Source organism: Phoenix dactylifera, chromosome 3 (genome assembly GCF_051530095.1).
Source record: "Phoenix dactylifera cultivar Ajwa chromosome 3, Ajwa_hap1_PhDact_Kaust_v1.1, whole genome shotgun sequence".
Classification (NCBI taxonomy): domain Eukaryota; kingdom Viridiplantae; phylum Streptophyta; class Magnoliopsida; order Arecales; family Arecaceae; genus Phoenix; species Phoenix dactylifera.
Window position 1 is genome coordinate 43,830,510 of NC_143192.1, and position 144,179 is coordinate 43,974,688.

The 144,179-nt window shown below is 38.9% G+C and overlaps 7 protein-coding genes and 1 long non-coding RNA gene across 22 annotated transcripts; 4 read left to right on the forward strand and 4 right to left on the reverse strand.

Annotated features, from left to right (window-relative positions):
- The first annotated feature begins 8,773 nt into the window (after window positions 1-8,773).
- On the forward strand, window positions 8,774-24,143 carry LOC103695449 (copper ion binding / methyltransferase). 2 transcript variants are annotated; one of them, XM_008776782.5, is made up of 12 exons: window positions 8,774-9,092; window positions 9,172-9,440; window positions 9,579-9,652; window positions 9,787-9,881; window positions 10,971-11,068; window positions 14,284-14,367; window positions 15,071-15,151; window positions 15,245-15,349; window positions 15,438-15,533; window positions 18,530-18,609; window positions 20,465-20,553; window positions 23,639-24,143. In XM_008776782.5, exons 1-12 carry the CDS (start codon window positions 8,957-8,959, stop codon window positions 23,965-23,967), a joined length of 1,536 nt encoding a protein of 511 aa, XP_008775004.2. In that variant the 5' UTR covers window positions 8,774-8,956; the 3' UTR covers window positions 23,968-24,143. The 2 variants fall into 2 exon arrangements, with proteins under 2 accessions (XP_008775004.2, XP_026656335.2); XM_026800534.4 differs by having other exon boundaries at window positions 8,775-9,092; window positions 9,169-9,440.
- Window positions 24,144-24,610: 467 nt separating this feature from the next.
- LOC103695452 (laccase-6-like) lies at window positions 24,611-33,415 on the forward strand. 4 transcript variants are annotated; one of them, XM_017846953.5, is made up of 6 exons: window positions 24,611-24,755; window positions 30,344-30,495; window positions 30,641-30,885; window positions 31,079-31,207; window positions 31,766-32,707; window positions 33,076-33,415. In XM_017846953.5, exons 1-6 carry the CDS (start codon window positions 24,729-24,731, stop codon window positions 33,204-33,206), a joined length of 1,626 nt encoding a protein of 541 aa, XP_017702442.2. In that variant the 5' UTR covers window positions 24,611-24,728; the 3' UTR covers window positions 33,207-33,415. The 4 variants fall into 4 exon arrangements, with proteins under 4 accessions (XP_017702442.2, XP_038977866.1, XP_088574684.1 ...); XM_039121938.2 differs by lacking the exon at window positions 24,611-24,755 and adding an exon at window positions 28,394-28,765; XM_088718558.1 differs by lacking the exon at window positions 24,611-24,755 and adding an exon at window positions 28,513-28,765 and having other exon boundaries at window positions 32,791-33,415.
- A 6,691-nt stretch (window positions 33,416-40,106) lies between these two features.
- LOC103695453 (Pyridoxamine 5'-phosphate oxidase family protein) lies at window positions 40,107-49,868 on the reverse strand. Of its 8 annotated transcripts, none has more exons than XR_015976433.2 (9): window positions 49,681-49,868; window positions 49,542-49,591; window positions 49,405-49,462; window positions 49,269-49,301; window positions 48,530-48,625; window positions 46,433-46,560; window positions 46,207-46,320; window positions 41,995-42,162; window positions 40,201-40,299 (listed from the first exon to the last, which is right to left on the reverse strand). XR_015976433.2 is itself a non-coding variant. In XM_088718560.2 (7 exons), exons 1-7 carry the CDS (start codon window positions 49,780-49,782, stop codon window positions 40,240-40,242), a joined length of 567 nt encoding a protein of 188 aa, XP_088574686.1. In that variant the 5' UTR covers window positions 49,783-49,867; the 3' UTR covers window positions 40,107-40,239. The 8 variants fall into 8 exon arrangements, 4 of the variants coding, with proteins under 4 accessions (XP_088574686.1, XP_088574685.1, XP_038977861.2 ...); XR_015976435.1 differs by lacking the exon at window positions 40,201-40,299 and adding an exon at window positions 41,543-41,802 and having other exon boundaries at window positions 46,207-46,305; XR_015976434.2 differs by lacking the exon at window positions 40,201-40,299 and adding an exon at window positions 41,543-41,802 and having other exon boundaries at window positions 41,995-42,159.
- Window positions 49,869-58,345: 8,477 nt separating this feature from the next.
- On the reverse strand, window positions 58,346-60,388 carry LOC103695454 (uncharacterized). The gene is made up of 2 exons (XM_008776791.6): window positions 60,169-60,388; window positions 58,346-59,361 (listed from the first exon to the last, which is right to left on the reverse strand). Exons 1-2 carry the CDS (start codon window positions 60,299-60,301, stop codon window positions 58,625-58,627), a joined length of 870 nt encoding a protein of 289 aa, XP_008775013.2. The 5' UTR covers window positions 60,302-60,388; the 3' UTR covers window positions 58,346-58,624.
- Window positions 60,389-64,195: 3,807 nt separating this feature from the next.
- Window positions 64,196-69,365, reverse strand: LOC103695450 (uncharacterized). Of its 4 annotated transcripts, none has more exons than XM_008776786.5 (9): window positions 69,203-69,365; window positions 68,951-69,069; window positions 67,288-68,500; window positions 67,058-67,148; window positions 66,779-66,936; window positions 66,632-66,683; window positions 65,408-65,487; window positions 65,205-65,298; window positions 64,196-65,104 (listed from the first exon to the last, which is right to left on the reverse strand). In XM_008776786.5, the coding sequence occupies exons 3-9, from the start codon at window positions 68,488-68,490 to the stop codon at window positions 64,497-64,499; spliced, it is 2,286 nt and encodes a 761-aa protein (XP_008775008.2). In that variant the 5' UTR covers window positions 68,491-68,500; window positions 68,951-69,069; window positions 69,203-69,365; the 3' UTR covers window positions 64,196-64,496. The 4 variants fall into 4 exon arrangements, with proteins under 4 accessions (XP_008775008.2, XP_088574689.1, XP_008775006.2 ...); XM_088718563.1 differs by having other exon boundaries at window positions 67,288-68,573; window positions 69,203-69,361; XM_008776784.5 differs by having other exon boundaries at window positions 68,951-69,304.
- An 11,528-nt stretch (window positions 69,366-80,893) lies between these two features.
- LOC120108321 (uncharacterized) lies at window positions 80,894-104,937 on the forward strand. The gene is made up of 3 exons (XR_005509720.2): window positions 80,894-81,426; window positions 104,004-104,204; window positions 104,532-104,937. It is a non-coding gene; the product is annotated as an uncharacterized LOC120108321 (long non-coding RNA).
- A 12,477-nt stretch (window positions 104,938-117,414) lies between these two features.
- Window positions 117,415-119,913, forward strand: LOC103719455 (dof zinc finger protein 1-like). The gene is made up of 2 exons (XM_008808705.5): window positions 117,415-117,646; window positions 118,355-119,913. Exons 1-2 carry the CDS (start codon window positions 117,623-117,625, stop codon window positions 119,291-119,293), a joined length of 963 nt encoding a protein of 320 aa, XP_008806927.1. The 5' UTR covers window positions 117,415-117,622; the 3' UTR covers window positions 119,294-119,913.
- Window positions 119,914-126,669: 6,756 nt separating this feature from the next.
- Window positions 126,670-134,238, reverse strand: LOC103719456 (uncharacterized). Its single transcript, XM_008808706.5, has 3 exons — window positions 133,731-134,238; window positions 132,070-132,218; window positions 126,670-127,117 (listed from the first exon to the last, which is right to left on the reverse strand). The coding sequence occupies exons 1-3, from the start codon at window positions 133,914-133,916 to the stop codon at window positions 126,979-126,981; spliced, it is 474 nt and encodes a 157-aa protein (XP_008806928.1). The 5' UTR covers window positions 133,917-134,238; the 3' UTR covers window positions 126,670-126,978.
- Between the last annotated feature and the right edge of the window lie 9,941 nt (window positions 134,239-144,179).

Below are 144,179 nucleotides of genomic sequence, written 5' to 3' on the forward strand. Positions count from 1 at the left end.
CACTCCTTACTATGCATGAATCCCTATTGAGACAGCAGGAGATCTTTTGGAGACAGAAATCGAGGGTACAGTGGATCCAGGAGGGGGATAGGAACACTAGATTCTTTCACCAGGCGGCAGTGATAAGGAGGCATCGGAACACGATTAGGTTGATCAGGGATGAGGATGGGCAGTCGGTGGAGGACCCAGATATGATTCGGAGGGTGTTGGAGGGTTTCTTCAGGGCCAAATGGTCTGAGCAGCCAGGTACTGGGATCTCAGAGGGTATCGTGCCGCCACTGATACGGGTGGCGGAGGAGGATACGGCCGCACTGATTAGGCCGGTATCGGCGAGGGAGATTCAGGAGGTGTTGTGGTCCCTTGAGGGGGACAAGGCGCCGGGTCCGGACGGCTTTCCACCATTATTTTTTCAGAGGTACTGGATGATTGTTGGTCAGGGGGTGACGACTGCCATTCAGCAGTATTTTAGCACAGCCGTGATGTCTTCAGATTGGCAGAGGACCCTAGTCACCCTGATACCGAAGCGACAGGATGCTTCCGAGCCTAGCCACTTTCGCCCGATCAGCCTGTGTACGACCTTGTACAAGGCGACAGCAAAGTTACTAGCTGTTAGATTGAGGGAGATTCTTCCGAGACTGATTAGTCCGGAGCAGGGAGCCTTTGTGGGAGGGCGGAGTATTACAGATAATGTTCTTATTGCCCAGGAGTTTATGTTTGATCTCGGTAGGGCTTCGAGTAGAAGGAGTTTGATGGGGATCAAGCTGGACATGGAGAGAGCCTATGATCGGATGAGATGGGATTTTGTGCAGCAGTCTTTGCAGGGGTTTGGCTTTCCCGAGACTTGGGTCAGATGGGTCATGGGATGTATCAGGGCTCCCTCCTTTGCTATCTTGGTAAATGGTACGCCATCACGGTATTTTGTGTCTACTGGGGGATTGCGTCAGGGATGCCCCCTTTCCCCATTACTGTTTATTTTATGTGCAGATGCACTCTCTAGGACCTTGCAGCATGCAGTGTTCACCCAGGAGCTGGAGGTTTACAGGCCTGTGCCGGATGCCACACCGATCTCCCATTTACTATTTGCCGATGATTGTTTTCTGTTAGTCCGGGCGACGAGACAAGCAGCACGGATTGTATGGAAGATTTTTTGGGATTATTGTTCTATGTCTGGTCAACGGGTCAATTCATCCAAGTCAGCAGTTTGCTTTAGCCCGAAGACCAAACCGGATGTGAAGACCTCCATTCTGGAGATTTTGGGGGTGGGAGAGCAGGAGGGTATGTTGAGGTATTTGGGAGTGCCGATCTCAGGGCAGCGTCTACGTAGCAGTGATTGCTCTTCCCTGGAGATCAGTATCAGGCACAGGTTGGAGGGGTGGCAGATACATTCACTTTCTATGATGGGCAGGATTATCTTGGTACGGTCAGTTCTCTCCTCGATCCCGATTTACCTATTATCTACCTCTTTTATTCCGGTGGCTACAGTGAGGAATATTGAGCAGATCTTCAGAAACTTTATTTGGGGGAGGAACGGAGGCGGAAGGGGCATCCATCTCATGGCATGGGAGGTGGTATGTCAGCCGACGAGATTTGGTGGTTTGGGGTTGCAGTCCTTGTTGGCGAGACGGGAGGTCTTAGCGGCACGGCACGCCGCTAGAGTTGTGCTAGAGCCTGATAGCATGTGGGCCTCACTGATGAGGGCCAAGTATGGTGGTCTGGTGCCTGGGGCCCGTACGGGGCATCGCCACTCACCGATCTGGAGGGAGATTTGCGCTAGAGCAGAGTTGGTGCTTCCTGCGATTAGATGGGCTATTGGTGATGGGCGATCCGTTGATGTGTTAGAGGATCGCTGGGTGATGGAGCAGCCTATGAGTAGACTACCGGTCATGGTGGATTCGTCGAGGTTAGTCGGTCTCAGGGTCAGAGATTTGATGGAGCCCGGAGGGGGGCGCTGGAGGGTTGAGTTGATTAGAGAGGCTTTTGGGGAGCAGTTGGCAGAGATGATCTTGGCTCTACCTATTCCTGCTCAGGAGGGGTCGGATAGACTAGTCTGGATGCCGACAGGGCGATCGCAGGTGCGAGCCAGGGATATTTCCATATTGTTGAGCCGAGAGCCAGCCCGACAGATAGATGGAGGATGGATCTGGAGGATGCGGATTCACCCGCGTGTTGCGCTCTTCATATGGAAGGTGGCATGGGGTTGCCTACCGACCAGGAGTGTGTTAGCACGGCGTGGGGTGAGGATTACTCAGTGTTGTGAGGAGTGCACGGAGACTGTGGAGACGATTGATCATGTGATCCTGCAGTGCCCCAGAGCTAGGGGAATCTGGAGCCGATCACCATCTTTGCTGCCATACTCAGTCGAGTCGACACAGGATTGGATTCATTGGCTGAGAGTTTTCATGCGGAGGCCCAGTACTGTTGAGGCCGGGATTCAGTGGGCTTATTTGGCCCATTCTATTTGGTTGGACAGGAATGCTGGTATCTTTGAGGGTAGACGGTTACCCCCGAGAGTGGTGGTGGACAGAGCTATGCGGCTTGCCAGAGAGGCTACCACTACTATCGTTAGGTCTCCTTCTGAGATGGCCAGGGACACCTGGGGTACTCTTTCCGCTGTCACAGCGCCCAGGTTCGCCCTAGTTTCTTGGGTACCCCCACCCCTTGGTCATCTCAAAGTGAATTTTGATGGTAGTATGTCGGTGGACGGGGTGTTTGGAGGAGTTGGTTTTATCATCAGAGACCATCTGGGTGGTCTGATAGCTGCTGGTGGCCGCTGTGCGCCGGGACTCACCGTTGTCTGTGCGGAGCTGCGGGCAGCCTGGGAGGGGATATCCTATGCGAGGCGAGTACTTCGTGCTGAGCATATATGCCTTGAGGGGGACTCCTCTATGGTGATAAAGTGGATTCGGGGAGTGGACACATATGGTGATGGGCACCCTCTGATTAGTGAGATTCGGAGATTGGCGCAGGAGGCGAGTGATTTCCGGGCGTTACATGTTTTCCGAGAGGCAAACAGTGCAGCAGACTGGGTTGCCTCTTTTGTTGTCCGGCATTCTGAAGAGGTCACTTGGACATCTATAGCAGATATTCCTCCTTCCCTGTATGCTTTACTTTCCTTTGATATGGCTGGATGTACTCAAGTTAGAGCTATATGAAATGCCGTTTTTATCAAAAAAAAAAAAAAAAAGCTAATGAGGCAGCCGATTTGGTGGTTGCCTTCGCAGCTCATCATTCAAGGTACATTCTCTGGATGGGGAAGGGGGAGCTGCCACTGATTCTCCGTGAGTTAGTGTTTTTTGATTTTATTGGATATATTCGTACTTGTGTGAAAATCCATTTTCAGTATATAAAAAAAAAAGAGCACGACCTCAATCAAGTAAGAGTGCATTCAATAGTAATTTCGCCCAGAACCTTGTTCTTCCGTAAATTTATACCGACTTGCCACCGTATTCTCCGGAAAACAAAAGTGGTAGGTAAGTACGACTTCATGCGTTTGGTCTTCTGTTATATGATAAAATAGAAGTCAAGTTAGCTTTAGATTAGAACACAAGGCAGCTGTATAGGCTTATAATATGCTCCCATACACCTCCACGACACAATGAATAAGATATGGCTCATAGAAAGAAATACTTGTTTATTTTTATTTTTCAACAAGTTTTAACAGTCCTTATGCCTTCCCCTTTCTCATCATATTTGTCCTTTGCTAGTGATCCAAATAGATTCTCAAATTTGATATGCACTATTTTACCTACTACAAGCAAGGCTGAACAAGATCTAGATATAAGATCAGCCATATTGGAAGTCAAGCCATAGGCTGAATTTTTAGAGACTATAACTTGGTCATATGATGTCCGATTAAGATGATTTTTTTTTTAGTTGAGTAGTTTTTTGAGATCTAGCCTCTAATATTCCAGCCAAATTCCATCATTTGGGACCTAAAATAGATTGATCATACCAAAAATTTTCTTTTCCAATAAAACTTTGACTGGACGTAACTCTTTATCTGAGAAGAATCAAGTGGAGCAATGAAAGAAGAATTGATGAAGAAGTCAAGATCTACCTCCTAATAAATTTTTATTTTTTTATAATATTTCTACTAGTGATGTCTATTTTTGGAAATAGAGTCATATTAGAAATTAAGAAAAGAAATTCGACCAAAATTGTGCAAATGTGAACCTTACTATTACAAATAAAGACTATGCATCTTCTTTTTTTTTTTATCATTGATGAAAAAAAAAGGAGATTTAAGCCCTACTTTTATAATTCCTCCATATTTTTCTAGTTTTCTTTTAAGAGATTCGACTTAAGTAGATGGAGAAAATTTTTTCTTTTTTTCGATCAGATCAGCTGGGATTATTAATAGGGGAACATTGTGCCCGTTGTGTCATTACATACGACATCAAGTTCATTCATTTTTAAGTTGGTTCCTAAGTGCAGCCAAAAGATATACTAATTTCAGAGTGGATGCATGCAAGATTTCCGCTTAACTTTTGCACATTTATATATATGATATAATCTAACGCTTGTGGTCAGCTTTTTCTAATTGGGATTAAAGAAAATTTAAGCTCATTTTGTGCTTCGTGGCACCGCAGTCAAGATCAGCATCATGTACAGCCTCGCTCTAATAGTGGATATGTTTTGTTATCCTTCGTATATATGTTTTTTTGGAGGAAACATTCTAATACTTTGAAACCAATGGTTTCACTGGATCTAAGAATAACGTAGCATAGAAAACCGGACTCACCAAGGAGTGAATTAGGTATGTCTCAATGTCTAAAATCAGCTACACATACTTAATTAGACAATTTATAAACAATGTAAGGATCATGAATTGCATGTAAGAAATTGTGCCTTGATCCTTCTTGAGTGAAGACTGATTTAATCGTTTGGTCTAATCCTAGACGTTTCTCGACATGCACATCTATAACCAAAATATCCAGGCTTTCTGAATTTGGCAAAAACATGGACCATGTTTTAGAGAGTATTCACTTTATTTAAGTACTAAATGAATGATTACAGTAATTGGCTTATCTGCTGCTAAAGAAATTTTTAACAACCATTCCTCTTCATGATATTCTATGATATATGCTTGTTAAATCCCCATGCCATTGTTCGTTTGCGAGAAGATAGTGATTGTGTTTGCATGATCATGCCACCTGCCTGCATGCAATGAGCTAAACAATTTGTTTTATTTAATAAAAGGGAACTTTACGCAATTCTTAATGGCCAACTATATAGAAATTGAAAATAAATAGTTGGCCTTCTATGAAAGGCAGATATTTAGTTGAAACACTTCCTTCGATCCATCAAAATGGTTCAATATGCCAAATGTAAACTAGATTTATTTTACTTTTAGCTCTACATTATATAGATTAGATTCGATCATTTCCTCAAAAGAAGATTATACTTTACCACATTAGGATTAGACTCAGGCTTGAAGGGAATTGAAGGAATTTATTTTTCTTCTTCAAAGCTTTGCCGTTGATATAAGTTGTTACTTTATATATGGCTTATATTTAGAAGTCGATGGTCCTCTTGTTCGAGGCATCAAGGATCTACAGAACTGACCTGAGTGCAAGTATTATTTGAAGAGGAACCCAATAATCCGTCCATGATCACTAATCACGGACCGTAGGCATATCTGAGGTGTTTCCAAGGAGGTGCTTCCTTGGAAGACACCTGATTCAAATCCAATCCAAATGCTTCCAGATATCCTTGTCAAAGACTGATAAAAGGGTGGCAGCTTTCTTGATGGTCTCCTACACGGTGCATTACTCTGGAGGCTTCCTTTAGGTGAACCAGGCAGATATTTCCGACTTGCTTAGATAGCTTCTGTTTTTTGATTTTATTGGTTGTACTCATATTTATTTGGTGTGAAAAGCCGGTATACAAAAAGGAAAAAAAAAAAAAAGGGCGACAGCCTTGAATCTAATTATCCCATCTGAACAAAGAGCCTTGAAGCCAAACGCTACGCACAAGTAGAAAGTAGGAATTTGAAGAATTTTATATGTTTTGATTTAATGCTTAATGGATGAGTACATGCACCTACTAAAGTCCACATTAGATTAATGCATGAAACTTTGCAATCACCTTGGCCTTCTTCCATGGTGCTAAAACTGTGCACGCTATGATCGCCGAATCTCCAATTCACCATTGAAAGAAATGGTCGAAAAAGAAACAAATAGATCGGCTGATTAGGAGAGATGAATGATTTGCTAAGTAATCGTTGTGAGTTTAGCACCTCCTCATTATCTTAAGGCAATTGGGCGAGTCAAAGGGGGTGATATGACTGGCTTTTTTTTTTTTTTTTTTTTGCTAAAACGGGCAATTCATACTACTCGGGTACGAATACACCCAACAGAATCTGCGAACAGAAGGTCCCGGAATGCTATACGACTGGCTTTCGGTGTCCCCCCAAGGTGGCCATATATGCCAAAGCTGCAAGGAAGATTCCCATATTTTTTGTGCGACCCGAGAACGACGCCGCCGCCCATGTATAAATTATGAGAAACAATGAAACAAGCCAAGTGCCATTTCTAGTCAATGAATGAAAACTCCAACAAAGATAGATTCCTTAAGGAGAGAGAAAGTAGGACAACCAAGTCCTGTAGCTCCCTTCTTTAGGGATCATGGGTGGTGCAACATTAATATTTAAAAGAATGCTGGCGACGAATAGTAAAATTTTGTGTTACAATTTATTTTTTTTGAGCAAAATGGTGGAAACCCATCATAATATTTCATTGATTAATTAAAATGAAATAGAGGTTGAAGCTAAGAATGGAACGAGATGATCCATTGAGGGGAGGGTGATGGGAAGGAGGCAACAGTAGAGGCTCTACTTTAACAAGCATAATGTTTTTCAGAAATCTCTTCTCCACTCATTAATCAAATCATCCATAAATTGGAGATCGAGGAATAGATTCAGCAACTGCAACTTCTAATTTTAAAGTTTATTGTGGCCTGCCCTAATAGCTTTTTTCTTCTTCTTTATTGAATAAGTTAGCAAAGAAGGGGAAAGCCGACAATCCTCTAAAGAAAGGGCAAAAAGAAAAAAAAAAAATTGGAGAAATAGAGAGGTGGGAGAAAGCGAAAGTCCAAGCCCAAGCAACTAGACATTAATTGCCCACTACTTATACTTAATTGTTTGGTTATATATTATTATTATTATTATTAAACAATTTTTTACCCATGCGAGATAGGTGTTTAGCTTGCCGTTCTTTTGACTTTCAATCCTTCGTTCTTTTGACTTTCAATCCTTTAGACCATGCAAAGCCATCATAACGTTTTTGGTGCCCCCAATTACATTATATCTAATATCAATAGAAAAGATAACATGTATGTTATAGCATCAACAGCAACCATATTTTTCAGTCGAATCTTTTATCTGAATACACATATTTTTCTAAAATCTGATTTTTTTATCAAATTTTCCTCACCAAATAACATTTTTTTTTTGTCCGCAGAGAAGTGAATGGAAATATAATGCACTTACTTTTCCATCACTATCAATTATTTTTTGTTATAATGACATTATAACAACTACTATAATAATGATCGTTTCAATATAAAATATTTGAATTGCTATTTTTTGAGGCAAATAACGGTCATTATAACCGTTATATCAGTCAATCGCAGTTTAGGTGGGGGCCTGATGCAAATTATTAGAAAGACTCCTTATGAGTTCATGCTGGGAACGTCAATAAGTGCACTGGAACCCAAATCTCACTCCTGGAGTATATGTTCAAGTCCAGGCTGAATGCATTTTATGTGAAACTTGGAAAGTTGTTAATTAAACGATGATATCATGCATTTTTGACTGCATTTAAGATTGAAGCCTACGTGTATTCCCGGATGGCTTGTCCATGGAATAATCCAGGAAAAATAAGGTTCCGAGGTGAGAGTTTGTGAAGGGGAGGAAATATTTTACTGCCACGGGAAACTTTGATTTTTTAGGATCGTAACAAAAATCACCTTCTAAGGACTAAGATAAAGGAGACTGGGTTGCATCTTTTGCATGCAAGAATGATTCATTGGACATGTTCGGAGTGCATTGAGATCTGTACGGAGCGCGATCTGATGGGTGACACTGCGGAAAAAAAAGATCAACCATTCTGCCGCGTGAAAGATATAACTCGAGCCCAGATGAGCGTGTCATCCCATTTTTTCTGGAGGGTTCGGGTTGTATTTTTTGTGCAAAAAAATAATTCACTTTCTGAATTGCATCCCATGCAAATCTCAAAGCAAAGGATGATTCACCTTCTTACATGATTATTGTACAATCCAAAGATTTGACGTTGCGAAAGAAGGTCAATCATTTCTCTATGCAAAAGATACAACTCGAACCTTTTTCCAGATTGAATGATTGGATTGCTTACAATGATTTCCTGAGACTCTTCTCAATCGCCCCTTCTTCCTTCCCCTTCTTTTACAAGGGGGTTTATTCCTGGACAGCTTATCCGAACTTTCAAACAGGCCCTAAGCAAGTAGATGTTTTTGTTCCATGAACGTAGTTTAGTCTATCCATTCTTCAACGAGTTATTCGAGGTTACATTGGTCTTCGCTGCATACCGTCCCTGTCAAACTCGAGCAAAGAAATTTATGCATGGATGGATAAAGGTTTGGGCCGTGGACGGTTAAATTAGTTAGGCCTCCAGGTACAGTGGGTAATGATGACCAATACGTTTGCGCCTTAAGACTGGTGGGCTTCACGAGGCCCACTGAACAAGGGATTTGCTATAGGCCACAAAACATGGACCCGACCCGGATCCGACCCGCTGTCCCCTCACCTCGTCCCGTCGTTGCCGATCTTGCCAAAACCCTAAACCCTTTCCTTTCGACGGTGGAAGCGGGCGACCGAGCGAGCGAGCGAGAGAGAGGGAGAGCTCCGATCCTATACTTCTTTCCTTTCGACGGTGGAAGGAAGGAAGCGGGCGGGCGAGCGAGAGAGAGAGAGCCGATAATGGCCTCCGCTGTATTACCCGAGGCCGCCTCCAAGGTGTTAACCCCGGAGACCCTTCGCTCCGCCGCGAAGCAATCGGAGGGCATCCACCTCGTCCCCCTATCCCTCCGACGCGCCGTCAAGAAATTCCTCCGAGGTCTTGATCTATTCGCACCACTTCGATTCTCTTTTCCTTCTTTCGAGATTCTTTGAAATCTTTGTCGTGTTCGAAGCAGAGAGGCAGGAGGCCCACATGAACCGCAAGGTTCTGCTCCTCTCGGAGTCCTTCAGCCGCATCAAGGACGCCAACCTCCAGCTTATGGCCTCCTCCTCACGGGACCTTGTCGACGACCCCCACCGCCCCGTCGACCACCGTTCCGCGCGCTGGAAGATCCAGTCGGCCTATGGGGACATCGGTCTTAAGTATAGGGAGGACGAGACCGTGGCCTATGTGGCCTCCCGTATGCCCGCCGTCTACTCCGCATGCCACCGCGTCCTGAGAGAGGTTCAAAGCTGCCAACCCCCCCTTTTTTTTCTTCTTTTCTTTTGAATAAGACCATGTTGCTTTGTTTGTGTGTGCATTAGCCCTGTTTCTTGTTCGCTTCTCCCCTGTATTTCTTCTGAGGGTGGCTTGCTCTTTTAGGTTCGTCGGAGGTTGCCGGAGTTCTCTCCAGCGAGGGTCTTGGATTTCGGTGCTGGACCAGGTTCGGTACTTTGGTGAGAATACCATAATTTCATTAGAGTTTGCAGGATATTATCTTTTGATTATTCCCAAGGATTGTACTTGTAAATAGTGGAGGTTGTGTATGTCAGGTTATCTTTTCTGTATTACCAAAATTGAAATTCTTCAGGGCAATGCGGGAGGTCTGGCCTCGTTCTTTGGAGAGAGTAAATTTGGTAGAGCCATCTAAATCAATGCAAAGAGCTTGCCAAAGCCTTCTTCAAGGTAAACTAATTTCTGATATCAATGCTTCTTCTTTTGGTGATTGGGGGCCAGTAAAGGTTATCATATTCAAAAGAAACTCTCTGACCCAGATTATGCAGTTCATTCACTGTATGTTACATACAGTCCTGCAAAATGTTACTGCAGTATATTTCATAAATCATCTATATCATTAATGTTCCAAAAAGATGTACGATTAAAGGTTTGGAATGGCATCTGAAGGACTAAGAAGAGGGAAAATTGCAATTTGACAATAATAAATAACTCCTAATACGATTAGGTTTCTTACAAGACTGAAAGATGGAAAACAGAGCTACAATCATCAAAATTTCGAAATGGATGAGATGAGCACCATGATATTTTACAAGCACAAAACCCCTGCAATGCCCAGGGCATGCTATTGTATGTTATTTGGAAGATCAACATAACGAATACAAAAACAAGTCATCAATTCAATCATATGACAGTGCGATGGCTAGGTATTTGTCAGGGAAAAGACATTGTCAGTGAAATAGTAGCAATTATGGCAATCAAATTCCGTGAAAAATAGTAAACTAGTGAATGGGATTTAGTTAAATAAAGCCTAGGGATATAGTTTGCTCAAGGCTCATGCAATGCACATTATGCTATTTAATCTGAAAAGTATGATATACTAAATATATTTAAATTGGTTTTAAAAAAGAGTAACAGAGCTGGAGCACAATGAATCAATAGCATAGAAAAAAAGGATATGCATAAGATTTAAAAAATATTACTTGATAATGCAATTTAGCCATAATGAAAAAGTCTCACAATTAGCAAGCAAATTCTACAGGGTTGGATCAAAGAAAGGGACTATGGACCTATTAAATAATAAATAGCACATTATTTGGTGTATTTATTTTTTTACAATATTTATGGTAATGGTTTGTTATTATGTTGACTTGATTATAGCTTCTCAGTTTTTGGAAGTTTTGGTTTTATATCTTGGTGAATACTTGTGATTCATAAATTTTATCCTTGCAAATTATTTAGTATCTAGGTTGTCATGGCATATGAAACACAACAATTATTTGAGATAATTTGAGTAATTACTTGTTGCTTTTGTCATAGATTTGAAAAACTTACCGCTCATTCATAGCTATGATAGCATTCAAGCATTGAACCGTAATCTTGATAAGCGTGATAGAGAGCATGACCTCGTAATTTCTGTGAGTTCTCTAAACCTATTATTGTTTCATGGATGTTTATTGATTATTTTATTTTTGTGCTAGTATAATGGCATCATGTAAGCTGTCCTACCCTTTCCTTTTCTTTATTTTCTTGCATAAGCTAGGATAAATACTTTTTCAAAATACGTAATTACTTAGGCATGTATTTAGTGACTTGTTCTTAAGATGATAAAATTATTGAAATGCCCTTTTTCTGTAGTTATCAATTTAGAAACTTAGATGAAAGAATATCTAATAGGGTTAGACAATTTTGCTACTAGGATTTTATTCCTCTATAGAAGTGATATAACAAAATAAAATTTGGCTAAAGGCCGATTTTATTACTATTTGTGAATTAGGGAGTGTAAAGCTAGCAGGGAGAATGATCAAGGGTTTGATTTTTAAGAGTTACAAAACAATTGTCTTATGGGAAGCAGATGTGCCAATTGAGATTTAGAACTTAGAAGCAATGTTGCATGAGCATGAATAGGTCAGTTTGATTGTGACATGTGTTCATAATCAGACTCAAAAGGAAAAGAAAAAGGGCATGTGTTCATTAATTTTCTTCTTCATAGTTATCTTTATTAGCATACTTTATCAACTCACTCACCCCCACATTCTTGTGCATTTAATTGATTTACAGTATTCAAATTTTCTAATGTTGTTAATTTTCAAGAGTTTGAAATTGTCATGCAGCAAGCTGGTCGCTTGTTTGAACTTATCCCCTTTTTCAGTTTTCTACTTGGAAGGACATGATAGGCCAGTTATTGGTAATGTTTGGAGGAAGGTCATGTAAAGACATATAAATCCATGTTTGTGCAGGGGGAGAAAATTAGGTTTTATGAAGACATGATATGAGGCTAGACCTGTTAATAGGCAGTCTCACTAGGCTTGGATTTATAGCATTTTGGCTTGGGCATGTTGAACTTGTTGGATCGCCTAGCCTGAGCCCGACTTAGTGGCAGTCCTCTTTGAGGTGAATGGATGACTAAGTGGAGATGAACAAGCTCATATAATCTTAAATGGGCTAAGTGTCAATCGAATTGGATGGGCAAAAGACCATTAATGGTTCTGAAAGTTCAAGGTATTAATTGAGAAGTCAGGACCAATGTGAGGCAGTTAAGAGCCCCTCCTCCTTCTAGATTATTTTCATGTCTTTTTCCTTCCTTTCTTTTCTTTGTTACCCCTACCGCGCCCCTCTCCCCCCCGGGGGCTGTAGAGAATTTGAACTTCATTTTAATTAAAACCTGAGGGCTGATTGCCTTCTTTTATTTTTCTTTCTTTTTGCTGTTGCTGTAAAACTTGCTTGTTGGATAAGAAGGTGGGATTTTATCATTAAATGTCCTTGCATCGTGATGAATTGAAGATTATGAGTGTCCTCTTGAGCCATGGATTCTCCATTGCTACAATTCTCTTTAATCACACTCTTTTCCTTTCCTTTCATTTTTCTTAATCTTTCTCTATATATCATCTGGATTTTTTAATTATTTATGGATTCTTCACATCTGTTTTCACTTGCAGTGTCATGTTCCATTAATTGTATTACTTGGTTTTCTTCTTTAGACCTTTTATTCTAATGATATTGTTGCCCTTTTGCTACCTTTTATTGGAATCTTTTTGTGATGGCTCTATAAATTATAGTTGAAATCTACTATTGCTTTCTTGAAAGCAAGGTTTTAAATCTAGTGGGATAGGGCTGTTCGTTTTTCACATAGAATGGGATGCGCCGCCTTCCCATATTGTCTCGACACTTGGAACGGGATGTCCCAAGACGTGCTGATCGGGACACTGAGATGATGGCGAGAGTTCTGTCCCGACACATGGGATGGTACTCCATCTCGGTGTCCCGCAGGTAGGGTCTGCTGAACCGTACCAGTATCGCCCGGGATCGATATGGTACAGTCTTTGAAAACGGTTTGCACCGGTAGGGAAGAAGAAGAGGAAAGAAAAGGAAGAAAGAGAAAGAAAGAAGATTACCGGTTCGCACCGAGCCTCGGGCTAACCCCCTTCCGAGCACCCGGACGAGGATCAGCCCCCTTCCTTGCGGTTTCTTTTCTTTCCTTGCTCGCAGAAGGGGGAAGGAGAGGAGAAGAGAGGAGGAGAGAGGGGAAGAAAGGAGGAGAGAACGCTTAGGAAGAAGAAGGAAGAAGAGAAGGAAAAAAAAAGAAAAAAAAAGGGAGCGCCTGCGCAGGCGTTAGCGAGGAATCACAGGCCTAGCTCGCGCCCGCGCGCCATTCCACGCGCAGAGAACCGCGTGCGGAAGGGAAAAAAAGAAAAAAAAAGGGAGCGCCTGCGCAGGCGTTAGCGAGGAATCACGCGCCTAGCTTGCGCCCGCGCGCGGTTCTCCGAGCCGGCCAGCGAGCCCATGCGGGGCAGCTCGTGTGGGCCATTTAATCCCACAATGCGGACGCGCACGCATCGTTTTTTTTTTTTTCCTTCCGTGGTTAGTCGGTTGGGGACCGGTACCGGTTCGGCATACCTTGCCCGCAGGACATCCCGTCGAGACTTGAATCCTTGCCCGGAAGTTTGGGATTGTTTGCTGAACTGAAATTTCCAATTTAAGTTCTGTCTCTAATTTGACTTAGCAATGATGAAAGGGAACTACCAACCTAGAAACTCATTATGTTGGTTTTGGCTTGCCTATTAATTGAACTTGTCCGAGTAGCACCCCAAGCCAGAGTCATATTAACCTTAGTGCAGGCTGGTTTTAAGCTAGATTTTTTAGGTCTGAAAAAAGGCCGAAATAACAGTCTAAATGCCTGTTTTGGGTAGGTTTGTTCTGCTGGGTTTTTGTTTGCCTGCATGTGTGGTTGCATCTGGTATATCATTCTTGACATACAAACTCATAGTTTTGGATTTGGTGTGTGTACTGCACTAATTTGTTTTTAATTAACTTAGCATTAATATGCGTAGTGTTCTTGCTGCACATCTTGAAGATTTCAAAGCATCACACTAGCTGTTTAAGCCGATCATTTTAAAATATTGTTGCTTATGCCGACCTAATGGCATCATTCTTAATCTACCTGCTGCGTCTTGGCTGTCATTCTTAATCTACAAACTCATATTCTTGAATTGACTGTAGTACACTATTTAATTTTCAATTTCATAATCATTTGTTGTGGTAGTGTTTTTGTTGCATCTCTTTAAAATTTTAAAGTATCATACTGATTGCTGTTTAAGCTACTCACGTTAAAATATTGTTGCTTATGTTGAAGTCGTATGCACTTGGGGAGATACCGTCATTAAGTGACCGGATCACTGTAGTACGTCAGCTTTGGGATCTTACACGAGATGTTTTGGTATGATCAACAAGCTTAGTGTTTTATTTTAATTCATTTATTTTGGCTTCTTCTTGGTTATGGTTATTGACTTATTTATGATGTCAATAAAAATATTTTTTTATTGACATTACTTACATTTGTTTGTAACAACTTGGATGATGTTTTTACCTGTGATCATCTAGGGATGTTTTAGATTTTAGAATATTTTCTAGAATTTCTTGAATGTAAGCACATATCAAATGATAGCTTGGTTAAATTATAGGCAGTCATATTCCACAAAAAAAACTGCCTTGTCATATTCAGCTAAAACCATGTTAATGTAGTTATCAAGATTCAAGGCACTTCTTTACCTTTTTCTATTCTTGAAAGACGGTTAAAGGAAAAAAAACTTTCATGCAGAGAGAATGAAAATATCACTCTAGGTATCTACCTGTGTTCCTGTTGAAAAGCTTAATGAACTGATTGGAAGAGAAATTATAAAGGACTAGGGCAGTCAAAAGATTCCATGGTTCACCTTAACAACAGCCTAATATTGTTTTAATGCATGATCTTATACAAATTCCTATACAAAGACATTTGATGTTTTCTAGACTCATCTTTTGTGTACTCAAATTTTTGAGTGGCACTTCATAAGTTTTCTAATTTGTGACAAAACATAATTTTAACATTTAGACTTCTATTTTATTCTAAGCCTGTCTGAAAGGTGTCAAATTTTGGGTAGGTTTTGTTGGAGCCTGGGACCCCACATGGATCAAAAATTATAACCCAAATGCGTTCGTATATACTGTGGATGGAAAAGAGGGTAAGCTGATTGTTCCCATTAATTCTCTGCTGCTTAGTTCATCTAACTTTTAATGCTTAATTAATTATAATCATTATCTGTTTGCCTTCAAAGAAATGCCGCAAGAGTAATGATTCATCAAGGGAAGTTTCAAGTGATGTAAAAAGTATTGCTGTTGAGAGGGCCTCGCTAAAAAGTGGTGCATTTGTGGTTGCTCCTGTGAGTTGCTTGAGAACAATTTCCTCTATAGTTTTTAAATATAAGGGTTTGGTCTTTCGGTCACTTACACTACTGGTTTATTTTTCAGTGTCCGCATGATGGACGCTGTCCACTGGAGAACACTGGAAAATATTGCCACTTTGTTCAACGCTTGGAGAGGACATCATCACAACGTGCTTATAAGGTGACTTTTCCTTTTTCTTTTCTGTTTCTTTGTACCTCTTTATTTTTCTATCTTGTAGAAGTGAAATGGATATTTGTGCTGGTTGACTGTACTATCTGAAGAATTATGCTAATTATGTTTATGTTTTTTGCTGCTATCATTATCATTTTATTAGCTATAATAAAACTCATTTTGATTATTGCTTGGCTTTGGGTGTGAGGTAGGGAGGAAATTTTACAGTCTGAACAGTTACCTATTGACTGGAGAAATATTGATAAAAGATGGGGTACGGGTGTGTCTGCTTTTGATCACTTTTGCCCTAGAAGCCTTTTAAAAGGCCACATGATTGCCTCGAGAAGACTCCCAAACTTCGTGCTTGCTGCTCTTTTTTGATGTATGTGAACACTAGAGATCCTTGCATGAGTGTGGGTAGCAAACCTGGCCTCTATATGTTTTAGCTTCACAATCACACTTTAACTGCTCCACAACTTACTGTTAATTGTGATGGTTATGAACATGTCAATCAGATTCAGCGACCCTTCTATCCTTTGTGCTGATCCATTCCAATCCCACCTGATCTGACCCCAAATGAAAGGTCATGTCTCAGGTGGGTATAATTCCCAGAAGGGTTAGCAGCCACTTTATCAGTTCCCTGTATCTCCTTGGTTATCTGAGAGCTGATCACCTTGTGAGGCTTCAGTTGTGATATGCCTAGTGCCTGAGCACTTCTTTGTGTCTATTCATGCCTGTGTTACCAAAAAGAATGTCGTATTTACTTAGTTCAGGGGCTCATTAAATCTCCACACGGATGTGGAAAATGCAATGAAGCTCACATCCTCTGTGGGAGCATGATGAGAATCTTATTCTCTTGAGGAAGGCGATGAAATCTCTCACTGGTCTAGTTCCTCAAAGAAAATTCATAGAAAACTTGTTTTCCTTGGATGAACTAGCTTTTCAATCTGTTTGTCTCACAACTTATTACTTACTACATATATATAAAAAAAAACTTATTGCTACATCTCTGGAGAACTTTTCCTTTCCATGTATGACTTTTCCTTTTCTGCAGATTTCCGTGCAGCCAAACATACCCACACTCTTTTCTGCAATTTATTGCAGCAGGTGGGCATGTTTATGGGTGCTTTTGCATTCACATAAACGGGTTTCTATTAGAGGTTTTTCCAACCATTGTTACCAATAACCTTTTCTTGGCACATAGCCTATTTATAGCCCTTGAAATGTGTGGACTAGAGGAACATGTTGGGTTGCCCAATTTTTCTTTTGCTATTGTCTTGCAAGGTTGGAAGGTGTAACCCATTGGTTGGTTACAGCTTTAACTTTGTCTGAATCTTGTTTTTCATCACACCAAAAGCTCATTAAAACCATCTTGTTCTAAAAAATTAGCATTCATGTAGACTTTATTTAGATGATTTAAACATGCAGTTTAAATATTTGAAACATATGCTCATCGATCTCTTTTGCTAAGAATGTGCTCATTAGTCAGGAGTAACACAAAATAATCTAGATTAGGAAAAGATAGTCTTTTCATACCCTTTTTTTTTCCATCTTTGTTGCTATTTTGCTATTTTTTCCATTTTACTTATTGTGCCTCTTTGCTGGTGTTACCTAGACACTTGATGCAGGCGCCAACTGTCCAAGTTTCCCCAAATGTTTCCACACTTTATCCTTAAGTTCCAAAAGAAAGAACAATTTCATACAACACAAAAATGATGTATATATGTATTTGGGTTGCTTTTCATCTATTTAAATGTTAGACCTTCTTATTTCTTTTCTTTTTTCTTTAAAAAAAGGGGTTCTCCCTCAAGGGAGGTAGGGCAGGATTTCTGTTCATAATGCTCGTGGAACATATGTGCTATGTGTTATACTACACTTGCCATATCAGTACTGAAGCTAGGGTCGGTAGTGCCATTCTATGCTGTATGCTAATCCTTCTCATGAGCTCACTGTTGGTTTCCAGTGTTTATACTTCATACTTGTATAAGGGCAAGCCATTGGAAGCTTTTGTTGAGCTGTGAAATTAATGGCTCTTGCGCACTACTATTGGCTAAAAGGGCGAACAGTTAGTTCTCATCTTCTTATTGAAGCACCCATTCTGACCAACACAATTACTTGGCAATACTTAGCACCAGAACTGTTGTGGCAGTAGTCCTTTCTATGGCAGCATTTTAGGATGGCAGCAATGCATATGTTACTTAAAGATGTTCACCCAGTTTGTTCTTGTTTCTGATAAATGGAAAAAAAAGAATTTTATGGTAGTTGCCTTGTGTATCTTGATAGTTTTTTATGCACCGATGACAGAGACGTGTTACCGTTAAATTGGAGAAAGAAAAACCATTGGTTTAAAAGGTAAAAACTTATTGGGGCAAAGATGAAGACTAAAGTTACATGGGAAGGGATGAGAATAAGATAATGTCTATGTAAACTATTGCATTTTTATTTTATAAGAAAGACTTTCAACCCTGTAAGTATCGTATTATTGTTACATTTCGTTGAAAACTTATTGAGATATTTATTTTACATGGTAATGAAGACTGGACTAGCCCAAGAAGTGAACAACTCTTAGGCTTGCTTGGAGGATTCAAAAAGAGTTGAGAAAGACGTGTATATCCATATAAGTTTACATATACATGCATACATATATACACACACACATAAGCGAAAACTGTATGGAACTATATGAAGGGCAGGGGGAAAGTCGAGGTCCTCCCCCCAAAAAAGCTGATTTCTAATATTTGTAATGAGGTTTGCTGGTTGTAAATATCAATTCTTAATTTATTCTGGAGATACCATTCATTACTACTTAGAACCATCTTTGGATTATGCATTTAGATTCTCATATTCCAAAAACTAACCTACGCCCCTTTTAATTTTGAAAATGTTGATCGATATAGCATTATCACTAGTATGTGAGCCTCACCTCCATGCAGTGATTTGTATGCCTTTTGTCTCCTTTTCCATGTAAAGGTTCTAATAGTTTAATATCCTCTCTCCTCCCCCAGCGGTCTAAAGGTGAGCCGTTACGCGGCTTTGAGGACGAGAAATTCTGCTTTGTTGCTTTAAGACGTGGGAAACGACCACGGTAAGATGTGAACAATTGAGTTTCAATATGCACGAGCATCTTGATGTGCTATGAGAAAATTAGGCTGTTTGAAAACTCGTTATCTTATTGTAGACTGGTATATTGCTAAACCATTTTATGTGTTTGGCGATATCTGTTAGAATTTAGCCCAATATGCTTGATTTAACTCCAGCAGCCTGTAAATTTAGATGATTAGTAATCCACTACTATTTACTCTTGAGCTAAAATGCCTGCTTGTTATTATCTTTTTGAGGTTGTTTGTGCACAATTTTTCTGACTATTTATTTTCTAATTGTATTAGTTGTTACAGTGAAAGTTTAACTTTCTTGATTTCTTATTCCTTTTTTTCCTCTTCCTAAACAACATCATCCCTGCCATTTGATCTCGTTGTTGCATCTGGTAAATACTGGATGAATCATATTATTCTTTATGTGCGGTAAAGAAAACTGCTGCATTGATGGGCTATATTTTGGTAGAGAATGTCTCAACTGCTTTCATCCAGGCACGATACAACTTTCTGAGCTGATGTATCTAGGCCTGATTGGCTTGTCAGTTGGGTCATTGCCAGGGTGGAGCCTGGGGAGTGCTGAGCCACATCAAGAAGAATAAAAATTCTGCTTACAAAAGAAAGTTTGAAAATAACACCTAATATAAATATCACTTGTTCTTATACTGATCAAATTTCTGATGTTTTCAAGAAAAGAAAATGTATAAAAAATTGGTTGAAATTTTTATGCCCTCTTTTCTTTCTTACCAGATGTCATCAATAATTGAATCTATGCTAAATTTCTGCTAGCTGGAGTAGAGATATATCCAAGCTCAGTTTGGCTTGATAATAACCACGACTACCTGAGCTTAGGCACATAATGCTTGTCCTTCCCTGTATACAATTCAAGACTTGGTTACACTGCATGCGAATGTTGACAAAGTTATACATCAGTTATTTAACAATTAATTTGCTATTCATCTGCCCAAACTTCCCAATCTTATTTGAGTTTATTGCCTCCGTGTTGATTTCCCTACATGACCTTAGCACCAGTTTATGTTAGTTTGTGGTTCAGCGAGGCCATTTTGTTTTTAATATAACATAAATCTAGCATGGTCTAGGAGGGCTGAGATGTTTCTGTTTGAGTTATCATCATGTTGACTTGTCATTGCAATGCAATGAATATTAGCATAAAAATGAAAAAAAGGTTTGTTCTTATGTATGTTAGCATGCCTTGTCTATCTTTCCACAGTGTAGTTGTTTTTTTCAGTGTGCCAGTGCTCAGCACTATATTACACAAAAAGATGTATTATGCTGGCAATCGATCAATATTTAGTAACTTCCTGCTCAAGTTATTTAGAAGTATTGAATAGCTACGTACTTTTCAGGACTAATTTGTCTAAAATGATTCATCTTGGAGAAGTAGTAAAAGTTGTCTTGGAATGTATTTTGTTTAATCTTGGAGAAGATTATCACCTTAACTTTTTCCATACACATGAATTAAACATTTGCTATGATACTTTCGCCATAATATAATATACGATCAACTTTGCTAATATGATTAAGATGGAAATCATTTTGTACAACAACATATGAAGGTTCCATTTTGTATAATAATATATGAAGTTTTACATTAAATAATGTTTTATTGTTTCTGAAAGTCATATTCAACAAATAAACTGCCCAATTTTTCGATCACATTAGGCATTGATCTGAACTTTCTATGGAGTAATCAATACATGGCTTCAGTTCAAGTTTAGAAGAAGGAAATACATTTACCTTCTGCTTTTATTTCAATATTTTAGCAGTTCGATCCTCTTAAGAAATTTGAACAATTATAATGTTATCTGGCTCGTTTTTGTTGAGTAGGGAAGCTTGGCCGCTTGACAGTATGGAATTTGAGACACTCAAAGAACGTCTTGCTAAAAGAAACCCTGAGGATCTTATTGTTGACTTTGGTAATTAACTATTCATTCTAATGTTGTTGAAATCAATTCTATTCTTTATTCTTGTATTTTGTTATATTACTACTACTTTGGATTTTTCTATTTTTTGAAATTATGTTGAACTATCAAATATGAAAAATTCTACAATTGAACTATGCTGTTAAATGGTTTGGTTGTGGATAAAATTGCCGACCTTTGAAAATCCCTGCTCTACCATATATCCTAGCACATATGTCTCTGTATTTTGGCTCAGTTAAGCAGAAAAACATGATTTCGAACTTACAATGGTAGCTTGCATGCATGAGTTTTCCTATGCACGTATGCATGTGAGTGCATAAGTATGCATGTTTGGGCACTGGTACTACCATGATCCTTGTGGAAAGCATACATATGCTCGTTTTTAAAATAAAAATCCATTTGTTGCATGTTATATCGGCCTAAAACATTTTCTTTTTTAAAAGAAAAAGATGTGCGTGTCATGATCATCCATCTATTAAAATTTAAACACATTTAACTCTGCCTTTTACTTGAACATGTGCAGTGCTTATTTGAAATATAAAATTGGCTATAGTTAATGAAACACATTAGCCAACAATTTGATGGACGCCAGCAATTTTTCCATGGTGATCAGTAAAATTGCACTTTCTTTCTTTCTTTTTGAACTCCATATCAAAATCAGGTTGATGGTTGGTTGTCATTTGTACCAGAGGGATGAGATACATGGGCTGTTGGAGGGAGAGGGATTTGAGTTGCTATATGGTGGTCAGTTTTACAGTCTGGTGATTGGCAAGCATTCCAGGGGCTTTAGGTGCCGCTGGGAAGATGGATAGCTTTGATAATGACACGAGTTATCCTAGGAAAAACTTACATATCAGGTTGATGGGTATGCAAGATTGAGGAGAGGAAATTTCTTTCAGTCAGTCTAGAGGTGATCAAGATAATAGATGGCTGAAATTACCCCTTAAATGTGGGCTAATGAAAGTGAAGTTCAATGGATATCTTAAATCAAAATTGGGGAGCATCCCTCATAGAATTTCTGTATTTCTAGATAATAACCTTTTGGAGATAGGTGGAAGTGGCAACTTGCATTGCATGATAAGTAAATTGAGTGAATAATGGCTTTACATCAAGAGCTTCAACTTACTGAGCCACTATGATGAAAGATTACTGGAGCATTCCAGAAGTGTTGGATGGGTATCGGTTTTGAGAGGGGGCATAAGGGAGGGAGGGAGGAGAGGGAGAGGGAGGGAGGGAGAGGGAGAGAGAGAAAGAGAGAGAGAGAGAGAGAGATGTATATAGTAGCCATTTGTCGAGTCATGCAAAATTCGAAAGTATTAATGAGAGAGAAATTGTTGTTTGTCAAAATGATCCAGAAGGATCTCCAGATCGATGTGCACCACTCTAGATCGATGTGCACCACTTTAGCCACTATGAGTAGAGTTGGACAAGGTCTAGGAGCAAGATCCGCCACATCGGAAAGTTGAGTCGTAGGCCAAACTTCTGGAGGCCATAACTTGGGCATACGACATCTGATTGAGATAATTTTTTTTTAAATCGGGCAGTTTTTCGAGGTCTACGATGCGGCGCCATGCCCTATAAGGAGCGGTGCCCTAGCGATCGAGCCCAACTTTTATCGTTTAGGGCCTAAAATGGCATGGTCAAACCGAAAGTTTACTTTTCGGATAAAACTTTGATTGAATGTAGCTCTCTATTCGAAAAGAATCAGGCAGAGCGACAGAAAGTAGAGTTCATGTAGAAGTCGAGATTTACCTTCTCGAGATTTTTAACTTTTTTTAGAACATTTCTACTAGAGATGTTTATTTTAGAAAAAAGAGTCCTGCTAGGGTTAGGAAGAGGAATCCGACCTAAATTGTGTAAGGACAGACCTCACATTATAAATAGAGGCTATGTACCTTGTTTTTTTAGTTATCAATGAAAGAAAAGGGGACTTAAAGTCCTATTTTTGAAATTCTTCTGGTTATCTTTCGAAAGATTTGAGTTGAGCGGGTTAAAGAAAATCTTCTTTCTCCTTGATCGGATCAGAAGTTCAGGTCCTGCCGCTGGATCCTTGTGACCGTTCCAGCTAATTATTAGGTCTGCTGTCCGTGTGACAGACTTCTCTACATATAGCAGAAGCCTCCATGGCCCCCACACTGTTGACCTCCCATGGAAATCCCAGGCATCCTACTGCCCGCCACATGCATTGCACATGATAAATACTGGTTTTATATGACAGATAATTATCTGTTTATAGGTTTCTTAGTATTACTAATCCAGAATTCCTGGGACCATGATCTGAGTATTTAGTTTAAATTGTTAATATATACAAGCGTCACATGCATCGCATCGGATACAACATACATTCCAATAGTCTGGAGTTAGGCAACAACTAGTTGGAAGAGCATGTTTGGGGTGGGGGGGGCAAGATCCATACCTTTACTGTCTGTTGGAATATTGTAAGAATACACCTTCTTATTGTAGCGCTGCAGAGATATAAAGGAGTTCTTTAGATACTTCTAAATGCTGCACTGATGTAGCAATTTAGAGCATGACATGTAACAGAACATAGATGGCTAATGGGGAATATAAGGAGCCAAATTTCGCTACTGTCATACTGCATTCAATGTGGTGGTGGTCTATCATATCCAAAGTTGCAAAATGTTGAGGGAAGATCTTTGTTCCTTGTTTTCCAACCTTGCTTCCTCTCCCACTTTCATCATGTCCTGACCTTAAAATCAATTTTGCTGAAAAAGGTTTGATGTTTCAGTGGTGCTATTCAGTCACCAGATATTGGAGTATCTAATATCCAAACAGATCTGAAATGGACTCCGGAATTCCAAGTCTATAAATAGCTCCGAGCATCTACTATGGCAATAAGCTATACATGCCTCAATCTGAACAGTATTTTGGTGTTATATCAACCCGCATATTATAACAGTGATTCTCTGCATGAATGTCCGTCCTACTGAAGTAGGCTCATCTTTCTCTTCTGCTGATAGAACCTCCTTGTTCTTTTCTTTTCTATTATAGTGGAAAAACCCTTCTTGATTTTGTAGAATATTACTAGTGCTAATGTCTTTGTTATGGTTTTCATCAGAGGATCAATTTGAGACTGAAGCTGATGAAGAGAGCACATTTGAAGATGCTCTAGTTCCCTACGCTTCTGATATTGCAGAAACCAGCATGTTCCACCAAGATGATGATGATGAAGAAGAACAGGTTCGTGCAGATCTCGGAGGTGGTTGGGGCCGTATTATCTACACCCCACTACGGAGGGGGAGGCAGGTACAGATGGATGTATGCAGATCCACCAAGAGGGATGGATCTGAGGGTGCCTTCGAGCGTGTTGTGGTCACACAGACTAAGAATCCTACCTTGCACCTTCAGGCTCGCAGATCTCTTTGGGGTGACCTATGGCCATTTTAGGTATAATTAAAGAGTCCGTTATCGGTCACCATTTTTTTAATTGTTATTGTCTGTTATTAAATGCCCCAATATTGCATTAAAGAATACACTTGGTGGTGTGGTATGGCAATATTTATACCAACCAGTGAAAGGGAAACTTGCAATTTTTATATTATCATTAAGAAATATGATCTGTATATCAAGCATCGCAGGTGGCCATAACATGGGAAGTTTCCATGGGAGAATATCTAATAATATGCAGGAACGTGGACCATAGGTTATCCATGATCGGTTCAATTTCTTCTTTGTGTTATTCTCGCAAGATCCCTCCATCAAAACCGTAATGGGAAGTGGTATTTCCACTCGCTTGTTGATGCCATTTTTTTGGTTACGGTTCCTCATGGTTCACCACTTCTGAATCATCGGTCTCTGTCAATCTCTCTTCAGAAATGAGCCTTCTGGAATTTCCTGGCATCACAATTTTCTGTGGTGAGTCCAGCGAGGAGCCTATTCTGTTTCACGGACGGCATCTGTCTCGAGTTTGTCCATTGGGTCACACATCTCCGTTATAGGCCAGGTCAAAAAAAAAAAAAAGGGTACCTTCCAACCAACTTGGTAGTACAATGTACTACACATGTTATTGCCGGAGTCGCTAAATACATTTTGTGGACTTGCGAGGTCTTTTGCTCGAATCCTATCCGAAAGTCCTCCCTCTTGAATGCTGCTGCCGCTGCTGAGACTGGAAGATGGATACCATGGTGTGAGGAGCAAAGAATGACCTAATGAGGTACCCTCTTATGCATGGCTGGGTAAGCTATCAATCTATTTTCATGATATATGATTTGGCAAAAGACAGCTCGAAGAATCCCCAATATCAAACCAAATCAACTCTAAACTAGCGCACATCAGAAATGAGGCCTATTGTGCTTGGGTTGCTGGTTCTCGAACTTGGCAGACCATCATTAGAAGGCGTGGAGATAGCAAAGGGGCCGTTCAACGTTAGTTATCCTACAGCTTTGACGCAGGTTTAGCAATTTTATGTTGAATTCACCACTTGTTCCAAAAGCTTAAGCTAATAGGATGGGGTAGATTTATTTATATATTTTATATTTTCTTACGCTCCTCCTCACATGTGGGCTGGACTTTTCTTTAATGGGTAAGCCCAACATGTGAAATTTTTAATAATGAGGTTAAAAAGTGCGGAGATAGGGTTCGAACTCAGGACCTCTGCTTTGATACCATGTTGAAATCACCATTTGTCCCAAAAGCTTAAGCTAATAGAATGAGGTAGATATATATATATATATATATATATATATATATATATATATATATATATATATATATATATATTACATTTTATTCACGCTAATTACCTGTGCAATCTGATAGTTATGCATTATGAATGGAAATAAGTAATAAGCATGAGAACAGTGGTTTTGAAATCTGATCCAATGATCTTTAAGCAATTTAGCAATGCCCGATTCACATTGTCCTATTGTAACTCATCGTATTTCATTACATGTTCAATCTAATACATTTTTCAAATAAGAACGCTATCAAATGTATCTTTTACTCAAGATTCAATTGAAAAGACAAACACTAGGACATTCTAATGCATCATTCACCTAAAACTACAACACCAACATCGGACTAGGATCTATATGCGAGTTAGACTTGAGCCACAATTGGGTAGCCCATATTTTGGACGCATGCTGCCATGGAGGCACACCTGTGACCCTTTCCGTGCTTCTGGGATAGGGGAGCAAGCGAAGCGACTCAGCCTTGGCTCACTAAGAGCTCATTTGAGCTCGGCTTAGCTAGAAAATAAACTAGACTTAAAACACATTGGAGCACTTATGCTGTTTGAATATGGCAGGAAAGCTCAGCTCAGCCTGATTAAAGCGTGGAAAAAGCTCAGCAGAAGGTTAAGCAATATTCAGCTCGACCACTCTTTGTTTTTTTTTGTTTTTTTTGATAGATGGGATAGATCATATAGCTTTAGTATGAGTATATCAAAAAATACAAGGTGACGTAAGAGGGAAGGTTGTGGAATAGTTTTATAACTAATCTAAAAGAAACCACTGGAGTGTTGAGCAATATAAGAGGCGATCTAATTAGCTATCCTTTTCGTCTTTTGGGCATCACAATCTCTCGCCAGCTTGTAGATGTTCTACAGCAATGGATGTCTGTTGCCTACTCTATGCTAATCTTAAATTCATCCGATCACCATACCAAAGTTTTTTGCTTGGCCACTTCCTTTGTAATATAGGTGGCGTTATTCTCTCCTCCCTTGTAATAAATTTTTTTTTCTGGGTAGCCTTTCGGCCTCCCGTGACCACAAAAAAAAGTAAAAAGTAAAAAAGAAAAGAAAAGAAAACTAGATAAGAAAACCAGAATGCGTCGGTGGACAACTACCAGCTACCATTCCATGACCCAACACCAACAGCAGTACTATAACCTGTCCGCCTCCCCTAACCTCCAAAACAAAGAAAATAATGCGCCGGGGGGACCTCCACCAACCGCTATTCCATGACCCAGCAATCACACAGCTTATTCCTAATGAATTGAGGCTCTGTACTGCTGTAATGCACAAACTACCCATAGTTTTATGCCGAGACAATAGTCTAGAACATGAATAGAAGGCACCTTGCCGGGCTGCTTTGTCTTCTCCCCTCTGGCTTGTAATTATATCTTGATTCTTGGTGTTTTGTTTCTTTCTGTGCGGCTTAATTTAATCACTTGAGATCTTCACCGTGCTGCTTTAATTGTCTCCTCCCCTTCGGCTTGTAATTATATAGATTCTCAGTGCTGGAGGGCTTTGTTTCTTTCTGTGCGGCTTAATTTAATTACTCGAGAGCTTCACAACGTTAAAACAGAGAATTAGTACATTCCAGGGGGAATTACCTGCCTGGGTCCAGAAGTTGCGATACCAGAGGTGAAAAAACGGTAGTTTAAGGTAGATTAATTAATGGCGCCCTCGATTTGGTTGTACCGTACCTTTTCATCATGCAAAATCGAGTCATTAGAATTCATGTTTTAAGGGGAGTATAATAGTAAAAGAAGAGAGTGCGTGGCTTATCGGGCACTGGTGATGGCCTAATCAGTGCCTCGAACAAACCTTGCTTTTTTGACCAAAAAAAAACAAGCCTTGCTTCTTATGTTGGTCCCAACTAGCACTGTCATAGCGGCCTCGAGGTTATGCTAAATTCCCACGGATAGGGGGAGCAATTATATACTCTTTATTTTTGGTTTGTTAAAGGTGCCCAAAAATTTATATAAAATTCGTAAAATGCTGAAATAGGTGGTTTAAAATTGACAATATGACTTTATATTTAAGTTGTTTGCAAGCTACCAACAACATTGAAATTATGTATGAAATCTTCCTAAAAGTATGAACCATGAAAATAATATTGGCAAATCTTTCGTCCACTTGGGTTATCTCTAGCTATATACTAAAGGTGCAAAAAGAAGATTTTGCAGCTTAATTTGAAGACTGCAACTTAATTTGATACTTTCCCATATTGCACGGGATGTTTTCTTTCCGCTGCTGGACGGAAGTCCTCTTGGTACCTATACAAATTTGTGAAATAAATTTACTCCATAAATTTGACTACGTAGTTTTATAAGAAATTTGAATTAAGCTGCAAAAATTTTTACAAATACTTGAGGATGTGGACAGGCATGCAGTGTGGTAGGGGAAGAAATTATTAGTTTGACTAGGTCAACTGAGAATGATATTATGACTCCATCTCCCCATCTTTTTCATGTGGTGGACCTTGGATCGTAGGTCCACCGTGGACCACGTCCACCTCATGCAAGGAAAGGAAAGCTATGTTGATTATCGATCTCCTCAAAGAGAGGGAATTTAGTAGTCTGCTAATCCTTCCAAAAGGTTTTCCAAGCTTCCCTGCACACGAGCCTTCCAAACCACAGTAAAACTTCTATGGGAGCAGTCGCAGGTGCTCTCTTTTTAGCCTTCCAATGGTCTTTCTTTCCTGTGTCCCTTGTCATCATCACCTTTACTCGAAGTTCATCGTCTACTGTTTATCTCGGCTATAGGGGTTGGTGGGCGTGGAACGTTTGCTTCCAAATTAAACTTGGATCCCACTCTTAGCATGCCTCTGTTCTCTGAGTCAATGGCCAGGATTGCGTAAAATTTTTACCTCTCTCCTTGTTTGGGGTGTTAGCTCCGGGAAGGGACAGGGAAAGGAGAGAGGAAGGCCACCAAAGGCAGCCAAAAGAGCGATCAAGTTGCAAAAATAAAATTTTTTTTATCCTCTTGTAATTATAACGAACATAAACTAATTGGATAGAAAAGGAGAGAAAAAAGATCTGTTGATTGGACTGCCCTGTTTTCTTTGTTTACGGCCCGTTCTGACCATATTGTACTATGTATTATTTAATAACTCCAAAAATAAAATAGATCCCGCCTCTCGTCCAAATAGAAATGTAAATGGAAGAATGATATTTGTCCTGTCCGACAGAGTATGGTAACGAAAACTGGGTTGGAGGAATAATGAAACCTGTTCTTCTTACTCTCGCGGACATAACGTGCAAATCCCTAGTCCGCGCGGTCTTTTTTTCCCCCCTCTGCTCTGGACAAAGAGAGCTCAAACCAAGAGTTATAAAGAGGACCTCCTCCTTCCCTTCTTTCTCACAGCACTTCTAGCTTCCATCCTTCTGCTCTAGAGAGATGGCTTGGTCTTCCCATCTCATGGTTTGGCTCAGCTTATTTCTGTCGTACTACGTTCCGCTGGGCTTAGCAGCCCGTCATAAGTGGCCTGTGGGAGGATCTACAAAGTTCTACGACTTCAAGGTCTCTTACTATGTCAACCTCCCTTGCATTACTATTACTTCTCTCCCTCCCTCTCTCTCTCTCTCTCTCTCTCTCTCTGTGCGTGTTTGTGGCGTTGTGGGTGAGGAATGCGGTGGGAAAATTGTCACCAGCTAGGTTTGGAAACCCAGAACCGCTCTCCAACAAGAGGCGTAAACGAATTGAGCTCAAGCGAGCCGTAGCTAGTATTATGTTCGTTTTGTATTTCTAAGCTTGAGCTGATATTTAATTTTGAACCAAACTTGAGTTGTTTACAGACATCTCTTGTAATATTTTGAGACTATCGTTTATGTACTTTGATCTAACTATTCTGATAATATCTTAACTATCTATTATATACCATTTTTTTGTCTATTTATAATTTGATAAAATAAAATATCTTTACACAAAATAATATTCAGAATATTATATAAATATGAATAACTTATTTAGTTTATATATTCATATTTCGAGGTTAATCAATGGTTGTAGTTAAGCATAGTTAATTTCTAGCTTGCTTTGTTTGATAATCGAGCTAGCCAAACTCGAGTCTAACAAATGTTGGCTCAGGAGTAGCTCTCATTTGACGATGCATGCATTGAGAAGATGGAAGTCCTTGGCTTGATATTATTTGGTTTGCTGCTCCTGCAATGTGCAAGAACACATCTGATCTCTCCAGAAGCAGTACCCGGCCTCGCAAAAACTCAATTCACCACTGGTTTTTCATTGGACGCCAGGGGAAAAGTACTTGTAATGTCTTAGAAGTTTTTGACTTTTGGATGTTTGCGGACTCGAAATAATTAGTTAGGTGTCAGAGAAGCAAAGTAGACCTCCTTCCAAAAAGAAGTTCCTTTGATGGTACGTCGGTCTTTGTTTTTGGTGGGTATGAGGCATAGCATGGGGGTCATTTAGGATGCCTTTGATTGCATGTGACTCGAGCATCTTCGAGTTCAGTCAGGACAACTTGCAGCTATGCACTGCTTTTTAAATTAGGATGTCTTTGGTCTCTTTTTTTTCTTCCCCAACTTGCAAATGCAAACTCACATGGAACTCCATCTTTAAATAATTGTAGTTTAGAGTAGAAAAGCCAGTCATGGTAGTTTAGAGTAGTTGAAGGCGTCTATTAGAGCATGGAATCTTCTATTATTCAGTAGTAAACGGAGCTAGCTAGTGTAAAAATAGAGTTGCAGTAAATCTAGCTATATGCAGCTAATTGTCTGTCTTTGCCGTAGGATAACAAATCAATTATTACTGTACCACAACGTGCCCAATATATCGACAACTTAGAAGGAAATGATTGCAAGGGATGTTCCAGAAGACAAATCTATTTAGCTCCTAGTCTGTAGCTTCACTGCACAATTCTGAACGTAATTACATTCTGCAGAAGCATCAATCTGCAGAATTTAGTAGTCTCACTTTGCTTGGTAATTTGTCGTTCAACCCTCGAGCTGTCTATATATGTACCATATACTAGACCATGTTGGTTAGTGAATGAGAAAGTTAAATTCTCTCTTGACGGCCCTAGCGGAAACTAGGATGAATTCTCATGTTCTGATGAATGCTTGTATTATACTTGTGAAGGTACAAACCAAGAGGATCACGAAGATTTGCAAGACGAGGGACATCGTCACCATCAATGGCAAGTATCCCGGTCCGGTCGTGTACGCCCAGGAGGACGATCGGGTGATCGTCGCGGTCACGAACAAGACCCCATACAACGCCACCATTCATTGGTAATCAGACCATCACCATATGTGATTAATTTGTGCTGCAGCTTGATGCCTGACCGAGCCCAACACCACCTTTAGGGGTGTGCTTGTGTGCATGGGCTGGCTCATCATCTATATCTATATGTTAACGTTATTGTGTGGTCTATAGGCATGGGGTCCGGCAGAGGCTGTCGTGCTGGTCGGATGGACCGTCATACCTGACCCAATGCCCGATCCAGCCCGGCCAGTCGTTCACCTACGAGTTCACCTTGGTCCAGCAGAAGGGCACGCTCTTCTGGCACGCCCACATCTCCTGGCTCCGCGGCACCGTCCATGGCGCCATCGTCATATATCCCAAGACTGGGGTACCCTACCCCTTCCCCAACCCTTACGAAGAGCATATACTAATTTTGGGTAATCATCTCTCCTCTGCCATCTCTTTCCCAAGGATATTGCATTCATCCATGAGGTTTTAATTACAACGAAAGTAGGAAAAATAGAAAAGAAAAACACAGTTCCATGTTTTAAAATTGCTTTTGGAGATGTCAAAAGGTTTAATTGGGAGCGATCATGAGAGTTGTGATGGTTCTAATGGGTGCGGTCGCAGGGGAGTATCGGTTCAATAACTTGGTGAAGCTGGAAAAGAAGGTTCTTGCAAGAGGTACAGGTGCTCCACCGGCGGATGGATACACAATAAACGGCCGCCCAGGGCCTCTCTATAACTGCTCGGCAAATGGTATAGTAGTTTGCTCACATCTTATCTTATGCGTCCTCTGTTAATTTGTTTTCTTAGATAGAGATTATTTAGGTGGTGGTGGTTCCACCTAACCTCTCAGCCATGTGAAGAAGACTATTTTAATTACGGAGCTAGCTGTTCCCAATTTTGGCCACTCCACATCACGCATGCATTTATAAGCTGCATGCGTCCTTATGAATAATTAATAAGTTACAAGTGCATAGGATGGGCCACTTCATACCGAATCCAGGCTAGCTCGTACTCAGCTAGATCTTATCTGTCTCATAAAAATTAATCTTAGGGAAACTAAACTGATATTTTTTCGCATGTAGTAAAAATTAAGCTCATCTATGATATGAGACCTCACATGGAGTGGTGGCCATGTTGCTGTTGCTGTGTCTCATAGTGTGATGTGAAAGGCCACCGGCCGCCACCAACCTATATACATATATACATACCATAGCTTATGCACATGTTTAAATATTATGCGATCGATCGCTCTTTGTGTACTTGTGATAATTTGAGAGATACAGTAATGCTGTTTAACCGATTTTTCAGATGTATACGGGATTGATGTAATACCTGGCAAGACATACCTTCTACGGATAATAAACGCAGCCCTGAACATCGAGCTGTTCTTCTCCATTGCCAACCACAAGCTCACCATCGTCGAAGCTGACGCCGAGTACACAAAGCCCGTCACAGTAGAGCGGCTCATGATCACCCCAGGGCAGACCATCAACGTCCTGGTGGAAGCCAACCAGCCGATCGCCAGGTATGACATGGCAGTAGGACCTTACGTGTCGGCGCAGAACATTCCATTCGCGAACATCTCCGCCATAGCCCACTTCCACTACTCCGGCGCCAGCGTCACCACCATGGCCCTTCCCGCGCCCCTCCCCGTCTTCAACGACAACCTCGCCGTGAAGAATGGCATGGATGGGCTGAAGAGCCTCAACGCCACCAACCTCCCTCTCGAGATCGACACCAATCTCTTCTTCACCATCGGAGTGAACGTCGAGGCATGCCATTCCTCGACTCCTAACAAGAGCTGCCAAGGTCCCAATGGTGGGACCTTCGCCGCATCGATGAACAATATTACCTTCGTGAAGCCCAGCATTTCATTGCTGCAAGCCTACTACGACAGCTTGCATGGTCATTATACTGATGATTTCCCTTCGAGGCCATTAAAGGTTTATGATTTTGTCAATGGCGCACCTAACAACTTTCCAAATGATACTCAGTCTTTGAATGGAACTAGAGTGAAGGTCCTGGAATACGGTGCTAGGGTGCAACTCATCTTGCAGGACACAGGGACTGTGAGCACAGACAACCACCCCATGCATCTGCATGGCTACAGCTTCTACGTTGTAGGGTATGGGACCGGGAACTACAACTCCAGGACTGCGAAGCTCAACCTGGTCGATCCACCATACATGAACACCATTGGTGTTCCGGTTGGAGGATGGGCTGCAATCCGGTTCATTGCCGACAATCCTGGTATGTATGTTTTGGCTCATCAAACATCAATGGAAAATGCTTTGTGTGCCTCTTGGTGTACCCATTCGCATACCCCAACCCAGTCCTTTTTTTGAGCCAACAGGGATGGAATGGAGAAATTGTTAGGTGGACTAGATCCGCCGTGGATCTAGGATGAAATCATTCTAGCGCATGTTGCTGTGACATATAAAGAGAAAGAAGAGAAGAAAAAAGGGATTAAATTCGAGCATGTGGTTCGGCCTATGCCAAGGGGCACTCAAAGCAGTGCCGTTAATTTTTTTCTTCTTCTTTTTATTGCAAGCATATATAATCCAATTTATATGGACTATGGTCTTTGATTAATTTTTTGAATTTTGGTGATCTTGTAGGTGTGTGGTTCATGCATTGCCACCTTGATCTTCATACAACTTGGGGTCTCTCTATGGCATTCATTGTGAAGAACGGTAAGGGCCCACTGGAGACCCTTCCACATCCTCCGGCAGATTTGCCCCTGTGTTGAGATGCAAGCAAGAAAGCAAAAAAAATTGCTTTATGTTGTGGGGATTGTCTGCTGACTTTGGGAATCGATACCATCTGAAATGTGTATTATCTATATAGGAGATCTTTCAATTAGAGCTTCGTTTTGATTTTTTTTCTCTTTTGAAGATAGTTACTTGTATGATTGATTTCTTTTAGTATAAAGGAGATGAAATAAAGCAATCTAACAAAGCACCTCTTATATTGATCCGATTGGGGAGAAAAAAGATTTTCTTCAACCCGCTCAACTCGAATCTCTCGAAAGATAACTAAACAAAGATGGAAGAGTCTCGAAAGTAGGGCTTTAAGTCCCTTTTCATTTGCTAATGATTTAAAAAAATGAGGTTCATAGTCTCTATTTATAAGCTAAGGTCTGTTCTAACATAATGTAGGTCGGATTTTTGTTTCTAATCTTAATAGGACTCTTTTTTTTTAAATAGACAGCTTTAGCAGAAAAAAACTAAATATCCCGAGGAGTTAGAACTTGACTTTTACATCAACTCTGTCTTCTGTAGCTCTACCTGATTCTTCTTAGATAAAGAGTTACAGCTAGTCAAAGACTTATTCGAAAAGAAGGCTTTCAATTTGACCTGTCTGTTTCAAAGTCTAACAATGAACTTTTATTCTAATTTAATCTTTTAGTTGTAGATCTCGAAAATATACCCAATTTTTTTTTAAAAAAAAATCATTTCAATTGGGCATCGTATGACCAAGTTATAACCTCCGAAAGTTTGGCTATGACTTGGCTTCATGATGTGGCGGATCTCGTTCTTGAACCCTGTCTAACCCTACTCATAGTGGTCAAAACGGTTCATATCGAGTCTGACAATCTTTCCGGATCAGGGCTTTCTCTGTTTAGAAAATTTAGGGCTACGACTTGGCTTTCCAATATGGCGGATCTCACTCTTAAACCCTATCCAGCCCCGCTCGTAGTGGTCAAAATAATTCATATCGAGTCCGAATATCCTCCTAGATCATGGCTCCCCTTATTTTGGGGGATTTAGCTCCCGCTAAATCAGAAGTGAATGTGAAAAAATGTCTGCTTCTCCATATCGCAATTGAACCATCTAACTTTGCTTGGAGATGGTTTCTGGCCTCGTTCTTCTTCGCTTTTGAGTTTCAGCAAACCACTTGTTTTGCTCCTGCATCTATACTTCGTGGCAGGGACGTTCATTGCTGTCCTTCGTGGTCGATAAAGACTATAGTAACTCCTCGATCTTGATCTCGGTAGATCGATTAATGAAACCAAAGAACGAGAGCTTGACATCTCATAAGTAGTATCAAAATTTCGTACCATCATTACAAACTTGTTGCTGGCATTAACAAGTCGCTTCGTTTGGGCAGCAGTTGCACTTCTTGCATTTTGTAGGCGTTGACCATAAACCTCTGTGCTTGCTCAACCGTAAACCATAAATGCTGACTTCAAAATTGGATAAATCTGCCTCCTATCAAACTACGTTCTAAATGACATGGCAATCTTGAATTTATGAATTAACTAAGTTTCTAGAACACATGAAAAACCACAAGTTTTATGTTTGCTTCGTCCCTTCAAATCATGACTATTCTTGATTGTATCATGGTGGTGTTTGGATATCCATTGCCCATGAACTTACATTTGCATAACCATAGCTAGGTATGAAGAGGATTTGAAAAAGTATTGTCTTAATCTTGAAAATTTTTTAAAGCATGGTGAATATTCTGATATTAATGGTCTTGATCTATTTTCAAAGTTAAAAGTTTTAAAAGAAGTTTACAAACAGAAACTAGTACCTCTATTAATATATTAAGTTTTATAAAAAAATAGATTCTTTTCTAAATGCATGCATTGCTTATAGGATATTGTTAAAAATACCTGTAACAGTTACTTCTGCTGAAAGAAGTTTTTCAAAATTAAAGTTGATAAAAATCTTATTTGCGGTCAACTATATCATAAAAAAGATTAAATGGATTAGCTATATTATCGATTGAAAATAGTATTTTAATGAATCTCGAGTACAAAAGTTTGATTGGTAATTTTGCATGCAAAAAGCTAGGCAAATTATTTTCAAATGAATTTATAAAAGTATTTTTCACGTATTAATTTTTTTTCATTATTTTTTAAAAAAAAGCCAGAATTCGCCAAAGCCCTTAAATGTATTGATTAACATATATTTATATGGAGCCTTAGATAATCCCATAGATGAGTTGGCTAGAGGTGGGCATGGTGCCACATCACTATATACTTCAGCACCCACCGATTCCCTTCATCACCCTTCTCGACACACCACTTGCACAGAGCCATGGTCATCTTTGGATAGCTTCTTATGATTGAAGGGGATCTATCTTTCAATAACGATCATCCGTGATTGACATGATGGCCATTATTGGATGGAGCTCCCTGTCATATTGCCTCATGGGCTGTGAAAAACAGCATCCAATCATGCCTTCCCACCAATCACGGACCGCCATGACTGAAAAACAAACCATCTCCAATCCAAGTGAGGACCGGAGAGGCTCCAAATCCTTCGTATCATCCTTCAACTTTTACAATGTAAAATTTACAACTCAAGATGTCCCATTGACTCTTACACAGTTTGCAACTTAATGACGTTTAACAACTCTTCCTGATTTCTGCGCATAGGTAATAAGACGTAATGAATAAGACTCCCGACTTATGGTTAATATATTGAACTAATCCAACAGTACTCACGCACAGACAGACAGGGAGCGCGTGCGTTTTGTGCTACCTTATTTACACAAAATTCTATCAATTTTCTTCTGAAAAAAATAGAAATTCCATAAATTTGAGTACGCGACATATTTTGTAGTGGCATGATTGATGCCAGTACAAGTTATTTGTCTATTAAACTTGTTGGGCTTGGTTGAGAGCGCTGCCTCCGTAGGCTGCATCATTTTCCTTATGATATTAGTTAAAATGTACAGGCACACAAGCGTAGAAAAATATAATTAAAAATTAATTATTGTAAACCAAATAATGAAAATTTATCTTGCTAATATTAGCATATTAGTTGAGACATCCATGTTATTTATGACTATAGTATTGCAGCACCAAGCTACTCATAATTGAGTATCCGATCAATATCTAGTGTTCAAGAGAAGAAAAAAAAAGAACAAGCAAGTGAACAAAACAAGGAAACAATTAAGCAACATGGTATGTGAATGAGGAAAGAAAAATAAGACAAGGGAAATAGGAGTAGTATAAAATATAGAAGGCCATCATGGAATATTTCTCGGAAATCTAATCTATAAGTGGAAAGATGCAATCCTTTTTTTTCACTGCGAAATTTTTTTTATGAAGTGGAAGGATTCTTGCAGAAAATACGTAGCATGTCATTAAAATGACAACATGTAAAGGCCGCAAAAGTTCATGACTATATTATACAAGAAGAGAACTACTTCAAGGCCCCTAAAGAAGAGCAAGAGCTTAAGGATAGAGAGAGGTGGAGAATATTAGGATAAAGTTTTATTATTATTATTTTTTTTGTTAGTGCAACAGTTTTATAGAGCTCCTGAGTAAATATATCGACCAACATCAGTTATAAAAATATCCCGTAGCCTCTGTGACGTCTCCTAAAATACAGACCCATTAAGGTTAAGCTTCTGCTGCTTCTCTTCATGAATAGAGTTCTTTTGAAAAATGCATAAGTTTCGCTATCAACAATGTAAAAGATTGGTGAGGAGAGAGGATTAAATCCAGGGGTAGATATGGATCATTGATGGAGAGATATGGTTGGTGGGAAGGCTTATATCTTAGTCCTTAGAGGGTGAGTTTAAAGGTTTTATTTTTAATTTTTATTTATCCGTGTCGGTGGACAAGGATGATGCCATTTTCTGGAAGCTAGAAGTGTGTTGGGACGGGTGATATGTAAATAAAATGATAGAAATAAATGTATAGATACAGTTATACATGAATGAAAAGGTGCAAGATATATCATCAGTAACCTATGTTTTCTTGGTAGTATATGGTTGTTTTGTTAACTTTGACCTTTTGTGTAGTAATTTTTTTTTTTTGACTTTGTCATGGAAGTTTTTGACTTTTATGGAAGTTCTTGTGTGTTAATGTTTGACTTGTTAATGGAATAATGGGCTCTATAACTCTTAATTCACTAAAATTACAATCGCTACTTTGGGCTGGATATTTTGGAGTTTGGTTAGGAGATATGAGAATAAAGAAGAACGAAATTTTGACAATTGATTTGGATGAGGGGAAGAATATTTTGAGATATTGGAAGAAATGCAAGACAAAAATCAAAGGATACACATCATTTGACTAATTTGCTAGAAATAACTACTTCGAAAATGAAAATATTTATTTTCAAAAAAAAGAAAACAAAAAAAGCAGGTTCCAGAGAATTTCCCAATGGCACGAAAGAAGGTAAAGAAAGTAAATAAATGACTTGAAGATTTTATTCGACAACTATTTCTTTATTTCAATTCCTTCTCAAAACAAATATTTTTACGTCGCTGGACGAAAACTACTACTCAATCCAATTTCCTGCATTTGAGGATATGGAGGAACCAAACATCTATGAAATAGTCTGGTCCTAAACATTACTAGATGTAGTTCGCCTAAGGAACACTATCACATATGGTTTCAGTCCAAACTCAAACCTTCACTAAGAATTTATGCGTGACCTGTAGGCCTAGGGTACGTCTCTTAGCCAATGGTACAGCACGAATTCATGTCACAACTGGTTAAAGTGAACCAATCAGTGGTTGGGCCAGAGGGGGAAAAAAAAACCTTCCTCCTAAAAAGTAATGATGCTGAAAGCAAACTAAAGTTAAAGGTTTGAACAGACCACGGAATATCAACAGCACTAGCTCGATCTATATGCAGGCCAGAGGCCGGCAACATTGCAATCTGGTACGTTTGATTAGTACTGCTGCCTCCGTTGATTTTTCTAGCAAATCTAATTTTCATGCTGGTTGTTAAAAGAGAAGAATGAGAGAAAAAAGTTATATATCTATCTATGGACTGGAGCAATCTTTATATAGACTAGGAGGCCGATGAAATTTGGTAAGGTAAATTTGGCACAATGTCCTACAAAAAATTTTAACACTGGTGATCAACCGGGTGAAAGCCAATAAGGTCATCAAAATGTCCCCATAAATAAGGCCGTTAAAGAAGCAGTAGTGTACATACTACATAGAGGCCTCGTTATATTAATTAATTGCTGTGTTCTCTTATAGCCAACTAACGGCAATCTTTTTGTCTATTAGACCAGAACTTAGTCTAATAAGGAATAGAATTATCTTTGTAACTGTAAGTATGAGTCATTATGATAGAAGATAAAAAATAATGGATTATTTGTGCAAATCACTGCCGACCAAATAAATAATTAATATGAAGGAATTAAACAACGACAACTGTGATCAAATAAGAAAAGAAATAAAAATCACTATTTAGAAGCTCATTGTGTATATAATTAACATAAATGAGGCATCCGTGATACTCGATGTTCTAGTCTTTGGAGTGCATCAAAGAAAGATTTCAAACAAAAAACGTCCACTCGGTAATTGGCATCACATGCCAACCGACAGCCTCCTGAGCCTCATTTGAGGTTGCCAACAAACGATCAAACCAACACGCAAGGAGGTATTGGAGTAGTTGACTAGACTCTCGGAAGCTAGGGCGTTCTATAAGGCGAGGAGGAGCAAACCTTGCTTGGGTGTCAGAAGCTGGAGCAGAGGAGCTTTACGTTCCTTCCCATGGGAAGGCTTCTTGCTCAAATGAGTATTCCATTGAGAAAGATGATGCTCCGTGCTCTCCCAGAGTACTGCGGGCTTTAAAATGAAATACTCATTTGGGCAAGATGTCTTGCATGGAAGGTGGCAAACAAACCAACCAGGGTCTTTCTTGCTCATCTTCCAAGTTACCATTGAATTCTCCATTTCATTTGTTCTGTATCTCATTCATCTGGTATTCTCCTCATTAGTATTGTTTTCCCGGTAAAGTGCGTGTTAATCTATTTGAGGATACCTCCTCCACATGATTCCATTCTTCGTGTCAGTTACAGACTGGATACTCATCGTCCCAGTCGACAATTTCTAGAAGAACAAGAAAACCAAAATATCTACTCAAGAACATTGCAAATTCTACCTCAAAGATCTTGGCGCACCGTGATGCGTTCGGTGGCAGGGACTTGATATTGTTTAAAAAAAACTTATATCACATCAGAGACAAGATTTCTTTTTTAAACATCTAATCTTCTCAAACATTCCTCAAGAGCAAAGGCTTTTGTGTGTGTGTGTGGACAGATAATCTTCTATACTTGCTGCTCATGTCCGACAGTACCTCTTGTGGCTCGACCAAAAGAGACTGCCTCTGTACTTCATATAGATAGATAGATAGATAGATAGTAGATAAATAGTATTAAGGCCTGACCTGCAGGTCTTCTTTCAGAGTGGTTGAATGGTGGATGGCAGGAGGAACATCTCATCCACCAATGGAACAGGAGAGAAGCATGCCAAATTAGTGGGAGGACCCACATGCCGAAGGCTAAAGGCCGTCAGCTGTAGTTCAGGTAAGCTCTTCCACTCAATTCTCCAAGACAATGTATTATGCTGCTCCTACTTTCGCCTAGCTCTTCTAGTGGACGCTCAGATGCTTTTGAATGTTTCGAATTCAGATTTCTTAAAATGTACCGATAAATTTCTTCGGTAAACACATGACTGCAGAAAAGAACATGCATCTACACATAATTGTATATATCCAATTCCACATATCAATACAGAATAAGTATGCCCAAAATAATGATGGCATCCACATAGCATATCAATGCATGGATTGGTACTTCATTTGTTTGCAGTACATGTATTTGCAGTCCAGTTCATTATTGACTGAACTAAAATTCATGCTTTGGGTGTCCTAGGTGTTGAAGGAGATTCCACATAAAACCGTTTCCCTTGACTGCTGTCAGTTTTTCTTAACTTGCATTGACTGCCAAGAGTGAAAATGGCCATTATGCTCTTTGATTGTCTTCAAAAAGGGAATGACTCTGAAATTTCGTATTGGATCATAGATAGCTGCTCGGCGTCAAGGTGGGGAGTGGGGTAGGGGTTGGAGGCACGGCAAACTAAATGAGGTTGAAATAGTCGGGAGTTAATTGTAACAGCTGATAAAGACAGAAGAAAAAAAGAAGAAGAAAAAGAAGAAGAAAAAAAGAAAATCTTATGAAATGTAGGAGAGAATGCAACGGGCTGAGAGAAAAAGCAGGCCTTGAAATAATTATGCGTTGGCTGATGTGCTGAAAAAATTTGGCTGATAGTCATTCAGACTAGCGGAAGATCTGTAAAACAAAGTATTGCAAAGAGGGAATGATGTTGGATACTACTTTGAAATCGTTTTACCATCTTTCATCCTTTTGGAAAGAAGCGCCAAAAGGAAAACAAACCTTCTGTATAGACAAGAAGTTACAGTACATTAATTCAAAAGTGGGTTTAATCGTGTAAGTAGCCAAGTGCTGTATGTATAGTATGGCATGCATTTAATAAATGTGTCATGTAATGCATGCAGCTAAAATTTTCTTTTGCTGAATCCTAGTTTGCATCATGGATGAACAATTAAATCCGGATGCAAATCAAAGTGTCTGATCTGGAACAGGAAAAAAGGAGATATGGGAACAACGTTAAAGGAAAAAACCCAAATTGTTTATATTAGTTTTACTATGGAAATAAAGAAATATCAAATAAAATATTTATTGACATTCTTCATCCTCCATAAAAAAATTACAGAAATCTGCTATGTTGTTAAGTACTAATTTATTAGTGATTTATAAATTTTAACTTCAAACACATTGATAATTGCAAGTGTATATGAAAGCGCTAGCACAAGTAAATTGATGAAGCTCCCAAATGCCTTAAAGTGTGGCCATAGGTGTGGGATTGTTCAATTGTTGTACATATAGAACTTCCATGCACTACACTATAAAAAAAGTGAAAGCTTAAATCACTTTAAAGAATATATTTTTGTGACTGAAGAATCTAGTATGCCATTTGAAATACTATGGACCATACTTTGCTTCCGTACAACTTCAGTAGGTTTGGCTAAAACATACACAGATACTAATTACTCCGGCGGTCAACATAAATTTTGTTCACATGTTGTAGCTGAAACAAGCTCACTGCATGCATAACAAAGAACTCTGGAAAGAAGCTCATACAGAATCAACTCTTTTGGTCACCATACATCTATATGGATTTTTATTTTAAAGGAGGATATGATGATACGGTCATAAGTAGGAAAGAGAACTGGAGAAGATAGGCAAATTCTATTATAACAGAATAACAAGGTATAATAAACAAGGGATCATCACACAATGAACTGAATATCAAAGTGATCTTGTATAAAAATAGCGTCCAGAAGAATCATCAGAGTTGAAAAAAGCACCTGTTTAAAATAATTCACTTTCATCCAACTTTATGCAAATAAGCACCAAGATCTGAGATTAGGAAGACACATAATTTCTATTAAATTATTATGGGTTGACTTTCTGAAATATCCAAACTTTGCAACCATTCGCACTTGGCCTGGATGTGAACATTAACCTTTCATTGCTTTTCAGATTTAAATAGTCAACCTGAGAACAAAATAGCCAAAAGTACAGTCGGAGAGATTCAGGAAGATGTCACGTTAGATGAATGCAAATTACTCTATCACATCAGAGCACTCTTATTTTCATGAAAAACATGTGAAGCCCATAAATGCATGATGTAGCATAATTAATGGGGGAAAAAAAACAAAGAAAACAAATCCTTGTTGACAATCTAACCTGTTCTGGGTCAAGAATTAAAAGACAGAATGCATCAACTGGGCCGGTGGATGGATCAAGTTGATTCTCTGCTCCAGGATTTTCAGTAATAACTGGAAGACCAGGTATAGGTCCTAGGTACTGTAATCTTGACTTTGGGGAACTTGCAAACCAAGCTTTCTGTCTCTGCTGCATAAATGAATATTGATTGATGATTTCAGTAGATATTAATAACCAACTAAATCATTGGACACTGAAATTAATTTCTTCTTTTTAGTTACGCAAAATGAAGAAGTCTGGATAAGCTCTGCAACATAATCCATGGGGCTTTTCAGAAAAGGGCAAGGTACAAAGTGAGAAGGCTTCTATTTTCAGCCTAATTTAAGCTGCTAAAACTTTAAACAATTAAATTTAAATAAACTTAGACATATGGGGAATAAAAAATTTCACCTGCATTTGTCAACTAAACAATAAGTGGTTTCTCAACAACTGATAGATAGTTTGAAATAAAAAAACTAAAGGTGAAAAAGAAAACTTAGTATAGAGTAATCAAAGCTATTGATAGAAAGTCTTCTTTAGGGTGGCGACTCTACCACCACTAAAGATACAACCATACTCACTTAGAGTCATAAGCAGATTTCATGGTTGCAGGGGTAAGTAGCATGACTAGCAGGTGTTAAAATTTTACTAGGTACTATGACATTAAGAGAAAGAGAATATATGAATAAATTATAAAATTTTGGTATGAAAATTGCCTCGCCCTCTATTCTTCCTCTTTTGATACCAATTAGTTCCTCCAGATCATAAACAGTGGACTCTATAAGCGAAATATGCCCACCACTGACAATTTGAGATGCCTGGTATTTCCGTAAGCAAAAAAAAAGGGTAAAATTATACTTCAAATCTATAATGTATTAGTTGCTCGATCAAATATGGTCATAGTCAACTTTATATGAAAATTAAGCCTAATAAGACAGGTTACAACATTACCTAGATGGTATTTGTGGTTTTCTGTTCAGGGCCTAACTCGAAAAGCAAAGAAAAATCTTCTAGACCCAAAGGATTTCTTACTGGTGTTTATGAAATACTATGATGGGTAGGAACAATTGTTATAGATAGCAAATCATTGGATTAAAAAGAAAATGTTAAAAAAAACTAAGAACAAAAGATAAAGAAAGTTCTCATTTGACAGACATTGATTTTTCCCCATTGCAACTCTCTCATGTGCCCCATTCTTTTCTCTTCCTGGTTTTCCTTCTATCTTCTAGAGTACGCCCAGCCTACCTTGTGAACATCACCCTTCCTTATCACAACTGCCTCCAACCTAAGTACGAAGGTAATGTCCCCTACCTCTCTCTCTCTCTCTGTCTCTCTCTCATGCACGCGTGCATCACATGCGTGTTGTACTCCACACCCACACACACATTGCGTGCATGTTATACAACTTATACTCCACACCCTTCCTTATATTCTTTGGCCTTGGTTGCAGGTGACATGGGTTTGGAACATAGGGGTGCCATAAGAACAAAACAAAAGGATAGTGGATGGCAGGAGCAACATGAGCTCTTGCAAGGAGATGGAGAGGAGTATGGGGTGGGACAGAGAGAAGGGAGAATGTGAGAAGGTTTATATCGTCATGGTGAGGATAGTGAGTGGGATAAAGGATAGGTCGAAGGGTGGATAGTGTTAAAAATCTTATTTTGTAGGGGATTTAGGGATAAGAACATGTGGCTTTGTGGTCTTTAGGATGTGATTTGTTGCTCTCCATGGAAGCATGCTTTGATTTATATACTTTTGATATCACCTAGCTTGATGCACTCAACAGGGCATAGGTTTGGGGTATCTGAAAATGGGTTTTAGGGTATAAGAAAGTAAATGATAGGAGCGAAATGGGTTCTAAGATTAAGATGTTGAGACTTGAAGAAAGCACTTTGGGTTTCTTATGATTTGGTGTTGGGTTTAAAAGACCTATACCCTTCATGAGAAGTGAATAATTGGGTTCACTCAATGGCCTTTGGAGCTGCACATCTATACCCTTTGATTTTGGGGTTTATGTGTCCATTTATATCCAAATGCAAGATAAGATCGAAAGACTGAAGGATTTTTTTTTTTACCCAGAGTGTCAGGTTTCATCCTATGGAATGAACATAAAAAATTCTATAGCATTTTCATCTCGAGGGATAATAAAATCTGAACTACTCAACATGATTCCTTAAGGAGAGTATGCCCATGGTGTTTGTGCTTTTTGTTATTGAAAGTTTGAAAACAATGAGTTTCCTTAAAGTAAGCACCACCAATGTGCCACGTATGCCATCATATGCAGCTACCCTAACACTTGACAGGGTCTATAGATTATATATAATTTGCTTAGTCATTGTTTTGGAAAATAGTTTTGGGCCCAGGATATAAGCCAAGCAATGATGATGGTTTCATAATTCAAAATATGTGCAAGATTATAAATCTATCATTGCAACTTAAAGATTTCTACAAACTTTAACGTGATTTGCAACTAGATGATATAGTGTGATGAATATAATTATCCATTTCCATGATCGGTACTACTGAATTTACATTTGCATTATATTATACCCACTCATACATATTCCTGAATTATTAATAATATACACGAGCTGATAAGCATAGATGGATATATACTTACGCAACTTTACCATTCCAACCAATACTTCCAACATTCATAACCCCCTATTTTAAACTCATGGCAGACCATAAACCAAATACTCCCTGAGTACTTCAAGCATGCAGTATCAACTGTAGATTACATATTAGAAAGAAAGATAATTTTTGGTAGAAGTGATGGTCAATGTCAATTGGCTTGCTTCACTCACAAAGATCCAGAATTTTGACAATTATGAAAGTGGTTTGGTTAGCTGTTTAGAGAGAAGCAGGAGTAAGAAAGAAGGAAAAATTCCAAACTGTGATGTGGGACATCAAATACTATTTGGCTGTAGCACTAAAGCAAGATAAAATAAGTTGTTCCTTGTCACACAACCAAAAGTCTTGAAAGATGTAAAATTAGTACCAAAAGAAAGCATGTATGATTGCTGTCCAAGTTGGTGTCAATATAAATATTAAACTCCAGCTAAGAGGGAAGGAAAGAGGATAGCACTCGGGAAAAGAAAAGAGCACTAAATGGACCACGAAGTATGGAAGCAGACACCATAGTGGCATGATGAGAGAAAGAAGAGGCATTGATAAGCTCGCCAGCCATATGATAGCATGTACAATGTTGTTAATTGGAATTTCATAAGCATAGTGGCAAGATGAGAGAAACAAGGGGCACTGATAAGTCGCCAGCCATATGATATATGATGCACAATGTTGTTAATCGGAGTTTCATGACCGTAGCAGACCACCCACTAAAGAATATACATAGTAGGTATGTCATGAGCTTTCCATCAGCAGGATTAAGCAAACTAACATTATCAGCATAACATAACCACATTATACACACAATGATCAGTTCTGACATGCATAATAAATATCCATAATGAATAATTCGAAAAGGCAACGATGAGACGAGAAAAAATTAGGCAAAGAAGTTGGGTTTGATCCTTCGTCCAATGTACTACTTGGAGGAGTTTCGTACTAGGAACTATCAACATTCATTATTTATATGCTATAACAAGATAATGAGGTCACAGTAAAAGTGTCAAAGGCAAAGGAGGATTGATGAGAACTCTGAAAAAAAGGCATGAAGAGCAATAGAAAGCAGAATGAAATAACAAACACTACAACATGAGATATTAAAAAGCTATATATAAACCTCACCGTCAAGATAATCATGAAGAAAAGAATTATTCTTGTTCATATAAGAAGAAATGCATTCACTAACAAACCACAATACCAGCAATAAGAGTGTATAATTACAATTTAAACCTTTGAAGTGACCATTCTTGTACATCTATCTTCAAAAATTCACTAGAAATTACTTGATGAGATGTACTTAGAATGTACAACCAAGTTGTTGGGAGCCATTCTAGGTCTAATCAACTAGACTATTTCCATGTTTCGAACCTGTGATACCCAGGTTAAAATGGAGCAACCTTACCTACCAAGGCTCATACAGACTTTCAGTATAAAGAAGAAAAACTTTCCTTTATTGTCCATGATATTAAGAGGAGAGAGAGATGTGGTCCACATATAAGATGGTTAGTTATTATATTTTGCATAATCAATCACTGCATATTATTGTGAGATATATACTTATCTTACCTGCAAGGGTACATCCTGAATTGTAAGTGAATGGTTGCAATGTTGAATGCAATACTTCTCAACTGGCAAGAGCATTCCCACATGAGAGGGAACAAGGTCCTACATGTGAATTTGCTGAAATTTCAGAGGCACCTTGGTCATGGCTAATTACCATTTATTAGATTGAGATACCTAATGGTAGTAATGAATCTCCTGACGAAGTGATTCATGGCAAGTCTGAACTAACGTTACGAAGAGCATGAACCATTTAAAGAAGGCCATCACAATCTGGAGTACAATGTCTATGTTCCAAATGGTAATGGATGACTGAATCATCTTCCATAGTCGACTTGATAGCCATCGATAGGGTTGCACCTAGGAAAGCATCAATGGAGAAAGGTCATAGGGAAGAACAATAAGAGTTCAAAAGGTTTATAAAGGTGCTTGGAAATAAGTATAGACTATAAAAAAGGTCAATCCATAAAGGTTATATAATGGTGCCAGGGAACCATATGAGGTAATAGGCTCAAAGAATTAACAAGAGAAAAGTGAAAGCCAAGTAAGTGGAGAAGGGACTGACAAACTGAAGATGCAAAAGCAAATGATGCAAAATAAAGAGGCATAGGCAGAAAATATTAATATAGGACTCTCCAAACGATGATATGTAAATAATTAGAGGCATCAAGCAAAAGCTACAACAGCATCTTCATGATCTCAGGTTTGTATCTTAATTGAACACAGGCAGGCAGCAAATTAGTAATAATTTGGAGAGTAGATGGACAAGGCAATGTAGACTTATGAGTGTGATGGTGCCAATATGCAATAGAAAAGTGAAGCACTAATAGAAAATATAACCAAAATTAATACAGGAAGTGAGTTTATAAGATAACCTAGGTAAGGTTGGCCCAAAATTGTCGAAGAACAAAAGTAAACATGAAAAGCACATGCACAGAATTAAGAATGCAATGCTATTATCTCTTAGCAACAATAATTAACTCGAAAATGTGGAAGATGACAACTGCAATGGGAGATTGTGGTGTCAAGATACTTTAGAAGGAGATAAAATCACTTTCAAAGAAGAATATTTTGACTGTTAAGTTGTAATACATGAGATAAACATCAAAAAGTGGCATACAAGATAAAGTCAGGTAGCTTAAAGTCATCAATGCAGCGCATCTATAAAAAAAACCACCTATTTACAACAAGGAGTTTGATCAAACTGAATAAACAATAATAAGCAGGGAAGAATATTGTGTCAAATAATGGAAAGAAGAACATTCAAGTACTCTGCTAACCTGTAGCAGTATAGCTTGTATGGTTTGACAAAGTAAAAAAGAGATGTGTCACTTAATTCAATGCTGAGCATCATGGATAATGCCATGATAATGATGCAACAGGTTGAAAGTGGACAAACTAGTGGAATAGGAAGCAGGAAAAAAGTCCAAAGAGAGATTCGACATACAGCCACCTTACTCCATAACAAACCTATCTCTTTGCTTTGTACGAAAGTCATGGAAAAAATACAGAAAGAGAATGATAACATGAAACCAAAATCACCTGAACAACATTGAAAGAAATATTTGCATATATAAATAGATTTGTGAACTGTGAGTTGCATTTTTGCTTTCAGTTACATGAGATTGCAATGTATTGATGAAGGAAAGCCAAAAGTCTACTCAAGGGGCTTGATATACTTCTCCACCTTGTGTCCAATAATCTATGGACAAGAATCTCATCTTTTGACCAGTGCATTTTGCTTGCTGTAATGGATGGTACTTCACAACCTCATGTTTTGACAAAAGATGGCAACTCAAATGGCATTAGGCAGTGTCATAGGACGAATTCAGATGCCTTTTGTTCAAACTATTTAAAGCTGCTCTTTTTTCTTAGTAAAAATATTTTTAAGTCCAGAGCAGTGACTGCTGAACTAAGCCAAACCGGCCGGTTCAGCCCGAACCGAGTTAGTTCGCCATTAGAAAACGGATCCGGCCACCTAGGGCCCGGAACCCTATTGGATCTAGCTGGAACCATATGGAACCAATACCAAACCATACCGGACGCGTATGGATCTCGGTACCAGTTCGATGAACCTTGGTCCATAGCCATTCCAACATCAGTCAACAAAAGTGTAGACAACAAAGAAATGTCCCTAACAGAATCATAGACAACTAAGAAACATATCCAATAAAATTCCACGAAGCAATACAATAATGCAGCACTTTCAAAATAAAAAGCAGGAAAACCATGCACTCTCAATGATAATGGATCCCATACACAATTCAGCAAATTTGTTAATAGCTTCCTTGTTACATAGATCACAACTGTGGATATCAAGCAATCTAACCTGAAGCTTCAAAGGGTCCGAATTTGACCCATTAATGATATCAATCCTTCCACTGATGCGGAACTGCTCCCAAGAGTCTGTGAAATACCAACATATCTACAAGCATCCAAACATTGTCAGGACCTAAGAAAGGACCTCAATTCTTAAATACGAGTCCACATAAAATTTAATTGATTAAACAGGCATAAACCGAGAATATTGACTTCCAATACCCAACCTAATAGTAAAACTATATTTGTATACATAGCAATCTAAGTTTTAAAAGAACTGACATTATGACTCTTTTAATTCATGGACTTGAGCTTCTTGGAGAATGCTACTATGCATTATCAAAAGGGACTAAAGCATAAAAAATGTACATTTCTTTATACTACGATTTGGCCTTCTCCTTTATCATGCTAGTCTGGTGGCGCGGTAACTGAAAGCTACTGCAAAGTAGTTTGACAAATTTCTACCTTTTTTATCCTCATGACCTATCCCAGAGTGTGCATTAAAGTTGGCAATGGCAACAACACTGACTTTAATATGGAATAATATAAAAAAGATAAAGACGCCACTGATTTAGGACTTTATGCACTTTACCGCTAAGACAGTGGTGGTTAATTTTTGACGAATAAAAGATTTTTTTAAAAAAGAAAAAGCACGCTTTACATGCTTAGTAGAATATAAGACAAGTTATTCCAACAGAAACCAATAAAAAAAGAAGAAACATACACCCCAGAAAAAGCAATTACCTTACCTCCCCGAAAGAGCAATACTTGATGTCCTCAATCTGTCAAAATCCACAGGATCAAGAATAAGTACCTCAAAATCGAACTCCTCTCGCCCAGTCAAATATCGGTCCCAAAAAAGAAACTTTTTCGAATTAATTCTACCTTGCTGCTCCGAGCGTCCGTATTGATCTGAATCTTATCGCAATTCTCCTGGAATCCTCTGACCAAAACAAAGAATGGAAATGGTAAATCCCCAAACCCTTAATTATATATATATATTAAATGAAGAACAGAGAGACCTGAAGACCATGGTCCGATTCGCAGGTCTGCCATTCGAGCCGACCGTTGCCTGGAAGATAACGAACAATTTGGAACCCGTTATCGAGAGAGCGAGAGAGAGAGAGAGAGAGAGAGAGAGAGAGAGAGAGAGAGGGGTACGAGTTGGAAGAAGGCGGAGTGTTTGAGGTGGGAGTTGGAGTCCAAGGCTTTGAGGAGGAGGGTCTTCCAAGGCGCCGAAGCCGACGCCGTCCCGCCGGCCATGATCGATTCTTTCTTGGAAATAGCGGTCCAAGGGATCGAAGGCAGGAAAGCCGGCGTCTGGTCGCCATGTTTTGATGACGATCGACGTCACCTTATCGGGCTACTCGGCCCGGTAACGGGGTGTACCGCACGTGCCTTCCACGCTGCAAAACGGGCAGGGTTGACCTGTGACCTAATTCGGCCAATCCGTTTAGACATAGTCCGACCTAATTTCAAGGACGAGTGAAGCTAGATCGGGTTCTAAAATTGAACTCATTCTATTTTCGGATTGAATTTGGGTTTACTAAATTCCACCCTAACGCATTTGATTTTAGGTTTCTTACCCAATGACTCGACTCGAATCTGGTATACCATTAGAGCCTATTGGGATGCTTAAGGATCTCTAACTCTCTATTCCTCTAATCTCTTCTTATATTTGAGGACGAGAGGAATGGAAGAAGCTATTTTTGTGTACTGTCGAATGTCATGAATTTTACATTAAGACTTAGGTTGGTTATATTAAATGCGAATATTGTTCACCTAAGAAGGAAGTTCAGTCTAATGAAGATAAAATAAAGTATAATTTTTTTTCATATGGAAGAAGATGGATTCATGATGAGTCCTTTGCAGCTGTTGAGCTTTGTTATGTATCATTATCAAAGCTATATTTCTCATATTAGCCCATGTATGCTTTTTTAGTAGTATGTTTAGAAAAAATAGTAGTAGATGCATTCTAACAAATTCAAGAGTTATCAATGCTTAATAAAAAGGATTAGTATAGATACAATTCTTTTCTGCTAAAAAAAAGGTATTGTTTCCATGAATAGAAAAAAAATTTCGTAGCTAACAAGATTGAGCCTAGTTTGTAATGACATCAATCCTTGATGCTAGGGCACTTTCACTTGTATGGTCCTGCATAACCCGCTTTCTGTAGTTTTTACTCATTGCAAAAGAGACTAAGCATAGGGAATGATAAGTATACAGATTCGGTGCGGACCCAACTCAAATTTGATCTGGATTCGAATTTTTTAGGTTGGGACCAGATTATACATGGATCCAATCCGACATGAATATATTGGGTCAAAAATTTTAGCCATGGATTCGACCCAATCTTCTATTGGGTTAGGTTGGGGTCCAATATTAGAACCCGAACAAAAAATTAAATTAGATTGGGTCACTCATGATCTAGTCTGACTCGACCCAATTGCATCCCTATTTTTCGGCACCGAAACGTGTTCTCCCTGTGAGTTAGAAAGTTCCCCTGCGAGACTGGTGTAAGATTTCAACCTAATGGTGTCTTCTTTTTTTTTTTCAAAAAATGGTGACATTGATCGCGCTCTAGAATTCACCGTGTGCATGTCTCTTGATACAGGCGGAGATCTCTGCGCATAGCTGCAGATTCCTGGTAACAAGTCCAAAAGAATTCCAGTTTTCTTCCTTTCATTAAAACCATCCCATGCCTTGAATTCAGTCTCTGATAATTATATATTTGAAAATATTGTTACCCCCATTGCGAGGCCTATGCATTTCGACGCTTTCAAGCAAACAATTTGTGTAAGCCTTTGGCAAATTCATGAAGAAACTATCAAAGTTCATCATGCTTCGAGTACAGCTTCTTTAACATAATTTCTTCTTCAAGAAAATGGAGGAGCAAATCTCCACCATATTTCATTAAGGAAATGGAGGAGAATATAGAGTCGCCACTCCTAAAGAGAGTTCAAAGAACTAAAACATTTTTTTGGTACAAAAAACTAAAACTTGCATGTGAAGGTTGGAAGATACATATTTTGGCACAGCACCGACCAGTCATTGAGAAAATTCAGTTCGTTCAGAGCAATTGAGTTCAGGGATGCAGATCGGTTAAGGAAAACTCCAGAATCTCTCATTCCAGGAAGCCGAAGAGACAGCCATGATGGTCACGCGAATATTTGGCTGTTGATCCTTTGGAAAAGAAAGAAGGAATCAAACTTGCTCGGTGGTGATGTTCAGCGGAGATGTTAGATTCTCATCTCAAACTTTGAAACAACCTCCCATGATTGGTGCAGCATTTTAGGAGACATTGATTTCTCTTATTTAGAAAAAGACTGATTCACCTAAGGATACTGGGCTTCTGCAGTTGTACATTGAAGCTACAGAGATCTTTAAAACCATTTCTGAAATTGTTCAGTTTGTTGTTGAATGGTTTAACAGGTCTACTTATAGACCACTATTTTTTGTAAAAAAACTTATATTGCTCTTTTGTGTTTTTCTTTTGCAAACTCTTTGTAAATAGTTTCCATGAGCTCTCTTTTCTAATAAAGGCCGGGCGGCTCTGCCTCCCTCTTCATCAAATAGAAAAGACATTTTGCCTCCCAAATATCCTTGGCAAATGGGCAGCTAATAAGGAGATGATCAATTGATTCTCTAGCCTTGCAGAAAACACACCCTCCAATGTCTTTCCCTACTTTTTCCCCAAAATCTCTTTTGTATTGAGCTTGTTTTTCCGATAGAGCCGCATGAAACATTTAATCTTTAGTGGCAGGTGCATAACCCATAAATCTCTGGCAAAAGAGCAACTAGCACCCATCCTGTTAGTGAATTGGGGAGAAGCTCCTTCAGAGGAATTTCGCAGAGCCAATTCTCTTTCCAAAACAAAGTTCCTTGGTCCTTTCCAAATTTATAGTGTACCCTATTCCAAAAAGGCTTCTGATGGGGGCAAAATGGATCGTCCTATTCACAACATGGGACCACCCAATTTCAGTCAAATAAATATCAGCACCGAGCAGGCCAGACCTCAGTTCTGCTAAATACTAGTTTGACCCTGGATCCTATAAAAGGCCGAGCCAGACCTCGCCCAGACCTCTCTGCTCGGAGCGCACTGCAGGATCGACCAAGAGCTGAAGAGGCCCCGTCGACCGTAAGTATCTATAGATAACGCCCCTCGAGCCGGGCTCGGAGCACCCTGCAGGATCGACCGAAAGCTGAAGAAGCTCCATCGACCGCAGGTATCTGCAACAACGTCCCGTGCCAAGCTCGTGGCCCCTTACCGAGCTAACTTCAGAGCCGAGGAGGCTGGGCCGACCTCAGTGTCCGCCGACCGACCTCACCAATTATATGTCGCGGCCCTTCAAGCAAGCCCGACTTCGCCCATGGTCACGTCCACGTGCGCACCTACACGCGCCTCTATGCTCACATACGTGGCCATACATTACAGCCTCACCGCGCCATGCTTCGCTTGCTGGACACTCCACGACATGTTAACTAGGAGCCATACCCTGCCACCTCTGTCGACGCCATGCCGTTCATAAGGACGGCCTACACCATATACCTCAAGCAAGCCCTGGCTGCACACCACTTGGGCACCTCTGCGAAGACTATAAATAGCCCCATCAGGTAATGCTTAACAACTTTTGGCTGAACCACTAAAAATCTACTCTAACTTTATCATCGGAGGGCCCTCACAGGAACCCCACCGGTGAGACTTTGTGCAGGTCTGCTGGCGCACAGGAAGCGACCCCCTTCTCCATCCCGTCCAGTAGCTCCCCTCGACCCCTCCGGCGTAGCCACCCTTAGGCCGAATTTGAACCACAATAGCTTCAAAAGGTAAATTACATCCCTCCATAATCTAGAGCACCTCCTTTTTGGTTTCCGGCAAGCGGAAAGTTTAATTCTTCTATAGTAATTCCATTGCACTTCTTTTTATAGTGTCATCAGCATACTGTAAGATTTTCATGCCACCACGACTCCAAGGACATCCTAGGCCTTCAAATATATTAAAAAAGAGCTGCCTGGTTAAGCATCTTACGAAGTGGATCTGCTGCAAGCCTGCAAGGATCAACAGAAAAGGCGAGAGAGAATCTCTTAGACGTAGACATCGTTTGTGAGGAATCCAATCCCCAAATTCCCCATTGATGATGACTGCGTTCTTACCTGATGACATGAAACTATTAATCCACTGAATCCACTCGAGAGGAAAACCTCTGCTTGTGAGAAGCTTGAGAAGGTAACTTGGGTTCACCATATCAAAAGCCTTTGAAAAATCCAACTTGTAGATGATACCATCTGGTGACTTTCTTTTGGAATGATGGATGATTTCGCTAGCACAGATGTTATCTAGAATGGATCTACCCTTAATGTAAGCAGATTGTGCATGATCAATCGAGCTGTCCATATGAGGTTAATTGCAAATGGTTAGCCAACACCTTTGATAGAATTTTAAGGCAGCTTGCATCTTTTGTATCATACCACATTAATTGCTCTCTTCTTTTTATCATGCCTCCGACCCTAAAATCACAATTCGAGGGCATGACAAGCACTGCATACTCACAAAAGTTGGATCTATAAGCATGCAAGGCATTCCATTTGTTAGTAAATCGATATAACCTAAAGTCATGTAATTCAACCACATGCAATAGTGATTATTAGAGCAGCTAAATTATTAAACCATAATATCACATAAAATCATGCATACCACCCTAAGTCATAAATAGAGATCTATTTCCAAAATTTATAACACAAACTTTCAGTATCTTAATATTTATACATAACTCCAAGCCACACTTTATTGTGCACCATGAATCAAAATCAAATATACTAACTAGGAAGATGGCCTTGCCGCTATTTACTTTTCCCAAAAAGTCGATATTGGTCTAGTTCTTGGTCCTTGGAAGTTGGATCTGAAAATTATAGGTAAAAGTTAGGAGCTTCATAACTCAATAAGTAATGAATCCTCTTTATAGAATTGGATTAAATAAATATACATGATTCGACTCAGTTAAAGTATATAAATCATAGTACCTTTGTACATGTAACTTTATGATAATTACTTTCAATGAGATTTATATGCAGCAATGGTATATTTCATTTTACAAAATGAATCGATATATAGAATTAGAGTAAGATAAATTATCTAAGTCTCATAATCATACTATAGTTGCATTCATATACTTATACATATGCTAGACTCAGGTATCCAGTTTTAGATTTTCGCTCTACAGCCATTAACAATGACCGCACTTGGCCCCTATGGCATATATCACTCCATATTTAATCCTGACATATATTCTAATTAAAAAATTATATATACCTCGTGTGTAAGTGCCGCACCCGGCACCCCCAATTTTATTCCTTTAGAATTGCAAAGGATCATCTATGAGGCTCTTTCTTTTCCCATGTCGCCATGTTATAACTCTCACACACATTATCTATCCTCTTCCCTAAATGGTGGCTGCTTTCTTAGCCTTTTCCTTTATTTCACCATTAGATGCAATCTTGGCCGCCCATCCAAGGGCCAATATTTTCTGCATATATTGCACGTGTCAAATTTACTCTAATAACATGCTAGCATTCCGGATTTTATCTTTCACGTGGAAGAATTATTGTTCTTCTATCATAATATTGGCCCTTGGATCGTATCTCGCACAGCTCTCGAAGCACTTCAAAATCATTCATCAACCTGCTGCACAGCTCACAAAGCAATTATTATACCATCCAACGGTGGATTCTTGGGGAGGACGGTGAATCCTTCTTTCCCGCGAAAGGTACAACCTCTATCCTTCTTTTTCCCCCTCCCGGGCGTTGGCGGGTGGCGATCCTTAAGGCTCTTGGTCGTCCATCTCCATTCTCCCACGTTATTGAAAGGAAGGAATAAAGAAAAATTCAAACACGGCAACTTCTCAGTCCATCGTGCATCGTCATGAAATGCACCTTCTCTTCAGGGTCTCAGGTTCACCTTCCCTCATGAATAAGGAATCTGAATCCTTCTTCCATGCCAAAACGATACAACCCGTTCCCTCTCCTCATTGACCCTCACTTCTCCCTCTTTAATTAGACCTTAGAGATGGGTGCAGCAACCATACGTGTCAAACCTGCCCGAGTTCTACTTGCCTACAGTAGAGTTGGTAGGTATTACGTACGTAGCCATAGGTCATTGTTCTTGTGGCACACGTACTGCTTGCTCTTGAAGGTACCTGGTACCACAAAAAAAAAAAAAAAAGGTGATGGCTTTCAGGTATCCGGATTTTCGTGGCTTGCACGCATCTGTATTTCGGTCCCTTTGCGGCAAGTTTACTAACTTTTTTGCGTTCTTAATTTTCGTCGTTCTTAAACTAATTTCATGTCGCTGAGTCAACCCACAACGCTCACCAACCTCCGGTCCAAGTCCTCGTTCAATTCCACTGACCATCCATTTCCTCATCTCCTTCCCATTTTATACACGTAAAGGAATGAAAAATGGCAAATATTTGAGCCTCCACTACGTAAACTCGTGTTTCGTCCCTCGACTAAAGCGATGACTTCGGTTCTTCTCTCTCTTTCTCTTCCACAAATTATTTGTTTTCTCGTAGGTTTTCTTCTTTGACGTAGGATTTCGACTTCTTGTACTTCGATTCTTTAAAAATCTTTATAGGTACTTCAGCTGATAATTTTCCTGTGGTTTTCTTCTCCGGCGGCCGAATGAGACTGTGACTTACATCATTCTATGTGCAGATTCTTTCGGTGTATCTATCCTTTGATAAGCGATCTTGTTAGGGATTGGTGTGATTGTATCCATGAGACTGGCTTCCAGAAAATCTGAAACTAAACATATGGTTTAAATTCTTTCATGGATTTGAAGCATTCTGTCCTTGGTGGGCCTTTGGTATGGGGACTTTATATGATAAGTATGTAAATACCGAAAATAATCCCAAACTTTTTGCAATGATCCTGGATACATCCCATTTAAGGGTTTCCCCCTCATTGAGCGCAATTGTTCAAGCACTTTTTTCTCAAAAGAATATTTGCGAGCATTTTTACAGTACAAAAGCCTATAAATTGCTCAACCATTGGCAATTCCGTATTATAGTTTTTATTGAATTTATAATAGCTACCTATTTGAATTAAATTATAAACATGTATTGGATATATAATTTGTTGCAGGCTTTACGGAGCATTAAATTCATGCAACAAAGTCTGCTTCAGGGGGAAAAAAGAAAATCATACACCGAAATGTGCTATATATATGTAACATAAAAATAACCTAAAAGTGGTCATATATATTTGGAAGATCTAAGAATACTGTTTAGATAAGATCAAATTTGTCATTGAGCTCAATTGCAAACCAGAATTCAGATATCGGTTCGAGAGCAGCTCTCTGTATTAGTAAAATTTCCTCTTTCTGTAGAAAGAAGATATCCTTGAATTTCACTAGTCAGCCTCTAATTTACAAAATCAGTGCAGCATAAGCAGTCTAGCTACTATACTTATTAATAATTATGTAAAACTTGAGATTTCACGAGCAAGTATTTTGTATCTCCCCGACAAGTGGTATCAGAATAAATGACCGACGATCCTAGGTAATCGAAATTAGGCTTTGGAGTAGTAACACACGGTACGCTAAAAAAAACTTTCAAAGCATGATAACACGTGATACACAAATAAAAGAGTAATTTGGGATAGAGTTTGATTGTAGCAGTAGTGGACTAGCTAGGCTCCAAGGAGATTTAAAATCAGTTCACAACACGAAAGGGGATAATGTTTGAGAGTCAGCCACAAAGCGGAGAATATTAAGGATCATGATGTGTGACATTTAGTCTCATATGAAATAATTAATGGAAGGTAGATGATTCAGCTCAAACACTTAACGACCCGAGCTACTTATATATCAGGATATTCTTTCGGTGGAAAAATCTATCTCAAGGACCAAGCTGTAATACCTAGCTTAGAGAGGAAGTAATGTGTCTTTGCTTATTTCCCTTCTTGTGTCCACCTCAAGCTTAAAGAAACTTTTTGACGGTTTCTATCAGGTTGCATGAGCAAGCGGTGTATAGTCAACGAAGTATGTCTTCATGCATGCGCACCAAATGGTCTTTTAAAGCTTCACGGCAGGCGACCGTCTTTTGGAAAATGAAATTTCCCACCAACCTCATGATGGCTCATGGCATGTTGATAGATGAAGTGCCAAAATTTCAAAGTTTTAATACATCTCACTTTGGACCGTAATATAAAAGCAATTTACATCAAGACTAATTGAAGGCTAACAACAAATGAAGGTATCCTGTCACGGTTATATGCTAACTATTGTCGCAAGCAAGGCAAAGTTTGGAAAGAACTTCGTGTTATTTGGGTATCAGCTGCTTTCTTGTACCACGGAACCATTACTAATGGAAGACATATTTACCAGCTCTTAGATAGTGAATCTTGACGTATTTGCAATGTGCATCAAAAATTCAAGCTATATTTGAACTATTAAACTATATGAGGCAATAAAATTTACATGAAGATGAAACCACTGATGATGCCGCCTTAATATCTGAAACTAGCTTGATTGCAATCATGAGAAGATCTGAGATAAATATCCAGATATACTCCTCACCACTCACAAGTGATATCTTGATTTTCCAAATCCAACTCCAAGTATTTCTGATGGGGAGGATCTCACAAACACTTTCAGATGGATTGGGGACCAAGTCCATAGGATATAACGTGCCTCACCCATCAAAGGCAGTTATGGAGATTAAGATTGATGTTGTCTTTGATACGATTAGGTAGAAATTATTTTTATCGAAACCGTTACAAAATATATCCCATTACCGTATTGGAGCCTTATTTTGAACGGGGAGTCCAAATCAAGTCAATATAGCTCAAGTCCAACGTGAACATCTTGTAAATTTAAAGCATTCACGTTTACCAAATTTCATCGGTGAACTGATATCAGTTGATGCATTAAATACGGTGATGTATAGATAGGAAGATGCTGACACTGTACCGAGTAGGCATAGAGTCCGCAGGATCACACAACATGATGAGCCAATTTTATGGCTGGCAATTCTTACGTACAGAAGGAATAGAAGGTGAGCATGCGATCTCTCTCCTTTACAGCGATTCTAGCTCTCCTCTTCCTCATCAGTCACCATAGCAACAAGGACTGATCAGGAAAAGGATTCAGCTGCACCTGATCTCCCTCTGAGTTCAAGAGCTCGTAGTACTCTTGGAAGCGCCTTTCAAGTAGTCCATCTTTCGAGGGGAAATCAAAAGCTAGAGCATGGCTTGGGTCATCTTCTTCAAAGAAGAAGCCACATTCCTTGATGTCACACAAATTCATTTCCAAATCCTCCATGCTAATATCTCCTTTCTCTTCCTCTGATGTAGCACTTTCAGTCTTAGGAATTTCAGACACGCTACTATTCTCAATCAGATTACAGTTCATCAAGGTTGGTGTGAACCTTGTGGGTTTTGGAACATGGATCTTGGTCCTAGTAATCTCTGCAGTGCCTTCCCCTTCATTCTTCTTTTTTCTTTTGTCTTGTTGGCTCTTGCTGTTGTGGTTATTACTATTGTTGACATTGTCAGTACTCTTTTTTTGTGATATCCGGGCTCGTTTTGATGTACCTTTGGAGGTCCCTTCTCTAACCTCCATTCCTTGCTTTCTGAGCTTCTTACTGAGATGGCTATTCCAATAGTTCTTTATTTCATTGTCGGTTCGACCAGGCAGCCTTCCAGCTATCAAAGACCATCTATTGCCGAGCAAGGAATGAAGTCGGATAATGAGATCTTCTTCTTCTGGCCCGATGTTGCCACGCTTGATGTCAGGCCTCAGATAGTTCATCCATCTCAGTCTGCAGCTCTTTCCACATCTAAGAAGACCTGAAAGCAGTTTGATTTTAGTGGGGGAGATAGAAGTATGACCTTCTGAAAAGATATAAGTATTACCTACCTATATGAGTTGATTGATTTTTGTAAGAAGAATAGAGCACATCTTCCATTGTTTTCCATTTCTAAGTGATACATGCATCTTCCATTGTTTATATGAGAGGAAGTCCACATTTGCATGCTACATTCTATTAGAAGTCAAAAAGCCTTCAAATTTAATGATATTAATTCCTCAGAAATGTTTCCCATAACTAGTCAACAATTTGGGCGATTCATTCTAATAATTAACCCATAGCAGGTCATTAATATCGTAATAATACTAACTCTATCACCCATATAATTACACTTCAGAATTTCTTTTTATTTCTTTTTCTTTTTTTTTGAGGATAAGGGAGGCGGAAGATGCGCCACCTGGCCTTTATTTCAGATCAAAGAGTAAAAGATACAGCAGAACAATACAAATTAAAGCAGTTATTCTATGATCCATTCAACATGATGACTGGGACTATGGAACGATTGATACTGCACTCTCAAAGGAGGGAAGCCTAAAAACGGCAAAAAAATGAGCTGAAACAAGGAGAAAAGGTCCTCAAAGCAGTAGCATGCAGCAGCAAGAAGTGATAACTTCTTTGATCATTTCAAGCATCTCATCATACGATAGCTTCTGTTCCTACTGAAAATAATATTGAGAAGAATCTGCTGAGGAGATAAAATAATCCTCCCGGTTGCATGGTTTGCCTAAAACTGAAGTGGGAGTTGGTGATAACTGAGAGAACGGAAACATTCAAAAGATACACACACCTGCTTTTTTAGGAAGAGACCTCCAGTTTCCTTCGCCGTGGCATTGGATATAGTTGGCAAGCAGAGCATCTTCTCCTGGACTCCATGGCCCTCTGTGCATCCCCACCTTGGGACAGCAAGGGGCTCTCCCCATCTTCTTCCCTTGCGTTCCTTCCGAGGTTTCGGTGCGATGCCCCAAAAGAGTGCGCGGGGGAGAGGGGCTTGTAAAAGAATGCTCGCTCGTACACTTTTATAGACTCCAAGTGCATTACCTCAAAAAAAAAAAAAAAAAAAGCAAAAAAACGTGTGCATGGAAGGAAGAAGTTGGAAGATTTATCGACAAAAGCTTCAATAATGTGACAGTTGGAGCATGCTGACGAGCATGGTCCAAAATGTCCGTAATGTGATTGAAAAATTGGTGCAATCCGCTGGCAAATTCTGAACAGCATTCCAGACCTATCAGATTATAACACGCAACTAGCACAATGAAAATTTTCCCAACTACTGAGGGAGAATCTCAGTTGGATTCTCAAAAACAGCTGCCTCAATCAGCATCATGGCTTCACAAATTGGTGCAACATCGTCCAAATCAACATTATACAGAAACGTTAAAAATTTTATTAAAAGTAAAAAAAGTGGCTAGTTTCCTACTTTAACTTTTAGATCAAGCAGTTGGTTGACAGAACTAGAATACAGACATCAAAAATGACATAAACATCGCTTCAACAGAAATCACATATGAAAATAAACTCTGAGCTAGATGTCAAGTTTCTAATTTAGACAATATATAAATATTCTAAAACTGAAACTTGTGGGAGAAAATTTAGGAACTATGTATATGATTCCTTTTTCTTATCTTGAGGAGAAGATCAAGTATCATTTGTGCAAAACTTCTCTATGCTGATGTGCAACAATGACGTCCAAGAGTTGGTGTGATTCATAAGGACATGTTGAGAATCATTGTCAAATCCTAATCTTGTTAGGAATTTTGTTTAATTTGTCATCAGCTTTAATGACTTTAGAATTTTATTTCTAGTTTTATTCTATTTAGTTATTTTTTTGAGAATAGTTATTATAAGTGTCTCTTTAAGTAGGAATCAAACATCCCACCTATTGATGTCCTATTTAAAGGGACCGTTGGTGTCTCTTTGTGATAAAAGAGAAAAAAGAAGAGAGTGAGAATTATCCTTCTTTAAAGAATGAGAGAACATTTTTATGTAGCTCAATTTTTTAATTAAAAATATTTTTTTCTAATTATTTTTTTTCAGTATCTTTTTTTAAATTTTTTATTTAGTGTTTGTTTTAGATTTTAGGCTGCCACGATCGATCTATTCTATATAGCGTGTCATTCAACATGGTAAAATTAGGATGTGCAATGTGAACAAACCTTGCATTGGATGATCCTGAGTCACAAACCGAGAAAATATCCATTACAGTAAAACATATCCGCGGACGCTGTCCCATCCAACCACCCTTCTCTCAACGCTGCCTTCCCTTCCCATATTCCTCAACACAGACGCAGGTGGGAAGGTAAAAAGTGGAGAAGTCGACAAAGAGTGATGAAAGGGAGATTGAGAAACGTGGGACAAGAAATTAACAAGATTATGAAAAGCTCACAATAAAAGCCGAGGAGGAGGCCAGAATGGATGTGGTTAGGACTTTCCTGTGCTCTTACGTCATGTTTGGCCAGCTTTTTGTCGTCCGAAGTCGCCGGGAGGCATCCGAGCAATCGGTTTGGCTCTTCTTACCGTCTTCCCAATGGTTTATTACAAGAATAATACTCCCACGATGCCCGATTTTTGAAAAATATTTATTTCAGTTTTTTTTTTGAATTTTGAAGAGACGTTAAGTTTTCTCTCCTATCCGTTTAATTGGTACAGGGGATTCGGACTTATTTTGGATTTTTTTCGGATTTATTTTTCCTACATGTGTGAAATTAGTTAACGATCGATCCTCTCTGCTTTCTATTTAATAGGTATAGAGACAGAGATATAGATATTTAAATAAAAAAATTATATATAAAAATAACAAGTATAATCAAAGAAAAATTCTAACTTCTTGCTAACAATTTTTTTTTTTCAATTTGAGTAATCCACAGAAAACTCTTACTCTTTGGACATGAAGTCTTCCTTTTTTATTTTATTTTTTATTTTTTTTATTTTTTTTATTTTTTATTTTTTTTATTTTTTTCTAAATCTTGGAGAGAGCTCTAATTTTCTATTTTCTTTTCAACATATAAATTATATTAGATTCAGGCATGTGGTGTACTCCAAGGCACTTGGGTGCCGACGAATTTGGGTTAGTAGCGGAGCTTCATGCAGGCCACCGGGTTAAAGGTTTAAATTCGAGTGGAAGATGCACAAATAATGTGAAGTAAATCAATTTTTATGCCATCGGGCAATACTAGTACTAGAGAAGCTCACAAAACCCTCAACATTTGCGTGAAGGGAGAGGGAGGGAATATTTTTGCTACATGGAGTTACAAGTCACCTTAATAGTACAATGTGGTCCTTCCCTTCCAGCTGGCGCATGACAAGCTCTAGCCAGCCAACCAAATTGGGTGCTCCGTCGTGTCGTGGGTCGTGGCCACTAGAAAGGTGTCACATTCTTCGAATGTGATTCCTTTGTCATCGCTGCTAGTTGTGGGGAAGTCTGGTGTCTTGAATGATTGGGATATAATTGCCAATTAGTTGGAATGGACGGGCTGTCCCATTTAAATCTTGGGAGTGGTTGGATTGCAAGGCACTGAAATATGTGTGGCTAAATCTTAAGCTGAAGTCACAAAAAGTAATGGGTATAATTGAAGGGAGTTCTTAGATTAGCTCCATTATGGAAATATACTCTAAAGTTGAGTGCAACAACTCAGAACCTCATCTAAAAAGGCTAGTCGGAAAATATTATTTGTATTCGTTGATTCTGTATGAATACTTAAGATCTACCTAAGGAATAATCAATATTGGACTAAACACACACCCGCACAGGTTCTCATATACTTTCCTCATTTAAGCTCTAACATTTTTGTCAAACTAAGGATTACAATCCAATCAAATCTAATCACAAGCATCATGATCGGTCTGTGGTCAGTCTCACGTAAGGCCTACCTTCTAATTCATACATAAATCTTAAGCTCTTCACTGCTTGGTCTCATACCTTATCTACTGATACTTTCTTGGTCTAAGCCATAATGTCATCATCATGCTAAGGATCTAAATTCATTCAAATCTAGTCACAAGCACAACAATCAGTCCGTCATCAGCCTCAATGAGTCTGTATTATAGTATACTAATATAATCCACTAGTACTTCTTGAGCTAGCTATGAATACATATGTAATGTAAAATTATGAACTATTGGATAACTGTTCAATTCAATAACCGAAGGATGGTTCACATAATTCAGCCAACGAAAAACTGAAAATGATTCTACAAAGAAAAAAAAGAATATTCTCAGTAAGTCACCTTGGATATTTCTCGCACCCTCCGGACTAAAAACCAAGCCATATGTCATGACAGCTAAAATTGAATTTAAGTGCAGAATATTTAATGAATATTCTCAGTGGCGTGTAGTCACAATTAACTATGTTATTATTTGTATTATTAGCTCAATTTCACCTTTCAGGCTTTCACTTAACCAGATTAGAAAATTAGTATTACCGTAAGAATGATGATGAATCAAATGAGTGTTTTTCGACTCCGGCCCTTCCTGCTTTAGAGAGAGTCAATAAGCGAGAACTCCCTAGACCAGCTTATCAACCATCATCCGATTCAGCCTCCCAAAGTCAACAAAAACCACCCAGAATCCACCAGACATGGTAGATCCACGGTATAGATTGATAAAAAAAAATCCAATAGCCCAAGCATCGCAAAAGCACTAAGAATCCAACTTAAGTCTCCTAGAGCCGCCACAAACAGCAATAACTTCACTTCAGCACCCCATCGAGAAACGAGCACCACGAGACACGAAGCGCTTGAAATTATCCACGACCCAAACACAGCTTACCCACACATGGAACCGTCCCCTTTTCTAGGAGGCCACCTTGGACACGTACGTAAGAATAAATGAATGAATCTTTGATTGAATGGATTTTCTCTGTCCAATAATACAATTTAGCCGTCCCACTAGCCCCCGTCCGCTGCTCTACAAGCCACTCTGTCGCATCGCTCTCGCGGCATATAAAACCAAAACCCCAGAAGAGTCCCCAAAGATGAAAAGAAAAGAAAAGAAACGAAAACACCAAAAGGCCCACCACTCAAATACATTCAAGTTTGGCCCACACACGATTCAGTAGGCTATGCTCTGAGCATCAACTCCAGCATGCGGCGATGCTCAAAATAGTAGGTTACTATCAAGCTACACCGGCACCGGCAATCCATAATTCTGGAACCACCTGATCCGCCCATCCAATCCAGCAGTTACTATAACTTGGCCCCACGCATGGGAGGTGCTCTGGCAAGAGGTTTTCAGGAACTTGTACTGGGATTTACACAAGCTAGATGCTGTCGTGGAGCTCGAGGGGAGCTTTTCCTCAGGCCATGTTGCTGAGCCCTTGGGCACGAACTCCGAGAAGAACTCATGGCTCAGAGCGAAACTACCACCCAAAGGCGACGGATGGAGGTTGCTGCTGCTGCTGCTGCCGCCCAATGAATCTTCTCCACAGCAATGGGGACAAGAACAACCTGTATTTCCAGCTTGGTCCCGAAAGACATGTTGTGAAGGAAGAACCTCGGAGGCAACGGAGACTGCATTTCTACAATCTAGGCCATTCCAAGGTATTGCAATAGATGCATTGTCGGAGAAGATACGCTCGCAAGACCAGGTGCTCTTCAAGCGGTTGGATGCAGGCACTGCCTGGTTTGCATGGCTCCAGACATATACATTAGAGTCCTCACTGGCGGAAATGATATACCGCCCATCTGCAGTGAAGGACGCAGACATCTGACTTCCAGCATTCCGCAGACCTGGACATGAGAATGACACGTACACGCAAGGAATGGAGGTCAGGAAATGATTGTGCTGGATAAAAGGAGATGGCATCTCCAGGATAGAAAGATTTTATACCCTTGTATTTGGAGACAACATCAACCCCATCAAGAATTCGAATTTGTGAGTCGGCAGAAGTGACCAGTAGTTTTCGATGATTGGTTGGGCAAAACTGGAGAATGCAAAGAAATTGAAGATGGACAGTCTGCATGGGTGAAGTTCACAAGAAGAGACACATATATGGATCATGTTAAAAGTCCCAGTTTTTTGGAGAAAGCTACCTGAAAGCCAGTTATCCTCTTGAATGGAGACTTCTTTTTACCCTGTAGGGGGACCTGAACCTCCAGTTGTAGATGATTATCTGATCCATTGTCAAAGAAAGCAATAAGCAATCATAAAGTAACTTGTATAGACAAAACCAGAAAGTGCATTACTGTTTCCAAACACATACTAACCAATACTGACATCAACACAACATAATGCAAGACATAGATAATATATAACATGCAGTTTTAACTCTGGAGAATCTTATTCATGGGTACAACCATCATATAATCCTAATGCTATGACAAAATGCAGTATGAGAGCAAAACTTGTTTCAACTTTCAAGTTAGGAAGAGCAGGCAACAGCAATGCTTCAAAATTCACAAGCCAAATATTTACTGATAACATCTGTCATAAAACAATAATCTTAACAAACACGGGTCGCACTGATAGCGAAAGCACAGAGTGTGGCAAAACTAGTAGTGTACAAGCCAGTAAAAATTGCAGCCAAATATATTACAAAAGGTGTGGCTCAGCTGCTCTGGTTTAAATGAAAGGTACGGAAATGAAGGAATAGTCAGACTGGTCAAAATTTTAACAGTTTCCCTTGTACCATTTATTACCAAGAGTGAACAATGGATGGTAAACTATTACTGAAAATAAGACAACTAAATGGCCCACACTTCATGCAGCAAGGTGAATTCAACTACAAAAGTACTAACTTCCTAAGACAAATTCAGAAGTTGCCCATTGATGTATTGCCACATAAAGGATGACGTTTCCACATAATCTATTTTCTAGACACTAGAACAAGTATGCTTGTGAAACGTTTCACTGCATATGTAAAACGCATGCAATCACATATCCTTATGCCTCCACATTGACATTTTAGACTGAACCATGTGAATATCTGCATCTAATTGGCTGATTTATATTTCTACCATTATGGAAACAACTGCCAGCAACCACAACACTCAATTTGCTCAATTACGTTCTCAGTAAAATCATAGTATATTCACCTACTGAGATCAGCAGATTGCAGTGCTGATAAAAGATGACTTCTAATTCTACTTTTAGGAGACAACTTTTATAAGTGCTTTAACATGTGGACGTTTTACAAGCAATTACACTAACAATGAACGAAGATCCAGTTAGTTTACTGCATTAATCAAGCCATGCCGTATACATGCTTAGACAAAGGATATTTATAAAGGAAATGACATCGAGACCATTAAATCTACCTGATGCATCATAAAAGCGACAATTCCCAGTCAAAGTGCCAACTACTCCTCCCTGCAAGAGAAAAAAAATACAATCATTTACTTACATAGGCTTACATAAGGATCGACTCATTTAAATATTGTTACAGAGAATGGTAATCAACATACCTTTCCATCTGGCCGGTAACACACTGCAGTGACAATTTCTCTAGCATCAGTCCAATCAACTACATGGCATCCCGGAATTTCCCAAATACGAACTTTTCCATCTATAGAGCCACTAATGAAATAATTCTCGTCGACAGGATTAAACTGAACACACGTCACTGGATATAATGAATTAGAAAACAAAAGAACTTATGAGAACAACAAACTAAAACGAGCTAGCAAATTAAATATGAAATGATAGACCAACAATAATGACCATAAATTTAACAAGTCACTTGCCATAATTGCTGTGGTAAAAAGCTTTGACGCAGCTATTGGATCCAACTTGCCACAGGCGGACAGTTTTGTCTATGGATGATGAAAGTAGATACTGCAGAAAAAAAAAAAAAAAAAAAACATATGTTGGCATTCAAAGAATAGATTTTGGAGGGCCTTGATAGTCATTAGAGTGAAAAGACTCTATCCTACAAGCACACAAATAAGTACAAATTTTTGAGAAGCTAACTGACCTTATTTTTTGACCAAGAAAGATCCAACACATCACCATCATGCCCACGAAACTCATGCAGTGGTTCCTCAGATATCCTAAAAACTTCCGGGGGTATGACAACACAAGCTGAATATGAAGTCCTCTTCATACTCCTTGATTTAGCTTTTTTCTCCTTATCAGCATATAAGGGAGCTAATTCAGATTTATGGTTCACTGTAAAATATATGCATGAGGGATCATCCTCCGGAAAGTCACTGTCCACATTCCTTTCACGTTCCACCACACGCCACAGGCGCACGACTCCATCTTCGCCTCCACTGGCCAAGTACTGGCCATCAGGGCTAAACTTCATGGTCAAGATTGCACCATCATGGGCTTGGATCTCTTGGCTCTTGTACACTGCCGATAGTTCCTTGGATCGCTTCCTATATGGATGGACTTTTACTCTCTGAATCCTAGCACATCCACCCTGCTCCGAACCAGAGATGCATGAACTATTCTCCTCCATTTGCCTATCTACAATGCAAGCCACAGCACCCAATTTCTGCAACCACCCAATCTTTCTCCTTCTCATCATCTTGTTGGAATTGCTTGATGCATTATCTTCTTGCGGCCTAAGCTGCTGGGAAAAAGATGATGGACCAAAGCTTCCCTCGAACTCATCCAGCATCGCCATCTGATTCAAACCGTCTTCACGAGGACGTCTCAAGCTTCCAACTTTACCTGACATATCCACTGCAATACCATCATCCAAATTCTTAATTCTGTACTTGAATCTCTCCTCCGAGGCCCCCTGATTGGATGTGCTTGGGCCCTCACTGCAGCAGCTGGCCACCGAAGAAGACCCATTCTCCGAACAAGTGCTCCTCCGCACAGCTCCCCCATCCGACATAATTCTATCGATTTCTGGCATAATTTCTGTGTCTTCCTTGAGCTCCTGGCCATGATCGGCAGAGTCTCGACAGGAACCGCGAAAGATATCCAGACCCATCCATCTCATGAACCTATCTCGCCGCTCCTGTACACTGTCAGGCTTCTTGATCCAGACCCGGTACCCAGGGTCGCTCGAGGGCCCATCGACGAAATTTCGTTCCGGCAACGAATCATCATGGACTGCCGGGCTGCCGGGGCACGAATTGGACGCAGGCGATATGTCCTCCCTCGAGTCGAAGAACACCTCCTCCTCCTCTTCTGATTCTTGGAAGGCGCAACGATGAGCCATGGCTGTCTCACTTGAACACAACGGAAACACAGAATCTCATCTCAGGAATCAATCCAGTGTCCTTATAGACAGCAAGCAAGTCCCTGAATTTCCTCCGGGGCAAGAGGAAAACATGGGATAAACAAGGGGACGAAACCGATCGCGGTCAATAAACAGATCTTCCAAATTTTATAACCCTAATTGGAACCCAAGTCCCAACAAGAGGACCATGAATCTAGTCTCTAATGCAACAGATCGCAACTAAAAAATAAAATCCATTGAAAAAAAAGAAAAAAGCTGCCGACCTCCTTTAAAATTCATGACCAAAAACCTCAATCTCCGACAATAATTAAGGAGGACGCAGCCCAAATCACGAAGCGAAGAAACAAATCATCAAGAAAACCAAAAAACGGTGCGACTTTGACGAAAATAGTCGAGGAAACGAAGCTAAATACGGTGTAGCGACAGGGGCGATGCTTACCATGAAAAGCATCGAAAACGCCGTCAACTCCAAGCAACCAATCTCTCTACAGCAACGCCAGCCTCGCGATTCCCAAGCTTTGTCCCTCCCCCCCTCTTGCTCGTTTGCAAGCGCCGGGCCTAAAGAATTCAAGAAATCGCAATAAAAAAATGGAATTTTGGACCCAAATTGGGCGAAAAAATTGGCCTAGGTGGTCCGAAGAAAGGCTTTGGAAGCCAATGGGAGGAGGGTTTTGGGTGTGAGGCAGCTTACCTCACTCTAGTTTTCTTTCTCTCTTCTCTCTCTCGCATCGTCGGCTTTTAATTCTGGCCTTCTTTTATTTCTTCTTTCTCCACGCTGGTGCAGCTGCCGCTCTTTGCGTGGCGCTCTACTGTGCTGCCAATATCTCTCTCATTCGACCGGCCCCCCCCTGTTTGGCCACTTCTTTCGATCCTGCCCCTTTACCCAGTCGTTGCCGCTCCAGTTCACGCGTCCGAGTCAAATTGGCCCCTTCCCACCAATATTAACCATGGGATGAAGGACTAGCCCTATTTGACTGAGTTTTTGGTAGGTTAAAATATATTTTTTAATTTTTTAAAATATTTTTAGATGGTATAATGATATTTGATAAAAAAATAAAAAATTATTTTAGCTTTACTAGAAAGCTGAAAATATCTATTTATAAATTTTTTATTTTTAGACTAAAATACTCATGATAAAATCATATAATTATAGTAAATGTCTGCATGAAGAAAGAAATCTGCAGGGACCCCAACAATTATTAGTTCCTAAAAATATTATATTAATAAAATATTAATATATAATAATTATTATTATAATATTTTATATCAAAATATTATATTATACTATAAATATAATATTATACTATCAGATTGCATAATATATTGATTTGTTATGTTATATAATATCAAATTATGTTATATTATTATACTAGAGCATATAATATTATATTAACTATATTAGAATAATATTATATTACATTACAGTAATATCATACTACATCATATATTTATGTATTAATATATATTATATTTTATCATGCTCTGTTGTATAATACTATGTAATTTTTTTTATGGTCTTTTTGTCGTACCAAAAGTACTTTTTTAGTTTGTTTGCTAAACACATATTAAAATTTTACAATACTTTAAAAATATAGTTACCGAAAAATAACTGGCTTTTTATAAAAACTCTACTTCTGAAAGCTCTACTGCTAATAGCTCTGCCATACCGAGGGTTTCTTTGTGCTGCCTACCAAAGTCAATAATTCTTGCATTTAGATTAATTGATGATTATTGTAATTACTTTAATTGATGGTTGGGTTAGTTTCGATGAGGCTCCTATGTAGTTTATTTTATGATCAAGATCTTGCTTGTGCATTTATTTTATGATTGGGGCTCCATGGGGCTATAAGTCACGGCACTAAATGCACTTGTAGGATCTGATGAGCCGCCTACTAGTATCAATAGCATATACGGTATCATGGAATAATGGATGTTTTGATTAAAAAGAGCCATCTTATTCTTATATACAGCAATAACCACTCCGCAACGTCTCATGAAAGAAGCGACATAAGAAAGATGATTTATATAAACCTCACATTGGCATTGGATTGACACATTTTTCTCTGAAATTTAAGTCTCTTGCTGGTATGAGGTGTATTTTGAAGGGAGAATTCTCCACTAGAAGCAGGCTACTTACACATATTAGTATCTCTCTAGTAACTTTATAAAGTTTAAGAAATTGGTGGAAATGTGTAAATAATAGAACAATACAATTCTATGGATATAGCTTGGATAACTTTTCTAAATAGATACTATGCGATGCTAAGGACATGATCAGAACATATAAAAGGATTTAAATTAGCAACATGAAGCTAGTAGACTTTGCATTACCAATTATAGAAATTTTCATAATCAATGATGCGGCCATTTTTGTGCCAAACATATAGTTAAGATGTTTGGTGAGCACTTATTATGATACAGCTAGAGGATGGAAAAAGATAACCATGCTTTAGGTTCTTGATGGCATAAAGTAACCACTTTTAAGCTAGCTAGACAAATAATAAATGCATTACTTTCAGATTCAATCTAGTGGTCTATATCTGGCTAAAATCCAACCAAATATCTATCTATTGAAAAAAAAAAGTGAATATGTTGATGTTGGAAATGAGCTTGGAGTTCAGTAATCTTCGAGTATGATAGAATTTGCCTTGCAAAAAGTGTGGCTTTGTCAGCTTTCCAACCATCAAAAATTTGCAAATCATCAGTCTTCGAACTTCGACCTCTTCTACGGATGAATGCTAACTAGTTAAGTCGAATTGGCAAAACAAATTATAAAAGTTTAATTCGTTTCCATTCCAAGCTTGTGAATAAGTTGAACATAATACTCATGGAGATGATTGATTTCTAAGTCAAAGAACGTTTTCAATCTTCTAGCGGCTTCACACCCTAAGCCACTCCACTTTTAACTCCCGAACAGGATGTCGTCCAATGCCCATGGCTAATTCAAGTATGGGAACAAAAAAAAAATGAACAGAAATAAGGAACTGAAGTCATCTTATGCATCCCCTCCCCTGAAATAAGAAATCAGGTCCTCCAAATCTTTGTGTTCATCCTCATTCCTATTATATATAAAGACTCCATTTTCTAAGAGCAACTCTCTTGATTTTAAATAATTTTTCTCTTCGTATGCGAACAAGAAAGAAGAATTCTACCAATCAAAAGTAAGAGAGATGAGAGCACAACCATCCTACTCACTGATTGATTGGATTAAACATTCATATGATGCTTGTCTCACTTAGACCAATCACATATATTGCAATGTGCTAAGTGCTAATAATAGTTGGAGGGAAGCAAACTATGCAACAACCAATAATGAAAGGACGTACAACTCTTATTATATAAGACCATACAGAAAAAGGTCTCCCGCTGTGTGCTTACACTTTATTAAACATCTGGTCTTTTCTCCATCAGGCTGTGGCGGTCATTGAGTCGTTTGAGTTGGACTCACCGGTGATGGCTAGGGACATCTGGGACCCCCCTTCGCTACCATAGCACCCAAGTTTGTTCTTGTCTTTTGGGAGCCCCCACCTCTTGACCATCTTAAGGTGAATTCGATGAGAGTATGCCTGCCAATGGAGATTGGGCAGGAGTGGCTTTTTGTGATCAGAGACCATAGCGCCAAGCTGATTGCTGTGGGGGGATGTCGCTCCTCTAAGGCCTCGGCATTCGGGGCGGAGCTCGGGGTTGCATGGATGGGGTTATCCCACGTGAGATATGTGCTGGAGGCGGACGAGATCATTCTGGAGGGGGATTCTACTGTCTTGATTGATCGCCTTCAGGTGGAGAGGCGGGTGGTGGTGGAGCACCCACTTTTGTGCGACATGTGATGGATGCTACGAGATTGCCGGGCTATTCAGGTCAGACATGTTCTTCAGGAGGCGAACCAAGCTCCTGATTGGGTCGCCTCCTTCGCTGCGCAGCATTCAAAAGAGTTTCTATGGATCCAGCAGGTTTTAGTTTCAGCTGTTTTTACTAGTATTCTTATTAGTGATGTAGCTGGCTGTGCTCATGTGAGAGCTGTTTGAGCAGCCGAGCCAACAAAAAAAGAAAAAAAAAACATCTAGTCTTTCTAATAAATCAATACTTCACTATTGCTACAACTTGACACAATATGAGGATAAGAAAATAACCCTTAGCCTAGCTTTTATTTATTGCTTGGCATTCACCATGTCAAAGCTAGTCATAGTTAAAGCTACTCACCATTTCAAAGCCCGTAGATGATAGGAAGTATTTGTTTGAGCAGAGAGAATTTATAGAAGCTTGCCTTCCACTGAATGCGCATTCAATACACCTAACATATACTCAAAAGAGCTATGTACAAGATCTTGGTGAAAATGTGGCAAGAGAACAACGGGAGGATGCCAAAGAAGACAAACGATAATAGCAACAAAAGATAAGGAGTTGTATGGCTTCTGAAGTACTATAATATGTGGCATCTCCCACCACAGTGGGAATATATTAAGGGGAAAAAACAGTTAAGGAAGGCAATGAAACAATGAAAAAAAAGAAAAGAAAACATTGATCTTGCAATCTCAAGATTTTGAAGAATATCAAAAATCATATACTTAATCTTTAGAAAATCATATTTTAAATTTTCTAAAATCACTATCTTTCAAAATACTATTAAGTATCTTGGATGTCCAGTCATATATATGATAACTAATATTCCCATTCCTTATCCTTCTTTAAACTCTTTTGCATAGTTTATTCCCAGTTGCTATTTGGCTATTTAGGTAGCTCATTTCCATCATATTTTAATTTGGTCATTGGACCAATTTATCAAACTAACAGTAGCAAATGAAAGACTTGCATGCTGCATGGCAACGGCGAGGGATTTTAGATATAAGAAATTTTTTAGAGATCTCTTAGGAGACTTTCTTGTTTTAAAATTTATTTATTTTCAAACCTAGAGCTAGCATTCTTTTTCTCTTCTTTTGCCTTAGTTCTACAAAAAGATTCAAAGCGACAAGACAGAAGTCCTCGGAGGCATCATCATTGCATATCTCACAGGTCCCAATATTTTAGGGATACTCAAAAATCACCCTTTGATGTCATGATAAGAGCAACAACCTTAGTTAATTTATCTCTCTCTTCTTTTTTTTGGCTTTGGAATTTCTCTTTTCAATATGCCTATCAGAAATAAAGGAAGTGGCTTTCACTTCATTGAAGATGAGATCTATTTGCTTTTTTGGTTTTTTTATTGAAAGGGAGGCAAAGGCCACCTAAAATTTTATTAAAAAAGACTAAAATAATATTTACAAAGAATGTACAAGGAAGAAATAATTAACCTAACTCTTGAAAAATCACTCACAATTTCATAGTTAACAAGATGCCTCTTAAATTTTCATGGAAACTTGGAACTAATCTTGTCCCCTCTAATACTTTTATGAGAGAAAATGAGCTTAATTTGGTTGAACAAAGCCAACCTTGGTAGTTTACCAAAAAAACACGCTGTTTCCATTCGCTGGTCGTCGGTCACGTCGATGGTTTTTTTTTTTTTTTTTTGGTAAAAGTGGAATGATGGGTTCTATTCACTTAAAAATTTTCAGGGAAAAAAACCGGCGGTCGTCTCCGCGACTATTTCCGCCGACCGGGATTTGGACCGCGTCGTCGGCCGACTTTTACACCCCCCCCCCCCCCCCCCCCGTTCGCGAATCCTCTCCCGAAGTATCGCTACCGGACGAAACGGGGGAGCCCCCGAAAGAGAAAGAGCGAAGCCGGGGGCCCCAACGATCAGCGACCGTCCAACTGATGGTCCCCGCCGACGGATGGGCTGATCTGACCCCATGATCTTGCCGATGAACACGGAGCGGCTGACGCTGGTTGTTGGTCGGCACCAAACTGTATCGGACGGACGGTATTGCTTGATGGATCCCTTTTGAAATACGGACGACTGGGGTGTTCCCGACGGTGAGGTGGTGGCCGTCTGACTCAAATCTGGTGGTGGAGAGGTTGTTGGCATGCTCTGCGCGACAGGCTGGACGGAAGTGTCGGATTCCCGACGGTGAATTGTGAAGCCACGAGATTGTACTCCTTGTGCCATAGTTCTCAAAGTAAAAAAAAGAATACGTAACTATTTATAGAAATAAAATTTCTATTTTTATTAAAAAAAATGAATACAAAAATTCTAATTTTTATTAGCTGAAAATTAGAATAATTTTTATTTTAAAAATATTTTTAAATAGAACAAAATAATAAAATATTTTTTTTAAAAAAATAGATTCTCATCTAAATTTAAGCCACTATGTAATGTATCACTTTTCTATAGTCAACTAAATAAATAAAAATTTATTTTTTTAGATCCATATATCCAGGCATTAGCTTTTAAAAAAAAAATATTTTGATCAGAAGACATGTTTCTCGTGAATCAAATGAGTTCTCATGAATCAAACAAGTCCCATGATTAAAGTTAACAATCTCTGGTTAATATGTTTGAGGTTGGAGTATCGAGTACGCATGGGTAACGTAGAACAGTAGAAGAGTATTTTGGTCATATTCAACGATAGGAAAAAGTAAGGCGGTCGGTGCAGTTTGTCTTACGTGGTTTATGTTATCCCTAAGTTGCATCAATTTTTCAACACCTTCCATGGAGAAGGATTGTATTTTCAAGTCTCTAGGAGACTAGAACGTGACATCCTTCTACTTAGGAGCGTGCACCAACGCAACGTTTTGTGCTGCATCCGTCGTTGAAATTTGCACCAGTCTCGTGCACCAATGCAGCTCGGCAGCACCAATAACCACAGCTTCCATGTGCTTCCATGTTCTTAGAGCCTCATGAGACAAGCAGGCCACCAATCAAAAGAGCAGTCATGGACTGGTAATCTAATATATATATATATTGTAAGGATGGGCTGGTGATCTAATTAATTGGCTTTCCCTCTGCTCGTGGCCTACCCCGACGACCGCATTGATCTTTAGCTTAACATTTCACCATCACGACTCGTTTGGTTCGCAAAAAAAAAAAAAAAAAAAAATATAGTCAACAAAAAAATACTTTTTATTTGGTTAGAAATTTAAAAAAAATATCATTCTCATGAAAATAATATTTTTATATTTTATACATAAAAAAGCTATTTTTTTTACTGATTGTGAATTAATTGGAATTTTCTTTCCAAAAGTACTCTTAAGCCATCAAAATACATAAATAAGGTCATTTTCTTTATTAAGAGTATAATGAATTTTTTATATAATTTTTTCAAAAAAGTAGATGTTCAACCAAATATAAGCCACTTTAAGGTGTGCTAATTTTCATGATCAACCAGATATACTAGATTTATTTTTTGAGGCATCTTCTTTTTTTTTTTTTTTTTTCTGCGAACCAAACTAGCTAGCCCTAATGAAGTCATTTCCAGTCCTTCCTTTTGGCGTAGAGATCTAACGAAGTCTTTTTATTAGCCCGACGGGAGCCCTAACGAAGTCCACACGATGAAACGTTGCACCTAATTCCCTCCTCGGAGCCTCCCACTTCATGCAAAGCTAGCCACCTCCTTTGTCTCTTAGCGGAAGCACCAAACACGTATGTATCCTTTACTATTGGTTAAGAACTATATTATCCTTCGCAAGACTCGATAGGAATATTATAGTAGGGGATTAAGAAGTAATTCGTGACGAAGCATTGTGGAAAAGGTTTTATAATTGTCCACCTTTTACACAACAAATCCCTAGATGGGATCCTTCCTCTCACCTTCATACCCGGGATTCCTGCATGAGATGCGCCACTGCTAGGGCTTTTTGCAAAGAGACTTCATTCCTCTGTACAATGCATGTGGTGCACGTACCAAGAGATCAAAACATAATGAACAGTTAACAATGAAAATTCTATAATTAATTGAATTGTATTAGTTTGTAATGTTTCTCGACACGGACGCATCGATATAACATAATTTCCGCTCTAATACAGATGTCATGCTCCTAGTGTTCTCCAATGGATGATGCTCATACTCTCCATCAGCGTGCATTTTATATTTCATAGTAATTTATGTTGTAGAATATAGCGAGTTCATGGCACCAAACCCTAGCCTACCATTAGCTTTTTGGCTCGTGTCATGTGGCTCCCCACACGTGGGGATTAGGCAGCCAGAAGGAAGAACATTAGGAGGTAATCTTTTTCCTATATTGGTGCTGCCTGAGCACCTGCTTGCAATCGTATCCATGATAGTCGAAAAATATAGGTAACACTATCGACTTTATTAATGCTAGTGCGTGGTGCAGAAAGCCATTATTCACGTAAAATATTGACCATGTAGGATACATATGTAATCATCCCTCCGTACGTGTAGATTGGCATGCTGATCTTTGTTGCTCATGATCAATTAATTCCTTCCCATATGGACACAGTACTATCAAGAAGAGAGAAGTAGTATTAACAATTTATAGAGATGACAGTGATGATAAGTCGCATTAGGGACATGCAGTGCATGTGTAAGAGAATGAAACCAAGATGCCCAGAGGTGATTCAATGAATTGGCTGCCTTCATTGCAAAGAACTTTTTCATATATCCAACTATTTTTTCTCCGTTTCCAAATGAAGTCAGTCCTCACTATGTATCACAACCAACATGAGACATCAACTTTTGTACGTTACACATGAGAAAATTATGTATATAATGCTTTCACAATCCAGTGCTATATACATCGATCAATAGACATGCCACGCCTTAGGATAACTTATGTATATCATGAAACCAGGAGCCCAGTTACATGAATCCAAAATTCGTCAAGTAGACTAATTGGATTTTTGCTATTTGGTAGAAGTGCCGTGTAACAGACGTATCACTCCTTAACAAAATTAGAATTCCACCCTATAAAATGACTTAATAGAGCATATTATAACTGATGGCGAGTGAAGAGAAAGAGATGTATAGAACTCATCTAAAGAATTTTTTGGCCACGTATGACTTCTCGTTGGTAATGGTGATAATTATTATTTCGTAAACCATATTATAGCATGGAAAGAGCCAAGGAACGATGACTTTTTGTGAATGATTTACAACATCCAGTGATCCAGACTACGTGGGCATGTCGCCGCCCACATGCACGATTCCCTCGATCACTCCTTAGAATCTTAGATTAATGCAGTCCGGTCCAAATGCGAACTCCTCTGATACGGTTGTATTGAGGTGGTAATATGCCTTTTGTCCAAGAAATTCCCATCCCTCGTACACCAATCCAAATTAGATATTTCATGTCTAAGTCTTGCCATCAGAGCCCAGAGACACTTGTAGAGAGTGAAAGAGAAAGAGAAACCCAGATGCTGTGCCTGTGAAGGATCATGGGCTGCAGCGCTTTTTCCAGTTGCCGTGCGACAAGGTTGCCGTTGGGCATTTAAATACTGCCCATGTCATGACTCATGATAAGGTTCTCCATGATACCGTGGACGTATATTGTGGCTAGAGTGATATATATTTCAGGCAAGAGAGAGAGAAAGAGAGAGAGAGAGAGGGAGTAGAGGCAGAGGTGGATGCCGTTGCCGCCAAAATCCGAGCCCATCATAAGGCATTTTAAGATTGATGCTGATGAAATCCGTGCCCATCATAAGGCATTTTAAGATTGATGCTGATGAAATCGGCGTATACTTAGGTCAGTTTGATTTCCCTAAAGAAGATTCGCTGATCGGCGGTGACCGTGCTCGGACGAGGATATTAACACTTGTTGTTTGACCTGAAATAGAAAAAAAAAGAAGTTTACTTGTCGGAGTTTGTCTAGCAAAAAATCTTTCGATACCTAAGTCAGACAGAAATGTTAGAAAAACAACAAAAATTTGAGAAAAAGTGGCAACATGAGTATAGAAAAAGTCAAGAGAGCATCAAAAAAAAAATCCTTAAAGGTCCCTCAAGTGCTGGTTATATAGGTGAGAATCGGCATCCTTTTTTGGTCAAAAATAGGAGGGGAGGGGGAGGGACCAGCCCACCCACGTAGCAGCCCCATTACTGGGCCCCCCTTCCACTAGGAAATGTTCGATACAGGTCGCAGGTTTCGCGTGCCTTCCCCGACCCGTGGGCTCACCCCACTGGGTTCACCACCTCACGTGTGGGTACGTCACCCCAGCGCCACCTTGGTACAAGTGGAAGGAAAGCATAACCGCCAACAAGCCAGCCGAGCGTGGGGCATCCGGTCCCCTAATTTAATCGACGCCCGCGCGTTTCGAACCCGGGCAACTTGGGCGGAATTATCGCCCCCTTACCACCATGCTACTACCTTGGTGGCATCCTTTACCAAGTAGGGCGATCACGTATTTTAACTGTTCGGTAAATGCTTGTGCATTATGCTCGCACGTTACATCTATGCATTATGCATGTAGGGTTGGCGCAATCGTAGGCCGAGCTCTAACAGCCAACCATTGGAGAATATTTGAACATCTCTACGATACATTTATAAGGTCATATGGAATACTCCCATTGATTGGCACGTTCACGTCGGCTGAGGTTGGTTGTAAGGCATATCAAATTCTATTCGGATGAGCATGGAACCGACCTTTCTCGACGGTGAGGCACTTCATTTGACAGCGCACACGAGAGAGACACAACAGAGATAGAGAGATCTGAGCTAGGTTAATGCAATTGATAAGGCGGCAGATTTGAAGACTTCTCGTTCTAGAAAGTTTTCAGCGAATTGGTGGTGTCAAGTGTCATACGGCAGGTCAGTGGTGGACTTGAGCCTAGCCCTAGACTTCTGAAGGCATGGCCCAAGTTCGCTCAGTCCGCATTGGGCCCCGGTTCTAACCTCAGCGTTTGAGCGACCATGGAATTGGGATTGGTGGGGGGCATATAGAAGGTTGGATTCACTAATTAAGCCCAATTCAGGATGTTTTGCTTATAGGAATTGGGAGGTACGAATTGGTATCTGTTTTCCATCTAGCCCATTTCTCCTTTTTTTTTTTTTTTTGTTGTTGTTGTTGTTAGAGCGGATGGCTGATACATTTCTAGTATGAATACATCTAAAAAAATTAGAAAATAGCAAGTCTCGGAATGCTCTAGGCAGTTAGGCAGTTTCCTTTTTCCAACCCACAAGGCCTCTCCGGAGTGGTCAACCATATACGAGGCCACCCAATCCGCGGTCCCATTAGTCTCTCTATAAACATGTTTGATCTGGAAAGCAACATCGCCACTCAACATGGTTCAAATATTCTGGAACAGGGGGTGGCACCCACCTACACCATCGAGGAATGTTGATTTCTAAGGTCCCATGAAAAGGGGTGAAAAACCACAACTAAAGAGGGCTTGAGCATCATTTTTAACCGTTGGCTATAAGTTCAGGCAGCAACTAGAAGTTCTTATTTATTACATTAATAAATATTAATTATACATTAAAAATATATTACAATAAAATATTATGAAGAATAATAGTGTTATATATAATACCATATAAAAATTATTATTTGTATACTATGTTATTAGTCATATTGTTTTATTATGATATCTCGTATTGCATATTGGATTATTATTATGTTACTATAATACGATATTATGGAAATATTGTTATACTTATTACATTATTGTAATATGATTATAATTATCACAAATATTATAATTAATATGCTAATTATGTTTTAATTATTTTTACAATAATTATAATTATAGTAAAATTAGTATTAGTATTAATATTATAATAGATTAATATATTAATATAATAATAGTAATATATATAGAATAGTAGATCAATATAAAAATATGTTAATAAAACAATATTAATTATATTGATATTATTCAAAGTTAGAATACATGTTATATAAAATTAATATTTGTAATGTATGATATTATATTATTTGTGTTATATTATTTTAACATCCGACATTACTAAATCAAATATAGTTGCATTATTAGTATTGGTGATATTGATGTTATTAGTATGATGAATATTAATATTATATAAATATTCAATTAATACAATAATATTAAAAACAATATTTCTAAATAGTCATGTGGTATAACATTAATATTATAATATTAATATTTTATAATCAGTTATAGGATTTGCAAAAAAAATATTAATATTGATACACCAATATTGTTTTGTAATATTGTCAACAGTAGATTGATATTAAAATTAATTATGATAATATGTTAATATTTTATCTTAGTAATATGACTATATATTACATTGATACTAAAATTAGAATACTAATATAAACATTAAATAATATCATTATATTAATTTAGATAGAAATTAGTAAAATATTACCTTTGATAGCTATCAAATTTGCTTCAATTCCTGGCATTCCTTGTGCTCATCCAAACACAATAATTGAACTAATCAAGTTTAAACTTATGCCGGCACTCGGATGCCGACATTAGCTGCATTTAACAACTGCGTATAATATACGCCCTGTTTACAGTAACGTTACATCATATTAACGGATACTTTCCTCCGAACGGTCCGATTCGGATGGAAGGGGGAAGCCGGTCAAGAAAGCTATTTGGTGAAAAAGAAGAGGGTACCGAAACGATCCGATATTTCGATCCCCCAGCCATGGAATCCGGCAAGCCGCTGCTCTTCGAGATGCGCATGGTGACGGCCGCCAACTCCCTGGTGTTCTCCTCCTCCGATGGGCCGTCCGCCGCTCCCCATTCGTTGGCCTCGATGCCGAGTGGAAGCCCACCCGGAACCACCACGGCGGCGAGTGCGACGGCGGTGGCGGAGAAGCTACCTCTTCCGCGTTCCCCGCGCCGCCCTTCCACACCGTGACCTCCTCCAGATCGCCTGCAGGGTCCGCCGCGAGCCGTCGGATTCGGCGGTCGGCGACTCGCTGGTGTTCTTGGTGGTCCTGCTGTCCGTCCCACTCCCGGCCCTCTATGAGGTGCTGAAGGAAATGTTCATGGCTTCGTCGGTGCTGAAGCCCGGTTCAGGTTGAAGCAGGACCTCATCTATCTCTCCTCCACATTCTCCTCCCAGGGTTGCCGCGCCGGCTTCGATAGAGTACCCTCTGTCTCTCAATCTTTATTTGAGCTATTTTCTTGAAGTTTCATATGGATTTGAGGTGATAGTTTGACGTTGCGCATTATGGGAACATGTGTTTTGGGGCATAAATTTGTTAACTTGACTTGTTGATTATTGGGAGACCTATTGATAGCATCGTGGTATTTTGCATTCGTTTATTCATGTACACTTCAGTGTTGACTTTCTTTTTGTGTTCTTAATTGCGTTATTGATGGTCCTAATTTCGTTTTGTGGGACTTCTTCTTTTTCTTCTTCTGTTGTCGAGATCATTGCTAGTATTTGTCTTCTTGACGCATCTTACTGGTTCTTCTTCTTGGTCTCATCTTGTTTTACAACTTAACTGCAAGCCTTTGTAGTTGCCATGAAAGGGAAAGTAATTAAATAGCATTTATGCCTTCAAGAAAAAAAATGCTGCCATCAAGCTTTGCGCCTGATGTTACATGGAATTTGCTCCACTTGTTTGAGGAAAATGCTTTGATTAATTGCAGTAGTACGTCTACATACACATTCTCTTGGATTTTTTATTCTGCACAAGCGAAATTCTGTTGTGAGGTCGCCAGCTTAAGCTGATTTAGGTACATTTAAGGATTTCACTTACCAATGCCCGCAGGACGGGCGCTTACTATCATTAAAACTGGTGGCAGGAGTGTTTTCAATTGCCACGTGATTTTTTTTTTTGTTGTTGCTGGAGCGGATGATTCATATAGATCTAGTACGGATATATATAAAAAAATAAAAATACAATGTATCTTGGAGTGCACTTGGCAGCTCACTCTTCCCAACTCAAAAAGTATCCCTGTAGTGGTTGGCCACGTACGAAGCCACCCAGTCTGCAGCTCCATTGGCCTTTCTGTAGACATATGATGCAGGAGAAGCGGGTCGCCGCAAGCACGTCGCTTTCGATGAAGGATGGAAGAGGAAGAGCAAGCACATCGCTCTCTTGTGATCATACCACAAAAGAAAATTTGTGGAACAATTTTATTACTCAAAACTTTGATGAATCCAATACAAGGGAGTGGGGCCTTTATATAATAAGGGCGAGCCACACACACTACTAAAAAACACGCGTATAGTGACGGAGATTCCCGTCATTATACCGTGTTTCCGGTTACTAATACGGAATTTGTGACCGGAGCTCCCGTCACTGAATTGGTTACAAAAACACGCGTCACTAAATTCTTAGTGACGACAGCGATTCCCGTCACTAAACTCCGTGACCGAACCGCCGTCACTAAGCCGTTACAAATCCAAAAATTAAATATTTAAGAAATTACGTATTTTCCATCACTAACCAGTCCCTGAGTTAGTGACGAAGGTAACTTGGTCACTGATTTGTCACAGAATTCGGTCACAAGTTTGGTCACGGATCTGTCACAACCTTCAGTGATAGATTTTGTCGTCACAGACATGGTCACAAATTTTGTCACTAAATTTATCATTAATTCCGTCACTAACCTAGTGACAAGGTTACCGTCACTAATTTGTCATAACTCACTGAGCAAAATCAATTTTTAGTAACCAAAATTCTGTCACTAAGTTTATGACTGCTCGTCACAATACTTGGTAAACAATTCAGTAACCAAATTTGATCACCAATCACATTCCAATAACCTGATACATTTGGTATAATGATTGGCTTATAATAATAATAATAATAATATCAGTAATAGCAAAGGCGTTTAACATTACGCAAAAGTCATTTAACATGTCATTCAAAATAGGCATCAACATGTCCTAAATCCATCAAAATCAAGGTCCAAAAGTATGTCATAGAGATCAACAGAGATTTCATTCCTCCTACGAATGCAAAGACCTATCATCTAAGGCAAAAGCAATCATAATGAAGCATGATCAGCAGAACCAGAATCACCATTACTCTCCTGATCTGCATGCCTTGGTCCAAAGCTAATCTCTTCTCTCATCTTTTGAAGAACCTCATCTTGCCATTTTTTCTTTTCGTGCTCAAGAATACCTAGAAGGTCTTCACGCGTGTGTAGCTCTGGAGCTTGACTTGTAGAGGTGGAAGAGGATGATGATTGCCCAATAATTCCAATAAGATTCTCCAGGGGACTAAAGCCATAGACATGGCCATGAGTTGGGACACCAGTTGCCTCAAACCACAAGTCATAATCACGTGGTGGAGCATCTGATGTGGAGGCATCACCATATTTTTTGGAGTATTCAGCTGAATACTTTGTCTGCCAGTTGATTTGAAAGAAGAGAAAAACATTATGGTGGATCAAACAAGAGATAAACATGAGCAAGCTCAATAATATTTATGAATCATAAAAAAATTATACTTACCATGACAGCTTCACTTCTCTTATCCACATATCCTCCCATGCCTTGCTTTGTCTTATGCGTCCGATTAAAAGATTCAACTATTGTTGGCTCCCTACCAAACTTTATTTTCTACAAAAGAGAAAAAAAAAATTCATTAACATATAATGGGCTGATTTGAGATGATTGAATAATAATATGAAAATTATTATAGAAATCTAATTGAATAAAGATGTGTACCAGTCGTTCGTCATGATTGACAAATGCGATTGATCCTCCACAGTATTTAGAGATGCTACCATTCTTCATGGTGTTTCTATTTTTTTGTTGGCTTCTGATTTCTTCTTTCATTCTAAGAAATCCAAATGTCAATTAGCTTATTTCAATTTTCTCTAGAAATCCAATTAGGGGGTTTATCACGGGCTCTATTTAAATCTTCTTTTGATTCCACAAGCTTTTGGCTTCTGACCCTTCCTAATGAGGTTGTCAACCATCGCTGACAATGCTTGTTCCAAACTTGATGCACATGATGCAATTGTCCTGGAAGAATTGTGTGTATCTCCTAACAATATATAGGTCGCAAGTAATCAGACTTACTAATTGGCAAGTGTAATAAGGGCAAAAGTTAATGATAAGAAATATAAATTAATTACATCACCTCAAACTTGTTCCACATTCCAACTTTAGCATGTGCAGGGACCTCCCTCCATGACAACCAAGGACCATTGAAAAATTGGCGCATGATAGCAACAGCTTTGTGGCTGACCTCATAATCAAGATGCCTGCAATTTAAAAAATATTTATTAGAAAATAAACTAAATACTTTAATGCAACAAACACATAAACAAGTTAGTGATAGAAGAAAGTGATATTTTCATACATTTCTCTTGTGCACCTAACAATCACTTTTCTATTTGTATCAACAGGGGCTTTAAGGATTGGCTCTCGGCCATTGCTCTGTCTTGGATCAGCCCTAAGTTCATCATTCATCTGATCCTCATTCATTGCATCCTCATGATTTTGCACTGCACCATTCATCTGATCATTTATTTCTTCATCTATATCCACCTCTTCATCCATGTCCTCATCAGGGATGCAGTCATCATCATCATGACTTTCCTCGACCCGCTCAGGCAACCTAGGAGGTTGAGGAGGAACTTGAGTAGCAGCCCGAGATTGAGTAGCAGCCAGTACTAAAGCTACTTTTCCATTACCTGTTGGTTTTTCTTTTCTCTTGGCCATAGCTGCACAACAATAAAAAGTTATAGTTATTTTCCAATATGAATGTCAATAAATTCAATCAAAGTAAAGTGCAATCAGTGGACCTGTTGCTTTCCCTTTGCTCTTTTCCATATCTACACAATTATAATTTATAAGTCTAAAATTAGTTATATTAGCATTCATAAATATGCATGTTGTTTTTTAATCTTCCTCAGCCTAATGCTCCTCTTCCTCGGTTTGTTCATCTTCAAAATCTTCTTCTTCATCCTCAAAGTCATCTTCCATTTGGTTAGCTGTCAACTCAATTTCTGCTGCATCAATTTCTTCTGCATCTCTATTAACACCAACCAAAATGTCTGGATCATCAAGCTCATCTGTCATCGAGATTGGGGTAGGAATCCTATGGTTCTCTTCTTGATAAAAATCAAGAAAATTTACTTCTGTCCCACTAGGAGGGAATCTACCTCTAGCTTTCGTCTTAATTACTGCCCACCACAATCTTCGATTCTTCTTCTTACCTGGGTAATCAGTGTAGAACAACTGATGTGCTTATTGAGCTAATACAAAAGGATCATTGGTTGGAAGTCTTAGTCTGTAATTGATCTCAACGAGACCATGTTGAGGGTGCACTTTCATACCCTTATTCGTATCATACCAATCACATTTGAATAACACTACTTTATTACCAACACCAAAATAGTCTAACTCGATGATGTCAACCAACATCCCATAATAGTCACTCTCAAAGTCATTGTAACTGCTTCCCTTAATGCGCACACCACTGTTGAAGGTTCTTTTATTCTTTCCATATTCTTTGGTGTGAAATCTGTACCCATTCACAAAGTAGCCCTTATAACATTTAACTTTATTCCCAGGGCCATATGATAGGTCCTTTAAGCACCCATCAACATGATTTTTACTGTCATTAACCTAGCATGATAAAAATAATATCATAAGATCATTGAAAGAAATGATATATATATATATATATTACACTAACTTATCCTAGTAGAATAAATCAAGATAAAGTCTAATTTATTATTATATTTATGAATTGTGTACTCACATATGACCTAAACCAAGCCGGAAACTCCATTTCGCGTCGTCTTTCCAAATCTATTTGGCTTATATTTGGATAAGATTGCCGGATATAATCATCAAAATACCTACAAGACAAAAGCTATAATCACATATGTTTTACTTAGTGTGCATTTTCAAGCATGATTATAATTAAGTACTTGTGTAACTTACTTTCCAAAAGGTTGAACCTCCTCACAATTCAGAAGAACATATAATTCAGCAGCATTATACTCCTGAGTAGTCAAATGCCTTCCAAAAGGTTTTTCAAAAGGCCGACTTGATGAGTAAAAATGGACAGATGATCCACGAGATCAAACTCTCCTTCGTCATCATTACGGGGAACTCGATTTAACCTCGTTTGTATAGAAGGCTCAAAATAATGCGAACAGAAAGTTGATATTTCTTCTATGATGTAAGCCTCGACAATGGAACCTTCAATCGATGCTCGATTCCTTACCTTCTGCTTTAGATCATGCATAAGCCTATAAATAAGATTAATATGTTAATTTCTCAAATTTAATGGATTTAAAGAAATTGTTATGTTTACAGATTTTACCGTTCAAAGGGGTACATCCATCTGTACTGCACGGGGCCCCTGACCTTAGCTTCATAAGTTAGATAAACAGGTAAGTGCTCCATTGAGTCAAAAAATACATGAGGAAATATCTTCTCAAGTTTGCAGAGAGTAACCACAATATTTTTCTCAAGAACCTCCATATCTTGGACACGCAAAGTTGTGTTGCATAAATATCTAAAGTAACAGCTTAATTCTGTTAATGCATCCCACGCTGCAGCTGACAATACTTCACGGAATGCAATTGGAAGCAATCTCAGCATGAAAACATGACAATCGTGACTTTTTAACCCGTAAAACTTATAATCATCCAGGTTAACACACTTCGATATGTTTGAAGCATATCCATCGGGGAGTCTTAACCCTTTCACCCACTTGCAGACCTCCATTGCTTGGTCTTTGGACAACACATAGGAAGCTGAAAGCTTAACTAGCTTTCCATTAACAAATTGAATCCTCAACTTAGGATGTTTGCAATACAACTCCAAATCTTGCCTTGTTTTCATATTATCTTTAGTCTTCCCTTTTACATCCATACAAGTGTAAAATATATTGAGAAACATATTCCGAACAATATGCATAACATCTAAATTGTGTCGAATAAGTAGTGTATGCCAATAGGGCAACTCCCAAAATATGCTCCTTTTCACCCAATTATGCTCTTTGCCGAATCCAGGAATGGTGTGCTTAGGAGCTTTCAAACCAAATGTTATATTAGGCAAGGCAGAGACCCTATTGTTCAACTCCTCACCAAACAGTCAAGGAGGTGGGGGTTCTGTCTCTATTCTACCATTGAAGAAACCATCAACTTGGTATCTGTATGCATGGTCCATGGGCAAGAATTGACGGTGGCAGTCAAAAAAAGAAGTCTTCCCACCATGTTGTAGTGTAAAAGTTTTCGAGTTCTCCATACAATACGGGCAGGCCAACTTTCCATATGTACTCCATCCTGAAAGCATGTCATATGCAGGAAAATCGTTGATAGTCCACAATAAAGCTGCCTTCATTTGAAAATTCTCTTTTCTAGAAATGTCATAAGTGGTGACCCCTACTTCCCACAACATTTTAAGTTCATCAATCAAAGGCCTAAGCAAAACATCGATACTTTTGCTAGGGCTCTTAGGTCCAAAAATGACTAAACTTAGGAAAATATAGGGTCGTTTCATATACATTGATAGTGGAAGATTGTAAACTGTTACGAAAACTGGCCAACAAGAATAAGGACGAGCTGATTGGCTAAAATGGTTAAATCCATCCGTACATAACCCAAGTCTCCCATTACGAGGCTCGGTAGAAAAGGATGGATGAATGCGGTCAAAGTGCTTCCAAGCCTCCCCACAAGCAGGATGCACCATCTCATCTGAATCACCTCCCTTCACATGCCATGACATATTTTCAGCTGTCTTGCTTGACATAAAAAGCCTCTGAAGTCTTGGTGTTATTGGGAGATATCGCAACCTTCTATAGGGAACATCTTTTCTCCTACCACCACCATTATTTCTTCTAAGTTTATATCGAAGATGACCACAAATAGTACACTCAATCAAATTCTCTGTTTTCTTATAGAATAGCATACAATTATTCTCACAAACATCAATATTTGTATACTTCAACCCTAATTTCCGAAGCATTTTCTTTGATTGATAGAAATCAGATGACAGCTTCTAACTTTCCGGGAACATATTCTTCACTATTTTCATGATTCGATCATAGCAAGATATACTCATATTAAATTCAGCCTTGCAATTTAATAATTGACTAATAGCAGATAACTTAGAGTGTTTTTTACACCCTTCCCACAAAGGTACTTCTGCATCTTTCAACAAAGAATAAAAATCTGCAGCATCCTTGTTTGGCTCTTCCTCATGATTAGCTTCAGGTGCACTCCCCAAATGAAGTTCCTCTTCTGGACCCATAGCTTCCATCACCATGGTTCTATATTGCTCACCATGTTCATAACCAACATCCATTGATATGGATGCTTCTGCTGCACTTGTACTTACAGGAGGAACTTCCCCAAGTAACTCCCCATGTGCAAACCATGTTGAATACCCCAGTGTAAACCCCTTTCTCAATAGATGAACATTGATCGTATCACGGCCAAGAAATTTCTGGTTGTCACATCTTATACAAGGGCATCTAATCTTATCACCACTACAATACTCTAACTGAGTAAATGCAAACTCAAGGAACCCTTTAACTCCATCACAGAACTCAGCTCTTATGTAACCATTTTCACAAAGTCGGTGATACATCCAATTACGATCAAATGATATAGTTCCTCTAAAAATCAAATGACAATCAAGAAGAAAGTGAACCTAACAAAGATAGACAATAAGCCTCTTCAGCAAAGATGATATAAAATGATATGAAAATAGAGCACACTATTTCAGCAAAGATGTGCATGAACCTAACAAAGATAGACAATAAGCCTCTTCAGTTTAATATAATTCTTCAATGGAAGCACAGAAAAGTAATCACTCTAAAAGAAGGGCCCATGAAACTGATTAGATAACTGAGGTAATGTGGCAATACTGTTTACCATGTCAAGCAAGAGCACAATAGGAAAAGGTTATCCCATGGCACTTCATGGTCAAGGTAAAGAAAAGAATTTGTCCAGAAAGGGACCTCTCTATGAGAGAAAGTAGGGGCATTATGAGAATTTCACACTATCTAATTAATAAAAGTCCCACCCCACCATTTTCCCTTCGAACGAGTACCCAAGCAACAAGTGCAACATCACAGCACAACAGCCATTCAACCCCCTCCCTCCTTTTCTCTCTCAGCCAACCCAATCCCTCCTCTCTCTTTCTTCCCACCCAAAACAAAACTACCGTCCCCAACTTCCCAAATTGCCTCTCTGCAGGCTAGGAAACTCTCCACCTCCCTTCCATCAAGGGGGAAGACTCGTAGCCAGCTCCTATTCCCGTTTTATATGGGGCCTTTGCTTCTTGTTGGTCACGGTCAGATAGAAAACAGGCAAGAAACCTCTCTCCCTCCCTCCCTCTCCTTCGCCTCTCTCTCCCTCTCTCTCTCTCCCCCTCTCTCTCCCTCTCTCTCTCTCTCCCTCGTTGGATTACCTTGTCGCCTGCTGGGATCAAAGCGTCCAAGAAAACCAGATATTCGGTTACATGGATTCAAAAGAAAAGAAGGATGCTCAGATCTAGGGCATTAAAAGAAAGGAAATCTTTTGCGCTGGACAAAGCAAAAGCAGGTGAAGAAACGAAATACGTATATATTTAAACCTCCACGGAGAGATCAAACAGACAAAAAAAGAAAAACTTACAGGGATCGAGAGACGAGAAGAGGATCGCGGGAGGAAGCGATGATCTTTCCTTCAGACGGGAGAGGGGAATATTAGGGCACGGGCAAAAGAGGCAATGGGTTTCCTTTTTTTTGCTGAAGGCAATGGCTTTTCTCGTCTGGGATTTGCGCTATTGAAAGAATTTGGGCGGGGCGGTGGGTTTCATTTTGGATTCCCTCTTTTTACTTTTTTTTAAATTTATTATTACTCAAAACTTATATTTTTAATATTTTTAGAATTAAAAATTAAATTTGGTGATGGAGATTTCTGTCAATAATCCATCACTGCCAAAAATAATCTTTTAAAAATTTATAAACACTTGGGTTACAATTTTTGTGACGGCTGAATTTCTCACTGTTTGGTTGCAATTTTGGTTATCAGTTTTGTGACAGATATCCCGTCACTACGATGGTCACTAAATTTTGGCGCCCACCCTACCCGCGTATTCTATAACCGGTCTGTCACTAATCTGTCACTAAGTTCACACCATGGTGACCAAATTTCTGTCTGTCACTAATCCGTCACAAATAGTGACTGATAACGGGTCGTCACTAGTTTTCCGTCACTATACGTTTGTTTTCTGGTAGTGACATAAGTAGAAAGACAAGAAAAATAAAGTAAACTTTTAGGGCAATAATTCTAAAAATGCTGAAAAGATTCAATAGGTTGGTTCAAGCAAAATTTTAAGACAATAATTTTCAAAAATGCTGAAAAGATTCAATGGGTTGGTTGGCTTTTCCTTCTTTGGTTGGATTCTCCAAACTAGGTGCGGCTTAGATCGCAGGTTGGAGATTTAGAGTGGATGCCTTAGTTGGCCTTTTCTTCTTTGGCTGGATTCTCCAAACAAGGTGCGGCTGAGATCGCGGGTAGGAGATTTGGAGTGGACGCCTTGGTTGGTCTTTCCTTCTTTGGCTAGATTCTCCAAATTAGGTGCGGCTGAGATCGTGGGTAGGAGATTTGGAGTGGATGCCTGCGTCAGGGCCTCCCTCCTGTGAAGAACTCGACCCTGAGTTCAATTGAGTGATGTTTGATCCGTGGTACTCGTATAAGTCCTTTACATTAAATGTTCGGGAGATATGCAAATCATTAGGAAGGTCCACGATATAGGTGTTGTCGTTGATTTTATGGAGAACTTTGCAGGGTCCAATTTTCTTTGGCTTCATCTTATTGTAGGTGCCCGTTGGGAAGCATTCTTTTTGTAGGTGTGCCATGATGAGATCACCTTCATTAAAAGTTTTGATTCGTCGATGCTGATCTACATCATGCTTGTATTTGCCGTTTGCCTCCTCGATCTTTTCCTTCACCTTGGAGTGCATGGCGGAGAGCTTTTCAATCATGTGGTTAGCGGAGATGTTCATCCCTGGGAGCTTTGGGAAGGGAACCAAATCGAGAGTATGACTCGGCGTGCGACCATACACGATTTCAAAAGGAGTCTTTCCGGTCGATCTATTGAGCATGTTGTTATATGCGAACTCTGTTTGGGCTAGTGCTAGGCCCCACTGCTTTGGCCTCTCTCCTGCAATACAACGAAGGATGTTACGCAGGGTGCCTTCCTTCATTTTGAAAGTTGTCTTCCATTCTATCTGGTGGTAGCCGCTCTTGAGGTCGACCTTGGAGAAGATCTTGGCACCTTCTAGCATATCGAGCATGTTGTCCAAGCAGGGGATAGGGAAGCGGTACTTGATGGTGATTTTGTTAATGACGCGGCTGTCGATGCACATCCTCCAGCTTCCATCCTTCTTGAGCGTTAGCAATGCTGGTACCGTGCAAGGGTTTCATGCTTTCGCAAACTAGTCCCTTGCAGATCAAATCCTCCACTTGGTTCTGCAGGATCTCGTGCTCCTTGGTGCTCATCTGGTGGTGTCGAAGGTTTAGGAGGCTAGCACCGGGTATGAGATCGATTTGGTGCTGAATGTCTCGCATGGGAGGAAGGCCGTTAGGTAACTACTCGGGCATGATGCCCTTGAAGTCTTGGAGTAGGGGGTGCACATCTCTTGGAAACTCCACTGGTTTGGCCTCCTCTCCTTTGATCACAAGGGCATAGGTTTCTCCGGTGTCTTTCAGATCACTTTCAAAATTATTAGTAACTAGGAAGGATCGTCCCTCCACTCGGTAAGGCTTGGGACGACTTCCTTCTCACATAGGTCTAAGGACAATCTTATGCCCATTTTTGGTGAAGGCATAAGTACTGTCTCGACCCCTATGGATGGCGTTTACATCGAACTGCCAAGGTCTTCCTAGTAGAATATAACAGGCGTTCATATCTACTATATCACATAATATCTCATCTTCATAATGTTTTCCAATAGAAAAGGGAACTCTACAGTGCAAATTTATCTTGATTTCACCAATGTCTTTAAGCCACCCGATTTTCTAGGGTATCGGGTGCATCTCTGTAGGGAGTTGGAGCTTCTCTACCATTGACTTGAAAGCAATGTTTTCACTACTTCCGTCATCGATAATGAGGTCGCACACCTTCTGGTTGACCGTGGACCTGGTTCGAAAGATGTGATGCCATTGGGAATCAAGTTTCTGGCGTGGTGCGTATATCAATCGTTGCACCACGAGGGAGAGAGCTTCCTATTTATCCTCGTAGGTGATGGCCTCGTCGTCATTGCCCTGCTTATCTAATGCATCGTCGTGTCCCTCGTCAATGTCTCGGCTTCAGCGAGATTGGTCATCGCTCGTTTTGGGCATTGGTTAGATAGGTGCCCCGGTTGATTGCACTGGTAGCATTTGGTTCCTCGCGATGGAGCATACGAGTTGGTGGAAGGAACCCGTGTCGCGTTATTTCCTCCGGTCGGCTTGGATTGGTGATTGCCAGCCTCTTTGTTCACAATGGGTAAGGCCTCTCGAAGAGGAGCCTTTCCTTTGTTCGGGATGAGCTCGCTTGTTGAAGAGGTTGGGGAACCTCGTCTGTAGGTAGGGCCCTTTTGAGTAGCCCGCTCTAACTGCTTTTCGACCCTTGTAGCTAGTTGGACCTCGTCATGGAGACTGTAGACTGGTTGAAGGTAGATCCTATCCTGGATAGAGAGTCGGAGTCCACCCATGAACCAAGCAACTTGTTGCGCTTCTGTCTCCTCCAAGTTGTTGCGAGCAAAGAGCTTGTAGAACTCGGCGGTGTAATCATTGATGGACCGTGATCCTTGTCGACAATTTTGATATTGCTGGAAAAGGACTTGGTCATAGTCAAGGGGAAGGAATCGGGCTCGCAGCAACTTCTTCATTCGTGATGAGGAACGTATGGGTCCTTTGCCTTGTTGCGTGCGGGAGATTTATAGTTGCTCCCACCATGCTGAAGCGCCTCCTTTAAGCTTGTAAGCTGCTAGCTTAATTTTCTTTTCCTCCGAAGTCTCAATGTAGTCGAAAAAGCGTTCGACCTCTGCAAGCCAATTGAGGAAGTCCTCGATGTGTGGATGGCCATTGAAGGGTGGGAGATCTACCTTCATGCGGTAGTCCCTCTTATTGCGGCCTCTGTAGCGGGCACCACTCCGGTGAGGGTTGCCGCCACCATAGCGATTACCATCACTATAGCAGTTGCCTCCACCCCCGAAGCGGTTTTCACCACTGTAGGGATTGTGTAGGGGTTCCTCATCGCTAGAGGAGTCGTCGTGGGGTGTGCGCGGAAGAGGATGAGTCATGGGCCTAGGGCGAAGTAGGCCAAGAAGAGGAAGGGGGGTTCATCTCGTTCTCTGCGTCTAACATTAGGAATTGGATCCTCGTGACGAACTTGCCTTCCGGCATTAGGAGCAAGTGTCGGAGTAGAGTCGTCGTCATGGGTTTGGGCAAGTCCCAGGGCTTGGGTTATCATCACCAAAGCTTCTTAAATCTTCTTCAAATCTTGTTGCATCTTCCGTTGAGCCGCACCGAGGGCTTCAACGGCCAGCACTCCCGGAGCACCATCCGCGGAGTTGGAGCCCCCCGATCTGTTGGTGGCACCGGCCATTGGAAGGAGAGTGCCTTGTTCTGATACCACTTGACGTAGGGGAAGTGGGTCGAACCGAGCATGTCGCCTTCGATGAAGGATGGAAGAGCAAGAGCAAGCACGTTGTTCTCTTGTGATCACACCAAAAGAAAATTTGTGGAACAATTTTATTACTCAAAACTTCAATGAATCCAATACAAAGCAGTGGGGCCTTTATATAATAAGGGCGAGCCACACATAAGTAGAAAGACAAGAAAAATAAAGCAAAATTTTAAGGCAATAATTCTAAAAATGCTGAAAAGATTCAATGGGTTGGTTTGCTTTTTCTTCTTTGGCTGGATTTTCCAAATTAGGTGTGGCTGAGATCGCAGGTAGGAAATTTAGAGTGGACGCCTTGGTGGCCTTTCCTTCTTTGGCTGGATTCTCCAAACTAGGTGCGACTGAGATCACAGGTAGGAGATTTGGAGTGGACGCCTGGTTGGCCTTTTCTTCTTTGGCTGGATTCTCCAAATTTGGTGCGGCTGAGATCGTGGGAAGGAGATTTGGAGTGGACGTCTGCGTCAACATGCATGGCCTGGAAAGCCACCCGACCACAGACCAATGCTCGGATGTCTCAAATCAGAGGGTGGCACACGTCCGCACCTCCAAATGTCCGTTGAACCCATCCGACGACCGTAGCCGAATCCCCCTCAAACAAAACCATGCTACACTGCAACACTCACCAAGCATAACTAAACCCAGCCGCATGATTCTTCACCCTCTGTTTGGCTTGAGGGAAAAGGTTAAATATAGCCAGTAGAAAGTTGCCAATTTGTCATTTTCTAGAGATCATTAATTAAGCTGGCAGATGCCCCACTAAGAAATCTGTACTTGTTGAGGGCAAATGAAGTGTCAAGACAGGGTATCAGCCAAATTTGATTGAGGTCACCTACATATTTAATTGCTCTAGGATTTTGTTTGTGAAAATCATGATATCGAGGTTGTTGATGGTAGGGACACAACTGACTTAGTTTCTAATTAATTTATCTGGGCATTGGGCTCGGAAGAAATGCAAAAACTCAAAATTCCCAGGTGAAATTTGCCACTTGGTCCCATGTTTGTATCTGCTCTATGAATTGGAAAGGAGGTTTGATGTGATGTGAAATTAGCAAAGGCTTTGAAATTACGGATTTATGATATGTGGAGAAAATTCTTCACCTTTATGTACTGTCAAAATCATTTTGAAGTCTTAGAAAATACACTCAAAGTGCTGAAAAGAAGTCTGATCTGATTAATGCGTACAGAAGATGCAGAGTGTTGGATTTAAGATTAGGCACCCAATAATTGGAGGTTGCAGGACTGGGCATTAAATTAAAATCCAGAAGTGTTCATTTCTAATGCTAACCAATTACATGAAGAATCTTCTCAAGAATGACCAACTACATGGGGTACATACATGGATAATTTGAAAGATACATAGCTAAGCACTTTTCTTGCTTTAGGGTTCATGTCTTCTTTCCTTGAGTTCACTTCTCATTATTCTAACTGGAATCGTGGGGATGATGTTGGATACTCTAATTTAGAACTGCCTTTTAATTGTCTATAGAGCCACAATCCTACTAAAAGGTTAAATCTGAATATTGTGACCAAACCCTTGATAGTATAAGAAAAATCTAGAATGTTAATATAAATTTTGTTCAAAACTCTTCCAGTGCTCTATTTTCTTTCACATTTCAATAAGTCTAAGTAACGTCCATACTAACCTGGTATTTTGTGCAGTACATAGGGTCCTCAACTTTTATATTTTCATAATTATTTGGATTTATTTGCTACCTTGATTTGTGAAACAGTAGGACTAGTTTCTTTGGAGGCATCATTCCGTCCATTTTATTGCCACTAGATGCTAAGTGCTATTTTTCCTCATGTGAAGAAGCAGAACTATGATGTTCTACATTGGCTGCTAGGCTGATCCAGAGAGAGTATATCATCAGTAACAGTTTGTCACTAGTACATACTAGCAAAACTGACAATCAGTTACCAATCTAGATCCACATGGCCCATCCAGTTATCCTTTTGGACAATATTTAAGCTGATGATAATGGGGGTGTTTTAAGACCTGAGAGGGAAAAGTGTAACAACTCTTGCAAAGTCTGGCATTTTCTCTTCTCCAAGTAACAAGTTATGGGAGCAAGGATTTTGTGCCAAACTTGCTAGACCCTGAGCTGTTCCTTTATATTTGAATCCAAAATGTTTTTAACCTTTGATTTATCTCCTTTTACATGCAGTAAATAGTGTGCAAACGACAAAGGATATGTGCTATATTGTTATAGAAATAAGGTTTATTTATGGAAACATATCAGGCTATCTATACCCACATGTTTATCCTAGGTTATTGATGACTTGTAGGGGCTGTTTGGATGCTGATATAAATTGTCCAGCTATTTTGTTATATATGCTATCATTAGAATAAGCTAAATAGTGAAAGGGAAGAGCGTATTCCACTAGGGAAACTGATAAAGGAGCATCTAAGAGGGCTTTAAGTCCAATCAGGCCTATTAAGTCCAAAGGGCAAGATCATTAGTTATTAAGAGCCTAGTCTTTATTGTATATTATATTATGTCCTATATTTTATTTTAAGCTTCAGCCAATAGTTATGTTACAAGTCATTTAAAAAGTTATGTGACTTGCACTTGACCTTTTTAATGAACTTGGATAGATGAGATCTAATAGAAAAAAACATGTAATGAAGGGCTGTGATGCTAGGGCTATTGGGGACCTGGTATAAAAGGTCTATTAAGAGTCTTTGTAAATACTTTCTTTTCCATCTTATGAAAATAATATGGACCTGAGAATTTCTTGGGCTCTTGCACCTAGAATCCTTTTGTTCCTAATTCAGTTTTACACTTTTTTTTGCTGTAATCGCTTTTGTTCTTACTAGAATTCCATTCTTGTTGCACCAGAAACTTAAGATTATAAAACCCCCAAAATATCAGAATACTGGAAATCACCTTGAATAATGAATTCAGTGCCCTACTTTTTGGGCATATGCTCTTGGAGGAAGGCCGGACCATGTAACTAATGCATTGACTTTCATCTCTCAGGTTGCCACACCTTCCCTAACCTAAGGTCAAATGGACAACTTATCCAAGAATGATCTATTCCTGCATCCAGGCACGTCCATGTTTAGATGTTCTAAACATATCAGCCCCTAATTACAAATAAATTAAAATTTCCTTGCATAATTTTCCATTTTAAAATGTGTACGTGCATGGTATAGTTGACCATTTTGGCATAAATTAATGATGCCATGGTTCGTTGTAATTCAAACCAAGAATTCAAGTATTGGTATGTACAAGTTTGTACAGGGAATATATTGATACTAGTTGCATGCCAACCCATGATATTTCACTTTATTTTTCTATGCTGGACCAAGAGGTGTAGCATGTTCGTATAGTACCATACTATATCAGTCCGTATAATCCCAGTAAGGTATTTGTACTGATACTTCCAGTCCTTGCCTCAAACCATCACTGAAATATGATTACATCAAAACAAACGATATTTTCTGGGAGAAGATTGGATCAGGGCCTAATCGCTTTCATGCAGTAAATAGGGTAAGGGGGATGCAAGATAGGGGCTAAAAGTGGAAAGAAAAGGAGGAGAATAAACAAATGCAAAGAAGCTAGGAAAGAGAGAAGAACTACCAGATAAGGGATCAAGCAAACCTAAGGGACTGAAAAATGGGGAGAGTCAATTCTTAGCATACATGAAGCTACTCAATCCAGTCTTTATCCAATTGGCCCAGGTTGTTGCCATCACAGTGATCCAACCAGAAAGCCTCATCCTCTTGATATTTCTATACTTCCAATCCATCCTAGGAGCATTAACGTCTTCAGGTAGGAAGCAAATATTAAACTTAGCTGAGAAGAATTTCCAAATATACTGGGAGAATCGGCATTTCACAAATAAGTAGTTAATAGATTTCATCCTCTTGATTTCATAAGGAAAACTGTACTCTGAGATTTTTAGCTGTTAAAAATTCTATGGATAATAGCAGCAGAATAAAATCTCCACCTTCTCATCATAGGATTTTTCAAATATCCTAATAGCCAATGGCAAATTTGTTCTGCCAAAGTTCAGTACTTTGTAGCAATTATTCATTGAAAAATAACCATTTCCCCTCCATCTTCAAGAAATTTTATCAGGAGCATTCATAGCATTGACTTCTTGGGGATGGTCACATAGAACAGCTAATTCTTCATTTGCTCTTATATACTGACTTGAGAATTCGATTTTCCATTCTCTCTGTTCTGCCAGGGTGCAAAGATCTGCCACTAAAATGTCCTTTCTAGAATCCATGTGATGTAAAATTCAGAAGATGTCGTTAGAGCATTAGGAAGCAACCAGGCATCCTGCCAGAATTCTATCCTGCTACCACCCCCAAGAAAGAATTTTGAGCCAACTTTGAAAATTTTCTGTGCTTGTACCACACTTTCCTACCAAGAAGAAACCTGGTTCCCTAGAGGCAAGAAACAAAAATTCGGATATCTTCTGTACGATTTGTTTTTGATAAGATCCTTCCAAGTTGTTTCATCAAGCTGAAAGAAACTGCACCATACTTCATGAGTAAAGCATTGTCAAAGGTATTAGACTCATGATTCCAACACCACCTTGAGATTTTTGTTTACATACGTCTCCCCAAGTAAGCAAGCAAGTTGCTTCCCAGATTGATTTTTGCCTCTCCATGGAAAGTATTTACCTGCACATATTGCCTTAAAGTGGATACAAGTAAATTGGTATCACTGGCAACATTGCATTAATAAATGCTAAACTTCATATAATAGCAGTATTCCTTTCCAACATGGTAATTTGTTCTCTATCAAGAAGCAACAATAGTTTTTCCTCAACACCAAATGGTATAAAGGGTAACATAAGTGATTTGTAGCTTGGTTTCAGCAGCATCAATACAAGCAATAAGATATATCGATAAATGGAAAAGCATTTGCTTATCATTGATTCTCGGACACTTGTGAAACAAAAAGCTTGACAAGGTACTTGCAAAAGCCTTGATATATCTCTGATTCAATACCTGACATGATTTGAACTCATTGTTACTTGCTTGGATCAATTTGTATGCACCTAGAAGCTGTCAAGCATGCCATCAGACCCTGGGATCTTGACATTAAATTGTAGTATAGTTGATGGCATGACTATCAGCACACATTCAATATATCCAGTTTTTCTGAGTAACAATATCAGCACCAGACAAGGGCTTATTGTCTTACATACATGTTTCAGCTTTAGCAAAGCTGATAACTTGTTCATGTGATCCGTTTTGTTCTTTCAGGCTCGTACTACAGTGAAGCTCATTTGGAAAAATTGCTCCTTGCTGATATCGACCTGAAAATTGATTATTGTTGGGTCTTTATTTATTATTAAGGTTGATGTCTTTATATTCCTTGTATATAATCATTCTTTTCCTGCCAAGATGAGCATGACTTGCATTCTTCACTCTCCGTGAACATAAGGTATAAAGTAGTTATCCTCTTTTAGATAGATTTGAGAGTATTCTGATCCTTATGCAAACTGTGTTATCAATTCAATATGCGTGTGTCAGTGCAAGCCCTAGGTATAACCTTACCATCCAATTGCTTTTTTATTTCCATGTCAATAACTCAATATGCTTCATTCTATTCTTTCAACCTTTTAGCATCTACTCATTAAAAGAAAAACAAAGCTAGAGTCATCCAGGAACTTCTATTGTATTATCCACTCCCCCTTCCCTCTGAGAGAGAAAGATGAAGTTGATGACAACATAATGCAATTAATGGGCTATAACCATCACCATCTTGACCTTTGATCAAGCGGCGAGCGAAGTCTTCATCATATTTTACAGGCCCCAAGGGCTGCAAACGACCATAACTAGTGAACACAAGACGTGAAATATTTTACTGCATACTGAAGCCCAGACAAGCCAAAGTCAGCCAGAAAATCAGATACTAGGCCTTTCATGGGTCCATAGTTGGGTTTCAGTTTCCTGGCTTTGCTTACTAAATTTAAAATTATAAGACATTTTAAGTTTGATTTAATTTGTAATCTAGTGAATCTGTATAGCCCTTCCATTATCTCGTTTCATTGTGATCTTTTCCTAAAATTTAGGGATCTATACATATTCTGTAATCCACCTGGATTAAAGTAATTAGAATCCATTAAGAAATCTAATTGTGCAGTGCATTTTGTATCTTGTTGCATTGTTTAGTTCAAAACTGTACTGTGCATTCTCACAATCACTTAATGTTAGAAATAGATAGTCGCTGCATTTGACATTCCCATGTGCTTATAGAAGGGTGGCCTAGTGCACAAGGCTCCCATCATTATGAGGTCTAGAGAGGGTCAGATATATGCATCCTTACCCCACCATTACGCCAAAAATTTTGAAATCTCGCAATGAGCATGGATCAATCAACCGACCTTTAGATCTTCAGTCCGACACTCTCCCCCAACTGAGCTATCCCTGCTTGGTTGTGCCCCATGTGCTCATACTTCCTTTTATTTTAATGTGCTGCTTCTTGTTCTCAAACCAAAATCTGATAAAAAAGCTTACCCATTTCAAGCTGTACAGATTGTGGACACACGAAAGACTTCCTTCTCATTCACAATCAAAGTCACATATGCTTGCATTTGAGCAAAGTTAGATGATGCCTTATGCATCAAATGAAGAAAACAATCAGTTCATCTTTGACCAAAAAGATGATAGTATCAAACCATTACCTATACAGATGGTTGTTTTCTACATGAATACTTGAGAAAGTCATCTTGGTCTGGTTGCATGCTAACTGCTACCTTAAAATAAATCGTGAAGAAAATAATCTGTTCGACAATTGGTTTGCTGGTTGTTATCATGTATGACAATTGGTAATTTGGACAAAATTAAGTAAAGCTTATTCTACTGATCAGATTTGTTTATCCAAGTGTTTCACATTAATATATTGATCAACGAACAAAGTAAGGGTATGCTTTCCACCTGTGCAAGAAATGTTAAGGTAGCAATTCCAAATGCCGACTGACATATGGTTTCCTTGTGGCTGGGGGCCCGTTAGCACAACCAACACAGCTACTCATTCTCATCTATTCGTCAGATAATGTGCACTGAGCAAAATGAATAAGAATGCCAGTCACCTCCTGACCTACTCCCCAGCCATTGATTGGCTCTTGCAACGCTTGCCAAACTTTCTGTTCCATACGAACTATCATGAAATTTTCATGAGTTAAGTTTACTTATATAGCAGCTGAATTCATGTTACGGTTTTAACTGCAATAATCACATCTTTTAGGCATAGAATTAATTCAACAAGTATGGTAAAAACTAGCCGAGCCAAGCTGAATATCGGCCTACTTGGGCTTGGCTCAGTTTCTAAACAGGCTGCTTGAGCTCATCTCAATCTCAAGCCCAGCTTAATAAAACCTACTGGAGCTTGGCTCGGCTAAGCTTTGAGCCAAGCTTCCCCTATATTTGAACATGACAGGTGTCGAGCTGGGGTCTTGTATGAGCCAAATTCTGAAATATGTTTCAGCTTGGCTCGTTTTCCTAGTGGAGCCACTCTTAGCAAGCCAAGCCCAAGCTGCTCATGATCAGCTCAGTTTGTTTGCACCCCTATCAACATGTGGTAACTAAGAAATTTTCAAAAAAATGCACAAAATATTTAAAAATCCAATTATTAAAAATATAAATCAATTGATCCATAAATGTACTAGTGCATGCAAACAGAAGCAAGAATAACAAGACAACAACAAAAGCAAGAATAACAAAAACATATGAAGTAATAAATATTGATCCTTATTATTTTCTTTGTGTTTCACAAAACTGTTTTAATCTGTTAATAGTTCATAAAAATTATTTACTTAATATTCATTATGAGGTTGAGTATTTAGGTATAATTTGTTGAAGTTTTGCCAATACTAAATCATGACTGATGGGAATTTTTTTCAATAATTCAGAGAATATCAGGACTATAATAACATTATCTCCACATATGATCATTGGCCACTTGATGCTTTAATTAACTCCAAAGTGAAAGGTATCCCATATGTGTGATAGCTATTGCTGCTTAGAGCAAGATGCAATTTATCTGTGTCATCAACTGGTGCAATCATTTAAGAGAGCATTTTGCATCCTCACTGATAAGACTTATCTACTCTCATCTTTTGTTACCTTAAATGTTGTTGCTATGAGGACAACTATTGCCCTTGTGCCTATTAGTGATTCTCATGATGTTTTATAATATTCTGCCTCCCCTGCCTTAACCCTGAGTAGCATCAGGTTTATCAACAGATTTTTACATACTCTGAGGGCTTTCTCTTTTTTTTTTCGGTTTAATGTTTCATGGAGCTCATTAAATTATCCTATAATTGCCAGGATGAAGATGCATTTTGGACAAATGTCTAATCAATTTTGACCTTACACTTGATCAATTATTAACAATGCATCATGCTTATTGTGTGAGATGTTTGTAGCTTCTATAATAATCTTTCAACATTTGAGAAATCTTAATAAACTTGGGGATTTGGTGGCAAGCATGGATTTGACCAGATTTTCTGTTTCTTAAAAACTATTCAGTGGTAGGAGATAATATGCATTTAGAATTCAAGCAGATAGTTTAGAGTCTAATGTTAGTTTTACGGCTTGGTCACTGTTTGTTCTTCATGGTAGCTTTCACATTCTGAAACCATCTTTCATCTTCTACAAACTGTTTTTTCAGTTTTGTATAAGGATCTTAAAACTGAGAGAGAGGGAGACAAATTACAAGTAGAAGCTTGCAAAGAAATAATTGCATCAGACAGTGATGCTGCTACTACCATTTTATCTTATACAGATATGTCCTGAGAAAACTTATTTTTCCTCTGGATAATGGAATACATAATTAGATGCAAGAAAAATATGCAACTCAAATTGAACAGTTTTCTTATTAATACTCAAACTGAAAATGGTAGCATCGATATTGCATGACTGTATAGTTTGATGGTGATGCAATGACCAATGGCAGGAACATATCATGATCTTGAATTTTTGTGATAATTTGATTATAACGAAGCGAGTGATAGTCAATATTGGTGCTTTGTTGATTGAGATAATCAATATTGGTATTGCAGTAGTTATTCTAGAAAAAGGACCAAAAAGTTTAATTTGAAACTGACCCAAACAACAAGAAGTTGGATATTATTATGGGAACATGTGATTGATTATCCTTTTAAGGAGCAAGCCAATTCTAAGCCAAGAATGTTCGTAGGGTAAAGGAAGACCTGATTTAGCTTTGATTTGTGGAAATTTGAAACATTGAGTTGATCTTAGGAAATGCTAGGTTTGATGTGATAAAGAATGCATGGACTAATTTAACATGTAAAGTCTGGGTTGCTGCTTTGTTGGGTTTGAACTTTTCTCCTTCAACTTCTATCGCTCTGAGTTTCACTCAAAAAGTGTCTTTTTAACAAGCCATTCCGTTTATATTCAAAATTGCGATCCAAATTTAATATTTTAAAGGAAGAAGAAGATGTAAGACATCATTGTGATTATCACCACTGGAAAGGGTCGTATCCATGAGGTTTTCATTGGTTTATTTGATGAAATCTTTGGCTTTGATTTGTTAAACTCTTTCAGCATAACCTATCGTCATTCCTGACATCAACCATACAGCATTGACATTTAAGCATTGGGTCTGGGTACTAGCAAGGGCTTGGATGGTTTCTGCTTGTTTAGCCCCTTGGTTTGGATAGTGGAAATGTCACTGTTTTGATGACATTGCAGCACTGAATTGGGTTTGAACCTCCCTGGATTTCTTCACCCCATGAACAGGTTTATTACCGCTCTCCCAATTGTTGATATAAGGCTTGTTGATAACAGTTATAATTGAAATTAAATTAGGCCACTAATTACTGAACATATCAATAAGAATTTTTAAAATTTGTCAGCTAATATTATGCAAGGATTTTCTGGAAGCTATCAATGGTTTTACCATATGGAGTTTATCTGGTTTTCAGCCTGTGTGCACTTACTTTTATTCTCGAGCAAAGCATAAGAGAAAGAGACCTTAGAGCTTTCTGGAAGCTAATTTATGTTTTTTTTGCATGTAATTCAAGAATAACAAACTTGGAAATTCTGCTAATGCTTCAGTTTTGATGTGCTTTATTCATTGCAGTGATTGAGGCCTTCCAATTGAAGATTACTGAGGAACGACTTATGTCAAGATGTACAAAATGCAATTGGAGCTTCATTGAGAAACACTGACCACCGAGGAAGCTGTGCCAGCTTCGACCTTGTCCCAAGTCATTCCTGACCGCCTCATCAACCGGAACTTAGACTTTGGCAATGCATCGATTGCGACCAACTTTATTAGGAGGTAATCTTACCCTAGTTGCCATTCTTTTTCTTTCCTTAATTTTCATTTAATTTTTGTAATGCTACCCTTTTTTTTTCATTCAAGGTTATTTTCTTGAGTATTTAATAATCAGATATACCCATGAAGCCAGCTTTTAGTCACCGCAGATCTTATGATCAATTTTGTCATCCATTAAATTATTACTGTGTTCCTGTATCATTCTTTGCATCCTTGACTGCATCATCCATTATTGCAGCGTGCTGCTGCCACATGATAAGTTGCTAGTTACCTTCCTTGTTCTGGTTTATTTCCACTGCTCGATGACAGAAGACAGCTATTTTTATACAGGGAACCCAGCACCAAACTGCCTTTCAGAAATTCATTACAGTTTGAAATTTGAATGACCGAACCAATTTGTTCTCCAAAATACAATGGCATCTCTGAAGTGAGAACTCAGTTTGCGGTACCAGGCCATAATGATGATTTTTTATGCAGAATAATAATTTAAGACACCTTCCTGAACCTAATCCAAGGTGGGTTGGTGGATGACAGAGATGGGACCCAGGCGCATTAGCAACCAGTACATCACTCAACTTTCTTTTCTTTGTTAATGACCTTCCAGGTTCAAAGAAGATGGTGAAGAGATCTAAGTTTGACCACTGTCCATTCCTTTCAGATCATCAAACACTCTCTCTTGTATCAATTAGTAATATACAAATGCAAAGGACCAAGGAAGTACCTTGGTTTGTGCTTTTAGTGTACGTTTTTATATTTCTTGCTTTATAGTGGCTGATTTGATCAAGGAGAAGAAAAATTTGGGGTCCACCAAGTTTATTTTTGTATGTTAGATTCAAATTGATTAGACTGATATCTTCTTTAAACTGGAAGGGTCAAGTTTGGTGAGATTTGGAGAGGGATATTGTCGGACCTCACCACTCACAGCTGATGGGGCTCGGTGGTCCAATCCGGTAGGACAATGGAGTGGTGGTGGGGAGACGAAGGTAACTGAGGATGGACAGAATCGGCCCAACTGCGTTGAAGCGTAGACTTTTCTTTCGTCCCTGTCGGCCTCTCAAAGCGTGGGGTTCAGAAAAGAAAGATAATATTTTGATAAATGTTCTTAAAATTTTGGAAGCATTTCTTTCAAGCTATGCTTTTGGGTGATGTAGGGGCCCCTTGTTTCAAAACCAAAGAGGTTGTGGTGTATAGTGTACTCTACTGAAGGACCCGTTGAATCATAGACTTTCTTTGTTTCAAAACCTGTAACTGAAGGGTCCTCTGGTTGGTTCGACATTTTATCTCTCTAGGCGCTCTTAAACCTAAAATATTTGTTCGGATTTCTCTGATGGGTGGATTGTTTGGGCCAGTCTAGATCTTTTTGATCATGTTATCTATAGGTCTGGCGGCACGAAGATTGTCGGTCAGATTTGTATTTTTTTGTTGGGAGTAGCATGCTTAGTATTTTTGATCAAATTTGATTTAATAAATATTAGGTTTTAAGAATTGAATTGGAAGCTACGAGAACCCAAGGAGAGAGAGAATGGAGGATCTCTCTTATCTTTTCTAAATGTCAATCTAGATGGAACAAAAGAACAGGAGAGATTTTCAAGAGAAGTTTGTTTTTGGTAGTATTTATGTGGGGGAGGGTAAAATGGAGGGCTAGAGATGATGATGTACTGTGTCCTGTGGGGATATCCCCGGTTAAGTCTCATGAATTGCTGCATGGATGGTTAAAGTTTTGTTGAAATAAAAAATACAAATCAAATTGGAAGCTGAAAATTGCCACTGATATTGAATAATTTTGTTCAAACTATATATACCAGAAAATAATCACCCTAGTATCCCCTGCCATAAGTGTCTTGTTACAAACCTAAGCTTGCATTTCTAGAGGTTAAAAAAAAATTAGAAAGCTTTACGAGAAAACAGCAAAAGTTGGAGAAGAAAGAGTAGAAGGTTTGACTTCTACATGCTCGTAACGTAAGGCAAGGCAATGTCAAAAAAGGACGCGGAATCTCGGAGTGGCATTTCTACCGTATGCCCATTAATATAAACAAAACGATGCCAAGAAATCTCTATGAAGCATATTATGTATGAGACCATGCCAAAGTTTTAGAAAGGTGTGCTCCGATGTCAAGGGTTCTAGTAGACAAATGTTATTATTATTACTTTGGGCCCATTGGGTTCTGGTTAAATAAGTCCTCACAAAGTGGCTCCTGGAGTGTGATGGTGATAGCCTGAGCGGTTGAGGTCCTTCCTATTTGGAGGACATCTAAGTACGGCCTTGTGTGAAAAGAAAAAAAAAAAAAAAGGCCATTGGCCCTTCATATGGAGCCTTTGTGCCTTAATTATCCAAAAAATAAGTAAATACATAAATAAGGATTATGTTGAGCTGTTGGTGGATAAATTTGACCAAATGATCATATCCAACCATATCATAGGAAGGTTTTCTTAGCACATCATATCATATCATATGAAGTTTGAAGGGTGAAGCATACTGTCATGACATTCTCTTACTTTAGAATAACCTACAGCTGATTGAAGAGCCATAAGTAATTCCTTCCATAAATTGACTTTTGATACTTTATAAGTTCTCTTCTGTGGATCGGTTGGCCAAGCTGCATGGACCGATGGAATAGTCAAGTGGGTTACTTAGTTTTCTAAACTATTGTGCCTTCCTACATATGATAGAAAGGAAGCTCTTTTTGAATGCCACTTATTTTTTTGTGACTTTGTTCACTTTATCCTGCCAAATAATTATATTTATATCAAAATTCTAGACTTTTAACCAATGTTTTCAACCTTTCAAATTTTATGACTTTAATAACAACCAAAGGGAAAGGTAATGGTTTATCTTGCTTAGGTCTGAAGAATGTTCAAATTTGTGGTGCTCTTTGGAAATCCCGCCAACATATCATAATCGAGAGTTTGAAATATCGGTTGATGGTTACCGGTAACAAGCATTGGTTCATATGGCGAGGGAATCAATCATTCTCTTACATGTGTTGAAAAAACCATAATTTGGCAGTAAATTAAGGATCAAGACTTTTATTAGCTAATATATTGATAGGTGACGTTGTATTGACGGTATCTCAAGATACACCATTTTTTAGTGAGAACCGATATCTTGTTACATCATATTTCTCCATGAGCAAGTTAATATATCGAAGTCCCTTATATATATATATATATATATATCATTCATCGTCCCCTAGCTCTTAATTTGTGTTACAAATCAAGTAGACGACAAGAACAACAGAACGCAGCATTCATCGTCCCCAAGCTCTTAACCTCATGACGGTGGCAGTTGGACTGCCTAAAGAGAGAGAAGGAAGCAGAGAAGAAGATGGATTTGGTGACGTGCACCCACCCAGAAGGGAGCGTGCAGTCCACGTCGAATTGCGATAGATGTGACGTCACCCCACCTCCCGGGCCCACAGAATTCCCCACCCCACTCGGGCCGGTGTAGGCCAATATAATATTATATTCTTTTTCTGATAACCCGAGACCAGTATTCTTTGCTTCCATGAGGAGGTAAGCGCACGCCCACCGTGGGCCCCTCATCGCCCAGTTTCTCTCCGCCCTCCTATCTTCTATCGATATCCATATCTTTTTATCTCGGGAGACTCAAAGTCCCCACCGCGGCAGAGAGGACACGTGTCTATCTAAGGATCGTTGGTCAACTAGGTCCAGTCTCGTCGGACGGTGCCTGTCGCCGCCGATCTGCCGACGGAACCGGCGCACCCCCGGCGGCGGCTTACAGCGGCTCGCTTGGAGACGTACGTCGGGTGTCACGTTTTTGGGTGCCCTTTCTCTGTGCCCTGTGCTGGCCGGAATCCACCGCATGCAGCACGTGCGCCAGTTTTCGCACGGGCATACAGAAACGCCACAGGCGCCTCCACTAAGTATTTAGATGGATTTGTAATATATATATATATATATATAGAAGGATGACCATTTTGGTCAAGCAAAACAATAAAATTCTAGTAATAGGAATTTATTTATGAATTATTTAAGTTGTTTGTACATAACATTGTTTTCTTTCCTTCTTCTTTGCATGCGATCCAACAGGATGTAGTTTCCTTAATTAGAATATTAGCAATAATTTAAAGAGTTCGATTGTTAGTCTACTTTATATTAAATTTTTAATTTTTTTAAAAAATGATAACCAATGATTGATTCTATAAATTGGAGATCCATACCATTAATTATGATTTACATTACTAAATAGATTTGAAAAATAAATAAAGGACATGTTTTGTTGATTTCTAGCATGTACATCAAATGGATGCAAAAAAAAAAGAGTTTCGATATCAAAATCTATAGATTTTCAATTTATACATATTTTGACATTTCTACATCATAATCAATCAAGTACACTTCTAATTTAAACATCTTACTATGTATTTTAATATATCACTGCAATGCATATATCACAATTTTGCACCCACACAATGCATAGATTAGATATATTGGGAAATAATTTTTTATTTTTGTGTATTTTTACATGTTTGAATCATAAATGGTAATGTGATTGATTTTGATGTCTCATAATTGGTTTTATAGTCGTTACATCTTTTACTAAAGATGTAGCATAAAATGTGTAATCTAACTTCTTTTAATTAAATTTGTCACATATATACCCTTGCAAATATGGTTATTACATGTTTACTCTTTGAAAATCACTATTTATATAGGTACCTCTTGAGTAATCCTTTGCATGGATGCCTCTCTCTTTAGATATTTAGTTAAAAGCGTTAATAGCTAACCATTCTGGGTAGCATTTGACATTATTACCTTTTAATGTTAAAATATAACATTTAATTTGTATTGAATATCATAGTTTTATATATATTTTTAAGGATATGTATATACATTTTATACTTCAAGGATTGTTTATTAACTGTCTCAGTCAAAAAAATTTATAACAACTTCCCGTGATCTTGCCACAGTTTGCTATCATACCAATCTTTGTTTATGGTAACCAATGTGGTAACATAAAATCAGTTATTTATTAAAAAAATATTTTTTCTACTTGCAATGCATATAATTCAAGTAGAGCTATTCAACATATGGAAACAATCTTATCCATCAAAATATTATCGTTTTCTTTTTAGGGTGTGCTAGTGTCTGAGGAAAAGAACTCCACTTGTATATGCTTTAAACTTATACATTGCAAGGACTTTCATAGTAAATCTAACCAAAATTATCTTATGGTTAGATCATATGGATGGAACAAAGTCCCTTTTTTTTTTCTTCTCTATTGACCCGAGCTCAAGTTGGATGGAGATGAACCTCAGAAATAATTAACCTCATCTTTTGCGAAATTAATTGATAGCTGTGCAAGTTCAGTACGCTTTACGCCCAACTTTTTTTTATTTATTTATTTTTTGTCTGATTGATATAGTGGAAGTCATCTAACAACTCAAGTACTGACTTGAGCCTCACCTACCAGGGTCACTTCCAGGGAGCATGGTAGATTACTAAAACCTAATTCTTCAAAATATAATTTCATGATCACTGTAACTACTAGACTTTTCCTCCTTTCTTATATCATGTTTTATCTTCTAATTTTTTTTGGATATATTTACATTAGAACTGTATGATCTATTGGATTCATAAAAAAAAATAGAAAGTTAGACTTGAAATAAATAAATACTTCAATTAACTGACATTCGGGATTGATGGAAGTTCTACCATGCGAAGTTAGAACTATCGTTCTGTCCCTTCGTACATGTCCCCTGAGGTTCTCAAAGACACCATTGTGGGCCTCTCTTCATGGAGCATGTAGCCTCTTCATTAATCGCAAGGTTGGTGCATTTACTGTCAAATTTCCCTATAATGGCGCATCATATTGCAGCATTAAATGCAGGGCTATAATAGTTATTATTTTTTTAAAAAAAATACTCAAATAGTTTAACATGTTCAATATATAAAAAAAATTATGCATACTCATAATGTGTGTGTACGTATTATATATATTTATCTATATCACGAACGAGCATATTTATTTATGTATTTTTTTTGGTGCAATTTAGTTGAACTGGGTTTGTATTTTAGCTTGACCTAGACCTCATCTAAATTGGCTCATGCCTGTAAGTCACTAATTAAGAGTCGATCACTTTTCACCAGGAATGTGTCAGGATCAAAACTTTGTCAGCTAAATCCAAACTTCTGAATAATTCTTTTCCAGGTTCAAATCCAAGCATGTCTGGTTACGCCAGGATCGTGCATGACTCAGTCAAAGTCTTGGTCTGAATTTGAAAACTACGCACAACCTCCCACAATTTTGTCCACGGCTACCTGCCAAGTCCATAACGCGTCAAATGGGACCAGATCTTGGTTAGGTCAACTCTCAGAACGGCCTGCAATCCACTGGGTCTTAATCTCCTCTCTTTTTTTTAATTAGAAAAAATTAAATTCTAAAAACCTAATCTCACCAACCAGGCTTAAGTTTGGCATATACCACTTAATCTTTGATCTGCTAAGCTTTAGATATCCTTATCAGACGCTGAGTTCAACTTGTCCACACCCACAAAAAGTGATGTTTTGTGGTGGTTGTTTATAGTGGCATAGACTGTTGGGCTGGAGACCTGACCATCTATGGTTGGTTCGTTTCAACTTTTATTATACGAGTTCTATACGATATGAAGCACTTGATGTTTCACACGCTGGGCCCAGGTTTGGTGATTAGAGAGAGTTTCATGTGCACCGAGGGAAGACAAAACCAAATGGCGTACGGATGTTGAGAGCCTCGGAACTTCTCTTTGTTTGATTGTGAGGAATGGATTTTTCTTCCCGTGGACTCTCCTAACAACTCATCAGTGAGTCCAGGGTTAGCTTTATCTCAGACCTTCAAAATTACTCCTGAAAATCTGGTATTTGGCTTGCCAAGCTGGGACCCTAAGTGCAAAGAAAATTTGGATGAGTCTTGCTGCTGCCAAAATCCAAGCTGAAGGCAATGAGGTCGGATGGGCACCGAGCGGGTAAGGTATGACGTAATTCAAGGTGAAAAAATTTCTCTTACTAGAGTTTGTTCGAAGGGAAATCTTTTGATATTTAATAGTCAGGCAAAACTTTTGGAGGAAACAAATCCTTCAATATTTGCATATAAAATCATGGCTATATATTGAAGCTATTGTATATGATTTTTTTTGTTTTTTTGTAAGGGGAAGCCGTTGTGTATAGTCATAGTTGTTGACTTTTGGATTTTGAAAACATTAGAAGTTCAAAAATAATTAAATAGGAAAAGTATTTACTTTTCTTCTTTTTTTTTCCGGAGGGGATGAGGAGTTGGAAGTAAAGGCCGGTGCCGAAAGAAAAAAAATTAGAAAAAAATCATTGGAAGGAGAGCAAGATGAAACTAGCAACCAAATGGAACTAGCTCTTGTCAAAGCTGAGATGCCGGACATCAGCATTCACCCGAAGCATCAAATCAGTAGGCAAGGACTCTTTCCATGGAAGCATCTCACCAGAGTTAAATCCAACATTGGCGAGCCAGTCAATAGCTTGGTCGTCCACCCGTTAGATGTCTGAAACTCCACAAGAGCAGCATACCATGCAAATCTGACAAACATAAAATTGATTTATATATGCTACAAAATGTATAAGTGATCATGTCTTCTCGAAACGTATAAACCATGGCAAAAGAGTACGGAATTCTAGATATGCATGTAATCCTGCGTTACGTTTGAATACACCAACTCAATTGGCACCCACGAACCTAGCCACTCAACCAGACATCTTCATCGCTTCAAGCCTTCAACTCACAGATGGATCTATTTCATCAAAAAAAAAAAAAAGAAAAAAAAAAACAATTACGAATCCATTCAACATTGGCATCCACTGTATTTTGATTTTAAATGAAAGATTTTTTTTTTAAAAAAAAGTTCCCTAGTCTCCTGCTGGCACCATGATCACTTTGAATTATAACTTGACCTCCAACTGAAGCATGCTTCTAATAACTTGATATAATGGAACATTTTTGAATGGCGGAAAGATCTCGCTGGACCCAAGAGTATATATATAAGCATTATAAAAGTTCTTAACCTATCTCATATGGAACTATTATTTTTAATTATTTTTTTGCTATAATCTAAATTACAGATTAAAAAAAAAAAACTCAACCATGGGATTGGATTTTGTTTAACCTTAGATTACATTATTTTTCTCTCTCTAGTTTTGCCAAAATCGGCGGAATTGCTTGGACGGTCCCAATTTATGGACAGTTCAGCAAAACGAAAGAGTTGGCTCCATACTCATTTGCCACAAATAAAAAAAAGGGAGTATTACATCACATCTCACTTCCCTTCCGAGTTGCATGGTCATTGGAAAGCCGTCTAAAACAAGCGTTTCTGATGACCGCGACAGGCTTAGTGATCTCCAAAGTTCTAAAATTCAAACTTCAAAGTCTGGTCAAGAGGATATATCTAAACAAAGTCTCCATCTCCTTCTTTTCTCCACAACAGTGCGAGGGGCACTAATTTCTTGCTCTTATGTGACTCTAGGTTCAAAGTCCTTAGAAAGGCCTGATTACAAGCAACTAAGAGGTCTCATCAACGGCATGATGTTTTTCTAACCAAATCCACTGAAGAGGTTGGGTGCTTCCAAATGGATCCTCAGAGCATCGCAATCAAATTGAATCAGCTGAGGGACCAATGTCGGTAGTCATCGATAATTAGCCGTTAGCCCCACCATTTGGCATCATCATGGTCTCGATTCATTGTCCCCTTCTAAGTCCCACCCGGCTGCTTAGAAAATTGATGGATAATTGGTACTAGAACCACAATTGTCTTCAAATAGTGATAGTTCAGTTAATACTGTAATATTGCTGATGAAATCAATTACGATGAATGAACTATCGGATTAATGCCAAGTCCTCGTTGAAAAAACTAAAATAATACAGGATTAAGAAATCCAAATAATACTTTTCGGCTAGCTTTTTGGGGTGAAGTCTTGGGTTGTGACAAATGGTATTAGAGCGGACTCGATCCATGGCCCATGTGGACTAGGAGACACTGCAACACTGATTTATTAAGGCTAACTACGAGCTGATCATGATACTTATGATGAGATTTGAATGGATTTGAATCTTTAGTTTGACTATGACATTTTGCCTGAAACAAACGGCGTATGTGAGGAGTCGTGCGGGCGTGTGTTTGATCTCACATCAATTATTCGCTGGATCGATTTTGGGTATTTATATAGGATCAAGGAATACAAATAAGACAATATCGAGTCTTCATTGAAAAAATTAAAAGAATAACCCAAGTCTTATTCTATATCCAGTATAGGAGAACGGAGAAATTCTCTACTTGGACATTAGATGTACAATTCTAACATGGAATAGTCATGACTCATTTTCTTCACTCATTTCGTTTGAATTGGAAGCATATAACAATTATGTAAGGCTGATCGAGCTAGTAGCATCAGCACAAGACAACTCACAAAGTTCCATGGGGAATTCACAGTCCTTCACCCAGTAGAGCCCCTTGGATGTTATCACAATTTAATTATTTGATCTTAAGAGCTGTTCCGGTATGCTGCAATTTTTTAAACAAAGAGAGGAAAAATCCAACACATATTTCATTGACAAGAACTAGGAGAGGGTGAAAGAAAACCCTAAAGAAGAATGAGCTACTTGATCGGAAATCGTATTCAAATCCTAGACTAACTCAGGACCAGCTCAATGGCATGTCACGAAGTGTTTCTTAAATGGTTACCAGCCTCTGGTAGTTTTCAATCTTTCTTTCTTTGATTTATACTGGTATTCATTACTATACAAAATGACAATTTTAATGATATTAAATTGCAGATGGCTGAGTGATGACAAGGATGCCATCCAACGGGTCACCATCATCACAATATTGTTAGTGGGCCACCCGGATGTTTGAAGTTTTCCTCTCTATTGTGTTGGATGACACAAACTTCGAAATCTCTTGGATGAGGCATTTCTTTTTAATTGACATCCACATCCTTTATAGAAACTTAGTTTAATAAGGCACCAAGTTAGTATAGCTGAGATGATAGCACAGTTAAAACGGAACTTTATTTTTAACAGAGTGGCTCAGATTCAAAATACACAGATATCAATTAAATATAGAAACCGAATGCCCTCTACCTGGCTTTTCTGTTGGGAGCGCTAATGGTTCTCTGGTGCTGAGGTGACTTACTCACACGTAGGGCAACCCATGGATCGAGTCGAGTATGAAAAATTTTCTATTCATATAGAATATTTTCTAGTAGAAGAGAGATTGAGGACTGCTACGTGGGTGGGATTAGTTCTCCTCCCCTTTCTTTCAGCAAAAAAATAAAAAAAAAAGAAAAAAAAAGAAAAAAAGAAGAAGAAGAAGAAAAGAAAAAGAAGAAAAAGAAAAAGAAAGAGCGGAAAAAAAAGAAGAAGAAGAAGGTAGCAAGCTAGTAGTTTAGCGTTGCCAAAATAAATCAATGTCAGATATCATGCATTAATTGATGGTATTTAAGTTTCAGGCTCATTGATTGTAGTGTCAGACATTCCTAGGACTTGCATGTAGATGCTTCCTAGGTCTTTTCATGCTGGCATTGTACCTTTTATTATGTGTGAGCTCAGATATATTTTAGACGAGCGATTCATTTTGAAATTGAACTGCATCATTTAATTTTATCTTTTAATCTTCTTGATCCTTCATATATGTTGTGCAAAAAAACCCTAGGCTTAGAGATAGCTAAAGAGATGAAGAGAGAGAAAGATACCCAAATTTATGTGGTTCGGCCCCTACGAATTAATGATGGAGGTGATCGAAAAAGCTTCATTAATGGTGGAAAAAGTATAAAGCGGAGAACAATCCAATAAAAAGCTCTTCTTCTCATGATATATATACTTGACAAGCCCCTAAAAATACCAAAGGTGTAAATCTAAATAAAATTGTGATAGACCAATCTTATCCATGTATAAATATATACCTCCGAACCTCCTAATAGGCCAATCAGGGTGCAATATCAGGCAAAGCACAAATTATTTAAGCAGGTTGATTATTTTCGAGAACTCAAGATGAAGATGGAGATATAAATCAGAACAAACCTTCTTAAATCATCAAAAGATTTGTTTGTTTTTGTTTGTTTAAATCAACAATGTTGAGTAAAGAAAAAATAGAAAACTAAAGAAGTAATTTTTCTAAAATACCATACTTGTCCTCTTTCAAACTCCTTTTATCTGATTGTGCCAATATTGCTGGTGAGGCTAAAAAATCGAAGAACTAGGTCAAAAGGGTTTATTTTGCATAAACCCCAAACCAAACATGGCCTAGTATGAAATTCAATCCTTTAATCCATAACTTTTTTTAGTGAGGACCGTCTCTGGCCCTTAAACTTCAGGTTTTTCACTGATTGTTGTGACGAACGGTAGATGATGGAACAAATTATTCAATCTATCTATTAGCTCGGCTGATTGGCAACCCTCTTGAAAGGTTGCTTGAAAGAAATCTAGAGTTCAAACCCTAATGGTGGTGTATTACTATTGGATTGTGCAAAAAATATCTTACATATATCACTATTGATTGGTAGGATGAACATGTATGGATGTTGTTGACTCATGGAATTGGCAAACACCTGATGCTGGTGTAGGTGGTGGTCTAATGGGTGATCTTTCCATTCCATAAATTTGATACATTCTTGTCCTAACAATTGGCTTACAAACACAGATAATTAACCTTTCCAGGTTGTTTTTGCAATTTCAGCTTCCCATCTCTTCAATCTTGTACATGAGAACAAATCACCATTTTCGGGCCAATATTTAGCACGTGACTCAAGCTCCGCTACTTCCTGCGGCCACACAAATTTCTGACTGTACATCATGAAACTCGAATCTCAAGGCTCCTCCAGGAGGATGGTATCAAACAGCCCAAAAATATGATTTATAATAACGCAAAAGCTGGGGTTGGACTCAATTCAAAGATCTGATTTATTTTTCCTTCCCAAATAAATGCCCTTGTATGTTCATAAAAAAAAAAAAAGAGCATGATCTCTTTTTATCCCCATGTCTCCACCTGGCATGCAACCTCTCAGGTGCATCGCATGTACTAAATTCTAGTCGAACATAATTACAGTTGCTTTCTCTTTTATACTTTTGTCTATGAAGCTGGTGAGTCCAATCTCTCGAGTGAACCATAACCTCTCTTTTCCTCCCAACAAATGATTGTGAAAATATATTAATGAGAAGAAATTGATTATTCATTTAATTCATGATCAATAATGTTCTTGGATAAGATGGGGACTATATGCAGGAAATGTCACTCCTTTTTTCTTTTTTTTTTCCAACTGCGGCTCACATACGACGAGTGTGAGTGCAGCCAACAGAGTCAAAGAAGATAAGGCAATGCAAGAAAAAAAGCACCGATATAGGGTCTCCTCAGACAAAGTTCTCAGAATGGTGGGCCGCAAAAGAAGCCATCTAATTAGCTGTGTTATTTGCCTCTCTATAAATGTGTTAAGCCTGTGATAAACTACACTCGTCTAAAAAATCAGCACCACGTCTCTAACCCCGAATCTACTCGATCACATGAGCCAAATCATCCTCAAAAGAAATGCAATCCGATCCCAGCATATGCCTCGCATAGGTAATACCATCTCATGCAGCTCTAAGCTCGCGCAAGCAACGGACGTATCGTAAAATCACCATTATTGAATAAAATCACATGAACCACACTCGTTGGGATGGATCTGGTGTCAATTACAGGTCCTAAGTATAGCTAAGCCACAGCCATCAAAGCCAAACGGAGCACCGGCCACCTTTCACCACCGTTCAGAGACCAATTGGTTGGTGTCGCCATCCTTGAATGGGAAAGGAATTTTGGTTGCGGACTTGCATAATATTATTCCGCCTTCCCTTCTCCTATTCTTTCTTTCTTCCGTAGAGTAATTTGGATGGGAGGGGACGTCCCCATCAGCGGCAACGCGATTTTTTCGTCCGCGCACTAACATCGGTGGCCCCCTCCGCGTGTCCTCCTTTTTAAGCTTTTGGGACGCGGGCCCCACTATTGGTCGCATGTGCCACGTCACCCCACATACGTGTGGGGCCCTGCCGCCTCGCAGTGTCAGTCTCCACGGAATGATAGCCCGGGCCCCACTCCATTTACACACCTGTCCTCCCTCTGTGGCCGACGCACAGCGTAAAAATGCACACAGCGAAACAGGCAGCAACCGGACAAGCGCCCACCCACGCAAGTAGAAATATAAGTATAAAATTTAGTATAATATTATTTTAGAATCTATCACCACATCTCTTTCTCTCTGTGAGATATGAAAGGCAACAGCGCATCACAATTCCACTCGGGCCAGCCGAAGACATTCCTTCCGTGAGGAAAGCTCCCTGGTCTTCTTCTTCTTGTTCTAAGAGGAGGAGTTTGGAATTGTTTCTTCTTTGGATCACAGGAGGCCATCAGCCAAGTCCCACAAGGAAATCTTGCATGGATACTGCCCAGTGGCCTCAGGTAAGAAGCCTGAAAACAAGATCTAGCAGCTTGATCTTGAGTCCTGATCTAGTATTGTTCTTGGTTTGTTTCTCTTGTTTTTGGTTGTGTTGGGTGGTGCAGATTTGGGAGATGGTCTTTCTTTGCTTTGATTTTATTGGGGTTTTGTGGGTTGATGAAATTTATGTAGATGACTTTTTTTTGTTTGGTTGGCATGAGGGAGGGATTGGGGGTGGCTAGCTGTTTGCCCCTCTAGATATCTCCTCAGGAAGCTGCTGCATCATCTTCTCTTTCTCACCCTTTACTTTCCTTTGGCTTTAAGCCTTTTAATCCTGTCTCCCCCCTCCTTTAATCCTTGAAAGCAGCACACCACTTTCTTTTCCCCACCTTTCCTTTCTTCCTTTATCTCTCTCCTTTTTTAGCTTGTGTGTGCAATAAAGCAGCGGCATGAAAAGGGTTACTTTGTTCTTATGATGGACAAAGTGCATGTATATATGTGATTTGTCTTTCAACTTTCGTTTGCTATCTATCTCCCATCTCTCCTCCTTTGCTATCTTTTGATCCTCTTTCTCCTAGGCTTTTGTTTCGTTTTTGTTTGTTCTCCAAGATCTTTTCTACATAGCTGCTAGCTAGCTGTTATCTATCTATCTCTATATATAGGCATGCTTGTTTGCTGATATATACTTTCTCTCTTCTTTGTCCCCATGGGGTTGTGGTGGTGCCCAATAGGAGATAGGGCTGGTGAAGCCCATGGAGGAGCTGGTGTCCTCCACCACCACCAGCACCACCTGCAGCAACACCACCAGGCCTCAGATGATGGAGAGGAGGGCCAGGCCCCAGAAGGAGCAAGCCCTCAACTGCCCCAGGTGCAACTCCACCAACACTAAGTTCTGCTACTACAACAACTACAGCCTTACCCAACCCAGGTACTTCTGCAAGACCTGCAGAAGGTATTGGACTGAGGGTGGGTCCCTCAGGAATGTTCCGGTGGGTGGTGGCTCTAGAAAGAACAAGAGGTCCTCCTCCTCCGCCACCACCTCTACCTCCGCCTCCACCACCTCCTCCACTGTCACAGCAACATCATCCACAGTCTCAACCTCCAGGAAGCTGCCGCCAGAGCTCACTACAGCCCCCATCTCTCTCTCCACATCTTCTCAGAACCCAAAGTTCCATGAGGGCCAAGACCTCAACTTGGCCTTCCCCCATCACAGCCTGCACGAGTTCCATGACTTCCCCCACTTGGAAAGCGGCAACAACAACAAAACCAGCAGCAGCAGTAATAATGGCAACAATCCATGCACTGCTGTTGGAGCTCTTTCTGCCATGGAGCTGCTGAGGAGTGGGATGGGTGCAAGGGGGCTGGGACCCTTCGTGCCGATGCCGATGCCCGAGTACCCCGCTGGGTTTGGAGTTGGACTGCAGCAATTCAGGCCACCTACCCTCGGATTCCCCTTGGATGGTGTTGGAGGAGGGGGAGGAGGGAGCAGTGGTGGTGGTGGGGTGATGCAAGGGGTGCAGGAGAGCACTGGTGGGAGGCTACTGTTCCCTTTCGAGAACTTGAAGCCGGTTCTTTCGAGCACTGCCGCTGAGTTTGAGCAAAATGGAGGCCAAGGCGGGGATCCACCTGGGTTTTGGAATGGTATGATGGGTGGTGGAGGGTCCTGGTAGGATTAAAAGGAGAGAGAGAAGTAAGAAGAAGGCTGCTGAGAGTCTTAAGAAAAATGAAGAAGAGGTTGTGTTTATTTATCCATTTTGTTTTTCTAATGGTGGTGGTGGTGGTGGATGGCTTTGTTTGGAGTTTATTCAGCACTAACAGCAGACAGAGGATACATGGAGTTCCTTCTCTTTGCCTTCATTTCTGTTGATCACTTTTTCCCCTTTTCTTTGCTTCTCTTTTTAGTTTCTCCTATTCACGGATCACTGTGGACATGTGAAGCTTCTTTTTAGGTTGGCTTCAGAAGGGTGTGTTTACAAAGCGGACTTTGGCTGTGTGGTGATAGAGAAGAAAAGAGGCCTACAGCGACATGGGAGATGATATAACTCCATAACTTATAGGGACTGCTGCACCATTGCCTGGATGGTAAAGGGTAAAGAGAGAAGGATGGACACGGCGTACCCGTGTGATATGTTAGGATGAGTTTGGAAATAATGTGGTATTGTAGAGAACTTTGGAGTTTGAGAGATTGTATGGACTGTGAAAAGGGGAAAAAAGAACTGTCTATTTGTTTATTTAAATTATGAAACAAAAGGGGATTGAGTGTAATATTTATGTATTAGTGCTTTTTTTTTGGCTCTTTGTCTGTCATTTTTCTCCCCACTTCTGTAGCAGGTCTGATATGTCATGTCTCATCATCCCAACCAAGATTCTTCCAGCCATGAAAGCACAAAGAGCAGATGAGGGGAGGAGGGATAAGTACTTAAGTAGGTATGACCACGCTTACACTCTCTCAAATGACTTTCACTTCACATGGTATTAAATCTTATGTTAGGCCACTTGATCGGTGGTAATGCAGGCACTTGTACATTATTATAATATAGAAGGTACAGCCCCCTCTTCACCTTCCTTGCCTTTATCCTCTCATGTTCTCAGAAGAGAGAACAAAACCAGAGTGGATGGATGGCCTCTGATCGATGGAAATCCGAGGCCGGCTCACCTGCCTCAACCTAAAGCTCTCACCTAATGATTCCTGCACCCACTGATCCCACACACACCATTTCCATGTATGATTACCCCTTCTCATCCCCCAACCCACTTTTCCCCTCCCAACGCATTCATCCCTTTTTTGAAGGAGGTGGGGGACCCATAAACATTCCCCTAGGGATGAGGGCTGAGGAATGATTCCCCCACTTTCTTGCTGCTAACCCCATTAAATAACTCCATTGTCTATTATAATACTTTGTTAGGGACGGTGAGCTGCATTTGGGCGTATGTGGTGCACCCTAGAATATAGTATTACCACCTCGATATTATCCCCAGAATATATGATCTCGGCTACAAAGGCCTCCTCATCGCACGTAATTTTGTGCCAAAAACCTCCTCTTTGTGCATTTATTGCTATTCTTTTACTTGATCTTATATATTAGTTTGTTCTCACCCAGAAGTTTAGGTGAAAACGTTATTGCACCCATACCTTACTGTCTATGATCAATAGTAGCTACAGGATAGGTAATAACTGGGCTTTACCAACCTTATCATGACATGCTTCACAGTAATGGATAATAGCTTCAGCATACATTTGATTTTAGACAAAATCTTCCCCTAAATATACATCTTATACACACTGCAAGAAGTCCGATTTTAATCTACGTACTCTCCATTACTACCACCATTAGTCTCAATTTCTCTCCTTAAATGCCTTCGGATTTTATAAATTCTTATAAATTTATAAGTAGATTTAGTTCTTATAAATTTTTGTGCTAACTAAACATGATTTCTGTTGAGAAAAATTGTTGATTTGTTTTATTTATTTTCATAAAGATTGGCCTCCTAATGTTGGTATGAATGTTAAATAGGATCTGTAACCGTGAAGTGTCAATTCCACCCTTAAGCAACAATAAAGAATGGTGCTCAATCTATGTGTTTTCCTTAGGTGATTTTTCCTAGGACCTAAAACAACGGTTGATTAGGTTGCTGGCATGCTAGATCAAGAAGATCGATCAATGGTTTTGATCTATTAGGAGATAGGGTTCGGTATTGCCTCAATAAAAAGATTTCATAAATTTCTAGTAGGACACAAATAACATGAGGAACTTGAGGTAAGTGAAATAAACCGATGAGAATGATTTCACAAAAATATTCATGTAAAAACCAAGAGATTCGTTAAACCAAAGAATCAAGGTGCATGAGGTTCGTGGATCGTGGAAAGGTTTGTTCCATGAAAACTCATTGCAGAAGCTATGGGTAATTGTTGGAGGGCGCTAGAGATCATACCCTATTTGTGGCTTTGCTCATTTACCAGCAACAGAACTCATCACACATAATTGCCTTAAAGATTTCCATGTTCACTGCTCACGGGCTAGTATTTAGTTGTTCATTTGCTCGTGCTAAGCATTGATCAATCACAGAACTAAATCAGACAGAATACAGTCAGGTCGACCTACATTATCCCAAACTTCTGATGATTCCTGATTAAATTTTAGATGGAACAGCTGGGAATCCTTTTTCTGTGGTATGACTTGTAACGTGAATGTACATTAAAATATAGACTTCTTAATTTTCTTGCCCAGTGCCCAGTTGCTTTTAGGTCATCTAGGATCCATGGCTACTCTTTCTTTTATACAAGTGTTTGTGGATAAGAATTCATGGAGAACAGACTTCATGTTGATGGCCGACAATCAGAATCAACTCAATCGGTTCAGGAAGCCTTCTAAGCTTTGAATCATGCTCTGAACTGTGATGCTAAAGAGCTGCTTTTGTGATACCACCAATCAAGTTGTTTAAGTTAATGTTTATTTAAATCCATCAGTCATCAATGGTTTTACTTTAAAGAACCAAAAAATATTTGGGGGGGCCCTTCATAAAACCCTATAGACCACAGGCATGTCCTAGCTCTTGCAAATCCCTCCATGCATAGTTTAAGGCGTAATAAAACATATACAAGTAAGTCTCCTTAAATCGGGTAGCAAGCTGATGGAACTATTGAGAGTGGAAAATCTCGTCTTTCAACTTTCTAATAAGATTTCAAGTGCACCCATAAGATTGGTTTGTGACTGAAAAAAGGACGAAGAAAAAGTGAAAGAGATATTGTGCATCTTTTTAAATTCGTTAAATTGCATCTATGTGGATATGTTTCTATCCTGTTGCATGTGTATCAACAAGTTGCTTCAAACTTAAGTTTGGCATTCAGAGGATATCAAACTTAGGACTAGCTCATCAACATAACTACTATGGTTTGGGTAATCAGTATTAATAGACATTTGTGCCTAGAATTGCCTAAAGCAATGCACTAATAAGATTTAGCAAATAGAAATGAATAGTAATTAGGTAAGGCATCCGCCATGGGATAATTAAAAATCATGATAAATATGATAAGTCGTGTAATTGGAGAGAGAAGGAAGCGATTTCTTCGATCCACATAACTTGAATATCAAAAAGAATAATAGAAAATAGGTGAATTTGTGAAAGTGAGGTTCTAGGCCTCCTTATAAAAATTATCATAGAAAAACTAAAATTTTATTAGAGATAGATTGTTACATCAACTTTATCTTCAAACATTTTGCCTGATCTTCTCATACTTTGAGTTATGCCCAATCAAAGCCTAACTTGAAAAGAGAAATTTTTACTTTGACCAATCCATTTCTTAGCCCAAATATCCTCATGGGATATGTTTGTTGCATATAATGAATCTCTTAGAGGTTATTGCATCATTGTATTACTTATTGAGATCTTCATTTAGGTGCTTAATATATTTGGATGTTGAATGAGAAGCTCGGGCCTCCCGGAGTTAGGGTTCATTATGGTGTCAAAACTTTATCCAAATCTATTTAGGGCGGCAGAGTAGCCCACCATGGCTATAGTAATCCTCCTAGATTACTTAGTGATAGAATTTGACGTGTCATGTTTCATGGTCTTCTAGAGCATTGATAATATGATATATAAACTTTAACACATAAATGATTTCAAGGACATACACAATTGTCAGCTCTCTATTTAAATGCTTATAAGATACATGGATAGGTTCCTACTTCTTCAGACAGAGGCTCTCTTTATACTGCTATCTCTTAGCAAAGGAACAAAGCGAATGCACGCTTGTTACAAATGAGTGTGTCCATTTTCACTCCAATTAATTTGCAGTCATAGCAGTCGATCGATCGAGCATGAGTTGGGATACATGATAGTCTGAATTTATGCGCATGCACATCACATGCGTAAGTCCATATGCTGACATGGACATGCAAGAGTTGGCCACATATACCATGAATGGCTGCTGCGCACCCTGCATAGAGACAACATGGCCAGCAACATTAGTGCATAGGCTTTCGCATTCGCTCAAGTTTAGCAGCGCCGAGAGGGGCAAAAAGCTCACCCAGAGACAAAATGCTTTCTTCGTAGTTAGAGAGTTAATCCCAGTACCAAGGGTTTGTACATAGTTTAATGTCAGTATCAAAGATTAATATTATTGTGAAAGGAGGCTTTGGATATATTACATTTCGTAGACTAGGTACGTAGGTTAGCTAGAGAAAAACAAGTGTTAGCATAAGCATATGCGAGGTTTTAAATGTTGTCAAGGAGAAATCTTTTAAATGCTAACACTTGGTTCGCGAAAAAAGAAGGGGAAAAGTATGGTCAACGGGAAACTAATGAGATACCTCTTGTTTGGTTGGAGTTTTCAAAGGAGAGAGGCAAAAAAGTTGTATTTCCATGGGAATATAATTCCCACATTTCATGGAAAAGTTATTCCCATGAGAAACATGGGAAAGTTACTTTCCCATGAAGTGGGAATCACTCCATTTTTACTTTTTTCCCAAAAAAGCCCTTCAGCATTAAAGAAGCATTAAAAAGGCATTAAAAACCTAATTTTTATTAAGGGCATAATAGGAATTATACATAATTTTTTTAGGAAAGTTGATGGCCAACCAAACATAAACACTTTGGAAATTTGTCACTTTCTCATGGTCAACCAAATATGCAAAAAATACTTTCCTAGGTATCATTTTCCTAGGAATATGTTTCTCAGGAATCATATTTTTAGGAGGGAAAATGCTTCCCGCGAACCAAACGAGCCCTAAGGAGATGGGATGAAACTTCACATCCCTTGGAAAGATGCTACTTGATCACTTCGAATAGAATGGAACAGGTGGATCTTCAGAAGCAAACAGCAGTCTGCAGTCGACATCCTGAGAAATTCCAAGAGGTTTCTAAGGAGATGGTCTTTGCTACAGAGCTCTAAGGATGGAGGTTTGGTGAGGAAGACCTTCCAGAAAATAGGTCACTAACATTGTTAGCTTGGTTCTATGTCCTGGATACCTTATTGATCAGGCACACCCTTCCTTTACGTCAAAAAGATCAGGCACGCCACTCCCTCTTTCTGCTGATTTCTCTTGCTTTATTCCCTGTGATTTTGTAACTATTTTTTTATGATTTTCAGTATTTTTTTTGGTGCATAGCACCAACACAACTCAAAAAAAAAAAAAAATGTTGTAAAGAATGAGCATCAGCCATATTTGGCTTCCAAGTGAAGTTAATTCATCAGGATGCTTCATTACTTCTTCTTTTTTGCTAATGGGTGCTTCATTTATTTTTAAATTAAGCTTGCAACGTAGAATGAACAGTTTCAGGTTAAATCACTTTATATCCTCTTCCCATGCTCGGAGAATGGATTTATCTTTATCCACACAAGGCACTGGTCCAAGATCTCTTTGTTTGGCCCTTTTCCTTTATCCAGCAAAGGACCCTTCACGAGATGGGAATAAAACCAAATGTGCTACGTTTACTGGGAAAGCCATGCATGGCGAACCGTTTGTTCATGTTGGCCCCAAGAATAATAAGAATAACAAGGAAGTTGACTCATAATCCGGGAAAGCATCTAGCAAGAGAGAAACAAATAGTTCCTGACAACCTTGGACTACAGCAAGTCCATATTCTGTAACATAGTGATGATGTCATACATAGAGACTTTTTGGATGGATGCAACTTCTAATTACATGTATTTGGGGTTACATGGGAATACATCGTTTTGGAGTTACAAATCCTATGTGTATTTACCTATAACTGGAAGTGCAGCTGCAGTTCACCTGTTTATTTGTACATGTAACTTGGAGTATCCATTGCCCCAACATGCCATAAACTATTTTTTCCTTTAAATACAATTCAATCTAACAAAGTAACATACTCAAATACAAATCACATAGACTATTCAAAAGAAATTTGTTCTACAAAATAATAATTTGTATTTCCAAACAGGTCGATATAATAATATTCTATATTGTATCATGTACAAGCAAAATGATATATGTTTGCTGTACAAGATCTGAACTCAAATCCAGACGTCCAGATTCTAGTCCACTACATGTTTTTCAAAAATCTTATCTAAACCACTATGTAGCAAACTATAGACTCTAGTATATCATAGCTTTCGCCCTTATGCTATAAGTCCTAAATTGAATTATTTCCTATCCGAATGTGGACTTATATACTGCACACTTGAAATCTTCACATCTTAAACCACCAAGAGATCGAAGTACCTATAGTTTGAGTTGCGAATGCGTCACCATCCAAAATCTACTTACCTAAGAAATCAAATAGTGGAAATCGGCAAAGATAACCCATTTTTGCTACCAATTTGCTTGTAGGGCAGTCGTTCTCATATACCTTCTATAAAATAGGGCTCTCAAGTTGGCAAAAACGATCTCCTTTCTTCCATCAAGTTTATATGTATAAGCCATGCTATGGTAACTCAGCTGGCTTGTCCTCGCATCTACTGCCAATATGAATGGAACCCCCAATCCTTTTATTACATAAAGAGCTTGACGAAAGTTCGCACCTCCAAAGCATAATCCGTTGGGCATTTTGAAGGCCTTCAGATCCCACCTACAAGTGCACCATGAGCTCCTTTGTCTTTGCATGCATTGGGTCTAATCAATACCTGAAATGATACCATGTTATATACTCAAGAACAGGCTATACCTGTCCATGACACGCAGCATATTTCCCGGAACAGGCGCCACTGCACTACTGCCTTTGCACCTGCCTAATAGATGTTCTTTTCAATTCCTTTTAGATGTATCCTTCATTTTATCGATCTTCTCGCAGATCCATCAATGGAGAGATTTCACCATCCACCAATTCCAGGAACTGAATATTTATTCATGTTTTCATTCCAAAAAAAAAAGGAAAATTTATCCACCAGACATTTCGGCAACCACTCTTATTTTGATAGCTCTGAAGGTTTCCTTCAAAAGACAGGCTCGAATTCACCTTTGTAACCACCTTTCCAGTTGGATTGATTGTTATCCAATCAGTGCTGCTTTAAGATACTGGTTCAAATCATTCACTATAAATTGAGTCAAAAGATGAAAAAAGAAAAAAAAATGGTGCACCACTATTGTTTCATCACGCAAAATGCCCAGAAATGGCTGTAGATTAAAAAAAGTAGCACGACAAACAGGGGAACTGTACATAACACCCTGCATACTGATTCTTATGGAAAACAAATTGCAAAATGAAAGATAATCTACAGACAGCTTTCAGTTATCAGACACAGCATAACCAACATTTTTAGTTTCTCCAAGTGCTTTCTGTACAGAGATTGCAAACCATCTGCGCAAAGACTTGAGGCTACTTGCTAGTCCATGCTGAGCCCGATGCAGTCGACAAAAATATAGCTATGGTGATAACTTTCGAGCACCACCGCTCAATTTCCTGCATTGATTCCAAATATACGGACCTTGTGCATGTTAGGCAATTTGGCGACAACCAACACAATCACTGCAAGCGTGTTGAGGAAAAGCATCGGATGCCGGTAATCCGTTGTGTGTGAGGCTATCAAGTACCTGCCAGGAAAAATAAAGGAAGCCCAGAACATCAGTCAGCAAAGCAAGGCTCAACAGAATTCTGGTTTGAAGGTCTCTGGGCATATAATACAGGAAGCAGTAATTAGATGAAAATGGATCCTGACCAATTTGGAAGTTTATTTTTAATAGAGCGCAGTCATAATCATTTTAAATTTAGGATATGATTGCAGCTAAATTTTTGCTGAAAATTCCAGCATTTCCATATGAGGCAAAAAAGAAAGGCGTGGTGAAGAATATTTTGGTGGATTTTAATGAATGGAAGACATATGAATCCATCATGTAATATTTTCCCAATGGGATAAAATACTCAAAAGTAGAGGACGGTGCATACATAATTTGCATAGGGGTACTTCTTCCATGAATGTTAAAACCATGTTTATTCTCAGCAGAGAACCTTTGACACCAATAGATAACAGAATAAAGCATAAAAAAGTTCAGCAGACATCAAAAAGTAGAAATATAATTAATTTCAATAGCTAAAAATGTATTCTTATTACAAGCAGCTCACTACCAAGCATTCACTGAAACTCTTTCATCCATATCATCAATCTTCCATGTATAGCAGCATAATTATGTCAGACCATAGTGGTAGGACTAAAACAAGGTCCTAAGCATTTCAATCCTCATATTTGGGTCCATCTTCGGCACAACTATTAATGTGATATCATAGTGGCTAAAGAAAACAGACCAGGTTAATTTGAGGCCAACTAATCAGATAAACCCAGAATAGACCAATACAACTAACAAGCCCACTCAAGTAAGATCTTTGTGACCTGGACCCAACTAAGTAGTAAAACCATATTTAAAATGTGAACATATGAAAATCATCAAGTCAAGGTTGACATGTACAGAAAAAGAAAAGGATTGACAAAAGGTGGTCCCTCTTGATGCATGTTTCTTTTGCCCACCTCAAACCATAAACTGTTCACCTAGAAAAACAAACTTTCCAGAACTACATCAAACTCAGTCCCATCCTTTCTCAGTTTTTAAAATTTCACATTTGTTCATCATTTTCTTATCCCAACAAAAGTTTCAAGAATCAATTATCAAGAAACATTACATGAATATTCACCAAATTGATGTGGTAACAAAATTTCAGAAACTTATACAATGACCAACTGAATTTGAAGGCCACCAGTAAGCATCAAACAAGTAAACGTTGTTGGTAAGACTTTGTAATTCAAAATCCTATTACTGCACATTAGAAGTACTTCTATCTTGCATTGAGATAGACAAATATATGGAATTCTGGAACCAACCAATATGCATAACGTTTCCAATACTTGCCAAGGGTAAGGTACAGCCAGTACACAAAGGGATGATAAGAAACACTCTTATCCTTGCCATCAAGTTCTCATCTCACAAACTCCACAAAAGAAGGCCTCAAATGTTTTAAGACAAAGTGTCCAATAATAGATTGAACACTTTTCTTGCATCTAATCAGACTAAAAACAGTTTTTAGCACACTGTATTACTATAATTGATAGCTATAAAAAGTGTTGTACTATATTCATCAATGTGTTTTCCGTCCATCATTCTGTTCACACTCGAAGAACCCAACTAAAGCCACTTAAGATAACAATGGATGTTAAATAAGTAGATGATCCAGAGAATGTAGAATCAGGCTGCAAAATTAATTTACATTGCTGAAATACTTTTGAGATCTGGTTTGTATTCTTTAGAACAGAAAAATCAACAAAAGTGAGTTATGGAGGAGTAAAAAGTGGAGAAAAGAGACTGCAAGAGAAAGAAAAATAAAGATTAGCATAGGTACAGACAGAAGAGATATAATACTCAATAGAGACAAAAATAATTTCAATCTATCCGATATTCATCATCACCACTACAGAATTTACATTATCCCCTTCCCTCACTCTTTATAGCTAAAGATGTAATAATTTAGTTAAATACACGATAAGAATTACAAAACAGGACTCCTTAATTGAAGAAATAAAAAGAGAAGAAAATAAGATATATTCAAACTTTGTAAAAATAGCAAATCCATTTCACCAGAATATCTAATGTGAAAAGCCAACAAAATCAATCTAAAACACAATCCCAGCGACCAAAGTTCGCTGTCTGAGTACCGTATCCTGTATCGGTGCCACACTAACATAGTATCGGTACAGTACGGTATAAAAATTTTTTTTAACTCGGTATGCCCCCATACTGGATACCGGTATCGAACCGATACGATACGTCCCAAACCGCCCGATTTGGGCCGGTATGGCATATCCTGCTAGTGACTAAAATCTCTAGTAACCCAAACTAGAGATATGATACCGCTTTTATACACCTATCCTTCTTAAAATAGGACACAGAATTTTGCCACAAAAAAAAAAACCCAAAATTGAGTACGAAAATAGCAAGAAAATAGGGGAAAAAACAAATCTTCTACCAAAGGATCCAAACAAAACTCCTAAAACTCAATTAACTGAAAATAAAAACCAAAAAATTCAAAACAATCAAATCTGAACTTAATCTAGACCTAAGGTACACTGCAGATTAACCAAGGATTAAGTCTGATCATAGCCCTGCTCCATTTCTTATAACATTGACCCTCAAAAAAATTATACGGCATATTCCATAGTATTTTTCAGCACATGTAATGACAAGGAATATCCTGTTTCAGTGTATTCTATGCGCTCAATAAAGACTGGTAAAAAAATTTCCTTCTTGTTCAGCATATATAAAGCATACACTATTGAACCACAATATAAATAACACTAACATGAATGCTTCTGCTCTCCTATAAAGAATATGCCAGATAATCAAACAGACAATAAATGGTTTATGATGAATAATTCTGTTGTTATCTACATGTGCACGTGCATATGCACATGCATGTATGCATGCACAGATATGCATGCACATACATAAATAGGGATAGGCTATGTATTTGTATAACACACTATCACAAATTTCTATCATCGCAATGAAATTCAACCTAGTAACTTCCATTCTCATACAGAAGTACAAATATCCAACAATCTCTGACTTCCAGTTATAATAAACAACACAAAAAAATATTGTTTCAATCAAGTCCTACAAATAAAAGATATGGGTCCAATTTCAACTAGAGACTCACAAACCTTGACCTCCTACTGATTACAAGTAGAGATGGTAAATTTTTGTCTAGCCCATTTGCCAGATCCACTCCAACCCAAACAATAGACCCCTTACAGAAAACCAGGCTCGGGCACTTTTTTGGCCCACTAACATGCTGAAGTTTTGGCTTTTGAATAAGGGAAATCAAAGCACTTATAATACACATTAGTTGATTTAGCTTGATTCTATGCATAGCAACTAATTCACATAGTTACTCAAAAAAAAAAAAAAAAAAAACCATCCACCCGTCTCCTTTTACCCAAACCTATATTTCTCCACTCTACACCTTTCTGCCTCCCTTTGCCCTTTCTTGAATGAAACTCTCACCCTTATAGTCTGACTGCTGCTTTCTTTCTCCCATCTGACCATCACCCTGCCCTTGCAAAAAAGACCTTTCCCTACTGGCAACCAACTAATTTTCTCATGCTCCTGTATTTCTCTTACACCACTCTCACTGTGAATCATAAGCCCTAAACGGCATAACTTGGTACCTTAAGTCCCATCTCTTAAGGGTCTCCACATGTCGTCCTTCCACCTAGGCACCCCTCTCACCTTTCTTACCCAATCTTAAGCAAGTTTATATCGGAAAGAAAATATCATGAGTGATGCCTTCTATGCTAGTCAAGCTTATTTTAATACCAGAAAACCCTAGATCATTTGGTTTCCTTCATCTCAACAAAATCCAATTCCGTCTCAATGGAAACCTTCATCTTTGCTCTTTTAATTTTTAGAGTCATAGATTTTATGGATGTAAAACTTGAAAACTCCTTATTCCAATATTCCTTAGTATATGATCAACAACTAATAATTCAATCAAAGAAAGTGGGTTCCAAATTTATAGAATTAAAACCAGGTTCAGATCCAAACATTGAATGTTGCCTGAAATTCAGGTCCATGTCAGATACAGGTTAGACATAAGTTCAAGCGATTATCCAACACAAGCCCGGTAGTCTGTCGATCCTAGTTGCAATTTAAGAACCACGCATCTAAAGCTTGATTGAAAGTATTCGATTCCTAAGGCCCCAAATTAAAATTGTTTTGAGTTCCAAAACTACAAATACCAAAGAATGTTATGCAGGAAGAACCACAAGTTGACAACTAAGGAAATATAGGATTTCTTTATTTTCGCTGTTATCAGAAGTATTTATGCCACTACTTCATAGTGCATGCCAAATCTCACAACATGATTTTCAATTATAAGTTATACATTAAAGACCTAATTCTGCATGTTAAAACGGGAGATCATTGTTAATATATGTATACTTGACCATAGCCTGAATCTCTCTAAATATGGCTAAAATCAATACATATTAAGTAACTACACTAGTCGTAGCACAAAATAGCAGGAATTTTGTTATGGTTTCTAATGAAACTAAAAAACAGCCTTACCCCATATTCACCATAAATTAATTAGTTCTATCAATCACATTTCAGCTATTAGAGCCCATTTCAAGTTATTCATCTTATAGTTGCCAATTCAGTCATTTCCCAGGGGTCTCCCAAAGGCCCATTTTATCCCCAGAGTTCATTTCAAAAAAAAAAGTCACATAGAATACTAGTTATGACCAAGTACAAAGCATGCATACATGCAATCCAACAAATTAAGCACAAGCACTTACACATGAGGCAAAGCAGAACCACATGCATGCCATACCACATACATTTTCAAAAAGTTAATTATATAAGACAAACTATTAAAATCATAGCGGCTCATGTATGCCTTTCTTAATAACTGCAGTATCATTGTCCAAATGGTCCATCATGATTTTACATGTCAACAAAATGGAAGTCAAATGGAAAGCGAATATTACAAGAATACTTACAGAACCACAGGTACGACAGTCAAAAACTTCCGATTACGTGTAAGCTGCTTGCCATTGTCCATCTGCTCCCACCAAGTCAAAGTATTGTAAATACCCTGATCATCAGCAAAGGGAGTTCCCTTCTTCCAATGGAAAAATTGATAGGTGATCTGCAATATAGGATTCAATCAGAACGTCTGTAGGACTTAAAAGGAGGCAAAGATGGAGAACGTGTTACCGAATAACATGTAAAAGCAAAGAAAAATTTTCAGAATTGGCTTGATCTTACAAGTAGAATGTAAAAAATATTAAATTCAAATGACTGAATAAAAATAATGAATGAATTATAATAAACCAAAAAAATGCAAACATATAATTTTTTTCATTTTTCATTGGAACAATCTCCACATCTAGAACTCGAGCAAACATATGTATGTTCCCATGAGAACAACACAAACAAGTTCATACGACAACCCTTTCCAACAGCATTCACATACGAGAAAAGACTTCTGCACTGTGTTTCCCAATAGCTCAAATGCATCAATACACTCATAACAGCAGAATATGCCATAACTGCAATATTCAGCTGGCATCCACCCAGTGGTTAGTGTTGAATCGCATAGGAGTGCCCAGCAACTTCCATCTATGCATATGTTATTTCAGGTTTCACAAATCAATGCTCTTAGCACCTAGCTCTACGGCAAAAAGTTTGTCCTTTGAAATGTGCCAAGGTATGTGGGAAAAAAAAAAATACCACAAACGATCTCTTGCACTGGCTCAACTTCAGAGTCAAAAATTGCATTTATTTCAGAAATAAATTATCTCCTAGCCCACTATAGAGTGAAGTAAATAATTGATTCATTATATGACTACATAAGGACAAAAATATTTAGCACCAATTTGATGAATCAAGAAAACAAATAAAGCTTATAAACTCAATAAAGTTGATCTCCACGACTAAAAAAACAAAGGAAAAGAAGGAAAAATCATGAGCTTCTCACAGTCAGTTACATATCAAATTCCTCGAACATGAGCTCCTATAGAGATGAAACAACAGACAGAATTAGAACTGAAATGAAGTAGAGTTACCTTTAAAATTATATTTCAAACATGCATAAAAAAGATTTCTTTTTCCCCAAATACAATAAGTATCAAATAAAAAAAGGAAAGAAACTTATTTATTCCCTGATTTATACCAAATTAGTCAGTTTTCCTTCTCCATCGTTCCAAAGATTGATTTTTTTTTAATTGCATCATGCACGAGATGGCTAATTTGGGAATCCAAGAATACCCAAACAAATTCAATCAAAAAATCACTTCTTGAACAATCACCCATGAAGAACCATTAAAGCAGCTCAATTTCCGACAAATTATTTCCCTCTTTCCAATCCGGAAGCCAATTAAATCTCAGAACCCCACAAGCGAACACACGAACAAACACAATCAGAAACCCGAAGCGCTTTCCGACCCGATCAGGGAAAAAAGGGATCTTTAGACCACAGATTCACGAAAAGAATCAGAAGCCCTCAAATTCAACCAACTCATTATTAAAAGAAAGAAAGAAAGAAAGAAAGAAAAAGAGAAACATGGATTCATCAATTCATCAGAAATCACCATCAAAAATCACAATTTCATCACAATATCCAATTTACGACACAGTTAGGGAAACAGCGAAGGCATACCGCAAAGTGGAACAGATTGACTATGGTCCAGGCCATCCCAGGGGTGCAGCCGAAGATCGATAGCACAAGGAGCCATGAGAAGAAGAGGATAAGGATGTAGGTCGTCCACACCCCGGGATACGTGAACCACTCCGTATTCTTGTTCAGATCCACCGGCTGCACCGCCTGAACGTAGAGTTTCGCCATCCCCCTCCTCCTCCTCGATATCTCTCCCGGTCTATCTACACAAATTCCAACCTACCAGTGCCTCGTACATATACCGATCGAGAAGAAGACGAAACCGAAACAGAGGAGGATTCCAATTGGGATTGGGATTGGGATGAGTCGATCGAGAAGAGGAGGAGCGCTGGGTTTTTATAGAGAGAACAGAAGGAATCGCGAGCGGAGAACCGAAGGAGAGGAGAAAATTTCAAAGAGGGGGAGCGAAGGAAAGAGGCGGAGAGAAAACGAACGATCGATCGGTCAATGGCGTAGGCTACTACTTTCCGGTGGGCTTTCTTCGCCGTTCATGGTTTATTTATGTTTTAATATTTTATAGGTGGCCTCGTGCGGACGCCGTTCAATATCGACGTGCTTTAGAAAGTGGAAAAATATAAATTAACTTGACCTCCATTCAATAGGGAGGGTGTTGAAAGATAATTCATCCCTCTTCTGACCTGCTCTTTTTCTCTCTTTGAAGTTGCCACCATAAGCACTAGGATAATGCTGTAATTTTCAATTTTTTCATTGTTAAATTTGATTTTTTTCACCAGATAGATTATTTTAATATTTTGCTGCTATTATGTATTATTATTATTATTAAAGTTAAATAACATGTTAAACTTAGATAAAATGCTACTGATGTTGATTAATTGATGGTGTTCATGGATTAGTAGCACCATGGTGCTCCATGTCATGGGCATCACCTGAATCACTATGATCAATATAGCATGGCTTCATGTAGCATAAAGATGTTAAAAAAAAATTAAAAAAAAGACGGATTTCATTATTATGGCACTTTAAAAAATTACAATATAACTTTTTAATGCCTTCCTCAAAATAATAACAATTTTTAGATGATGATAATTTCAAAATATTGATGCTGAAAATACCATAGAAGATTTATAAATATAAATGGTTATAGTTGTCTTATAATAGAGTATAAGAGTAATAATTGTTCTTTACTGGTTCTGTTTTATTATTATTATTTGTTGATGTCATTCTCAAAGTCGTCGTAATATTATTTGTTTCCTAATAAATTGCATGGTAACCTCAAAGTCTTTGATTTGTCTTAAAAGCTAGTAATGTTCATAAATATAAATTGTTATGGTTGTTTTATAATAGTAATGGTTGTTATTTACTACTTCTGCTTTATACTAAATTACTAGAGGTAGTTTGAAGCATTCGTAAAACACTTTGTTATTATTATTTGTTGATGTCATTCTCATAGTCGTCGTAATATTATTTGTTTTCTAATTAATTGCATGGTGATCTCAAAGTCTTTGTTTTGTCTAAAAAATAGTAATATTCATATATATAAATTGTTATAGTTATTTTATAATAGTAATGGTTGTTTTATACTAATTCTGCTTTATGCTAAATTACTAGAGGTAGTTTGAAGCATTCGTAAAGCACTTTGTTATTATTATTTGTTGATGTCATTCTCAAAGTTGTTGTAATATTATTTATTTTTTAATTAGTTGCTTGGTGACTTCAAAGTCTTTGTTTTGTCTGCACGCTACTGTTTTTGATCTATATACACATCAAGTCCAGTTGAATTATTCATGAACTTTATCTCTAACTATAATATAACTATTTGTCAGAAGAACTGACAAGTTATTTATACGCCCATACTTCTTTGGTTGATAATGTCATTGTAAGATAAGGATTGTGTTTCAATACTACAAAATATTGTTTAAACCTTTTTTGAATTATTGAATTGCGACTATTAAATAGATGAGATAATTTTGAATTATCTGGGAACTAAAAATACCAAAATGGTTTTGTACAAAACCAGTGAAAGAGAGTAGTGGGAGAATGTGAAAAGGAGAAAAAAAGTTGTAATAATGAAACAGAGAGAACGGAGAAAGTCAAAAGGGCAAAAACAGAGAGAAAGAAGAAAGTGAAAAAGAAGAAAAGAAAAAAGAAAAAAAAAAAGAAAGAGAAAGCTCTAATCTTTTTTTTCTATAGATAAAATGGGCCTGTATACAAGATAACTTTAAAAAATTAAGACTCCTTTAAGGGAGTTTATACCCACTTTATCTTGGATAAATGGCCAAATAATCTTTTCATGCCTTGGTGTTTAATGAGACCAAGTCACTGATCTGAGTTTAAACTAGGTGTTTAGTTAAGCTAGGTCTTAGCCTAACCCCACATGTAAACTGGTGTAGAGAAGATTTTTTTTTTTAATTCAATTTCATCCTAGATTGAAGATGGAAAAAAAAAAAAAAAAAGGTGGTCGTTGCCCTCCGTCCCATCACTCTTGTCCTTTACCCTCTTCTTACCTTCGTCTCTTCCTTCCTTCTTCCTTCCTTCCCCTCTTAATTGACCAGCCAAATCCCAACCTATTACTCTTTTTTCATATTCTATGCTATTCTATTATACCATACTATACTATATTATTATAATAATATACTAATGCAGTTACAAATTGTATTGGATGGTCACTAATATAATATCATAATATCATACCATATATCATTATTATAAATTGTAATAATATAATATTATAATATATCTATTATCAAATAATACTCTTTTAATATTTTTGTCGATAGGTGAATTAATATTATCTCTAAGTCATGAATTAGGCAAACATAAAAATGGAGATGGGACGGTAGGGTTGGGAAGGACAAAATTGTTCACTTTCTTGAAAATGCACTTTTTACTAAAGGTAGGCATTGGGCCGGGCCACCCATGGCTCGGCACGGCCCAGCTGGCACGGCCCTCTTGCTACAGTAACGGGCCGTGTTAGGCATGGATCATAAAAGGGGTCAGACTGGGTTAAGGATTTCTGGCCTGCGGGCCGAGCCCGGCACGGCCCATAAGGGCCTGGGCTGGCACGATTCGTAGGCCAAGCACGGCACGGCCCGCGGGCCAGCTCGGAACGGTCTATAAGGGGTATTTTTTCGTAAAATACCTCTCAAATTAGCCGTTTTATGGCTGTTGGGAGGGGCAAAATAGGTAAAAAGCCACAAATAGCCGTTATGGGCCATCCATAACGGCTATTTTTTTGGACAGCATGTCTAGCACGGCCCGCCACCCCACGGGCCTAGGGTCGTGTCGGGCTTAGCCTTTAGGTTAAGCGGGCCGTGCCAGGCACGGTCCGTTTAGTAACAGGTCGGGCCAGGCACGGTCCGTTTAGTAACACGCCGGGCCAGGCATGGTCCGTTTGGTCTGTGGCCCACGGGGCCTGGCTCGGGTCCGACATGGCCTGATGCCCATCTCTACTTTTTACTTGCAATAAATCACTAAATCGTGATGCTGTAAACCTGTTTACCATCCAAACGGAAAATTAACCACATCTTTTCCAAATATAAAGTAAGATTTAGTGTCTTAAACCAGGTATGCACGCTACACTACGTCCCCCGTTTGACTTCCATCAAAGTATATATAAAAAAAAAAATCACCCAGTATTACTTTTTCTGTAAACCTGGTATAACATGGTGGGGGCTTGGAAACCTTAGAAGCCAGTGAAGCTAATGATATTGCGAACTGAACAGCTGTTTATATAGTTTGTTATTTCGATAGAACTTATGGTCTGAAGATGAAAAATTATTTATGGCGCTCTGAAGTATTTTATTTTTAAATTTTATTAAATATATTCTTACTCGTCGGACATGACCCAGAAGAAGAAGAAAAAAAAAACCCACCTAGAATAGCCAAACCGGGGACAAAGAGTGATGGGGACGTGGACCCGAAGACCTAATAAATTAGGGCCTTTTTCTCCCATCCGCTCGTGCTGACTTGACAGCACTAATTTTGGCAACTATTGAAAGAACCTTGGAATACACGGCAATAAATGACATCGCTGTTCGGCTCCCAGGCGCGTCAACCCAACTGTTCGGAGATATCTGCATAAAATTGTATGGGCGAATTAGATTTATTGTAATTTTGTTTTGCAGTTAAAATGGAATAAAGAGTAAAGGCTTTCAAATCTATCATTTTAATTAAATTTGTCAAAATTAAAACAATTATTTTTGTTTTATAATAATGTTATCAAATTTGAAGTCAGGTTTGACGTCTAAAATTGATTTCTGAAATCAAAATATAAAACTTATTTTATACTCACTTAGGATAAATTTGGCGAAGATGATGGTGGTAATGGTAACAACAATGGTGCGGTTACAATAATAATGGCAGTCAGCAATTAATGGTGATGGTTAGTAGTGCCAACAGCAATTGTAGCAGTAAATGTTGATGCTAGGAGAGACTTTCGATAGTTGTTGGCAACAACATAGATAAATATAGTAGTGACAATCATAAATGGTTCTTTTATGCTATACATTTTTCTTAAAATATTATCGTTCTTTTATCTCTTGAAACTATATGTTCATCTATTTTTCTGATAAATAAAATTATTTGGGCATGTTTGAATGCTTGGGCTGAAAATTCTATTAATTTATTATTTGGATCAGTACAACTAGCAAAATTATAGAATTACAGACTGGATTAGGCATATGTTCATAAATACTAAAAAGTAGCTTTGAAATAGGCAGCCCGAATCTTATAGAAAAAAAACCTGCTGAGTTCTTTTTTTTTCTATATTAGAATTCGAGCCGGTCTCCTCCAAAGGTAAATCTAGGTATTTATAGATATAGGCTTATCCCAGCTTATAATTCTATATTTTTGCTGGTTATACTGGCCCAGTCCACAAATTTTATAAAATTTTGCAGTACAGTCATCCAAATAGACATGTCTTCTTTTTTTCTTCTTCTTAAATACATGTCTTTTTTTCTCTATGCATAATTCGGGCGGATCCGCTTCAAAGTTACTTTTAGATATTTATAAATATAAATATATCCCAACCTCCAAATTTTATAAAATTTTCAGTACAATCTTTTAAATAGGATTTATTCTGACCGAATCCGTTCTAGAAGCAAACCCTGGCACAAGGCTGAACGAGTGAAGGATGAAGCCGACCAACACAGAGACGACATCAATCTTGGACTGCCGTGCCATCCCGGTCAACTGGGTATTTATCTCACAGGCGATCAGTAGGTGGTGAGGATTCTGCGCCCTTTGTATACTTGCTTAGCTCAGGGCCTGTGAAAATATTGTATTCGGGTACTGCATGAGGTGTGGGGCCCGTACCTCGGGTGGGAGGCGACGTACTTGATGAGCCTCCGCTGAAGTCAAGGTAGATCGGCTGTCGCTTTTCAGGCGTATGAGGACAGGCACGGGCGCGTGCGGACTGTGGAACTCTGGGTCCTAATCTGAGGCATTGGAATTTATGGAGAGCATGCGGTCGTTGAGCGATCCAAAGTCTCTTAGGAGTGCAGCACTTGGTGGGTTTGCTAAGAATGGTTATGCTGAAGAGGCCATGGCCGGAGCTGCTGCTTTCTCAAATGATATAGAGTCTGGTGTTGAGGCAGATGCTCAGGCTTTGGCTAGCGTCTTGCCCTCTTGTGGATCGAAGATTGCAAGTACTTGATGTAGACGAGGAAATCCATGGGTATACAATGAGGCATGAGCTCATGGCCAATGCCTTTGTTATCAACGGATTGATCGATCTTCACAGGAGGTGTGGTGATATGGGCAGTGCATCGGAGCTCTTCATGAGGTGTTCGGTCAGGAATTTGGTCTCCTATAAATGTGAGAACTTTGAGGAAGCTCTTAAAATGTTGAGATACATGCAACTGGAGGAAGGGGTTGAAGCTGACTCCTTAAACTTGGCGACTGTAATTCTCACAGCTTGCGCAGCCTTCTATGCATGCATGCATGCATTTAGACGGCATAAGGAGATACACTCGTATGTGCCGAGAGGTGGCTGTCATGCGAATCCTTTTGTGGGTAGCGCCTCGGTAGTTCTACTGCCCATTCCAAGATCTGGTGGCTGCCGGAGTTGGTTTTCTTCGACATAGTCGAGAAGAATACGGTGACATGGAATGTGATGATCTCTGGTTTTGCTCGGCCTGATCGGGAGCTGCTCTTAATTAATGGTGATAGAGGATGGATTTGATCCTAAAACCCGCATAGGGGTGGCAAAATATGATCCGACCCGTGTTCGACCCACCATAAACAGGTTTGGGTTTGGCTTAAACAGATTCGGGTCGTAAACAGGTCAACCCGTTTAACCTGTTTATTAATTGGATCGGATACGGGATTTAGATGTCTGGCCCATTTAAATCGTTTAATCCGTTTAACTGTTGGGCAGGTCTAAACAGGTTATATAGGTTAAACGGGTTAAACAGGTCTAAACAGGTTAAACAGGTCTAAACGGGTTAAACATGTCTAAACGGGTTAAACGGATCTAAACAGGTCTAAACAGGTCGGATTGGGCAGGTTAAACGGGTTGGGTTGAGCAGGTTAAACAGATCTAAACAGGTTAAACGGGTCGGGTTGGGCAAACAGGTTAAACAGGTCGGGTCAGGTTGGGCAAACAGGTTACCTGTTTATTAAATAGGTTAAACGGGTCGGGTCGGGTTACCTGTTTATTAAATATGACAGGTTCAGGTTGTAATTTCTGATATGTTTAATAAACAGGTCGAGTTCATGTTTATGATTTTCTGACCCGATCCGTTTATGACCTGACCCGACCCGATTGCTACCTCTACACCCGTACCTGATTGCCTGTTGCATGGAGAGTGGACACAATGAATGGCTTCACAGTTGCAAGAAAGTTTTTGAAGAAGGTCGCATGGATGCATGGTCAGTTGTGCAAACATTTTGGGCAGTAGAAGTGGACAAGATAACATTTGAGTACTAACAATGATGAAATCTCTAATAAAAACTGGTTCCATTTAAGGTGGACTTAAATTCTCATCACCACTGCAACTAAAGTTGTATAATACACATTGCCCATAATCCAGAAATTAATGAAATCCAGAAGGAAAATGCTTAAGTAACTCAAAGAGTCACCCAGGTGGTTTGGCGTATTATCATTGCTCCCCTTGTCAAGTTTGCCAATAAATGAAGCAAAGTGATTGGTGCAATACACCTTAGCAACATTTTGGAGTGATTTTTCTGGGTTACCGTGGCATTGCTGCTCTTGATTCCATGAGATGCGGCATCAAACAAAATATTTTTTTAATTCACTTACGTTGTCCTACATATTACATAAGTGTGTTGCAAAATTCAACATGAAGTATAGCCGACATTGATGCATCATGTTTTATGTGAGTAATCTTCTGGACAAGAACCCGGCATATGCCATGTATGACATTAAGAAGTATTTATTTGGATGTCCGGGATATCATCAGCTATTAGCATGCCTCAAATTTCTTTATTTATGTGAATCAATAAATACTCCACATTTTTGACTCACCTTTCTTCTTCTTTTATTTTTTTCTCCGAAATGTCATCTATAGAAAAAGCAAGAGGCAGGACAAACCGTAGATAGATACCTTGTGGCTGAACTCCTCAACCACAAATGAGGGTTAATCAAGTATTTGTATTATAACAAAATATGATAAAAAATTACAAATATGAGCATACATTGGGATAAAATTATAGTTTACAATAGATAATACACCAATACAATATATAATACATCGGTACGTACTCCCCCACAATTGAAACAGGGTGGGACTATCTTAAGACTGGAAGAACTGAATTCTACCACTTTTTTTGATACAAAGAAGTGAATTCTATCATTTGGAGTTGCAAAAATGTCAAGTATTGCAACATGTCATTGAGAACCAAAGGAAAAAGTATGATCATACCCGGGAGGAGTTTCAAACCCTTGCAAAGGGGAAGGCTGGATCTACATCAGGTGTCTGAAATGGTACTTGTGGATAACTCAAATTATAGACCTTTGATAAAAACAAAAGGTAGAGCCAAATCCAGATATGGCCCCAGATTGATGAGATAGCCATTAGTTTATGTTTTCAGACTTGCTTTCCAACCGAACTTGTCAATGTTTGTGGTGATTATATTCATAGAATTCATTCTGATCAGCCCTTAGGCTCCAGAAATCAATTTAGCCAGAAATACTTTGGTTGAGCTGAATTAATTTTCTTATAAGTATGTATAGCTACATAAAATTGGCAGCTTTTGTTAGTTGATACGTTGTTGCGGATAATTACTGCTGTTGCTCTTTATATCCTTATTTAGCTATTTATCAATCACTTAAGTGCTTCTTATTTTTAATAAACAGCCAGTAAGCTCTGTCATAAACTAATGTCACCATCTCAAAGGAAACTCTGTTGCCTCATCAATTTCTGCTGCCTTTTGGGCCTCTTTCATTAAATTCATGCAAACTTGGTTTCTTAGGTAATTTATCCTGAAATTCATGCTCTAATAAGGGCGTGTTTGGAAAGCTGGCAGATGCTTGGGTCTCTTTGTTGATGCTTTCAAATTAGGAAGTTGTGGTTCTTTTGTATTTCAATCTGGCTTATGAATTACACAGCTTCTTAGGCTGCCCCAAGGTCACGGTGATTCATTGAGATTTACTGCACAGATGCTTTTCGTCTCTGATTCAACTATATGATTGCTGACTTGCTGATCGATCTGAAAATTTGCAGTGTAGTTGTCTTCTCCTTTTTTTCCATTTCCTTGAGGGTGGATAGACATCTTCTCACCTATGTAGTTGCTTGTGTGGTATTTATCGCGTTGTTTTTAAGGTTATGTTGGGATTTATAAGTCAAAGCTAAACTGAAAATTTAGATGAATTCTTTCAGAGATGGACAATCAACAGAGGGTTAATGTCAGGTGATTGATCGAGGAAACGGTACGAAAAACAGAGGGTTGTGAAGGATGATGGATGACAAGATCTTTGGAATGATGTTTAGCATTATGTGAGCCATCATTTCCCTGTGTTTGCTTATCCTCCAATCTTTCAAGCAATATAGATATTCCGATAGGTGTTGAATCACAGGCCAAAAGGTAGTAATGAATAGGAATTCGACCTATAAGCTCGCTAATCAGCTCAAAGGCGAGACTGCTCTTTGCTTTCTGTGTGGGATGATGGAGCAGGAACAAGGCATAGATAAAGCCTATGATGCACAAAGTTGCAGTGACAAAAAAAAAAAAAGAAGAAATTCCGGATGCCATGAACATATAAGAAATGAATGCTATTTGGCAAGAAACTCTTCTCTCTTTTTTGGAAAATTGATGTCGAAACAAAGTGAACAGGAAATACTAAGTGCATGGGAATTGAACTCCTTTGGCAGGACTAAAAGACCTCTCCAGTTTTCCCATCGACACAAATGAACAGTTTGAATGCCATGTTGAGAAAGCAATCAATAGATCAATCAATAAACTATATGATAATCGAGCACTTGTTTATAAAAGAATGATCTCATCGATCTGCGATCTAGTGAATTTCCGTACAGTCATGAGTAAGTTGTCAACCTTAACAAGGAAATTATAGTTTGTTTCTTTGGGACAGCTACACCAACTCTAGAACTTGGCATGCTTGGTTGTGCATGCAATGCAGTTTGCTCTTTTGTCTGGGTCTAAGGTTGAACCAAATTGGCTTACTGCCATGTATAAAAGGTGCACATTTCTCACCTAAACTTTGTCTTACATCTTCTTGCATGTTGCCCAAGGCCAAGTGGTGGGTTCCCTTCTTCCATTTACATGCCCGGTAAGTAACAGCAAGAACTCCCCACATTTTAACCTGACCAGAGAATAAAAGGCATCAGAAGACATTTCAGAAGCATGGAATAATTAGAAAAAATACAGCAATTCTTAGGCTCCCACCTTAAAAAGTCGGCATGGATGCGGCAGGTTTAGGTTGCATCTTTCACATAAAAGAATGATTCATGTTCTTTCACGACATCAACTATTGGATCGCAGAGTATCCAATTCGAGATCCGTGCAGGCGGATGGAAGAAGGAGGTTAGAATGCTTTGAAAGCTTGCCATGCTTTCGATCCAATAGTTGACTTCGCGAAGGAATATCTGTATAGCTACTGAAAAATTGTGCTTTCTTCAAAGTCAAAGATGCTTCAGATGCTTTGCAGAGGACAAAGACTTTCACCAAGGCCTTTAGGCTTAATGCGAACAGCTTTTCTCTCGGCAACCTCCGTTGAAAGCATGCAAGTCTTAGAATGAGGTACTTGCTCAAGGAGCGTCCACTGCGTATATAACCTGCCTTTAGTAATTCAATTTGATCTCTACAATGTCCTTTGATTTTTCTATTCCCACTATTTGATTCCTGGGCCAAGATTTTCAAGTGGTTTCTTCAACAGGGTTAGGCTTGACAAAGGCTGATACTCTAATCAAAGTCAAGGTAGGTCAGCTTTGGCTATCAATGTGGGAGGATTGCAGCATAAGCCATGTCAAATGGATTATGGCCCTTTAAGTC

Bases quoted from the DNA above. Each gene is read 5' to 3' on its own strand.
- LOC103695449 (XM_026800534.4), top strand. From the start codon at position 8,957: ATGGCCTCCGCTGTATTACCCGAGGCCGCCTCCAAGGTGTTAACCCCG. The intron at 11,069-14,283 runs GTGAGTTCTCTA...CTTATGTTGAAG, and splicing joins AGCATGACCTCGTAATTTCT to TCGTATGCACTTGGGGAGAT. The intron at 15,350-15,437 runs GTGAGTTGCTTG...TTTATTTTTCAG, and splicing joins GTGCATTTGTGGTTGCTCCT to TGTCCGCATGATGGACGCTG.
- LOC103695452 (XM_039121938.2), top strand. From the start codon at position 28,643: ATGGCTTGGTCTTCCCATCTCATGGTTTGGCTCAGCTTATTTCTGTCG. The intron at 28,766-30,343 runs GTCTCTTACTAT...ATACTTGTGAAG, and splicing joins CAAAGTTCTACGACTTCAAG to GTACAAACCAAGAGGATCAC. The intron at 31,208-31,765 runs GTATAGTAGTTT...CCGATTTTTCAG, and splicing joins CTATAACTGCTCGGCAAATG to ATGTATACGGGATTGATGTA.
- LOC103695453 (XM_039121933.3), bottom strand. From the start codon at position 49,782: ATGGCCGGCGGGACGGCGTCGGCTTCGGCGCCTTGGAAGACCCTCCTC. The intron at 49,302-49,404 runs GTAGAATTAATT...GGATTTTGACAG, and splicing joins CGGACGCTCGGAGCAGCAAG to ATTGAGGACATCAAGTATTG. The intron at 48,626-49,268 runs GTAAGGTAATTG...GGATGCTTGTAG, and splicing joins AGTATTGCTCTTTCGGGGAG to ATATGTTGGTATTTCACAGA.
- LOC103695454 (XM_008776791.6), bottom strand. From the start codon at position 60,301: ATGGGGAGAGCCCCTTGCTGTCCCAAGGTGGGGATGCACAGAGGGCCA. The intron at 59,362-60,168 runs GTGTGTGTATCT...AACTGCTTTCAG, and splicing joins GTCTCTTCCTAAAAAAGCAG to GTCTTCTTAGATGTGGAAAG.
- LOC103695450 (XM_008776786.5), bottom strand. From the start codon at position 68,490: ATGGCTCATCGTTGCGCCTTCCAAGAATCAGAAGAGGAGGAGGAGGTG. The intron at 65,488-66,631 runs GTAGATTTAATG...ACAATGGATCAG, and splicing joins TCGCTTTTATGATGCATCAG to ATAATCATCTACAACTGGAG. The intron at 65,105-65,204 runs GTATAAAATCTT...TCTCATGTCCAG, and splicing joins TGTTGTCTCCAAATACAAGG to GTCTGCGGAATGCTGGAAGT.
- LOC103719455 (XM_008808705.5), top strand. From the start codon at position 117,623: ATGGATACTGCCCAGTGGCCTCAG. The intron at 117,647-118,354 runs GTAAGAAGCCTG...GGTGCCCAATAG, and splicing joins ATACTGCCCAGTGGCCTCAG to GAGATAGGGCTGGTGAAGCC.
- LOC103719456 (XM_008808706.5), bottom strand. From the start codon at position 133,916: ATGGCGAAACTCTACGTTCAGGCGGTGCAGCCGGTGGATCTGAACAAG. The intron at 132,219-133,730 runs GTATGCCTTCGC...CCTATATTGCAG, and splicing joins TCAATCTGTTCCACTTTGCG to ATCACCTATCAATTTTTCCA. The intron at 127,118-132,069 runs GTAAGTATTCTT...TTTTCCTGGCAG, and splicing joins ACTGTCGTACCTGTGGTTCT to GTACTTGATAGCCTCACACA.